Source organism: Coptis chinensis, chromosome 6 (assembly GCF_015680905.1).
Source record: "Coptis chinensis isolate HL-2020 chromosome 6, ASM1568090v1, whole genome shotgun sequence".
NCBI lineage: Eukaryota > Viridiplantae > Streptophyta > Magnoliopsida > Ranunculales > Ranunculaceae > Coptis > Coptis chinensis.
In genome coordinates, this window is record NC_141461.1 from 15,395,850 (window position 1) to 15,540,028 (window position 144,179).

The 144,179-nt window shown below is 38.5% G+C and overlaps 3 protein-coding genes, 3 long non-coding RNA genes and 1 pseudogene across 9 annotated transcripts in view; 6 read left to right on the forward strand and 1 right to left on the reverse strand.

Moving 5' to 3' along the window:
* Positions 1 to 4,037: 4,037 nt before the first annotated feature.
* LOC147491704 (uncharacterized) lies at positions 4,038 to 86,219 on the forward strand. Its single transcript, XR_015198196.1, has 2 exons — positions 4,038 to 4,348; positions 86,077 to 86,219. It is a non-coding gene; the product is annotated as an uncharacterized LOC147491704 (long non-coding RNA).
* LOC147491705 (uncharacterized) lies at positions 31,849 to 35,298 on the forward strand. 2 transcript variants are annotated; one of them, XR_015198195.1, is made up of 3 exons: positions 31,849 to 33,390; positions 34,755 to 34,790; positions 35,073 to 35,298. It is a non-coding gene; the product is annotated as an uncharacterized LOC147491705 (long non-coding RNA). The 2 variants fall into 2 exon arrangements; XR_015198194.1 differs by having other exon boundaries at positions 34,755 to 35,298.
* LOC147491706 (small nuclear ribonucleoprotein SmD3b-like) lies at positions 45,321 to 47,292 on the reverse strand. Its single transcript, XM_086568662.1, has 5 exons — positions 47,031 to 47,292; positions 46,125 to 46,177; positions 45,940 to 46,006; positions 45,797 to 45,853; positions 45,321 to 45,603 (listed from the first exon to the last, which is right to left on the reverse strand). The coding sequence occupies exons 1-5, from the start codon at positions 47,187 to 47,189 to the stop codon at positions 45,544 to 45,546; spliced, it is 396 nt and encodes a 131-aa protein (XP_086424788.1). The 5' UTR covers positions 47,190 to 47,292; the 3' UTR covers positions 45,321 to 45,543.
* Positions 71,350 to 73,333, forward strand: LOC147491707 (glycosyltransferase family 92 protein RCOM_0530710-like; annotated as a pseudogene). The gene has a single exon (XR_015199667.1). The product of XR_015199667.1 is annotated as a glycosyltransferase family 92 protein RCOM_0530710-like (transcript).
* Positions 76,990 to 79,594, forward strand: ATSLY1 (Sec1/munc18-like (SM) proteins superfamily). Its single transcript, XM_086565222.1, has 2 exons — positions 76,990 to 77,144; positions 77,223 to 79,594. The coding sequence occupies exons 1-2, from the start codon at positions 77,114 to 77,116 to the stop codon at positions 79,064 to 79,066; spliced, it is 1,875 nt and encodes a 624-aa protein (XP_086421348.1). The 5' UTR covers positions 76,990 to 77,113; the 3' UTR covers positions 79,067 to 79,594.
* A 10,726-nt stretch (positions 86,220 to 96,945) lies between the features above and the next one.
* On the forward strand, positions 96,946 to 103,354 carry LOC147491709 (uncharacterized). The gene is made up of 2 exons (XR_015199311.1): positions 96,946 to 97,049; positions 103,050 to 103,354. It is a non-coding gene; the product is annotated as an uncharacterized LOC147491709 (long non-coding RNA).
* A 36,871-nt stretch (positions 103,355 to 140,225) lies between these two features.
* The window catches only part of LOC147491710 (isocitrate dehydrogenase [NAD] regulatory subunit 1, mitochondrial), an 11,370-nt gene continuing 7,416 nt past the window's right edge, over positions 140,226 to 144,179 (forward strand). Inside the window, exon 1 of one of the 2 annotated variants that reach the window (XM_086565092.1) lies at positions 140,226 to 141,133. In XM_086565092.1, coding sequence (XP_086421218.1) covers positions 140,609 to 141,133 — 525 coding nt within the window. In that variant the 5' untranslated portion in view covers positions 140,226 to 140,608. The remainder of the gene's footprint in view (positions 141,134 to 144,179) is intronic. The other variant, XM_086565091.1, reaches the window with a different exon arrangement.

Genomic DNA, 144,179 nt, shown 5'->3' on the forward strand with positions numbered 1-144,179 from the left:
GCGCAGGTTTAAGTGGACATCCCTGTGAGTGAAATTCTGGCAGTGGAACTTCCTTACTGCCAGACGATTAATGCCCTTAAACACCAGCATACATATTTCTTTTGGAAACTTTTTCTAGACTGCTCATTAACATAGCGTGGCTCACAATGCAAATTCCTCTTAGATAACTTATATCGAATTGTTAGAACTAGGACCCCAGTCTGGCAATTCGCATTTTGTTATTTGTTATTACTTTAGGGTACCCATTACTTTATTCCATGTGTAGATCCTGCTCTATATATCAGGGATGACGAGTACATCTTGTCCGGAGATGGCAATGGGTTGGGTTTGGGATAAGATTTACATTTGCACCAAATATTGGATTGGGATGCCGGGTTGGCTTAATTCCTGCAAGTTTTGTCAAATGCATCCCAGTGCAGTCGTATTGTTATCGTTACCAGTCACAGGTCTTCACTCATTTGCAAAAACGTTGACATTTGAATCATTCAACTCTTCTTTGAATAATAGTTCGCTAATTTGTTCCAAGGTTTGAAGAAAACAAAAAAAAAACAAACAAGATAAACGCAACAAATTTTGTATTTTATTACTTCTGACTTTTGGAGCAATGCATTCTTTGGCATAAACCATCTCCAAATCTTCATCAGTCCTCCTGACTTCAATTTTTCTCTCAAAGTTCAAATACCCATTTCTTGAAATTGGAAGGCTGGTGGTACCTTTAAAGGGATCTCCAAATTGAATCTTTTAAGAAACAACACCAGCACTTCTCACTCTGCCTCACAGTGTCACCTCTATTCTTCGAGGAATAAGTCTAGTTTGTTGTGTTTTTATTTTGGAAGACGGATGGGAAAAGGGTATTGTAAAATGCAGAGAAAATTACCCGACTTGTTTTGCTATAGGGAAGGGCGATGGCAACGGCAATGTTTCCAACCCCAACATCCGTGATGATGTTTTGGTGGAGATACTCATCAAACTCCCCGCAAAATCTCTAGCACAGTTCAAATGTGTATGCAAGCGCTGGTGTTCCTTGATTCGAGATCCTACCTTTGTTTACTCCCATTTGACTATAACCACAGAAAAAGGTATGGGGATTATTCAGACCAGGGACTCTGAGGGATTTGGTTTTTATTCAATCGACCAATACGGCATAGCAAAAAAAGTACACCAAACAATTTTGTACCCTCGTGTACTTTCATGCAATGGTTTATTGTGCTTACAAGAAAGAACTTACTACTTTATAAGATTTCGTAACCCCGTCACTAAAGAAACGATAACCATACCAAGACCATTCAACTCACAGATGTCGGGGGGGGTGGTTTTGAGACGGCATTGGGGTTTGATACTTGTTTAAGGAAATATAAGGTGGTCTGCTTCAATCCTCATCATCCACAATCTAGTTCAGAAATCATGCTATCACTCTAGGGATCGGAAGCACTACGTGGAAAAAGATCAAATGTCCGATAGGATTTACAATTGATATCTTTCGAGAAGCCATATACGCTAATGGGAATTTGAATTGGTCATTTAGCGTTATAGATCATGTGAATGGATTAATTAGGCAGCCTTTGGTGATGGCATTAAACCTTGCCTCTGAAGAGTGTAGAATGATTACGGGTCCTGATGTAACTCTTACGCGTTACAGTTACTGGCTACGTGAGTTGGGAGGTTATTTAACTCTAGGGCATACACCATTGAACAAGAGGAATACAGTGACCATGTGGATGTTGAAGGATTATGACAAACAAGGGTGGGTCAAACAATGCACATTTCAAATACCATATGGACCCTGTTCCGGGTCTAGTGTTCTACCAATTCGAAACGATATAATGTTGTTCCAATCAAAGAAGTACCAGAGCCACTATGTATGCCACTATGATAAATGCCATAAGCTGTTCAAGGAGATCAAAGTTTACGGGCTACCACCACCAGTCACAGGCTTTGTTAACTTCCATGTTGAGAGTCTGGTCAGTTTTAAATATATGTGAAAGCTTTATGGAACAGTACAGTTGCTGATTTCCTGATTGAATTATCTTGTACTTAGTCTTTCGTATTTCAGCAAAACCCTGTACCTTTGGTACTTATAGTTGCATTTTAAGCTTCTATCTCCCTTGCTGTCTCCTTTTGTTACAGTTTTAGGTGTGAAACTTGTATTTTTTTTGTACTTGTATGTTAAAGTGAGCTTCCAGTGTCAATAGAAGTTTTAATTCCATATCTGTTATTGCTATATCAGCTAGAGTAAGGAGAACCATTGCATACATTGATTGTGGTTTTGAAGAAAAGAATATTGAACTCATTCCTTTTAATAGTTTGAATGGCCTATAATGTATTCAATTAATTCTTATGTTGCTTACTTCGTTTGCTATTACTGCCAAGCTGATTGAGTTCAAGTTATTTGATAATACTTTGATGTTTATAGACTGGCCTAGTTATGTGTTAGCTGTTACAATCTTAGATTCGTTTTCCCACTTCCACAGATCAAATTCCGAGTAGTACTAAGGAATTTACCACAAATGAAAAGTTCATCAAGGAAGGAAATGTTTGACTGAGAGTTGCCAAAACATTTCTGTGTGCGTTTGGCATTTTGGCTCTGTAGTGTGTCGATATCCTGATGTTCTTGTGGAGTATATCCATGTTATATTTTCGTGTTGCACATACATGCACATACTCCATATCGGATTCCAGACTTCCAGTAGTTGAGCCTCTTGGGTGCAGGGGCAAATTTAGATAGTTTTTAGTTTTTTACTACCCGAGTATTGATGTCACTACTGCTGCAAAAACTACTTGAATTTTCTGCTAAAAAATTTCTGCGGAGAATAATTTTATTAATCCGAGTGTGTTCCTAGTGTATCTTGCAATTGTTACTACTACTGGTTTGTAGAATGAAGTATGTCTTGTTATCTGTCTGAAATCTGAATAGCAGATTGTTCGACCAGTTTAGTGGCTTGGCGTCTGCCATTCTTTTCTTAATAGTCCCTAAAATTAACTTTCTTCTATGAACTATTTTTGCATGTTTCCAATGACATAATAAGGCCGTGGACTAGTTGTTTGTAACTTTGCAGCTTCTGAGCGAAATTCTGGTAGTGGAGCTTCCTGCCAGATGATTAAAGTACTTCTCACTCTCTGTCTCACCTCTATTCTTTTCACTTTTCCTTCACCCTTTGAGGATAAGTCTAGTTTGTTGAAATTTATCCAGGAAGAGCAATGGGAAAATGGTATAGCAAAATGCTGCAGAGAAATCTATCTTTGACTTGTTTTGGTACAGGGAAAGTCAACGACAGTGAAAAAGAAAGCAAACGCGAAGGTGGAGCAAATTTGGAACAATGCCAACATCCCTGATGATGTTTTGGTGGAGATACTTGGCAGACTTCCAGCAAAATCTCTAGCACGGATCAAGTGTGTATGCAAACACTGGTGGTCCTACATTTGTTTACTCCCATTTGGCTCTTAATAGGGAAAAGAGATATGGAGGTGATTATTCAGATTAGAGACTATGCATGAGAAGGGTCGTTTTTCGTTTTATAGGATCGACCAGTATGGCAGAGCAGAAAATTTACACTTAACAGCTTCGTTCCCACGTGTACTTTCATGCCACGGTTCGCTATGTTTCGCTGAAGGAGCTTCATACTCTATAAGTTTTTTAACCCTATCATTAAAGAAATAATTACCATACCTAGACCATTCAAGTCGAAGATGTGTGGGGCAAATTTTGAGACAGCATTGGGATTTGATACTTGTTCAAAAAGTACAAGGTGGTCTGCTTCAATCCACATCAATCACATTCTAATTCTAATTCAGAAGTCATGGTATACACTCTAGGGGCCAGAGTTAATTCGTGGAGATGTATCAAATGTCCGTCAGAATTTAGAATTTATTCCTTTCAAAGCGCCATATACGCTAATGGGACTTTTCATTGGCCATTTTACAGATCATGTGAATGGATTTACGCAGTCTATGATGACGACATTAAACCTTGCCGATGAAGAGTTTGGAGAGATTACAGGTCCTGATGTAAATGTATATCTTTTGCGTTGTAGTTACTGGCTTCGTGGAGTTGGGAGGTTACTTAACTCTAGGGCATACACCATTGAACGAGAGGAACACAGTGACTATGTGGGTGCTGAAGGATTATGAGAAACAAGTGTGGATCAAACTATGTACATTTCAACTATCACATGTACCATGTTCCGGGGATAGTTTTCTACCACTTCAGAACAATAAAATGTTGTTCCAATCAAAGGAGGACTAGTGCCACTATGATAATTGGAATCAACTGTTCAAGGAAATCAAAGTTTACGGGCTACCACGATCAGTCATAGGCTATATGTTGACTACCACGTTGAGAGCCTGGTCAGTTTTAAATATATGTGAAAAGCTTTATGATGATTGAATGAACTTGTATTGATTTTTTTCATGTAATTTTTGGTGTTTCTCTTTTGTGTGATCAAACAAATGAACTGATGCTATTATACTTGTGATCTTTTATCCCTTACAGGCGGCTATACTGCCTCTTTATATAGACTTGAATACAGAGTTACTATTTTATTTCCACTTTATGTTTTGACGAATTGGTAATTGACGACCCAGCAAAGGGATGCAAGAACATAATGTTTTTTGCATGCCTTGCACCATTCTTTCAGTCTTTGATTCAGCATTACTCCATCCTTCCTGGATGATCATTTGATTTCAAACAATAATCTGTTTACTGAAGGAGGGTTTGTAGAATCTCTTTTTAGCTCCCAGTTAGGATTCAGATTCAGCATGATTTTAGGAGTTGGCCACTAGTACATGATGTTCTTGGGTTGAAGCTTAATGTATGAATTTGAAAGGGGATAGGTGGGGCCTATGTCTTATGATGGATGGATACTTAGTTGCAAATGGTTTGTTAGAACTTCCAGAAGTTGTGGAGAATTGGAGGCAGGTACCAGATCGTAGAGAAGGATATCGAGGAGGTGTTCAAAGGACTGGTATTCAAGATGGGGCTGAGTTTGTTTGTAAGGATTTGATTGGAAATACAAATTTGATGAATGCAGCAAATTCACTGCCTGAAAAATTAAGAAACAGAAGTAGGTGATCCGTAAGCATACTAAGGTTGCTACTGAGATAAAGGTTCCTATGCCAAGGAGAAGAATATTATGTTGACGGAAGGAAGCATTGTTACAAATTGAAATCCGTAGTCCTTAGATATATATTATAGCTACTAGATTTTGGACCCGGCATAATGCCGATCTATTAATTATTTTGTGTCTTTGAAGGAACTTTACAAAATATATCACAAATTTTCGAATCGAATATATTTTTATTAAAAATAAATAGAAATATGTTAATGACCAGATTATGGTGCATAAGTACTTGGAAACTAAGGATCAAATTGAGATAGCCTATATTTATTTTGTGGTTTAGATATTAACTGTAATTTTTTCAAATAAATTATCTTAAACTCTATCTAGCTTGTATAATAGTTTTTCTTAGATTTATGGTGATTTAGCGGCACATTTTCATATAAGAATATATTTTTATTGAAAATAAACCAAATACGCTAATGAGCAAATAATTATAGTGTATAAGTATTTGAAAACTATGATCAAATTGAGATAGCCTCTTCACATTGTGTGGTTTAGAATATTAATCCAGGAAATTTTCAAATAAAAATTATTTTAAACTCGATATAGTTTTGTATAATAGTTTTATTAGATTTTACGGTGATTTTAACAAGAAATATTTATTCAAGATTTCAAAGTGCTTGCTAGACCTTTAACCAATCTCCCCGCTTTAAAGATGCTTTTGATTTCGGGCCACTTGCAAACAAGCCTTTGAGGTATTAAAACCGCATTAACTACCGCCTCCCATAATTCAACCACCGATTGGTCTAAACCTTTTGAATTAATGTGTGACACGGAATTTTAACTATGCTATTGAGCTGTACTAGGGCAACGCAGAAGATAAGCCGCCTTGTCATTTACTACGCGAAGTAAAACCCTTAATGAAGCTCAACGAAACTATACCACCAACCGAGAAAGAGTTTCGCCGGCTGTATATGCTAGGATAAGTTTCGGCCTTACCTAGCTGGTTCTCCAACTATCGGCTCAGATCGACTACGCGTGCACTTCGCTATCTATTAGCTAAAAAGATGCAAAACAAAGGTCGATCCGATGGATTCTCCTTTGCAAAGAGTTTACTCTAAATTAGAGATAAAAAGGTAGCTTTAAAATGTGGTTGCAGACCATTTATCAAGACTTGTAAGTGATGTTGGTAATCGATACCCCATCCTATCTGTGATTCCTTTCCGTGATGAACACTTGTACTCTATTTTTCGCCCCTCGTACGCAGACATAGTAAATTACTTAGTTACCGAGGAAGTTCCTTTATCTTGGTCTCGTGAATGACCGAAAAGTTTTTATCCATCGCGGAAATTCTATTTCGATGATCCTTACCTTCTTCAAGTATTGTTTCACTAACTAATCCACTGCAGATTCCCCGACCGGGAACACAACGACGGTTATCCTTCCCGCCATGAACAATCTTGTGGTGGTCATTTTAGTGGTAAGAAAACCGCGCCAAGGTTCTACAATGTGGTTTTATTGGCCAACACCTTAGAGATGCACATGAGCATTGCAAAGCATGCAATCGCTACAAGTTAGTATGACATTACTCAACGCAATATGATGCCCTTAAATCCCATTCTAATTGTGGAAATCTTTGATGTATGGGGCATCGACTTCATGGGTCCATTTCCAAATTCTCATGGCTTCCTATACATACTTGTAGAAGCTTGACTATGTGTCAAAATGGATCGAGGCATTGGCATGTCGCGGCTAACGCATCATAAAACGTAGTTTTGTTTGTAAAGAAAATATTTTCCTCGATTTGGTGTTCCAAAAGCTATAATTAGTGACGGGGAAAACATTTCTCGCAATAAAATTTTGAATCATTAGTAGAAGAAATATGGAGTCACGACAAAGTGGCAACTCCAGATCATCCTCAAACCGCTGGTCAAGTAGAAGTCTCTAATCGAGAAATAAAATCCATTTTGAAAAACTGGCTAATCCATCTAGGAAAGATCGGTTCTACGATTATCCCGATGCCTTGTGGGCATACAGTGCCTTTTAAGACACCCATGTGGATGTCTCCAGATCGCTTCGCTTTTGAAAACCTTGTCATCCGGCCGTTGAACTTGAGCACCGCGGCTCCTACGGGCCATCAAAAGCCTCAATTATAACACTAACGCTAAATGGGCTAAAAGAAAAAATTGCAGTTAAACGAGTTTTGAGGAAATTCGAGTGATGCCTATGATCTCTCAAATCCTATAAAGCCAACATGAAAAGAGTGCATGACAAGCACATATTGCTAAAAGAGTTCAAAATCGGGTCAAAAGTTTTGATGTACAACTCAAGATTACACATTTTTCCAGAAAATTAAAAACTCGATGGTCCGGTCCTTTCATCGTTTCTTCGGGCCACCCCTTATGGGCTATCTCTCGTGGAAAAACGTGAAATGATGGTAAATAATTCCAAGTAAATGGCCGCTTTAAACATTATCATGAGTTGCGCCTCCGTGATGTCAAGAGACTCTTTCAATGATCCAGCCCATACGCACTAATAGATTCACCGGTGTATTTCTTTCCATGTATTTAAACAAGGAAAAGTATGCCATTAGGGTAGCCGCCCCCTCTTCTATTTTCTTTTCTAAAATTCCCAGAGTGTGGTTGTTGCAAGCTACCGAACCTTAGTCCACAAAAACTCTAATTCTTAACCGAAAGTATAAATGTCTTCTCGATAATCGAGCAAACGCGGCCTCCGTGAAAACAACGGGTACCAAAAATTTCAACTCCTTCTTTTCTTCCCCTTTTCTATTTCTTCCTCGCTAACTCCAACTCATCATTTGGTCCAAATCTCACCCATCTCGAATTGGTAATGGTCGAGTACTTTTGCTCGAAAAGTTTAATTTGTTTTAAAAGGACGGGGTGGTGTATGAACTGGCCAAACTCCTTTTCTCGTCTGTGTCTTGATCTTTTATCCGAGATGAGCCGCAGATAAGGTATATTATTGTCCGACACCACCAACAGATAAACTTCGCCGCCGTCCCGCTGTTCTAAAGTGTGGGATTCGCCTCGGTGACCGACGTTAAAAGACTCACATTCGCCTCGAGGATCCGACGACGTTAAAAGACTCACATTCGCCTTGAGGATCCTCGACGTTAAAAGACTCATATTCGCCTTGAGGATCGGACGTTAAAAGACTCACTTTCGCCTCGGAGGATCCGACGCTAAAAGACTCAACATGTATATACACGCTTTTGTGTTATTAGCACCCAAAGATGGTGCCCAAAGAGAGTCGCGGATACGCACCATCGGATATTTCATAGTTCAGACGGGCAATGGATTCCCCGTGCCAACCCCATTCAGTTTTATGTGATCGCTTTCGGGCGGTTTGGAGGCTATACCATATGTACTCGCGGTAATATTATTATTAGACCATTGCACATGGTCAAGGATGGTACCGCCCTAAACCCCAGCCCCCAAAACATAAAGGATAAGCCACAAACCGGGCCGATTGGGTTCACCTGAGCCGACATGAAAGTTGCCCGAAGTTGTTCGCTTTGTGATGTGTTGTTTTATTTGGATTTCCTGTTGTTGACATCGCTCTTTCTCGACTTGTACATTTGTATATAAAGGATAAATAAATAAAACCAAAAATTTAAAAAAAAAAAAAAAAAAAAAAAAAAAAAAAAAGATTTTGAATGTGATTTTTCATATTCTAATGGATGGCATTTTTAATAATCGATCATTTCGATATCTCATCGGGTAAAATTCGAGTTGAAACTAATCGAATTTCCAAGTTTGAAGTTTCGAACATTTTCGACATAACAGAATTTCTGTAATTCATTTGTACTTGGGCCAAAATTTTGACCCGACCCAAAACCCACGATCCGGTATTAAAGCCCACGCCACGGGCACCCACGCTGCTCTCTATTTTCTTCTTCCACAAAACCGGATCTTGGTCCCCTAACATAAACCTCAAGGCTCCAATTCTCCACAAATCGAATCGACCACGACGCGGGTCAACCTCCACCAAACTCCACCCCCTTCCTCCAAAGAAAGACCTCCCCACCTCCTCTTACTATTTGCACTATCAAAATTCAATTTAAACCGGCTTATGGCAGCACTAAGACATAATTACACGAGAGAAATTTCAAAATCTATATAATTCCTGGATGTTTCACCCATTTTTGACGAGGAAATTGAAAGTAGAGTGGGAATATCTTTTGCATCGAATCCCAGCCTCAATATTCCAAAGATTTGGTGTTGAAATTTTATAACAATGGAGGTTTCCGGGTGACGAATTTTGATTACGGGCGGATGGATGGAACGTGAACTCACGCCCGAGTTGATTTCAATACCGCTACAGATACCGACATTAACTCGATAGCCCGACCTCGTTATTGTCGAGTATCCCACCACGAGGGATTTGATGTTTGACACGCTTCTCGAGGGGAGTACAACATCGCTCGAATCCGTGGTACCAAAGATTCGCCGACGTAACCAATTAGCCGGCCACCAATGGTTGGCGACAACGCCATCGAACTTCAAAGACGCCCGACGCGGAACAAGACTTTCTTGCACCGCCGTGGATCCTACAGAGAGGAAGCACACTTTTCAGATGGTCCATTTCCGGGCCATATTCTTACGACCGCCGCCAAACAGTCAGCTCCTTTCACAGATTTTGTTACTCCAATTTTATGCTTAATTTAGTGGTTCCAAATTTTACTACGCCTTTCATCAAAACAAGGGCTTTCGAGAATTTTGGAATTTTGAGACTTGTGTTTTGGACCATCGGGACCAAAGAGCTAGAGATGACATTGAGCATGATAACGCACTCCTCCTCCGCCTTCACCACCAGATCGCTTTTTTAACGAAGATACCATGCCTAATAAATACTCCTATGGATGCCCTCGAGGAACATGAATTCTAGTATGCGCAGGATGTTTCTTCGCCAGAAGAGATGATTACTTCCCGTAATGAATTCCAAAGAAGAAATGAGAAATCGCCAAGGCCAATTCCAGAGAATGATGATGGCTAATCGCCAGAAGAATTCCAAGATCGCTTGTTACAGCCTATAGGCTACATTCCCGCCCAAATAACTCAAACCCAAGTTCGTCGTGGGTCAAGACGAGAAACCTCGGTTCATCTTCTCGCTAACCCGAGGATTCCCAAGAGTTTTTTATTTTCTTTGGTTTTAAAAATGACTATGTCATTTATTTCCCTAATGCATCGTGATTTTTATTTTTAGTGCTAAATTATTATATATCGGTTGATTTCTCAAAATTTTGTATCTCCGCACGGTTTAAATGAGAAATTATTTATGTTACGCTTAATATAGTACTTTCAAAAATATGAGTTTGCTCCTTGATTCATTGGGCCTACTCTCACAAGCCCAACGGTCGAACCCAACGGATCGATCCAAACGGGTCACATGCCCAACGGTCGTAAAACCAAGTTATAAATACAACTCTCCTTTCCTCTTTCACTCATTCCCTTCTCTCAATCTTCACAACTTCTTCTTCACAAATTTTCAATTTCTTGACAATAATGAATAAACTAGAGCGATGGGAAAAGGAGCAACGCGAATGGGCTATCACATTAATTGTGATGACAAAGTGTTTATCATCATTCTCTTGTCACTCATGCATAAAACGATGCAGCATAACTAGATCTATGTAACCGTTTTTCTTTTTTTCGATTTTCATTTTGTATATTAGTATGGTGTGTTAAATAATTCTCACACATTTGTACGGGTTACGATTAAATGGAGAAGTTCAGATTAATTAGTTGTGTCTATTAGTTGTCTTTTTCGCTCTAATATATATATATATATATAATAATAAAAATAAAAAAATAAAAAAAAAAATAAAAATAAAAAAAAAAAAAAAAAATAAATATATATATATATATATATATATATATATATATATATATATATATATAATAATAATAATAAGTAAATAAATAAGCAAACCATAACAACGAAAGGCCATCCAAAAATTCAACAAAATCATTAATGGATACACATGGTGTTCAGAGAAAATCACGACGCTACAAGGTACACATAACACTTGTCACATATGCACCGGGATTATTCTATCCATATTCTATTACCGAAGTAATGATCATCATTTCTGAAATTACGTAAGTTTAACTACCCCCGTGAAACTTTCCTCCGTGATTTTCTAAACATTCAACCATCTCATTAATTGTATTTGGATATCCGACATGACAAAGACATGACAGGATCCCCTATGATGTCGTTTCATAATCACATGGGTCATTAAATACACTTGACTCCAGATTGGTATAGCCTCATATATTTCCTATAAATCTCTTCTTTTAAGCCATTCTTATTCATAAAATTTTCACTATCCTTCCTCTAAATGGCTCAACCAAGAAAAATAACGGCAGAGAAAGACTACCTAAAACTTTCAAGACGGCCGGTTTTCTCCTTATTTTTGACACTGAAATCATACGCCGAGGATGGATTTCTCTTCTATATCATTCAACAGCCTTTTATTCACGAGAATTGGTTTTGATGTTCTACCAATTTAGCTGCTATGAAGATGGAAAATTCTACTTCAATGCCTATGGACAACGATTGAATTGAATAAGGAAATGATCTCCCACATACTTCAAATTCCAATAAATACCCGTGAGTCCCTTTGTTCAAGAATCATCATTTGATTCCAAGAAAAACTTTACTACACGAGCTAATCAGATCTCATGGCACCTCGAAGATACACATCACATTGTTCTTCAACGCCTTTGAAACAGAATCAACGGTTGTGCTCCAATCGGGTTGGGACATAATGTGGTAGGTACATCACACCAAACAAGTCACAAAGCCTCAAATTCACCTACTTTGGATTTTGCAAACTCAAAAGAGATGATTTTTGTCTAATCCAACACCTCTCGAACGAATCACCAAGAAAACAAGAACGCCTCGCACCCCTACCCACTTTAGTAACGCAGATTATGATGCGTGGGGTTATCCAAAATTTCTCCAGACACCACTTCAAAAAGCATATATAAAGGTACTCCAAACGACTACTCCGTTGGTTTTGGACACTGATACTCGATAAATAAATGAGAGAACAACCCAAGCTCAAATCCCACCATTTATTTGATGAAAATGCCATGGTGAACATTATTAATCCCATGGAAGGCATTAAACTTCTTCATCGTGGTTTGAGGGAACTACACGCCGTCGTAATATCATCATCACAACTCTTCAGATTTCCAAGATCGTCAAGCAACTCATGATGTCAACAGAAGAGATCTTGGAAACTCATTCTCAATCCTTGCAAAATCACACGCCCTAATGGAAAATCAAACCAGCATCTCGCAACCAAGGGGACATTCAGATGCAATCGCTAACAAATAGAAGACCTAAAACAAACCGGGTGCAAAATATGCATCTCCTAGATCAATATCGAATCCATGATATTACTAAGTCAATAAGTATATAATCATATATGTTATTACGCTTTTTTCCGCATGCACTATGTATTTTATCTTATCCTTTTGTTTTATTTTGTATGAAATGCTTAGTAGGATTGTCATCATTTCCATTGTGACTAATATAATTTTAACATGTGCTATGTGAGGGTCTATTTTCTTACATACTCATTTTTCCATCCAGGTTGCCGCATCTAGTTTATTACTTCATCCACTATGGCATCTTCATCAAACACAAAGATCTTCATCATCCATGGTCCCTCCCAAAATCATTCCCGAAAGCAATCCTTTCAGCCTATGATGGATTCCAATGCCTATGGCCATCTTTCCATGATTACATCACAAACATTGGGTGGTCTTCCCTAATTCTTCAACCCGACCAAACTTATTCTCCTAGTTTGGCTGATACTTTTATGCTAATATGGATGACACACCAAAGATTCAACCATGCGATGGTTTCTACTTTTAGACGGATTCACAATCCGAAGTTGGTGACACACCTCATATCTTTTTCTCAACAACAACTTGCTCTAACTTTGACCTTCCATATCACTTAACCACCGCCGTGATCTTGGCAAGACATCTTTCATAATTTTACCGCTCCTTTCAAAGGGCAAGCTTTCGCGACTTTTATGGTGATGGTCTTGAGATCAAACGAGAAGGAGATGGCCATGTGCCATGGCTAAACATCACCATTCCATTAGCAAGCATGACCATGAACATGGGGACTGCCATGTTATTTGTACTTTTAAACATTATGGGAGATTGGCATTTTTCTACCGCCAATGAGGTCGCCATATTGTATTCGCTAAAGCTGCACTAGCTCGTGGTCATGCATTATTTAACATTTTAGGTCAGGTTGTTCTCCACCAAACGAGCTCGCAAGACTTTTCGTGATAAGTATATACTTTTACCAACCACCGCTCGATAATCATGAAGACACATTTCCCACAGTTTGCATTTACTTTTCATGATGGTCAAGGTGGATTCCATGTGCCCAAAGAAACGTAATCATTCGCCATTGAGGTTTCATTAATGGAAGGTCCCCCCCGACACCGAGGCATGTTCGATGTTACCCAAAGGATCTAAAAAGATGAAGACCAATTTGAGAGAATCCGGAGACAAAGAATGGGCAGAAATTTGGTGACTATTATCTATCAAGGCTGATGCTAAGGAAATGCATTTCCTTAAAGAGGACCTTGACCTTCACGCCCCGGCTGGATGGTAAACTGAGTTTGCCATTGTACATATATCTAGCTAAACCTTTTGTTTGGTGTGCTATTGTTTTTCACGTTTCATATATCGTGGTTTATTATATAAATGTGCTATGTTTAGTGTGCTATTGAACATTTTCTTGTTCTTTGAATAATATATATTATGATCTCCAACCTCTCGGTTCCAAAGAATCTAGCCCTAATTTTGCTCACGGCCTCTCGTGTACTTTTCTCTCTTTAATTATTGATCCTTCATTCGAGGACTAAACATCATTCTCGTTTGGGGGTGCTTTAAACCTATAGCAAGAATTAGGCATCTTGTAGCCTATATATAGTTTTTATTTTCATATTAATAATTGTACTTAGTGACAAAGTCTTGTTTTCTTTTCAATGATGAAAATTGTCTAGAAATCTCACATTAGTATCCGAATTAGGATTTGTTTTTAAGAAATTTTAGATAATACATGTGACGCAATAGTTTTATACATCTTTTCATGAATATTCATGTAAGCTCAGTATCATTGATTGTACATAACAAAGAAGTACACGAACTACGGTTAGTTACTTAAACTATAACCCCCGTGGAGAATCTAACCAAAAGCCTTGATATGAATGATTTGTGTGTGATGATTGAGGAGGAGTAGTTTTTCCGACAGAGGAAATTACGATCTACTTACTTGATCACCAACTACTAAAACCCTAAAGCAGAATTTAGGCCTTCTTTGGATCGACATAGCTAAAAATTCCTTTACCTGCTTATAAATATTACCGCTTAGTCACTCCAATGAACCTTTCATCAAACCTTTCACTTTCACCACAAAAATTCTTTACCCATCTATTAAACCAAATAAAAGAACCTAAAAAAGTGATGAGAAATGAGAAATAGGATGAAATGTGGAAAGAATAAAGAGAAAGACTTGTCCCAAATTTAAGTCAGCTTACTTGTTTCAAAAAGAGGAAAATAGAATCATGTTCTTAAGAAAAAAAAAAAAAAAAAAAAAAAAAAAAAAAATCCTTAGTATCTAGGAGGCTTAAGAACAAGGTTGGAAAAACTCAGTTAGAAGAAGGAAAGGAAAAAGGATTTCTAAGTATAAATATATGAAGACCCTATTCTCTCATACTCGTGAATTTTGATTATCCATTTCCATTTTCTTGTACACTATCACCTAAGCCCCACAATACCTAATAAAGACCTCTAGCCTCAATTAGGAGTAGGTTGGTGTGATAATAAGTAGTAGACGGATTGATCGACATCGCTCCTCCTCGATTGTCATTGAGATAAGGAAACGTGTGCCCACCGCATTAATCGGAGTTAACAAAACCCGAAAGTGGAAAAATTTTGAGTGAATATGTGTTTCAACACATACCCCGGAGAACCCATTTAGGTATGCTCTCCAAGGATTTTTAAACAACCCCGCTAGTATATTTCAATGAAAAGTTCACCGCATGAATAATCATATGTAGATGTTTTAATTATTGAATACATATTAACTTGAGTTTCAAAGAAATAAATCCTCGCTCCCCGCTAAGGAGATGTATGGATATCCGAGATTAATTTAGGAACTTTGTTTTTCGCCATCGAAGTCGTTATAGTATAAATAAAGTTTGTGAGTATCTTTTCTCGAAAACTCTCACGAGGTTATAACTCGGCCCACAGGGAATTCCTAGTGGTTTAAGGCCTTGTTGCATATGGTCAATGCAATCGCGACTCGCTAAACGAGAATTAGTTTAGACTACACATTTTGGCCACTTATCTATTTTAGTGTCTCTTCTTTGCTTCGAGGACAAGCAAAGTGCCTAAATTGTTTGGGGGTAGTGTGATAAGCACCCAAAAGTGTATTATGAAACCCCATTGAGACATATAAATTTGGTTCATTATGTGTTTAATAATCATGAAATAAATATGTTTTCCTACTTTGCGTATTTGCAAGAAACATGGAAATATTGGTTAAACCGAAATAAAGCACGAGGAACGGGTGATATATGAATTTTCTCAAATCCACAGAAGCATCATACTTCCAAAGCTCCTACCTCTCGAACCAGGACTCGAATGTTAACAAGAGAGCTGCTCACATAATCGTATACATTTAACTCTACGATAGGCGGAAGTTGTAAAACCGCCCAAAATACCGGATCACATCGAACCACATGGACTAATCTAGGGGCCACAAGATTGGATGAGTCATCAATCATGGAGCATGTCAAGACAAAGATAACAAATTATTGGTGCAAAGTTGACACCTTGCATGTAATAAATTAGATTAGGTGTTAATAGTGAGAAAAAGGCAAGGTGTCACTTTGTTTTAATGTGGTAGATAAAAATGAATCAATGTGGTTTGATAATTCACGTGGGAGGAAATGAGATTTCTCTCAAATGGAGAAGAAATTAGACAAAGGTGGGGGATACTCCATTTACTCCCTTGACTTATTTTCCTCACATGGCATTATTTTAGTTCCTTAGTGAAAATGAGAAGTAAGTTTTATTTTTAATTTTGCAAAAAGCTTGTAATAGTTTTAATGGAGGAACACTTGTTCTTCTAGTTCTTCTAGAAATATATAAGTGAGTTTGGTTGTGGAAGGATTTTAGGATCTCGATCTTTTTGAGTTTTTAGTAGTTCATAAGTCCTTGTCCCAAGGATCATGAGCTAACTTCCCTTTGGGGAGTTAATCCAACTCATGTGAGGGAAAAACATTGGTTGTGAGTTTGGTAGGTTTTAGGATAAACAACTAACACTACATCCTATCCCAAAATGATAGTTGGTGTAGTGTCTAGTTAGAAATCAAACAATGAGCTTAGAGATAAGTCATTGTTTGGTTTCACTTGCTAGCATGTATGAGCTCTTAAGTGAGCCATGCATGCTAGGGATCAATTATATTTTTCCGTTAGGGACTTGTCTATGAGTTTAGGAAGAATAAAACCTATTTCAAATCAACACTAATGGTAGCTCACATGAGGAGGATTAACTCTCCAACTTCTCTTCCAAATTTCTATTTTTAATATCAAGTACATGTTTTCAACTTAATGTTTTCTTAATGTTTAAGTAGGAATGATAAAAATCTAGCATTTATAATAGACCCTTACTCCTTAGTTCCCTTATTGTAACATCCAATTTGTAGTTGTTCTATACTTTAGGTAGTTCGAATCCTTATTCTAACTCTACTCAACGAAGATCGTGAGTAAGGAACCTTGATTTCTTTTGCTTCAATTTAGAGAGTTCTAAACTCTAAGTGGTCGTAAAAGCTAATATCAACAAATCAAGGTTTAGCTAGATATATGTACAATGGCAAACTCAAGTTTACCATCCAACAGATCGGGAGGTCCAAGGCCCTCTTTAAGGAAATGCATTTCCTTAGCATCGCGCCAATAGATAATAGTCCGCCAAATTTCTGCCCATTCTTTGTCTCCGGATTCTCTCAAATTGGTCTTCATCTTTTTCGTCCTTTGGGTAACATCAACATGCCTCGTATCGCGGGGACGCTTCCATTGACGTAAAACCTCAATGAGCTTAATGATTCTCGCTTTGTCGGGCACATGGAATCCACCTTGACCCGATACCATGAAAAGTAGCCGCAAACCGTGGGAAATGTGTCTTCATGATTCGCAAGCGGTGATCGGTAAAAGTATATACTTATCCTGAAAAGCGCGAGCTCGTTTCAGCCGAGACAACACAACCTAAAATGTTAAATAATGCATGACCTCGAAGCTAGTGTAATCAATACAACGCAACCTCATTGGCAAGAGAAAAAATGCCAATCTCCCATAATGTTTAGGAGTACAAATAACATGGCAGTCCCATGTTCATGGTCATGCTTGCTAATGGAATGGTGATGTTTCGCCATGGCACATGGCCATCTCCTTTCGTTTGATCTCAAGACCATCACTATAAGAGTCGCAAACGCTTGCCAACCGAAAGGAACGGTAAGAATTATGAAAGATGTAATCGCCAAGATGCAAGAGGTTCGTGATATGGGAGGTCCAAAGATGTAGAGCAAGTTGTTGTTGAAAAGATATGAGGTGTGTCATCAACTCGGATTGTGAATCGTCTAAGTAGAAACCATGCGATGGTTGAATGTTGGTGTGTCATCCATATTAGCATAAAAGTATGCAGCCAAACTAGGAGAATAAGTTTGGTCGGTTGAAGAATTAGGGAAGACCACCCAATGTTTGTGATGTAATCATGGAAAAGATGGCCATAGGCATTGGAATCCATCATAGACTCCAAAAGGATTGCTCGTGAATGAGTTTGGGAGGGACCATGGATGATGAAGATGTTGTGATTGATGAAGATGCCATAGTGGATGAAGTAATAAACTAGGTAACGCAACCGGATGGAAAAATGAGTATGTAAGAAAATAGACCTCCCCAGAAGCACATGTTAAAATTATATTAGTCACAATGGAAATGATGACAATCCTACTAAGCATTTCATACAAAATAAAACAAAAGGATAAGATAAAAATACATAATACGACGGAAAAAACGTAATAACATATATGATTATATACTTATTGACTTAGTAATATCATGGATTCTCGATATTGATCTAGGAGATGCATATTTTGCACCGCATTTTAGGTCTTCTATTTGTTGGCCGAAATGATCCGAATGTCCCCTGGTCGGCAGAGAGTACGATTTGATTTTCCATTAGAGCTGCGTGATTTTGCAAGGATTGAGAATGAGTTTCCAAGATCTCTTCCCCGCTCAACATCATGAGTTGCTTGACGATCTTGGAAATCCCAAGAGTTGTGATGATGATATTCTCGACGAGCGCAGTAGTTCCCTCAAACCCCCGATGAAGGAGTTTAATGCCTTCCATAGGATTAATAATATTCACCATGGCATTTTCATCAAATAAATGGTCAATTTGAGCTTGGGTTGTTCCGCTTCATTTATCGAGTATCGTGTCCAAAACCAACGGAGTAGTCCGTTTCGAGTACCTTTATATATGCTTTTGAAGTGGTGTCTCCGAGAAATTTTTGGATAACCCCAAACGATCATAATCTGGGCGTTACTAAAGTGGGTAGGGTGCAGACGTTCTTGTTTTCTTGGTGATTACGTTCCAAAGGTGTTGGATTAGACAAAAATCATCTCTTTGAGTTTGCAAAATCCAAAGTAGGTGAATTTGAGGCTTTGTGACTTCTGTTTGGTGTGATGTACCTACCACATTATGTCCCAACCAGTGGAGCACAACACGTTGATTCTGTTTCAAAGAGCGTTGAAGAACAATGTGATGTGTATCTTCGAGGTTGCCATGAGATACGGTCGCTCGTAGTAAAGTTTTTGCGGAATCAAATGATGATTCTTGAACAAGGGACTCCTGGGTATTTATTGGAATTTGAAGTATGTCGGAGATCATTTCCTTATTCAATTCCAATCGTTGTCCATAGGCATTGAAGTAGAATTTTCCATCTTCATAGCCGCTAAATTGGTAGAACATCAAAACCAATTCTCGTGAATAAAAAGCTGTTGAATGATATAGAAGAGGCGTCCATCCTCGACGTATGATTTCAGTGTCAAAATAAGGAGAAAACCGGCCGTCTTCGAAAGTTTTTAGGTAGTCTTTCTCTGCCGTTATTTTTCTTGGTTGAGCCATTTCTGAGGGAAGGATAGTGAAAATTTTATGAATAAGAATGGCTTAAAAAGAAGAGATTTATAGGAAATATATGAGGCTATACCAATCTGGAGTCCAAGTGTATTTAATGACCCATGTGATTATCCACAGTAAGTCTTTGTCATGTCAGATATCCAAATACAATTAATGAGATTGTTGAATGTTTAGAAAATACGGAGGAAAGTTTCACAGGGTAGTTAAACTTACACGTAATTTCAGAATTGATGATCATAACTCAGTAATAGAATATGGATAGAATAATCGAGCTGCATATGTGACAAGTGTTATGTGTACCTTTGTAGTATGCGTGGATTTTCTCCGAACACCATGTGTATCCATTAATGATTTTGTTGAATTTTTGGATGGCCTTTCTTTGTTATGGTTTGCTTATTTATTTATTTATTATTATTATATGTATATATATATTTTTTTTTTAATTATTTTTATTGTTTTATTTTTTATAATTTTATTTTTTATTTTATTTTTATATATATATATATATATATATATATATATATTTATTAGAGACTAAAAAGACAACTAATAGACACAACTAATTAATAATGAACTTCTCCATTTAATAACGTGAACCCGCATACAAATGTGTGAGAATTATTTAACACACCATACTAATATACAAAATGAAAATCAAAAAAAGAAAAACGGTTACATAGATCTAGTTATGCCGCGATCGCGTGTTATGCATGAGTGACAAGAGAATGATGATAAACACCGCCATCACAATTAATGTGATAGCCCATTCGCGTTGTTGCCCTTTTCCCATCGCTTCTAGTTTATTCATTATTGTCAAGAAATTGAAAATTTGTGAAGAAGAAGTTGTGAAGATTGAGAGAAGGGAATGAGTGAAAGAGGAAAGGAGAGTTGTATTTATAACTTGGTTTCTGACCGTTGGGCATGTGACCGTTTGGATCAAATCATTGGTTTCGACCGTTGGGCTTGTGAGAGTAGGCCCAATGAATCAAGGAGCAAACTCATATTTTGAAAGTACTATATTCGCATAACATAAATAATTTCTCATTTAAACCGTCTGGAGATACAAAATTATGAGAAATCAACCGATATATAATAATTTAGCACTAAAAAATAAAGATGCGATGCATTAGGGAAATAAATGACATAGTCATTTTTAAACCAAAGAAAATAAACAGCTACTGGGAATCCTCGGGTTAGCGTAAGATGAACCGGTTTTACGCCTCTCGCCACGACATTTAACTTCAGCCGAAGCCGATCGGGCAGAATGTGGCCTATAGATCAGAAGAACCGATCTTGAATTTGCCGATTAGCCATCATCATTCTCCGGAATTGGCCTTGGCGATTTCTCATTTCTTTGCCGGAATTCATTCCGAAGTAATCATCTCTTCCTCGGCGAAGAAACATCCGCGATACTAGAATTCATGTTCCTCAAGGCATCCATAGGAGTATTTATTCGGGTGCATGGTATCTTCGTTAAAAACAAATCTGGTGGTGAAGCGCGGAGGAGGAGGTACGCTATCATGCTCAATTTCATCTCTAGCTACCGGGTCCCAATGGTCCAAAACACAAGTCTCAAAAATTCCAAAATTCTCGAAAGCCCTTGTTTCAATGAAAGGCGAGTAGACGAACCCTAAATTAAGCATAAGCCGAAAGTAACAAGTACAAAGAAGAGGAGTCAATTCGCTTGACGCTGGGTCGAAGAATATGGCCCAGAAATGGACCATACGAAAAGTGTGCTTCCTCTCCCGTAGGATCCACAGCAGGTGCAAGAAAGTCTTGTTCACGCCGACGCCTTTGAAGTTCCAATGACGCCAGCGCCAACCATCGAGTGACGGCTAATTGGTTACGCCCCGAGCGAATGCTGGTACACGCAGTTCGAGCCGTTGTTGTACTCCCCTCGAAGTGGTCAAACATCAAATCCCTCGTGGTCGGATACTCGACAATAACAGGTCGGGCTATCCGAAAGTTAATCCAGTATCCGCAAGATTATTGAAATCAACTCCAGCCAAGTGAGTTCACGCTCCATCCCATCCGCCGTAATCCAAAATTCGCCACCCCGAAACCTCCATTGTTATAAAATTTCAACACCAAATCTTTGGAATATTGAGCTGGATTCGATGCAAAAGATATTCCCACTCTCTACTTTTCAATTTCCTCATCAAAAATGGGTGAAACATCCCGGAATTATATAGATTTTCAAATTTCTCTCGATAATTCGCCTTCGTGCTGCCATAGCGCGGTTTAAATTGAATTTTGATAGTGCAAATAGTAAGAGGAGGTGGAGGAGGTGCTGCTGGAGGAAGGGGGTGGAGTTTGGTGGAGGTTGACCCGCGTGCGCGGGTCGATTTCAGTGGTGGAGGGTCGCGCGCGCGGGGTTTATGTTGGGGGACCAAGATCCGGTTTTTGTGGAAGAAGAAAATAGAGGGGGGAACGCGTGGGTGCCCCGCGCGTGGGCTTTGTACCCGGATCGTGGGTTTTTGGGTCGGGTCAAAATTTTGGCCCAAGTACAAATGAATTACAGAAATTCCTGTTATGTCCCGAAATGTTCCGAAACTTCAAACTTGGAAATTCGATTCGTTTCAACTCCGAATTTTACCGATGAGATATCAAAATGATCAAGATTAAAATGCCATCCATTAGAATGAAAATGAAAATCACATTTTTTTTTTTTTTTAACAATCTTTGGTTTTATTTATTTATCCTTTATATACAAATGTACAAGTCGAGAAGAACGGTCAACAACACCGAAATCCAAATAAAACAACACATCACAAACAAATTTTAACTCAGTAACTTTCATGTCGGCCGGGTGAACCTAATCCACCCGTGACCGGGCTTATCCTTTATGTTTTGGGGCCTAGGGTTTTAGATCGGCACCATCCTGACCAATGTGCAATGGTCTAATAATAATATTACCCTTAGTACATATGGTATAGCCTCAAACCGCCAAACAAATCACATAGAAAACCGAATGGGGTTGGTCTCGGGGAATCCATTGCCCGCATTTAACTATGAAATATCCGATGGTGCATATCACGACTCTCTTTGGGCACCATGTCGGTGCTAATAACACAAAACGTGTATATACATGTTGAGTCTTTTTTAACGCCGATCCTCAAGACGAATGTGAGTCTTTTAACGCCGATCCTCAAGACTAATATGAGTCTTTAACGCCGATCCTCAAGACGAAAGTGAGTCTTTTAACGCCGATCCTCAAGAGGCGAATGTGAGTCTTTTAACGCCGATCCTCAAGACTTAATGTGAGTCTTTTAACGCCGATTCTCAAGATTTAATCCCAACCCGTGGGAGCAACGGACGACGACGAAGTTTATCCCGTTGAGCCGTGGTGTCGATAATAATATACCTTATACCGCTCATCTCGGATAAAAGATCAAGACCGACGTAAAGGAGTTTGACAGGTTCATACACCACCCCATCCTTTTTCGCCACGCCGAAAGCAAAAGTACTACGACCATTACCAATTCGAGATGGGTGAGATTTGGTCCAAATGATGAGTTGGAGTTCAGCGAGGAAGAGAATAGAAAAGGGAAGAGAAAGAAGGAGTTGAAATTTTGGTACCCATTGTTTTCCCCGAGGCACGTTTTTTTCGATTATCGTAAGACATTTATACTTTCCTCAATTAGAGTTTTTGTGGACTAAGGTTCCTGGCTTTGCAACCACACACTCTAGGGGATTTTAGAAAAGAAAATAGAAGAGGGCCCGCTTACCCTAATGGCATACTTTTCCTTGTTTAAATACATGGAAAGAAGTACACCAAATAATCTATTAGTCCCAGGTAGACCGGATCATTGAGAAGAGTCTCTTCGACATCCGGGAGAGCTTAACTCATGATAATGTTTAAGGCTGGCCATTTACTTTGAATTCGCTACCATCATTTACATTTTTCATGAGAGATAGCCCCATGTAGGGTGACAGCCAGAGAAAGCTGAAAGGACCGCACCATCGAAGTTTTAATTTTCCGGAAAAATGTGTAATCTTGAAGTTGTACATCAAAACTTTTGACCGATTTTGAACTCTTTTTTCAATAATATGTGCTTGTCATGCACTCTTTTCATGTTGGCTTTATAGGATTTCGAGAGATCATAGGCATCAATTCAATTTCCTCAAGCTCATTTAACCGCAATTTTCTCTTTCACCACCGCCACGTTAGTGTTATAATTGAGGCTTTTGATGGCCCATAGGCACGGTGCTCAAGTTCAACCGCAGATGACAAGGTTTTCCAAAAACGAGTAGGCGATACGGAGACATCCCTATAGGTGTCTTAAAAGTCGTCTCAGATGCCCACAAGGCATCGATAATCGTAGAGACCAGGATCTTTCCTAGATGGATTGACAGCTTTTTTCCAAAATGGATTTTATTTCTCGATTAGAGACTTCTACTTGACCACCGGTTTGAGGATGATAATGGAGTTGCCACTTTGTGTGACTCCATATTTCTTTACTAATGATTCAAAATTTTATTGCGAAATGTTTTCCCCCATCACTAATTATAGCTTTTGGAACACCAAATCGAGAGAAAATATTTTCTTTTACAAACAAAACTACCGTTTTATGATCGTTAGCACGACATGCCAATGCCTCAATCCATTTTGACACATAGTCAACTGCTACAAGTATGTATAGGAAGCCATGAGAATTTGGAAATGGACCCATGAAGTCTATGCCCCATACATCAAAGATTTCCACAATTAGAATGGGATTTAAGGGCATCATATTGCGTTGAGTAATGCGACCTAACTGCTGGCAACGATTGCATGATTTGCAATGCTCATGTGCATCTCTAAACAGTGTTGGCCAATAAAAACCACATTGTAGAACCTTGGCCGCAGTTTTCTTACCACTAAAATGACCACCACAAGATTGTTCATGGCAGAAGGATAACACATCGTTGTGTTCCCAGTCGGGAATGCAACGGCGGATTAGTTGGTTTGAACAATACTTGAAGAGGTAGGGATCATCCTAAATAGAATTTCACAAAGTTGGATAAAAACTTTTCCGGTCATTACGAGACCAAGATAAAGGAACTTCCTCGGTAACTAAGTAATTTACTATGTGCAGTACCAAGGGGACGAAAAATAGAGTACAAGTGTTCATCCGAAAGGAATCACGATAGGATCGGATCGCATCAACATCACTTACAAGTCTTGATAAATGGTCCAAAACCACATTTTCGCTTACCTTTTTATCTCTAATTTCGAGAGTAAACTCTTGCAAAAGGAGAATCCATCGGATCAACCTTTGTTTTGCATCTTTTTTTCGCTAATAGATAACGGCGCCGCATGGTCGTGTAGACAATAGTTGGAGAACCCACTAGGTAAGGACTAAACTTATCTAACGATATACAACGCGGCGAAACTCTTTCTCGGTGGTGGTATAGTTTCGTTGAGCTTCATTAAGGGTTTTACTCGCGATAGTAAATGACAACCGGCTTATCTTCTCGGGCGTTGTTCTAGTACAGCTCCAATAGCATAGTCGCCGTGTCACACATTAATTCAAAAGGTTTAGACCAATCGTGGTTGAATTATGGGAGCGTAGTTAATGCGGTTTTAATACCTCAAAGGCTTGTTTGCAACTGAAATTGAAATCAAAAGCGGCATCTTTAAGCAGGAGATTGGTTAAAGGTCTAGCAACCTTTGAGAAATCTTGAATAAATCTCCTATAGAAACCTGCGTGTCCTAAGAATGCGCGAATGTCTCGAACTGTTTTTGGTATAGGAAGTGAAGCAATTTTTTCTATCTTAGCTTTGTCGACTTCGATTCCGTCCTTTGAAACGATATGTCCTAAAACTATTCCTTTAGTAACCATGAAATGACATTTTTCCCAATTAAGAACAAGGTTTTTCTCTTCACAACGTGTAAATACTTTTTCAAGATTTGATAAACAGCTATCGAAAGAATCTCCATAAATTGAGAAGTCGTCCATGAATACCTCCATAAACCGTTCAACCATATCACTGAAAATATGAAGCATACAAATGTTGAAAGTACAGTGTGCATTGCAAAGGCGAAAGGCATTCGCCTATATGCAAATGTTCCAAATGGACAGTGAACGTTGTTTTTCTTGATCGCCAGGATCTATGACTATCTGAAAATAACCTCAATAACCATCAAGAAAAAAGTAATAGGCATGACCGGCTAAACGCTCGAGCATCCGATCGATGAATGGAAGTGGAAAGTGATCCTTACGAGTGACGGCATTAAGTTTTGCGATAGTCAATGCATATTCGCCATTTTATCGATACGAAAGCAGAAATGCATTCATCTTTATCATTTCGCATAACCGTAATGCCAGATTTCTTTGGAACTACGGTAATGTGACTCACCCAAACACTATCGAGATAGGGTAAATAATACCGTGATCTAGTAATTTTAACACTTCTTCTCGTACCACATCTTTCATGGTAGGGTTTAGGCGCGACGCTGTGGTTCACGCGACGTCTTAGCATTTTCTTCCGTGTATGCGATGGGTGCACACATTAGGTTCAATGCCTTTAATGTCATCGAGGGACCATCCAATAGCGTAACGATGTTGTTGAATGACATTAATTAAACGAGCTTCCCGATCGTCGATTAATTAATTGTGAAGAAATAATAACGGGTGACGCACCATCAAAGATCAAGTCAGACGATTTTAATTCGGCGAAGTGGTTTTAATGAGGGGGGTGGGCGGAGGGTATTAAAGATTCTTGAGGAAGGTCATCATCCATGTAGTATACAGAGGGATGATCATCCATGTTACTAGACATCACTGTTGTAGGGTCAATTAATGGTACTGACTCTAATAACTCATTTACTTCGTTTGTATAATCATCGTCCTCAAACTCAGAGTCACTAAAGGAAAGAAATTGGTACACTTCATCCTCAGGAAAAGAGTTTGAGAAATACTCTTGCGGAATGCTGTCAATCCTGTTGACTTCACCATCAATGTCAGGCTCTGGAATTTGTTTCATTAACTTGAACACATTCACCTCGACCGAAAGATTTCCGAAGGACATGGTCATGGAACCATCTCGACAGTTAATAAGAGCATTAGCAGTGGCAAGGAACGGACGTCCTAAGATGATAGGAATGGAATCACATGCAACCTCTGTATCCAAAATAACAAAGTCTACAGGATAGAAGAAATCTTGGACTTTTACAAGGACGTTTTCCACAATTCCTTTTGGATACTTTATGGAACGATCTGCTAACTGTAGAGTCATGGTGGTAGGTTTAAGTTCATGAAGACCTAGTTGTTTAAATAAATAATATGGAAGTAAGTTCACACTAGCTCCTAGGTCTAGTAGAGCAAAGAGTCGCGGTATTTGTCACCTAAGGTGCATGGAACCGTTGGTCTACCGTGGTCTTTGTATTTTACTATACCATTGTTCGGTAATGGAGGAAACTGCTCGCGAGGAGGAACGCTTTGTTGAGGAATATTAGTTCTTCTTTTTGTGGTGCACATATCTTTCAGAAATTTTGCATGTTTTGGTAATAATTTTAAGGCATCGAGAAAAGGTAAGTTTATTGTTAAATTTTGAAAAGTCTCTCGAATTTCAAACCAAAATTGTCATCGAGGTTTATTCTTTGCTAAAAGCGTCCGAAAACGGTGCCTTAGGTATGAATTTGGCAAAAGGGTCTACTTGCTTTGTTTCCTACATTCGAGGTGTTGACTTTGTCAGTATCGGGGAATCTTCCGTAGGTTCATTATTAGAATTAGATTCCTTTGAACCCTCTATTCTTTTGGTTGATTATCCGCATAATACGATCCGATTGTCGCAGCTTTTTCCAGATCGTAGAGTAGTGATTGCATGCACCTCACCTTGGTTGGTGGTGCTTGTACGAGGGCATTGGTCGAGTTCAAAGGTCGCGGTTTTGTGGTTTAGGGTTTGAACCGCCAGGCAGAAACACGCCTTTTTCGACTCTTTTTGCGCCAATTGTTGAAGTGATTGTTGGATAGACGTTAAAATTTGAGACCGTTGGTTCATGTAAGCCAGGAAAGTCTCATTTGTCCTATCCGTAATGGTTGGCGCAGTTAGGCAAATGTAGTAGTAGTTCGATTATTGCTTAGAAGTTGTTGATTATAGTTGGGATTTGGATTAGCCGAACAAGGTCGCGGTTGGTCCGATAATTAGCATTAGAATTATTTTGAAATTGACCTTGTTGGTATTGTTGATTATTTCCTTGGTGGTATGGAGTAAAATTATTGGTAGGTCGAAGGTTTGATTAGCTTAAAACCAGGAGGAGCCCCCATTTGTTGGTTATTTTGACGCCTTTAAATTTGGATGTTGTCTCCACGGTGCATTGGGAATGTTGAATGCACATGCCTCCTCCGCTTGTTGAGTAGGGAAGCATATAACAAGGGACAATATGCATCGGGATGATCGGGGACTAAGACAAAGGACACAAGGAGTGGTGTCAACGCTCATGACCGGGTTTTGGTAGTTGATCGTTTACTTGAACCGCAAGGGCATCTACTTTTTAGTTAGGGATTCTATCAAATTTTTATTTCGGGATCGGGTTTTACCTCAAAAATAGATGTGGCTTTTGTAACAAAGATCCTTTGATGATCTAGACGGCTCGGTGTTACCCCGTGTGTACCTTTTTAGCTTGTTTTTCAAGAAAAGTATAAGCTTCAAGAGCTCCTTTGTCCATGAAGCAACCTCCGCTCATTATATCAAGAGTTTCTTTTGATGATCAGATGGACCATTAAAGAATGAACGAACAAGGACAGCTTTTTCTAGTTGGTGGTGAGGACATTCTAACGTAAGATCAAGAAAACGACTCCATGCTTCCGTGAAAGGATTCATGAGGATTTTGACGGAAGAATTGAATTTTCTCAAGCATTTCGGTTGTTTTCTTCGAAAGTGTAAAACTGAAGCATGAAAGCTTGAACTAGTTTATTCCATGTGTCTATGGATTGTGATTGTTGTCCCGCTAGCCGATTGACGCTTTTTCCGCTTAAAGTGAATGGAAACAAATCGAAGCAAGAGTTGTTCCTTAGATCATTTGGATGATGAAATGTTGTTGCCACTTGTTTGAAGTCTACTTAAGATGATTGTAGGGTTTTTCGTGCTCCAAACCATGATATATTGGTAACAAACTGAAAACGTTTGGTGGGATAATTTAAAATCACCGACAATGTCCTCAAGTTTGATGCGGGAAGAAGGTCCTTCCCCGTAATGCAAAGATAGAAACCGGAGGGGCTTCTCTCGGTGGAGGATCGTCGGCCATAATAATGACGAGAAGGTGATGGCTTAATGAAGGATTGTGATGAAGGTAATTAGCGAAGGAGAACAATTTTTATGGGAGAACTTACGAATTGCTTATCGTATTTTTTCGACGATAGGTTTGTTCAATTTTTTAGTGGAACCGCATCTTAATCTCATGCAAGCATAAAATTAGATCTAACTTACGAAGGAATTATGAGGACTCGAATTTTATTATTATCTTAAGCATTAGGGTTGAACAACATATGCCTAAGCTGCCGCTAACGAGCGATTGAAGCTAGAATACGTGTGCATAAAACCAACAACCAGTCACAAGATAGATATGAGGGAGGATTTCCGCAAGCACGGTTCTAATTAAGTAACCTCAATCTTTCAAGTTTCCTAGACACCATTGGAATATGATTAAGATTTATGGAATTAAAATTTATGCAAAGGTGGTATTAAATTAATTTTTTTAATTTAATTTAATTTAATTTAATTTTTTTTTTTTTTTTTTTTTTTTAAGATTTATGCAAGGTTTAAAATACAAACATACAAATACGATCTACTCATACAATACTAGAAAAAAAAGAGCATGTGAAGGTACTCTACTCATAATGATAGCTATAATGAATAGGCAAGCTTGTGTCATCGATAAATATTTCCATAATCTGGGGCAAATATACATCAAGAATAATGATATGTACGCTAATTTGTAAATCGATATTACGTAAATGTATATCAATAGTAACAGGCGAATTTGAATCACTCATACGTATCTAAATACATTAGCATACGAATACAGTATACATACGCAGAATAGATGACAAAACTAAACATGCAAAGTATTATACCCAAACTAAAATACGACTCTTGTATTGCATAATAAATCGATTTCGACAATACTCATTGAGATTGCGAATGTCCTATAGAGAGCAGCTTTACCCCGTAGGGTTTAGAAACAACTTACCCAACTAAGATTTTAACCCTCGTTGGAATGTTCTCCTCTTTCTTGACAAAATCGACTTAATATACAATACCGTGTACGTATACGTAGAGAAATATCAAACATTTAACAAGCAACATTTATACGTAGAAAGACATATACCCATGCAATACAATACCATTAATATGTAAATATACATTCATATGCAATTCATGTCCGTGTAATCGTATATAAATATTCTGGGTATAACTAATTTGATTCATGCATAATTCGAGGCTAAAGCTTAAATAATGATCCATAAATAGTACCTAATACTATATACATGGCATACATGCAGAAAAACATAAAAAAAAATTTTACAATAATACTGAAAATTGGAACCTGTAGCTTCCCGCGTTTTCGCCAAAGATATGAAACAGACGTTTCGATTCGTCGACGCGATTAATCCCAAAGGATTATCGAATTTTTCCGGTACTGGACCAAATATTTAGGCCTGGAAAAGGATCAAAGTGGATCAGGAGATGCTGGTGGCTGAAAATGAGCAATAACAGAAGAAATTCACCCGGGGACGCGGGTCCCACTCGCGCACGCGACTCCACCCAGGCGCACGCGGGTCTTTTTTTTCAGAATGACGTCGAATTTTCACAGAAGTCTTATAATTTGCTGAAATGATGTTTCCCAGTCCTAACTTTTGGAACCTGGCAGTGGAACGAAATTTTTTTTGGATTACAGGTCAATCGCGAGGCAAAAATACGAAAAAAATGAAGAAAAACGTAATACGAGCTAGAAGGAAAGAAAGAAAGAGAATGGGGGTTCCCCCTTGATGCAACTTTCGCTTTGTAGTCCAAGTTCTATGGCTTTAGAACAGCAGCGGCGCCATTTGATATTAGCTTTTACGACCACTTAGAGTTTAGAACTCTCTAAATTGAAGCAAAAGAAATCAAGGTTCCTTACTCACGATCTTCGTTGAGTAGAGTTAGAATAAGGATTGAACTACCTAAAAAGTATAGAACAACTACAAATTGAATGTTACAATAAGGGAACTAAGGAGTAAGGGTCTATTATAAATGTTAGATTTTTATCATTCCTACTTAAACATTAAAAAAACATTAAGTTGAAAACATGCACTTGATACTAAAAATAGAAATTTGGAAGAGAAGTTGGAGAGTTAATCCTCCTCATGTGAGCTACCATTAGTGTTGATTTGAAATAGGTTTTATTCTTCCTAAACTCATAGACAAGTCCCTAACGGAAAAATATAATTGATCCCTAGCATGCATGGCTCACTTAAGAGCTCATACATGCTAGCAAGTGAAACCAAACAATGACTTATCTCTAAGCTCATTGTTTGATTTCTAACTAGACACTACACCAACTATCATTTTGGGATAGGATGTAGTGTTAGTTGTTTATCCTAAAAACCTACCAAACTCACAACCAATGTTTTTCCCTCACATGAGTTGGATTAACTCCCCAAAAGGGAAGTTAGCTCATGATCCTTGGGACAAGGACTTATGAACTACTTAAAACTCAAAAGAGAAAAAGAGAGAGAGAGAGAGAAAATCCACAACCAAACTCACTTATATATTTCTAGAAGAACTAGAAGAACAAGTGTTCCTCCATTAAAACTATTACAAGCTTTTTGCAAATAAAAATAAAACTTACTTCTCATTTTCACTAAGGAACTAAAATAATGCCATGTGAGGAAAATAAGTCAAGGGAGTAAATGGAGTATCCCCCACCTTTGTCTAATTTCTTCTCCATTTGAGAGAAATCTCATTTCCTCCCACGTGAATTATCAAACCACATTGATTCATTTTTATCTACCACATTAAAACAAAGTGACACCTTGCCTTTTTCTCACTATTAACACCTAATCTAATTTATTACATGCAAGGTGTCAACTTTGCACCAATAATTTGTTATCTTTGTCTTGACATGCTCCATGATTGATGACTCATCCAATCTTGTGGCCCCAAGATAGTGGGTCCATGTGCGATCCGATGGTGATCCGGTATTTTGGGCAGTTTTACAACTTCCCGCCTATGCGTAGAGTTCATCGCCCTGATTGTCTGAGCAGCTCTCTTGTCGCATTCGGAGTCCTGGTTCGAGAGGTAGGAGCTTTGGAAGTATGATGCTTCTACGTGGATTTGAGAAAATTCATATATACGCCGTTCCTCGTGCTTTATTTCAGGTTTAACCAATATTTCCATGTTTACTGCAAATACCTGCAAAAGTAGGAAAACATATTTATTTCATGATTATTAAACACATAATGAACCAAATTTATATGTCTCAATGGGGTTTCATAATACACTTTTGGGTGCTTATCACTTAGCATGTAAGAATTTATCGTATGATTATGAAAATAAAATGCTGGTTGTTTTAACGGTTAGTTTCTTATGAAATTTATAGTCGAAATTGTTCAACATGTTATAGTGTTGTTTTCCTAACGGAGTTTTCTATTTTAAGTAAGTATTGGCTAAAGAAGAAATTATTATTTTAAAATTTCATATTTGAGTAAATTGGAATTATCCAAGGAATAAAGAAACCCTTTTTATAAAGGTTGAATTTGACTTTTTTTTTATATTGTCCAAGTTATGTATATCGTTGGTGTGTGATCCAATATACATAACATCTCTCTGTATGCATCGTTGGAGTTGATCCAATGTGTACATGTACACCGTTGGAGTGTGATCCAGTGTGCATACCACACATCGTTGGTGTTTAATCCTATGTGATGGTAGAGAGCTAGTATGCATTGTTGGTGTGTGAACCAGTGTATACTTGCACATCGTTGGTGTGTGAGCCAATGTGTATGCATCACATTGTAGGTGTTTGATCCTATGTGATAGTGGACATAGTATAGGTCGTTGATGATATGAATCAGCCTATATAATGTAAAAGTTTTATTTTTTCGAACATGTGGTGTTTGTGAGACACTGAGAGAAATGTGGATATATTTGTAAACACTAAGATAATGATGAAACTTATGAGTTTTTTTTAAACGAATAGTTTTGACAAGGAAAATCGTTGAAAAGTAAATTATTATATGTATATTTATTGTTAAATGTCTTGGATTAGTTGGGAAATACTAAGAGTGGAACTAACTGCCTTGGTGTGAGAGGAACTACCTTGCCTTCTTAGTATGATTCAACTTGAAGAATATAAGTTTTGCTAAATTGAGAAATAATGAGTTTACTTAAGTGTTGGCAATTGAAGAAACTAATTACGTTTATTCTTTTGAGTTGTGTATGCTAGCGTATACACGTATTTCTTGGGTTCTATACGTATATAGACACACTTTCAAAGTATGTGATTTGCATATTAGTATGCCTATCTATATGATATTATATATGTGTATTCCTTTTAAGGTGTGTATACTTGCGTATACACGTATGTCTCATTTCTGATATTGGTTTACTATGATCATTGGGTGCAAGCTGTAAATGATGTGTTTAATTTAATCTCCCTGCTGACATGTTATATATTATTACTTAAAGTTTAGTTGTTGGGATATAATCTGTTAACTGTATACTCTATAAAGATTTATTGGTTGACGTACTGTTTCTTTGGTTAATCTACACTCTATCTTGAATCTCGGGACGAAATCCTTTTAAGGTGTGTATATTATAATACCCCGTGTTTTATTCTTTTATTTTTTTCCTAATAATAATAATAATGGATAATAGATAAAATAAAATAGGATAATTGTTAGTGGAAATAGGAGACGTGGGTTTATGGGATAAACATTCTTCCCTATTTCGGAGGTTTTTTTAAAAACAGAAAAGAAACAAAATAGGGTTGGTAAAAAACAGAGAGTTTTACAGAAAAGAGAGTTTCACAAAGAGGAAAGGGAGGAGAGAAGTTTTTCTGGAAATCTACGAATAGCTAGCTGACAGTCGGAGCTAATCACGGGTGAGTAGTTTAGTTTTCTCGTCTATATAGAGATAAAAAAATTAAGTTTTACTGTATTACAATGTTGCTGCTTATTTTTCTGTTTTTCCTCTCGTCTGTGATTATTCTACTTGTTATTGTTAAAACCGGTTTTATTTATTGGACTGCTGGAACAGTGAAAGAGTTAATGGCTGCGCAAGCTAAGCCCACAGGATAGAGAAATCGTCCTTAAAGGAGTTAAAAACCTGTATATTGTTTGAATGTTATTATGTGTATAATGTTGGTTTGGTTGTGTAATGGAGGTTGTCAGAGGGGCTGTTGAAGCTCCAGAGAAGCCATTAATGGCGTCGATCCCGATTTACACAGTATAAGGGAATGGAGATTGGTTGGTATAGGTATGTAGGGGTTTTCAAAAAGAATCAAACCGTTGGGTTCATAGTGGAGATAGATAGCCGGTGGTGGCTGCTGTAGTAGTGGATGCGCTGGTGAAGGGAGGAAGAAGAAGGGAAGATGAACAATGCGATTTTAGTTTTGGTTTGGGCTTGGGCCGAACTAAAAACGTGGGCTTGAATGTTTTAAATTTTGAAATTTCTATTTGGATTTTAGTTTTAGACTTTGGGCTTTAGACTTTGAGCTTTTGGGTTAGAAGAGTTTGGAACTGGTTGACTGATGTTGACTTGGCTAGTTGACTGCTGTTGACCTTTGGATGGTTGACTTTGACTTTGATCAGGGTTGATTTTGACCAGTTGACCCAATTTGACCTTTGACTTGACTAAGATTAGGTCTATTAGGATAGGTCTAGGGCTATTAGCATGTTTGTCTTTAGGCTAAGACTTTTCTATATATACGTGTGTACGTGTATTAACTACTATGTGATATTTCAGTATTTTATGATATGCAACGCTATGACACTTAGACATCAATCTAATTAATAACGCATAAACAATAATACGTGAAACAAATTACTCGTCCGTTCTTTGAAATAATATATGCAATAAAGTTCAATAATGCGCAAACAAATTTACTACACTTTTATAACTCTCCACGCCTCAAGTTTTGGAAATGAGTTTTATAACTGATGATGTCATATATTAGATGGACATTTATTGAATGTGCCATAAATGGCCCGTTAGTGTTATAATTGGGTATTCATTGACTGTGCCATGAATGACCCGGGTATTCATTGAATGTGTCATGAATGACTAGATTGTTTGGACTGTCCTAGAGAGGAACTAAGGTATTCGCCTTGCGGGTTAGTTGTATTAATTTGATTATGCGAGTGTGCTTGGGTTTACATTTGAATACCTATATGATATCTACATAGGTTATATAAAAGTTCTAACTTTCTTTTGCTGGAAGGTATGACTTAATAATATTTTGTGCAGGGACGCGGTCCTACCCTTATACAGCAGTGGATATCGGTAAGGTTTAATTTAGTTACTTAGTTATTAAAACAAGTTATGATAATGAGTTAATAGATTGGAAGTCTTGCTTGGGAAGAAACTATGCCGGTTGAAATGACAGAACTACCTGTCTTCCAAGCTGAAAATGATTAAGTTATGGGAAAATATAAAGTGATTGTTTGGATAATTAAAGTATGATAATGTTTATATGTGGTTAGTCTACTCATACCAGCAAATTTAATTTTACTGATCCATGTTTGCTTTGTTTTGGGCAATGTGGGTGTATTCTTGGGAACATAGGTGGAAGGCAGTGGAACCGCGGTGTTTGATTTGGATTTGTTTCTAGAGCAGTCCGAGAGTTTATTTTATTAGGTCTGATCTTTTGGAAGTATGTAATAACGTAGTTTCCTATTCATATGACATGAAAATACGATGTTGAAGACCTGTTATTCTTATAATGTTATATTGATGATTTTTGGACGAAAGATAATCTTTTAATAAAGTGATAGTTGAGAAATTTTGGAGATTTTTGTTGTTAAGTTGATTCTTTATGATGTGGGTTTTCGGTTTTGGTATGTGTTGCATCCACTCCGTCATAGCCTGGGTTTTTAGACAATTAAACATAGCGATGTTTAAAATATAAAATATTTATATTACAAATATTCACTTTGTAATTTTTTAGAAATTCGAGCTGTGACAAGGTCTTAAAGCCTTTCATGTACAATTTTTTGACAAATTAATAATAGGCTTACATTGAGTGTGGGTTTAAGCTGAATTGAACATTGTAGCAAAACTATTTACTATATTAATAACTAGGAGGATGTACTCAAAAAAGTCACAAGCAACTGATGCATGAACCGTGGAGCCAGGACTTCAGGAGCCATTGAAAAGGCAGTTTCATAGTTCGTGTCTAAGACCCAACCTTAGTTCCAGTTGAGACATGATTGTGTGGCTTCGTAGTTTTACATTTCAGTTGAGTTATGGTAATGTTATCATCGAACATTAACTCTGGGTTTAGTAAATGAGGCATTTTCACTAAACATATAGAGTTATAATCAGTATATAAAACATAGCCACTTGCTATATCAAAGATCCCAACTCTGGGTTTATTTACACATCTTTTCCCTTGCCCCAAGTACACTTTTCTTTGTTGAACAAGATGAAGAAGTGCATGTCAGACATTGTTTTCCCACTAGACATCATTGAAGATATACTCTCAAGACTCTCGGTCAGGTTTCTTTTAATATAGATTCTGTTTTCTAACTTTAACCCAACCCAACCCAACCCAACCCAATTAATTTTACCCCTTCTTTTATCTAGAGGTTTATTCTCCGAAGACCACACCACATTCAAATCAACTATGCTTGACTGTTATCTTTTGGTCAATACATGTAAAAGATTTCATTGCCGCTTTGCCTTTTTAATAGTTTTTCTTGCTTTCTCTCCCATAACTTTGGCCAATTAGTTTTATCTCCCCTCGGTTCTTTCATGAGAAATTTACTCCCAAGACTACAACACATCCAAGTCAACTGAGTTTGACCATGATATTTTTTGTCAGGACAAATGAAAAGACTTTAATGCCTTTTTCTAGGTATAATTACATAATTACCCTGTGAGTTTGGCAAAGACAAAATTCAAATTCAAATAATCTATGACACATGTCATGATATTGTGAACTCTATCCAACGGCTACCACATCCTTATCAAATGACATCCACACCCTTAACATTATCAAATTACACCACTACCATCACTGTAGCATTATCTTCTCCAAGCCATACACCACTACCACATAAGTCAACATTATCAAATTACACCACTACCATCACTGTAGCATTATCTTCTCCAAGCCATACACCACTACCACATAAAAAGACTTCATTGTCTTTTTACGGTTGGTTTTCTCCTAGTATACATATAGCTTTTAACAACCGTGAGGATAATTATGTAATTTCATAATGTTAAGGGTGTGGATATCATTTGATAAGGATTGGTGGTAGCCGTCGGATATAGTTCACAAGATCATGACATGTGTCCTAGATAATTTGAATTTGAATTTTGTCTTTGCCAAAGTAACAAAGTATTTATATAATTATACCTAGAAAAGGGCATTAGAGTTTTTTTATTTGTCTTGACCAAAAATATCACGGTCAAATTCAATTGACTTGGATGTGTTGTGGTATTGGTGGGTAAACCTCTAGATGAAAGAACTGGGGGGTAAAGCTAATTGGCCCAAATTATGGGGGGTAAACCTCTAGATAAAAGAATTGTGGGGGGGGGGGTAAAAGGGCAATGAAATCTTTTTACATGCATTGACCAAAAAGATAACAGTCAAGCATGGTTGACTTAGATATGGTGTGGTCTTGGGGGGGTAAACCTCTAGATGAATGAACTGGGGGGGGAGTGGTAAAGATAGAAAACTGTTTAAGATTTCAGTGTATCAAAATCTTGGCGTCTGTTACAAACTGACTCAAAGTTTGTAGAGGCGTACCTTAACGACTAAGAGAAAAATAAGAAGGGCCTCAAACTTATGGCGACTATTGATCAGATTTATTCATTAGACGGTAAAACATGTAACCATGGCGTGCTAGAGTGTTAGTCACCGTTTGTTGGACAGAATAAGTTTGTGAACATACCACTATTTGTTGGGGATTCTTGTAAGGACAAAATTTCAAAATAATAAATCCAAAACACCACTCTTATATCCAAAACACTCTCAAAGACAATAGTTGACTCTTGTCTGGAAAAGACAATAGTGTATGTACAAATGTTGGTGTATGCCACTTTAATAAGTGAACCAAAAGTGATATGCACCGACATTTGTGCATACTATTTTTTTTATGATGGCTGGGTATGCACTAGGGGTGGGAATTTGGCCCTAACAACCCTAACCTGTCCCTAAGCCCTATAAAACCCTCACAACTAAAGCCCTCACAGAATTTAGGGCAGGGCAAGGGCTAAGGTTCTAAAACATAGGCCCGACCCTAACCAAGCCCTAACTAAGTCCTAATCGGCCCTGTTTCACATTTTCACTATAAATACATATACTATAATTATCCAACTCTTTATTAAATATTTTCAATTAAAATAATATTGTCATTTGTAATTTATCACTTACACCCAAGGGTACTTTCAATAACTTGTCTTATATAATAAAAACTTGTCAACTTAGCAACCATGAAGAACAATGAGCACTAGCCTAATAAAAAATAAGACTTTATTCCTTTGATCATCAAGTCAAAGTCTAGAACTTATTATTCTCAATTTTTTTTTCCACTTACTTCTTATAAATTATATTTGTATTCACATCCAAGCCAAGTCTAGAACCAAAGGTTTCTTTTCCACACCATTAAAGCCGAAATCTGAGCGGACATTTGTAACATAGAAACCAAAAAACAACCTTTGTCAGAAAAATGGCATTTGTAATCTCAAACCTTTCTTCATCACTTGTTCAAAAGCCAATATTTTCATTTCCACATACAAAGCTTGAATCACTTTTAAATTAGAAGAAAGGTAATATTATATTTGTTTGAATCTATTATGGAAACAATTTATGATATTGGAAACGGTTTAACAACAACTTTCCGACCCTTAACCAAGGCTATTTTGTTTCTTTTTATATCTATTATTTCTTCCTTTAAAATGATAATATAATTATTTGTCTATGTATTTCAATATTAAATGTAATTTTAGTGAGGTTTGAATACAAGGAAGAACAAATTCGAACTCGATGTACTTGATTCATTAGATTGTGGATGCGCATTTTAAATTGTTGGACTTATCCAGGATTATTACTAGATTGGTGGGACTTTGAGTTTATAGATTATTGTATATTTTTGTAATATAAATGAGTTTTAAAACTGATGTAGTAAAAAGAAGAAAATATATAGGCCCGGCCCTAAAACCTTTAAAGAGGGCTTAGGGTAGGGTCAGGGATTGAGATTTAGACTTGTGACCCGGCCCGACCCGACCCTATATCGACTTTAGGGTCGGGCCAACCCAGTCTTAATATCTGAAGGGCTAGCCCGACCCGACCCATTGCCTACCCCTAGTATGCACTAGGGGTGTGCACGGGTCGGTTCGGGTCGATTTTAGGCCAAACCGACCATCGAACCGACATCTTCAGTTTGAACACAAGTACAACCGAAACCGAACCGACGTTAATCATCAACCGATCCGATCCGAACCGAAATATCGGGTCGATTTCGTCGATTTTGCCGGTTTTTTTAATTTCAAACCACAATATAAGGGAAAAAACGAAACAGATCCAAGTACCCAAACCATAAACGAATGAAAAGTGAAATGTTCATATATATTGAATTAAATCAAGTACAATATTTACACTAAATTTAAAAAAAAAACATAAACAATAAACATTTAAACCAAAAGAAAAACAAATTTTTTCATCTCAAATATGATATATGAAAGTAGATCTATGTAATTCTCATCATAGTTCGCCCTTAAATCTTCAAATCTTCAAACTTCAAATCTTCAAACGTAAATTTCTTCATTTTTTGTTTCTAACCATTCAAAACATAGAGATGTTATTGGGAAAGAGGAGGGAGTTGGAGTGGAGTGAGGAGAGGAGAAGTTGGTGATTTGCTGATGTTGAGAGAAGTGGGCGGCTTGGTGAGAGAGAGGAAGAAATAAAACTAGGGTAAAAGAGAATGAAACAAAATTAGGTTTATTTTTCTTTTATACTAGATCCAACGGCTCAAGATTACATTTCGCATCTAAGTGTTAAAAATACAAGCTTTTAATAAACCTAATTAAAATTTCGGTTCGGGTCAGTTATCTCGATTTTCAAGTGTGTTAAACCGAGGAGGTCCGATTCTGCACAAATAACCGATCGAAACCGCTCAAATCGGGTCGAGTCGGTCGGGTTAGTCGATTCTTTCGGTTTTTTGCACACTCCTAGTATGCATAGATGTCGGCATAGAAAGGTAAAATTGGAAAGAGCGAAAAAAAAAAAAAAGTCAAGTTTGTATTTATTAATAATTAAAACGTAAAATATGAGTTTTATAGTAGTGATAAGCCAAAAAATATCCTTATCAGTTTCAAAACTCTTATACTGCCATTAAAATTGGAAAGCGGGCTTTTAGCTTTATTTCTTGGTTTTTGTCGTGGACTAGAATGCGTAGGTGCATATGGAATCCTTCTACTAGTGAATACAAGATTTTACCAAATGCTCGTCCAGCCGCCAAAACTGTCAATAGAATAAAAACGGTTTTGGTTACAATGCAATTACTAAGGATTACCAGGTCGTACGTGTTGAGAGTGTTTACAACCAGTTTTTTTTTTTTTTTTTTTTTTTGTAAAATGCATTCTATTTATTCAATTACCTAAAGGTACGAAAAGTACAAGTAGCAGCCGAGTCATTTAACAAAGGACTATTTACAGAGTTAGGTGGACTATCACACCAAACAGAGGTAACACCCAATTGCATATGTGAAAGTGTATTGGGCAAGTTTTCTCGAGTAACCATGGGATTCGACCACCAAGTTTGATTTGATGCCTGATTAGATCCCAATTTTGCGAAAAAATCAGCCACACAATTTCCTTCCCGATATGTCCAGTAGAGTTTAGAAGTGGAATTTTCTGCAAGCAAGTCTTGTATATCCAAAACAATGGCTTTGATGTCCATAGAAATTTGTTGTGCTTCAGTCTTCACAAGATTGTAGATAACCTGAGAATCAGTTTCAAATTCAACATTGCCCAATTCCATCTGCTTAGCCAACTACAAACTAGTCCTCAATGCAAGAGCTTCAGCTCTTGAAGTAGAAGCTTGCCTGAGTGGAGTAGCAAAACCCATAACGAATTGCCCAAATACATCTCTAAAACACCTCCAGCACTGTGGGTCCTGGGTTTCAAGTGAAAAGCCATCAATGTTGAATTTAAAGTAATTAGGACTTGGTGATTTCCAACATATAGGAACGAAGATAAGCGTATTGGAGCCATCGATCTCAACTTCTTAGTAGTATACACTTCTAACAACTCGGTGAGTTAATCTATGAACCCAACGAATCAAGGCAAACCAGATTTTGTGGACTGTGGTATCTTTGAAATCTATATTTATTCCACTCTAACAATATAGTCCACATAGTAAGCGTAAAAAGTCTTTGAAGTAATTTATGTTCGCTTTACTATTGATAGTCAATAAGATATCTGTTAGCCGTAATCAAAGAGAGTCCTTCCTTGCGCCATTAATAGCTTCAGCAAAGTTAAGACCAAACCAAACAACTCTTGAAAAAGAACAATTATCAAATAGATGTACCTGAGATTCAGAAGCCTGTGCACATAAATAGCATGTTGGATCAACTATGAAAGATTTAGTTGCTAGGAAATCTGATGTAGGAATGACTCCATGTACGGGTTGCCATAAGAAGAATCTCATATTATAAGGCACTGGGAGAGACCAAATTTTCCTATATAAAGAGGCATGCAGATCTACTTCAGGTTGTAAATATTCCATTACTTTGGCATATGCACTTTTCACAGTGTAAATACCGTGTTTATTAGGCGCCCAAAATATAGAGTCTTCATGAGGATGGATACGGAGAGAAATAGATAATATTCTCTCAACATATATAGGTGGCCAATACATAGAAAGTAGATCAACATTCCGGCAAGAATCGGGTCGATAAAATCTGAAACCCTATCAAGGTGGCATCCTTCGGGTTATGGTGCGTAGAGGTAAAGTAAAAATGGAGTATCAGGAACCCATGAATTCAACCATGCTCTAACCGAAATCCCATTGCCAATGTTCCATCTCAACCCATAAGCTAGAAGATGCTTTAACTTGAAAGAGACTTCCACACCGTGAGATGCATTTTTGGGCATTTAGCTCTTAGAAATTTGGTAGAAGGAAAATGCTTGGCTTTCATAATGCGAAGCCCATAAAGAAGATGGTTGTAATAGTGACCAAACATGCTTACCCAATAAGGCCACATTCGAACTTCCAAATCTTTGGCCTAGTCCTACAGGCGAAAAAGGCTTGCAAACTAGATCCCAAAGCTTAAATAGTGCATCTTCCGTCGGTCATTGTCATGACCCCAAAGAAATTTCTTCTATACCTATCCAAAATCTCAATAACTTGAACAGGAAGTCTCACACAAGTCATTATATGAGTGGGTAAATCAGACAAAACAGAGTTTGTAAGACTTACTCTACCAACTTTTGATAACAAGGCTGATTTCCACCCGGCCAATCTGTTATGAAATCGTTGAAAAGGCGGAGAAAAAAATTCCAGAGATGCTCTTCCCAGAATTGATGGAACTCCTAAATAATTAGGAAATGTTGTAGTACACTTAGGGTGTGTTTGTTATGATGGAAACACTATGGAAAGGAAAGGAAAATAAGAGTGGTCCACCTTTTCCATAGTTTTTAAGGCGTTTGTTTACCCATGGAAAGGAAATGGGCTTTTTCATATGGAAACAAATGGAAAAGGTTTTGTGTATTTAGTTAACCCCTGAAAATTTTGTGGAAAGGAAAGGAAAGGAAATAGATAAATAGGAACTTACTACTAATACACTCCACTCAACAATACAATTATTCCTTTCCATAACTTTTGCAAACAAACATGATTATTCATTTTCCCAGTTTACCAAACACATACCATTTAAAATTATTTCCTTTCCATTCCATTCCATAGTGGACCACCCATTTTATTTCATTTCCTTTCCATGAGTTAAAATTTAACAAACACACCCTTAACCTTGTATGTGTCATGTAGAACAGAACTAAAACAGCTTGGCATACCCTTATTGTGAATTAGTTGAGACTTAGAGAGGTTAATCTGTTGACCAGAAGTAGTACAATATGACTGAAGAGCCTCTTTCAAAATAATGGCTTCATTAATATCAGCCTTGGCAAAAACCAATAAATCATCGGCATACATCAAATGAGATAGTGGATTACTCTGTTTTGACAATTTGAGCCCTCTGACCTGATTTGTGTCCAAGAGATCATGCAGCTTCAAAGATATAACTTCGGCACACAGAATAAATATATACGGTGACAAAGGGTCACCTTGCCTGATTCCGCAAGAGGATTTGATATAGCCTGATGGGGAGCCATTGACCATGACAGAAAAAGTAGGAGTAGAGATGCAAAACATAACTCTCTGCACCCACTGTTCATTAAAGCCAAATCTCATCAACGCCTCTTTGATAAAACACCATTCGATTCGATCATAAGCCTTTTGCATATCTAGCTTTAAAGCATATAAATTATGTTTTCTGTTTGTCTTGCTTCTGATATGGTGAAAAGCTTCATGAGCCAAAAGAACATTATCATGAATAAGTCGCCCAGGTAGGAAAGCACTTTGGTTAGGACTAATAAGAGAGGTTAGGAGAGGCCTCATCCTATTAACCATGATCTTGGATATAATCCTGTAGGTGACATTTGTGAGACTAATTGGCCGAAAATGTTCCGCCAAAGAAGGACGATTAATCTTTGGGATCAACACAATAAAAGTATGATTAAGCTCTAAAGTAAAAGTACCATGCTGGAAGAAATTTTTCACCATCGATCTTCAGCTATTCGGAAGTAACAATTTATACTCTTGGAGAAAGGATCAGTGGAGAAGGATTAAAAAAGCCAAATATCTAATTTGTCATGGACAGAAAGGAGTACTTGCTAATGGTTCACTTCATTGTTTAGGAAGTAATCGATGCTACACCATGAACGGGAATCATTCCTTTCGACATGGGAAAAGAAAGTTTCACAGAGGTGAAACAGATAGAGGATAGCGTAAACGGTCTAGTTCAGTTAAATGAGCTAACCTACAATTTTGACAACTACGTTGAAATATGGGTGATGAAGGAATATGGTGTGATGGGAAGGTACGTGACATGTACCCGTTGTGCGTTGTGCTTTGCAAATGACAATAAAGCATTTCGCGTCAAAGAGGTTCCAAGATGGGCACTAACAGAGTCTTGTTACTCTGCGTTGTTGACGGGAGCTTGAAGGGAAAATACACGCAAGGAAGAAAACTGTATATGCGCATCTTCTTCAAAGAAAACTGCTTCACTGCATTTATATTCTTATTAGTACTTACTCTGATCATGTATTCTCTCTAGCTTTTCTCCAAACTCTTGTTTAACTTGTTTGGTTAACGCCAAATGCCACTGGCATTCAGGAATTAACACAACTACAAGTACCTGTTCGGCTGTTCCCTATAAAGGGCGAATAAGATGATCCAGTCAGTCAGTTGAGTAGGAGGCTAGGAGCCTCGCAACATTCTTGTGATTAGAGCATTAGACAACAAATTATTAGCTTCACTAATTTCCATTCCAAAATGACCTCTGAATGCCCTTGTTGTTAAAGAACGGGTGTGCAAGGGCTTCTCGAATCTCAGTCCTACTTCCCGCCTTCTGGCTTTTGTCTGCACACCGCTAAAATTTTTGATGACAACAAATTAAAAGCTTCCCAATGCTGAATGCTAAACAAGCAATGTCCCTCAAACTTAGGCTTCTCTACCTCGTCTGTGATAACAGCATTCACTATACCTATGAAGAGGTCTGATCAAAATAGAGGACTACTTGCTCAAGGAAAGATCCCAACTCCTTTATTTAAACATCTTTTCCTCCAAATATAGTGCAATGTCCTATCTGAACGAGTACCAACTTAAGGTAATTGAAGAAGAACACAATGAAGAAGGGCAAGTCGGACAATAATGTTCTCCCGCCTGAAATCCATTGAAGATATACTCTCAAGACTGCCCAGTCAAGTCTCTTTTTCGATTCAGGTGTGTATCAAAATCTTGGCATGATTTACAAACCGGCCCCAAAGTTCATCGCGGCACACCTTAATCAATCAATGAAAAATAAGAAAGACCTCAAACTTATGGCCACTGTTAGTAAGATCTATTCACTAGACGGTAAAGCATATGACCATAGAGTTCTAAAGAAACGTCATCCTTTGACGGAATTCCAGGTCGTATGTGGTTCTTGTCATGGACTGCTATGCTTAGCCAGCTTATACGATTCGTATATGTGCATATGCTTATGGAATCCGTCTACTAGAAAATACAAGGATTTTACGAGATATGTATAATCGAAAAATATCAAATTATGAAAACATCCATGGGTACTTGTTAATGGTTCACTTCATTGGTTGGCAAGTATCAGTGGCACACCAGGAACAAAAATCATTGCTTTCAACATAGTGAGTGAAAGTTTTAACGAGGTGAGAAGATGGGCAGCTTTGCATCATCTACAATTATAGCAACTACGTGGAACTATGGGTTATGAAGAAATATGGCGTGACGGAATCATTGACCATGATAGTTAGCATCAATGAACATACCATGATAGTTAGCATCAATGAATATGTACTAATTCCGATTTTTTTCCAAATCAATTTTCAAGACATTATTCGGTTATGAGTATTCCTTCTTATTTTTCTTCAAATTCTCGTTTTAACTTCAAGAAAATGGATGTTATTCCCATTCCAACTGTCAGTTTCAACATATTGAATTTGTACTATACATATACATATATTGATATCGTTTGTGTTCCTACTGAGATGGTGTAAGCAACAGACGGATTTATCCAAAATTCAAAACTAAAGACTTGATTTAGAGAATGAAAAAAAACATAGATGGTCTTAAAATGCAGGTGGTTCTCAAATTACAAATCAGCTATCACAATAGAAACTAGTTACTTACACAAACTTGTTAACCAGGAAGATTCCTTAATGAAAAAGATTTTTTGTCCCCAGTATAGTAGAAAAGGACACCATAATACAAGGTGCAAAATTTCAGGACTGTTTATCTCCGTACCGGTGGTACACCTCTACCAGGGGGAGCCCCACGACCAGCAGCCTGCGCCTGCAAAAGGAAAAATAAAAACATAAATGTCTCTGAAGAAAAAATTATGTTTTCTTCAAGACTTTGAAAGAGAAATAAATTTGTTTTTCCACATCAGTTCCAAAGAGGGATTTCAGGCTCCCCATTTATAGTAAAACTGTAAATAAAAGTAACAGTTCAAATGGAGAGAAGAAATTTTAAAAAAAAAACATACTCTAGCCTTCATTGCCACAGCACGACCACGACCAACTCCAAGAGCTGAACCCTTACCCTAAAAGAGGCCAAGAAAAAGCAAAATAAATCACACCAGAACTTCAGTATTCAAAATTAAAAATGATGAACGCATGGCAAACTTACCTTGATTTTAGCATCCAGGCGTTTGAACATTGGAGCATGTTTGAGCATATCAGGAATGACCATGAACCTTATTTATCAATATTTCAATGGGATCAGTCAACTAACAATTGCCACAAATATATTAAATACACAACAAATTATAATAGCACATTGTAAATCCAAAACAGACAAGCTCATGTGTTTACCTAACTTTGCTTCCTCGGATGAAAACATGCTCAAGTTGTGTGGTCTTCCCATCCTTCATGTAAAAAAAACTTATGTCAATCAAAACAGCAATGCCAGATACTAATGAGTGAAGATAAGCTGCATTATTAAACCCATGAAACAACAATCATAGTATAAGGCGATTCAGTGATTTCTATTTGTGAAGTCTTTACTTTTTGTACCAATCCTATACAGTATGCTAATAGCAACAGATTAGAAATGAAAAAGAACCAAGTTACATTGACACAGATACGTGTGTCTGCGTCTGACACGGATACGAAGTGAACTATAAAAAATTGAGGTATTTGGTATATAGCACACAATGTGTCCGACAGACACGTGGATATGTATCCAACACGGATTAAATTTGAAATATGGCGAGTCCATGTAAAATAGAAAAAACAATTATATATGATAAACAATTCTTAATCTTTTCAGCAATTCCTAAATCTAGATTCATACAAATGTGAGGTTAAATGACAGGAAGAAGATCCACTGGTAATTTACAAGCTTAAGGCCTCTTTGTTAAACATGTACACATGAGACACTTTTGAAGCATGAAAACATGTCACATGCTCATCTGTACATGTGCAAAATTAGCATCAACTTAAAAAGCTGTTTCAAAATATAGGTAAGAAATAAAACGAGAAAAAGGGACAGGCAGAAGCAGTTTAAGTTTTTAAGGGAATGAATAATAATTTATTTTTTTCTTCTTCAAACTAGACTTTGAATGTTATCAACAATACAATTCAATCTAGCACAATCAACACTCCCTTCCCTCTTTCAAATTGGTTTCCTTCTATTATATATTTCCTTAAGTTTCCAAAACAGGCTATGGAAAAGAAAGTAAACTATCAAAAGAATTAAAGAGACGAGAAAATTAGTACCTTAGCAGTGAAAGTGATGTTTTCGAGCTGGCAATTCCAATTATCTTCGCATTCAATCATACTACCTCTATAAAGTTCACCACTTTTCAACTCAACAGTTACGATGTGTCCAGCTGCTTCGTGAAGTAACTTCACTGGTATTCCTAAGCTTCTACTCATTTTCACTACTGATCTCTTTTCTTGCAAACCCTAAAAACCTTTTCTTCTTCTCTCTCACTTTCGGCTTTTCTTAATATAAGAAGAAACTGGATCGGTTCAAGCCCACCCACATATGGGCTTTTGTTTTTACTTTACTCCAGTCCTCAAAATTCAGTCCAATGCTACTAGTGCACTTCCCAATTCCTATCTCTAAAACCATTGGACTCAACCATGAGTTTTGCTTATTTTAAGTTGTTATACAGCTAATCTTTAGCAGTATGACAGCAATTCAAAGTTCTTCATTTTTTATTTTATTTTTTTTTTTTGACAAAAGAATATATTTTTTTTTAATTTCCAAAATAAATAATACAAAGGATATGGAGGTCAAGCGCACAACAAATTGAGCTACAATGGATATAGATATATTCTAGATTCTATATTGATGCACACACGTTGTGCGTTTTGCTTAAAACTATAAGGATAATATCGTCAATCTCTACTAAAAAAAACAAGGGTAAAATTGTTAAAACAAAACCAAAAGATTTAGAGATACACAAAAAAAAAAATTATCACTGTTGCAGGACTGTAGATGAGGGTCACGGATTTTAAAATAGATGAGTCCGTCATATAAACTCCACCACATAAAGTAGATTTATAAAATGAATTCAGGGTTGATTTTTGGTGAAGATAGTTTTCTCATAATGGAGAATCTTTCTACAAAAAATCAACCCAAACAAAAATGTTTAACATTATCAAAAGTTGTTTTGATATTTGAAAAATCTAGACTGTTGGATAATTTTATAACATTATAAGCAAATTTTGATACGTCTAGACATTTTCAAATGTGCTGATTTTTTCTAAAGATAATCTATATTGTGGGGAGAACATCTCCACCAAAAATCAACTTCTAATTCATTGTTTTTCATGGTGGAGTTTTTTTGGAGTTCGTATAAGTGGAGCTCATATAACGGGCAGGTATATCCTTATATATATATTATAGCTATACCCTCTTGGCTCTATTTTTTTAGCCTTCACAGAGTCTCCAATATTTGCTAAACACATGGGCTAATTCCAAAAAAAATATGAGACTTTTAAAGATTAGATGCACATGCAAGCATTAAACTAATAAACTAATCTTAAAAATTAATTAATGGACAATCAGAATATTGATACAACTACATTAAACTAACACCAACAAATAATTGTCGGAAAATCGGAAACTGGGTGCAAATGCATTGAACTAACCCTCAGAGATTAAATTATCGGGAAATCGGAAACTGGATGCAACTGTATTGAACTAACCTAAAAAAATAACTAAATTGCAAAAAACAATATTTTCAACCAAAAACGATTTTTCTAAAATCCTTACGCCACAAAGAATAGTTTCCACACTAATCTCAGGTGAAGTTTAACATAACAGAGTTTCTTTCTAGAAAATGATAATGAAACTACGAAAGAACAAATGAAAAAATGAATTAAGTTGCTTGAACATTTACTTTATGCATTTGTTAACCACACATGTGACTGAGAAAAAAGAAAAAAATAAATAAATTAATCATAAAATAGGTAATAGTGTACACAAAAAACAAATAAAATTATATTGTATGCACTATATATATGGGCCTAACAAATAAAGTTGAATCAATTTGAAGTGTAAAATTTAGTCATAGTTAAGGATTTCAAAACCACACCACAATAATTCTGACATATTCTAATTAAATTTATGAATTTGATAATTTCCAATTTTAGCGGAATAACGAGATTCAGTTAAAATGGACATTGGCTTAAATAAATTATATAACTATTGATTTAGTTAAAATAGACGTTAGGCTTAAATAAATTATATACCAAACCAAACCAAAACAAATTACATATGGAAAATTAAATTATACAAAAAATAACATCACAAAATATATAATAGCAATTGGGAAAAAAAAACCAATAATAACAAATATTTTCAAATATATATAATACTGTATGAAACTAACGTCAAAGAACAATTAACGAAAAACAGAAAACTAGATACAAATGCATCGAACTAACCTCAAATAATATTTAACGAAAAATCGGAAATTGGATACACATGCAAGTATTAAACTAATCTTAAAAATTAATTAATGGACAATCAGAATATTGATACAACTGCATTAAACTAGTCTCAAAGAATAATTATGGGAAATCAAAACTTGAATGCAAATACATCAAACTAACACCAACAAATCATTGTCGAGAAATCGGAAACTGGATGCAAATGCATTGAACTAACCATCAGAGATTAAATTACTGGGAAATCAAAAACTGGATGCAACTGTATTGAACTAACCTAAAAAAAATAACTATAAATTGGAAACAGGATGCAAATGCGTGAAACTAATCTTTACAAATAATTAACGGGAAATCGGAAACTGGATGCAACTACACTGAACTAATTTCAAAAAATAAATTTGATGCAAATGCATTAAACTAACCTCAAGAAATAATTAACAGAAAATTGGAAATTGGATGCAAATTCATTGAACTAACCTCAAACAATAATTAACGGGAAATCAAAAACTAGATGCAAATACAACCTCATCGAATAATAATAAAGAAATCGAACCGGCGGATGCAAATATATTAAACTAATCTCAAAAAATGATTAACGGGAAATCGAAAACTGGATGCAAATACATTGAACTGAGCTCGAAGAATAATTAGCATGAAATTGGAAATTGGATGCAAATGCATTAAACTATAACAAATAATAATTAACAAGAAATCGGAAACGGGATGCAACATTGAACTAACCTCAAAAAATAAATAACAGAAAATCAGAAACTGGATGCAAATGCATTGAACTAACCTCAAAATATAGTTGTGTTATATGTTGTGGGAATGTCTCGATAAGTATAGTTTTGCATTTAAAACAGTGTTTATCTTATCTTTTTTCGTATAATTGGGAACACCTTGCTATTCAAGTAGCTTCAATATGAACTTCATCTTATTAGACAATTTTACAAAACTTCAATCAAACTTCAATTATTAAACAACAAATGAAGTTGAAGGGTTTTACTAATGGTGAGTTATTTTTTTTTTAATAAAGAGTATGTGAGGTTTTCATGTTATAAGAAATTTGGATGAGTGAGCAATATAATATATGTATATAATAGTTATGCATATATAGTTGCATATATTTTACAGAATAATTAATATGACAGGACTCGTTCGTAGATAATCTTTGAAGATCCCACATAGTGAGTCAGGTATATAATTTAAAGAATAATTAACGGAAAATCGGGAACTGGATAATCTTTGATGATCCAATATAGTAAATCAAACATAATTTATTTTTATGTCATGTTTGCAAGGACACTACAGATGGATAAGTAGAAAGTTGGTATTACACACCACATTGGATAATTAAAAGGAAATCGAAAACTGGATTCAAATACATTGAACTGAGCTCAAAGAGTAATTAACGGGAAATCGAAAACTTTATGCAAATGCAATAAACTAAACTCAAAAATTAATTAATTAGAAATCGGAAACTGGATGCAACTGTATTAAACTAACGTCAGAGAATAACTAATGGGAAATTAGAAATTGGATGCAAATCCTTGAAAAATATTTAATGGTAAATCGGAAACGGTATGCAAAAATGCATCAAACAAACCTCAAATAATAATTAACGATAAATCAGAAACTAGATGCAAATGCATTAAACTAACCTCAAAATATAATTAACAGAAAATCAAAAACCAAATGCAACTGCATTAAACTAACCTCATAGAATAATTGACGGGAAATCAGAAACTACATGCAAATGCATTAAAATAACCTCAAAGAATAGTTAATGGGAAATCAGAAACCGGATGAAATTGCATCGAACTAATTAAAACCTCAAAGCATAAATAATCATAAATCATAAATTAGATGCAGATGTATTGAACTAACCTCAAAGAGTTATTAATGAAAAAATCAAAACCGAATGCAAATGTAATGAACTAATCTAAAGACTAATTAACTAATATAGAAACATAAAAAAATGGATGCAAATGCATTGAACTAATGTCACACCCCGAATTTCAACAGAATTCGGAAAAACAATATTTGTTCCCAACTCTTCGATCTACGAGATGTGACGCACTCTCAACTCCCAAAAACCCATAAACAGTTTAAATATGCGGATAATTAAAAACCAATAAAAATTTTAACTTAAACAAAAGTCATCTTCATTACAAAAATTTACAAATAAGATTAGGTTACAAATCTCTTTTCAATAATTCTTTATTTAAATTTACAAATGAAAATACAAATAACCTTATCTCAACTGAAAATCTATATCACCTCAAGGGAAAACAAAACATATCCTGAAATGCAACGCTAATGCAAACCACAAGCAGCAACCAACCTTCTTCAACACTAAACATGTCAAGACTTATCAACTATGTTCATTTAATGAACACACCGATAAGCAAACATGCAACGGGTCAAGACATTATAAAAATTTGGTGTGAGTAAATTCTAAAATACAATATATACTTGTACATATATATACACAATCCATAAGGCATTTAGTTTTCTACCGAGGCTCTTTAACTTCCAACAACTAATACAACATGCTTAACTACAATAAGTAAGGCAGGTAGTTCCTCCACTGAGGCGCCTTAACTTCCCACTAACCACATAACAAATCATACGCATAATAAAAAGGTATTTAGTTCCTCCACGAGGCGCCTTAGGTTCTAACTAAACTAATAACCAGCCAAGCATATTCTATACTTACCGTATTTCATGCTCAATTACAGAGTGGGTTGTCTTTGCACAAGTAATTAGTTTGAACCACACTTCTGCAAAATCATATACAATCATCTATCTAAAGATACATCATTAACCAACACATTACCATAATTATATTAATTAAGGCTTTCTTTGCGTGTCCCTAAAATCACGTCGTATCTATGTCTTACCTAGTTTTCCTGGCTACCACAATCGCTTCCCTAATGCCGAACATGTACATCCACATGCCTCCCCTCACATAATGAACCACCAGACGTAACTATCCCGGGATGCCGCGACACCGTAACCCTTACACGAAAAGCCATTATGTGAGAATCGCCATTATACGGCATAAAATATCGCGTTCGGCCTCGCTCTAATTTTTAACGGAATAATCAAGCCACTATTCGGCTACGCCAGAAGGGACATTCAGCTTCATTGAAACGCCAGAAGGGCCAATCACATTACTTACGCTAGAAGGGCCATTCAGATTCACTGAAACGCCTGAAGGGCCAATCATATCACAAAGGCAAATCACATGAGTTATGGTAGCTAGGTTCTAGGATTTTCGTTACGTAATTTATTCCGGTGTCATACCTTTATATCTCAGAATAATTCTTATTCTATCCCATGCCAGTATACTTAATTGTACTGAAGCTCAACGTTTCTCATTATAATACAATCTACATTATCACTATATCACGTACATGTCAAATACATTATTGCACTAAGCCAAATATATGTAGAATTATTTCTGTAGTGGCATGATGCCGTCCTGGAATATCATAGGAATGGGCGGACTTAACATAACGCGCTAGGCGCACCGTGATCGTGATGACGAAGACGCGGGTCGTGTATCGAAACCCTACACATGGAGGGAGGGACCGCTGAGATGAGAGGGACAGTGGAGGGTTGAGATGAGAGAGGAGGGATATAAAAAGGGAAGAGAGGGGAGAAAGAGAAAGAGGGGAGGGCAAGGAAAGAAAAGTGAGAGAGTGGTGGCAACACGCCAAGAGAGAGAGAGCGGTGAACGTGCTTGTAATCGAAGATTTGAGTTACAATGACTTGTAATCGCGATTTGAGTTACAACACTTGTAATCGTATTTGAGTTATCGAGCTTGCCATTGGTATTTGTGTCATAACATTTGGCGCCGCCCGGGGACAAACAGGGTAGAAATGGCACCAAAGAAGGCGATTGGGTAGGCCCCGAAAGGCGAGAGTCCGAAACAAATGCCTAAGCGGCGGTGGAAGAAGGAGAGGGGCGAGGAGGAGGAAAGAAGAGCAGAGGAGGAAGCGGCTCATGCGAGAAGAAATTGGAGGGAGGAGAGAGGAAAATGAGGAGCCGAGGAGAGAAAAGAGATAAGGGAGGAAGAATCCGGGATGAGACAAGAGGAAGCGAGAGAGAAAAAGGGAGGAGGAGGAGCAAGGACCGACCTTGGTGGACAATCCGGTGACCGGGTTAACAATGGAGCAGGTCCAAAGAAATGATTAACAAATGGCTGCAGGCTTAATCTTCAACGCAAAGGCCCAAACGGCGCGGCCATCAAGTGGTGGCGGGTTGAATCGCGAACTCGGGCGGACGCGATATGGACGTCCGAGGTACCAAAACGCCAACCACCGAGATTCGAGGTATGGCGGCACGGGGACCCGGCGAGATCACATCCATCACTTCGGACGAAAGATGCCTCTCGGCAAGAAGGTATGATGATGGTCTACGGTGCATGATGTTCCCGGCTAGCCTTAAGGGTGGGGCTTTCGACCGGTACTATCGATTACCTCAAAAGAGCATAACGAATTTCCAAGAGCTAGACGGGCATTTGTTGACCATTTTATACATCAAGAGGAGGGTGGTAGACATCGCGCCTTATTCAATGTTAGACAAAGATCCGCTGAGTCCGCCGAAAGTATCCGTGCCGGTCAAGGAAAGGCCGAGACCTTAAAGGTGGAAAATCCGGACGAACGCGGTAATAATATTCGAAAAGTGGGTGCGACGGGGACGGGCGGTCCATCACCGTGGCTAAGAACGAGATTGCGACCTTTGCATGAATTATACCCGCTGGTAGAAAAGTACATCGATACGAAGATACCATGCGAAAGGAATCGAAGAGGGAGGCAAAGACAAGATCAATGCGATGGAGAAATAGAGGGAACGCTGCAAGACCGGGGAAATGACCGAGGCAAAAGAGATACCGGACAATCATCGAGGCCGGAAAGAGGGAGGGAAGTAGTTCAAGAGAGCGAGAGGAGAGGAAGCCATACCGCTAATTGAGACAAATCCCTGGTGAGACCATTGAGTGAGATATTGTCGTTGATAAAAAAATGTGCAAGGATATGAAGGGCCGCTTGAACCATTCCGCGGAAATGCCTAACAAGCCATACCGCGACTATCACGGTAACAATCACGAGACCAACGATTGTTATGCCTTAAAATGGTTAGTCCGAGATCGGTGGAAAGGGGATCCGAGGGAATTTGTGGGAGAACCTCCAAATAGGAGCGGTAGCGCAGGCGAGGCGAATATGGGAACTATAAATGTTATTTTCAACGGGAAGCACCGAGCCATAATGCCCACGGGACAAGGTCGGCGAGGCGGCGAGTATCCAGCAGGTCAATGAGTCACACCGAGGCGAGATACTGGGGAAGAGACAATGGAAGAGACAATTACATTCTCCAAGGCGGACACTCCGAAAGCCGTGGATACACCGCGATGAGGATCGTTGGTCATTACGAGAGCGATGGGTAATTATGTGGTCAAAAGGGTCTGGTAGATCTGTGGTAAGCGCCGTGGATTTCTTTGCTGTTCGAGGGCTCTAGAGGAGATGGGGATCAACCCGGGACAACTGAGACCTCCGCGGACAAGTTTGTACGGATTCAATGGGAGCTTCACTGAGCCTATGGGGGAACTCTTGCTACCAGTAACCGCGGGACCGGTGGCGGTGTTCTCAAGGTTTATGGTGGTCGATTCCGGCTCGATAACGCGATTCGGGGAGGAGATGGATACATGAGATGAGGGCGGTGCCCGTCGGCGTACTATCAAGTTATTCGATTCCACACCCCTAACGGAACATATGAGGTCCGCGGAGATCAGGTGGCATCCAAAAATAGTCACCAGAATACCATCAAAAGGATGTCCCGCGGACCAGAGGATATGCCGACGAGCTCCAGGAAGAGGTCCGCGTAGCAATTACAGTGCGGAGCCGCAGAAGGGGGGGAGCAAGTCGCGGTGATCCCAAAAACTTTGGATGAGATAGAGATGGTAAACCTGGGGCAGGGAGAGGAAGAGAAGTTCACGTCGATAGGGTCGAGTCTTGCAGTGGAATGGAGGGAGAAGCTGATACAATGCTTGGGGAGAAACAAAGACGCCTTTGCGTGGGGATAGAGGATATCACCGGTTTAGATCCGAATCGCGATGTCATCACCGCGATATGAGGGAGGACGAAGCGGTGGGAGACGAAGATGAGGGGTATGAGGCCCAAATACGCGGAAGGAACTGAAGAAGTGGCCGATTAAAGAATGCGGGAATTATAAGGGGCGTGGAATTCACGGACCGGTCATTCAACATAGTCAGCGTCCCGAAGAAGAATGGGAAGGTCGGGATGTGTGTTGACTTCACGGATGTAAATTTAGAGTGCCCGAAAAGACGGTTATCCAATGCCGCATGAGTTGACGAGTTGGTAGACCGGAGACGGCGGGGGTTCAAAGATGTTCTCATTTATGGACGATCGATGGGGTACAACCGGTGGCGATGTATGGTCCGGATCAGAGAAGACCTCCTTCAGAAGTGGAAGGAGGCACATACCGCTACACGAGAATGCCGTTTTGGGTTGAAAAATGCAGGGGCCACATTCCAATACCGAGAGAAGATGTTCGAGGGCAAAATTCGCAAAGGCATTGAGATATACATCGATGATATGGTGGAAAAGAGCATGTCGGAGCAGGAACATTTGGAGGGTTGGAGGAGACATTCCGGATAATCGCGACCCACAATTTGAAGCTCAACCCCGAAATGTACATTTGGGGTGACCACGGTGGAAATTTCTAGGGTATATTGTGACACAGCCGAGGGATAGAGGCAAACCCGAGAGCAGATTAGGTCATTGGTAGAGATGCCTCGCCCGCAGACGATAAAAGGAGGTGCAGCCGGTTGGTTTGGAAGGGTTGCGGCTCTCAATAGATTCATATCGGGTCGTCGACGAAAATGCAGTCACCGTAGATCGACGGGTTGAGGAACTCCGCGGATTTCGCGATGGGGCAGAGTGTGAACGAGGCATTCGGGGCTCAAAAGGTATTTGGGGAGATCCCCTTGTTGTCGCTGACCGGGAAGAGGAGAGAAATTGTATCCAGTATCTAGGGGTCACGATTACGAATCATTTCGGTCCTCGTTCGAGTAGTGGATAAGATAGAAAGACCGGTGTACTTTCAGAGCAAGACGATGTTGGATGCGGAAACCCGGTATAGTCGCGTGGAGAATACCGCGCCTTTGATATTTTCGGCCCCAAACTAAAGCCCTACTGGCACACTCGGTGATCGTGGTCGCGAACTTGCCCCTTAAGCAGGCTCTGAGGGCAGAGAAATCTGGGAGAATGTTGAAATGGGCCGTGATGCTGAGTGCATATGAGATCCAATATCAGGTTAGGACAGCGGAGAAGGCTCAGGCCCTGGCCGAGTTCTTGGCGGAGTTCCCCGCAGAGGACCCTACTTGGGGGGAGGAGATGGTTTTGGAAAATGAGGGAGAAAAACGGGGTGGTAGCGGATCCATGGGGCCGAAGGTAACGGTTGGAAGTTTGTTTCGACGGGTCACCCACCGGATCTTGGCAAATGAATCGGCGTAGTATTGGTCACGCCAGACAATAACAGGCTAGAGCTGACAATGAAATTAGGGTTCGCGGCATCCAATAACGAGGCCGAGTATGAGGCGGTAATCGCGGGCATGGGAATGGCAGAAGGCTTGGGGGTGAAGGAACTTACTGTGTACTCCGACTCCAATTTGGTGGTGTGCCAGGCGAATGGTGGGTTCGCGGCACGGTGTCCCAGGATGGCGAGATACTTGGGGGTCCTCCGGGGGCGGGCGTCGAAGTTCACGGCGATTCGGTTTATACATTTGAACCGTGGGGAGAACCGTCACACTGATGCCCTGGCATATGTGGCCGCAGCAATGCCGGGGTCTGAAGGAAGGACTATAGAGGTGAAAAGATCGACGGACCAAGCCGAGGAACCGGTGGGAATAATGAATACCGAGAGAGCGGCGAAGGATGGATGTTGCCCATCAAGCGTTTTTGTGAGGGGGAGAATATTGGTCCGGGGAGAGAGAAGGTTGGAGCGAACATTACCGGAGATACAATACATTAGTAGGGGAGAGTTATATCGGAGGAATTTCAAAGGGACCTTTGTTGAAATGCTTGGGGCGGGGATCGGCTCGAGAGGTGCTGATGAGCTACATGAAGGGGATGCGGGGAGCTACTTCGGCGGGGGACGACAAGATAACACCGATTGCTTCGACCACAGGGGTTACCGGCCTCACATGAAGAGAGCGGCGTGGAATTCTCAAAAATGTGAGAAGTGTCGAGATTTTTTCGGTTGATATATGGCCCCAGCCAGAGCTGCGAGTGTCTAGCCCATGGCCATTCGCGATGTGGGCCCTTGACATAGTGGGACCGCCTATGGCCCGCGGTAAGAGGAGGTTCTTATTGGTCGCGGCCGACTATTTTACAAAGTGGATTGAAGTCGCAGCGTTACTGGCAGTGAAAGAGGTGCATGTGATCAAGTTCTTGTGGGAAAATATCATTTGCCGTTTGGGTTGCCCTATGCTATAATCGCGGATAATGGAACCCACCACGGGTTCAAAGGTTAGGGTTTCTGCAAATGTATCACATCAAAGCAGGGATTCTCAGCCCCATACAACCCCGAGGGAAACGGGCGCGGAGTCCTCTAACAAAACCATACTGTTGGAGGAGGGGGGAGGGGTCTGGCCGTCAGCCGAACTAAGTCGGGTGCTTTGGGCCTATCGGACGACCAATTTAACATCCACCGATGAAACCCCTTTTGCATTGGCATATGGAGTAGAGGCCGTGATACCAACAGAGATGGTGGCGGCGACCACTAGGACCGCGGCTGTCGAGGATAAGTCAAACTGGGGCATTTTGGCCAGAGACATGAACCTAGCAGAGGAAAGGAGAGACACAGCGCGCATCAAATTGGAGGAATATCACCGCCGCCTGCAGAGGCAGTACGACAAAAAGCTGAGAGTGAGGAGATTTGCGGTGGGAGACAAGGTGCTTCGGAGAGTGACTCCCAGCACCAAAAAAGCTAGCGAGGGGAAGTTGGGCCCGACGTGGGAGGGGCCTTACGTGGTGGTCGAGGTAGGGGGAACCGGCACCTACAGGTTACAAACCTTGGAGGGAACAGCGGTGGATAAGCCGTGGAATGTAAGGTTGTTGAAAATATTTCACGAGTAAATGTAATGAAAGAGACTGAAAACTGCATGAGCTATTTGTACATATATAAAACCGTAACACTTTTGAGGTGGAATATTATTGTTTGAGTTTTCATTACCCCTCAGAGTGAAGGGAAGGGGATGAGCCCCCCAAGGACGAGAGGTCCAAACCTTAGGGGGCAAAAGGAGTTGCCACACTAAGGTGAGGTCTCTCAGGGCCGGGGTGAGAGGAGTCGCCCCGGACCCCTGGGAGATAGGGGCAACGGAAGCGAAGAGGCTTCCGCGTGCCGCGGGCAGAGTGCCTGCCGGAGGTAGAGAGAGTAGCGGAGCCCCAATCTGGACGTGGGGCAGGCAAATCAAACATCCCCAACCGACGGGGGGGAATGCGCTAACAGAGGCCAGTTCTTACTGGGTCAAATACACGAACAGGAGGGTTGACAGAAACAATCAGATAAAAGGGGGCAAAACATAATATGAACATCCCAACTGGTGGGAGTGAAAATACAGCAAAAAGTAGCATAAAGAGTATGACAACGTAGCATCAAGAGAAGCCTAGCCAGGGCATAAACAAGCTATTTTCAAGACACAGTACTTTCCAGGATCACCGAAGCGGCGGCTTCTTCTATAATTATGTCCGCAGCCATGCCTATAGCCTCGGCTACCAAATTTCGGACATCTCTCCGGCAGTAGAGTCCCTGTATTGGCAATAACGATCTCGATAAGCGAGCGGCGCGGGAGCTTCAGGAAGGAGGCGGCCTTCTTTGGTGAGCCGGTCAATCTCATCCTTAACCTTCTTGGCCACCCTCTTCTCGGCTTGGGCCCGGTAGATGTCCCGGAGCTCGTCCATGTCGACCTCATGCTGCGCATGGAGTGCTGCAAGGGCTTTTGGTGCTTATGAGAAAGGAGTCCGTGAGCGGCAAGCATGCTTCTTGAAGGGTCTCGCTACCGGAGGGCGTTTATATCGCCGGTGGGCGCCTCTGCGGTCCTGAGCTCGTCTTGGGCCCTGAGCTTGTCTAGGTCCGCGGCCGAGTTCTTCTCTTCTAGGTGGGCCACCTCCTTATCAAGTTCATCAATCCGCGCCCTGGCACCAAACAGGCCGCGGATCATGAAGGAGATATCCAAACTCATCTGAAGAAGGGAGCAAAAGTCAGAATACTTAAAGAGAGGGAAGGAAGATATCAAATGCAAAGAGAGGGGTACCTTCTCCCAGCCTGTGTAGAAGGAAGTCCGGTGGGACTCAAAGGAACCACCTTCGGCATATGCCATATCTTCGGGGAGGTGAGACCCATAGAACAGGGAAGAAGCCACTGCCGGGTTCTTCAAAGCAGAGTCCTTGATAGTCAGGGTGCGGTTCCGGAGCTTGAAGGAAGGGCAAAATGGAGGAATGGGTCGGTAGGTGGGGGCGCGGCCTTAGATGGGGGGCCTTCTCCAGGGACGGAGGGCCGTGGACGTTTGGAGGCTGGGGGAGGAGATGGAGGAACAGCGGTGGATTGGGGGGCAACGGCGACAACGCCCTCATCCGAAGTATATTATCGAAGAGTTCGCGTTTGTTAAGCGCTCATGCTTGAAGGGGAGAAGTGGTGGAAGAGGAATGAGATGGGGAGTATTGGTCTTCCCAAGTCTCCAGGGAGCGGTATGGAGTAGGGGCTGCGGAGCAATGAGTGGTATGACGAACAGGTTGGGGGCGGAGTGATGAGTTGGCGGCATGATAGTTTTTTTTGGGAGGGAAGTGACACGGGCTTTCTTTCTTTAGGGGAGGAGGACGAAAAAAAATGGGGCTTATATTTTCCTATGGATGCCAGCTCGGGATCGGATTAATAGGGGAGAAGCGGTGGCGTGGTCAATCCAAGTATCACGGATCGATCACGCACCCGGATCCGCGAATCCTCCGAAAGGTCGTGGAAAAGATGTTGTCGTAGGGTCGCGATCTCGAGTCGGGCCGCCAACCTGAAATAGATAAACGACAAGTTGGATTAGAAACCGAAAGACATACTTCCATGGGGGTAGATAAAGAGTGGGACTCACCACTGGGGAGGAAAGCCAGGTGATGGAGATTCAACTCAGGTGGAAGATCCGCGGAGAGGAAATTTTCGGAAATATAAAGAGGGTAGTGGTGCCACAATTTGTCGGAGGAAGTGATGCGAAGGATAAAGTGCGGTTTTCTAGGGCGGAGGCAAAATGAGTGATAGCCCACACTGACTTCCTTGGTGCTCTTCTTGAGGTAGAAGTGGGCGGCCATGTCGCGAACCGTTATCCCGGGGTACCGGCGGTTGTAGTGGTTCGCGGCATACATGACCCTCCAAGAAATTGCCAATACCTTGGCATGGGGGGATGTTGAAGTGATTGCACACCTCGACATCAAGACGGGTGAGAGGCAATCGAAGGCCGGCGACAATCTGTCCTACCGTGGCCACGAGACACCCTGGCTTGTGGGGGACCAAATGTGGGTAATAAGTTAAGTCAGGCACGTGCTCTAAGGTGACGTCAGCGGGTATCCCGTAAGCCGCTTTAACAGCCTCAAGATTAGGTCTACGGCTACGTGGTGGTGGCGGCGGAAGGGCAAAAGCTTGCCCGGAGGTAGAGGGGGCCTTGGCCCGGTCGGGGGCAAAGGCCGGCGGTGTAGGGAGGAGGAGGAGGAGGTGGCGGATCTAGAGGCGAACATCGGGGGCGGGGTGGAAGACGCACCCACCACAACAAGCGAGAGAAAAGGAAGTGGAGATGAACAGTTCCAAACACAAAGGAGAAATGCGACTATAGCAATTAAAAGGAAGCCGAGAGAAAAGGAGACCAACCCGAGAAAAGGGAGAGCAACGAGCAAGAATGTCACCTACGTAACCCGAAGAAAACGACCGAAAGGCCGGGCCTGGGAAAACGAAGAAAGGTGGAGGAGGAAGAGGGGGAGAGGAACCGAAAGGCGAAAAGAAAGGTCGAGTGAGAGAGAGAAAAGAAATCGGCGGGCTTTTTTATAAGAGGTGGGGGCAAAAGGGTAATTGCAGGGTGCTGAAATCGAGGGGACACCAAAAAAGAACCAGCCAAATGAAAAAGACACGTGGATGCACAAGAAACGAGGGGCGAAGGGGAAACCGCGATGAACACTCACGAACCCAACCGTGAGGGGAAGAGGGGAGACCACCGGCCGGAAGGAGGAAGGTGGCGAACTCCGACTCCCCGATCAAGATATCATCGCTGACTCGGTAGGGGGCATCCAGTGGCATGATGCCGCCCCGAATATCATAGGGAATTGGGCCGGACTTAACATAACACAAAGGCCGCTACCGCACCGCATCGTGATGACAAAGACGTGGTCGCGATACGGAAACCCTACACATGGGAGGGAGGGGACCGCGAGATAGAGGGACAGGTGGAGGGTTGAGATGAGAGAGGGAGGGGATATAAAAGGGAAGAGAGGGGAGAAAGAGAAAGAGGGGGAGGGCAAGGAAAGAAAACTGAGAGAGTGGTGTGGCAACACGGCCAAGAGAGAGAGCGGTGAACAGGCTTGTAATCAGTATTTGAGTTACAACAGCTTGTAATCAGTATTTGAGTTATCAGAGCTTGCCATTGGTATTTGTGTCATAACAATTTCAATACATCTCCTAACAGTTTTTATTCTTTCACGTGCCAATATATTATTGCACTAAGCCACAATCCCGTGGGAAATATCCACAAATACTCTACTACCTCCTAGTAGCATCTCACAGATAAAATAATGGAGTGTTTATACATTTATTTATCCAAAACTATTGTATTTAATATATATATATATATCCCAACATATTATATAATTTCACAATTGCTTCAAACGTATCGCATACATTTTTATAGCGTTTTAGGAATATTATATCTCCTAAAGTTTCTATCTCGTCACGTGTCAAAATATACATAATATCAACGTCAAATCTTTCTTAGATAATGAGAACCAAATTTATACAAGCTTCGACAATATTTTATTACTACATTTGTCCATATTCTTAAATATGGAAAAAAAACTGGAAAAAGTGAACATTCCTCAGTCAACGGTCATTGTCAAAGTCAAAGTGTCGTTTCCATGTTCAACATGTTCAGGGTCGTAGCCATGGTTCATGGCTAAGGTCAATGTGCATGGCTCATGGGCTCATGACTAAGGTAATAGTTCGGACCCAACTGGCCATGCCCAAACCTTAGAACCCGGCCCCAAAAGTCTAAATGTTGAAAGATCCATTTGGATCTCTATTTTAAGTCCTATGGACTGGCCCCAAACAATCAAGCTAAACTGGCCCAACAACTTAAAACACTACCGGGCCCAATCAAAACAAATAGAAAACTGGCCCAAAGCAACTATGTGGTCCGGCCCAACCAAAAATAGAAATTTCGGCCCAGCAACTAAACAAGCTTAGGCCCAAGCCTCAAGCCCAACCGGTCATCAGGTCTTCTTCCTCACCAGCTACCACCACCACCAGCCACCACCTGTTCAACCCACGTCCAGCCACCCCTAAACTCCAAACATAACCGAAAATGAAGAGGGTAAAAACCCTCACTACTTTAACAAACGCGAAGTCCTCCATTCTTGATTTCAACATCTTCAACCAAAACTAGATCTGAGACAAATTTCTGCCGCCATTAACGGCTTCTACAACCTCCGACAACCCCATCCGACCCAGCATTCAATCACCCATCACTACCCAACCTCAAACCAACCAATTAAACATCACTACAACAACCATAGTTCAAAATAAAAACGGACAGGCGACGCCATTGACGCACCTTCAGAGCTTGAACAGCTCCTCAACAACCGATTCTAAACCCACATCACCCACCAAAACAATCAACCTGATTTATGTCTGCACCCTTCCTCCAAATCGCGACCACCAATCCGAAACCAACCCACACACAACACAGTTGATAAGTGCTCAAAAAGTGCTATTTAACCCTCGATTATGCCTCTTGTTTAGCTATCTTAGTGGACTAATAGTGTTTATAAGTTGTGTTTTAAGATTCTACAGGTGAAAAAGAGAGTTTGTAGAATATTAGAGAAAATGGGGTAAAACGAAGCAATTCGGAGCATTAATGATCACATGGGAGGTCCGTGGACAATCATGGAGAAGGCCAAGGAATTGGAGCTATTAAATATGCGACTTGGACCTATTTTAAAGTCTATTTGGAAGCCCAAGGCCAAAGGATTCGTTGCTTGGACCAAAGCCCGCAAAGAGGATAGAAGGATAGAGCGTAAGAGAGAAAATCGGGCTTATCGTGCGGGGACGATGGATCGAAAGGCGACGCATTGATTGCGTGCCGGGACGATAGATCGAAATCGCCCGTGACGCATTGATTAAGTCCGGGACGATGGATAATGCGCCCGCACACATGAATCGACATCATTGTAGCCAATTCCTTCTCGGTTTTGAAGACAAAGTCGGACTCGAAAAGAAACCTATTTGTATTAGGAAACAAATGACGGTTTGGAATGCTTCTAGAACTCATTGTAACCCCTATAAATAGAGGACCTAAGTGCCTCATGTAATTTGCCAATTCACTTATATTATTGTCTTAACTTGAGGAGAGTCTTAATAAATTATTCTTTCTAGTCTTATGTTCTTCAACTCTTCTTCTTCCCCGTTCTTCCTTCTATATGGAAGGCTAATCTTCTCCTTCAAGGGAGGAGATGAAGCCGCTTAAGGTTTAATGATTCTTCCGGTTCATGGTGTTCTTCAATCGGGTTAGTTCTTTATGTTTGTAGTTATTAGTTCCATTGCCCACACCAGGGGATAGAAGTATAGAATAGGGTTTATGTTTTGCAATATTAATATCATGCTAGTGTTCTTTACTTTTCTTCTAGTAGTGTAATTCTTTAGAGTTAGGGAAGTATTCTTTGTGTTGCCTTAGAAAAAGGGTAGCTCGAGTGGTCGCTTTAGGGAAGTATTCTTTGTGTTTGCCTTAAGTGGTGATTCATTGAATGGCTGCCCTATTAGGAAGTACTCCTTGATGTTGCTCTTGGTAATACATTGAATGGCTGCCCGAAGCTTACATAAAAGGAAAGAAGATATTAATAGCATAAACATAGGAACAACCTTAAGTAGAAGTTAATTGTTAACGATGTTTCATCCAAAGGCATCGGCACTTTCATTTCGATTGCCTAATTGTAGTCTACTTGTAAGAACAACCATGAAGCGAAGGTCATAGATTAAAAGTATTGGTGGATTCTAATCTCTTGAATTCTCTCTCTTATAAATTCTCAATAGTTTAGTTAATTTAGCTTAGTTTAGCATTAGAATCTACAATCTCTACAATATTAGTTTTTAATCCCTCAAACCCCCTTTCCAGTCCTGTCCTTCACATAACATACACTTAAAAGTGGAACGATACCCTACTCATCCTTTACTTAGTGAGGGATAATTAGGTTTTGATACGCTTCTCTTTTGTTTAACGATCATCATCTATCTACATCATCCATACACCATCTAAACACACAAAAAGAGAGTGGTCAACAGTATAACATAATAATAAAGGTTCAAATAGAAATATTGGCGATTTCTTGCTGTTGGACTCGCGACGCCGCCATTGACGCTCTTTCGAGCTTCAACAGCCCAATAAGCCGCAACAATTCAATAATAACCCAAAACAATATACCGATATTTAACTAGTTTAATAATAACGAGACATGACGAAGAAGAATGAACAATAAAACTGTTTCTGTATACCGGTGAAGTAGAAAAACTAACTACTCACCTGTATTAAAACTCAACTCGACGAAACCCTCATCGTCCGAATCGTCGCGCTCCAACGTTCTAGCAATCCAGCTTCCATTTCTGCCTCCATTTTTATTTTATTTTATTCTCTAAAAACCCTATTCTCTAGAACAATGTGATTATATACTTGGGTTTGAAACCTAAGCCCAATACAGACTCAGGCCTAGAAATCAGGCCCACGTATCCCAAATCAAATCCAACCGATTTTTAAATAAATAATTTAATTAATAAATTAATAACTAAATACGTATTTTAAATACGGGCGTTACAACTAACCTCAATGAATAATTAACGGGAAATCATAAATTTGATGCAACTGCATTGAACAAACCTCAAAAAATAATTAACAATAAATCGAAAACTTGCTGCAAATGCATTAAACTAACCTAAAAAAATAATTAATAAATTGGATGCAACTGCATTAAACTAACCTCAAAGAATAATTAACGGAAAATCGAAAACTGGATGTAACTGCATTAAACTAAAATCATATATTAACTAATAGGCCAAGAAATCAGAAATTAGATGCAATATCCTTGATAAATATTTAACGGAAAATCAGAAACTAGATGCAAATGCATTGAAATAACCTTAAAGAATAGTTAACTAGAAATCAGAAACTGGATGTAACTACATCGAACTACCCTCAAAGCATAAATAATCGAAAATTGATTGGAAGCTAGATGCGAACTAACTTCGAAAAATAATTAACAGGAAATCAGAAACTGGATACAGATGTATTAAAATAACCTCAAAGAGTAATTAATGAAAAATTAGAACCTTGATGCAAATGCAATTAACTAATCTCAAAGAGTAATTAACGAAATATTGAAAACTAGATGGAACTACACTGAATTAACTTTAATGAATAACTAATGGGAAATCGTAAACTTGGTGCAACTGCACTAAACTAACCTCAAATAATAATTAACGGGAAATCAAAATTTTGATACAACTACATTGAATTAACCTCAAAGAATAATTAATGGAAAATCGGAAACTAGATCCAACTACATACATTGAACTAGCCTCAAAGAATAATTAACGTAAAATTAGAAACTTGATGTAAATGCATTGAACTAACCTTGAAACATAGTTGTATTATATATAGGGAGAACATAATATCTCGACAAGTATAGTTTTGCATTTTAAGTAGTGTTTATTATAATTACTTTATTATAATTAGGAATGTCTTGCTATTTAAGTAGCTTCAGTATCATCTTCGCCACATTGAGCATTCTCACAAAATTTCAATCAAACTTCTATTATTAAACATAACAACAAAAATAAATCGATGGGTTTTACCAAGATTTGGTGTTTTCTTTTGATAGATAGTGGTGCAAGAAATTTAAACAAGTGATTAATATAATTTCCATATCTCATAGTTATGAATAGTTGCTAATATTTTTTAAAATAATTTAATATAACGACACCCGTTCGTAGGACAAGTTCGAAAGCTAGTATATATATATATCGAGCAGGTTCTGTTTACCACATTTTTTATACCATAGTTTATATCATGCCCACAACTTTATGTACAACGTTAATTGTAACCTAATTTTTTGTGGATGTGTTCAATTAACCATGAAGATCATCTCTACAAAATTTCAACTAATTTGATATTGTTTAATTATGTCAAAAGATGATTGCAAAATCGTAAAATCTGAGCAGTTTAAAAAAATCAAATTTGAGAACGATTTTTAACTAGGTTAGAGATTTCTAAATGAGACAAATTTTTGTGGAGATATTATCAATGGTTAGTAGATCATATCTACAAATTAAATTATTAACACTTAACTCATCTTGTTTTTTTTTGGGGGGGGGGCGTTCGGTTACCATACTTTTTATACCGTAGTTTATACCATGCCCCCACAACTTTATTTACAACGTTAATTATAACCTAATTTTTTGTAGATGTATTCAACTAACCATGAAGATCATTTATACAAAATTTCAACTAATTTGATAATGTTTAACTATGTGAAAAGATGATTGCAAAATCGTAGGGGGGGGTATAAACTATGGTATAAAAAGTATACGAGCAGGTTCTGTTTACCATACTTTTTATACCGTAGTTTATACCATGCCCCACAACTTTATTTACAACGTTAATTGTAACCTAATTTTTTGTAGATGTATTCAATTAACCATGAAGATCATCTATACAAAATTTCAACTAATTTGATATGTTTAACTATGTGAAAAGATGATTGCAAAATCATAAAATCTGAGCCGTTTAAAAAAAATCAAATTTGAGAACGATTTTTAACTAGGTGATGAAGCTAGATTTTATAAGTTATCTCCTACGTGATAAAGCTAGATTTTATACTTAGCAGAATCATTATTCATTCGGAAATCATTTACGCTTTATGATTTAAGTATTAACTGAGTTGGATATGGCAGTAAAACAAAGCGATTGTATTAGAATAATCATAACACCAATTTGGAATATATTTTTCTAAGATCAATTGAAGACTTCATCAAATTTAGAAATTGGAAGTATATCTTGACATGGACTTAGATAATGCCTAATTGGAAGTATATCTTGACACGGACTTAGATAATGCCTAATTTTGAGAAGGTCTCACCCGCCCAAATCTTAATCAAACTTGAAAAATAACTCCAAAATACATTTGTATAAGGACTTTTTCCATATTTTTTTAATCATGTGTTACTAAATTCACAATAAAGAAATTACTCCAACCCAATCACAATTCACAATTCACAATCAAAGGCATGTCTTTCAATCACAATCTAATAAATGGTTGAGATCGCCATACCAAAATCGTGTTTTACAATAACCAAACTACCTAGAGCAACAAATTCTAATCTATTATCTATATACTAAAGAGAGACCTCTAAAAGAGATTTCTCTCTCTCCTAGGTGGCACTCTAATATGAGAGATAAACTTTTCTCTCTTCTGGGTGGCCTCTCTAATGTAGTTGTGGTGACGTATCTACTTGGCACTCTCTCATAAGAGTCCATCAATTGTGAATTGATTAAAACATTCTAATTCCTAATTTCTCAAAAATAGGAAAGAATTTCAAAAATAGGAATCCTCTTTCAATTTGGAATTTATATCAATTATTTCCTAAAAAATAGAAAACATAATCTTATAAAATTGTGAATTTCTTAAAACATTCCGATTTCTAATTCCTCAAAAATAGGAAAGAACTTCCAGAAATAAGAATCCTCTTTCAATTTGAAATTTTTATATAAATTTTTTTGTGACACTCTAATATGAGCGATAGACTTTTTTCTCTCCTAGGTGGCCTCTCCTGATAGAGTTGTGGTGACGTGGATATCTACTTGGCACTCTCTTATAAGAGTCCATCAATTGTGAATTACTTAAAGTATTCCAATTTCTAATTCCTCAAAAATATAGGATTTTTTTTCAAAAATAGGAATCCTCTTTCAATTTGGAATTTATATCAATTATTTTCTAATAAATAGAAAACATAATCTTATAAAATTGCGAATTTCTTAAAGCATTTCATTTCCTAATTCCTCAAAAATAGGAAAGAACTTCCAGAAATAGGAATCCTCTTTAAATTTGAAATTTATATAAATTATTTCCTTAAAAATAGGAAACATAATCTTATAATTAACACCCCCCCCCCCCCCTAAAGTTTTGTACACATAGATTTTCCTTTAATGTTGGAATTAAAGATCAACATAAGTATATACGTTTTTCATTAGCTGCAAGAAAATAAATATAAGGGTAAATTAAAGAATCTAAATTAGTTGCATTGAATCTAATTTGCGATCTTACTAATTGGTAATGTAATAACCATTACGCGATCAATTTACATTGTTTTGTCATAATACAAAGTATTGGGAAAACCCTATGCCACAAATAATGTGTAGTGATGATCTTTTTCTCTTCTCTTGGTTATATTGAAGGCATAGCATGGTATGGCATGACATGACCAACAGAACTATCTTAGTTGATCAAAGTATAAACAAATTATATTATTTCTTATGGCCTTTGTATACTCACTCCGCATGAAGGGACATAAGCTTAATTTACTTACACTATATTTTCATTTGATTTAACTACCTGTACCTGTTTATGGCAGATCATTTTATGTACATGTTTACATGATCGAACCCAAAAATTGCTGGACTCCTTCGTGCCACTTTGACCTTGATCGATTAGGAACTTTTGAGAATTCACAACATAATTTCTTTGATATTAGGAAATTATCTATAATTGTCTCAAGAGTGTACGTGGTATGGGACTATGGGCGGTATGCAACTCTTATTTTGAGACTTAATTGAAGATGGAAACATTATAGATGCGTCTATTTTGATAAGGTATTCACCAAAATATAGAAGATCTATATCTTTTCACGTCTAAATAATCCTTTCACATTCTCATTTATGATGACTTGAGTGGTGATCGACTTCATATCATTAAACTAAACCACATTGTCGTGGGATTTTCGTCCACTGTTGATTGATTATTTTTTTTGGCTGAGAATAATCAGACGATGCTAAGCTATAACAGTTGGATACCAAAGAACAAGAGTAATATGGTTGACTCTCCTAGAATTATTAACCTATTGAATGGTACTAATAAGCAAGCACCCGCCCTAGCTTGGTACTCTTTCAAACACCTTGGTACACTATGAGAAACTAGACGGAGACGTTTGGCAAGAGTTAAAAGCCCAGAAGCTGGACCATTTATGGAGCCATTTAAGGGAAGTGGAAGGTCGAGTCGATGATGCAAGCTGGCCGATCTTACACCCTTAACAATCATTATTGCACCATCAGCTAAGAATTATGGAGAAAACTACTAGAGTATAAGAATATCAATCGTACTACTCACTTTTGAGTTTCTTTGTCCCTATAAATATTGATAAGTTTTGAAACTGGGTTCATTCAGTTCACTCCCCTTTCTCCACTTCTTTTGCATATTTACAGCCCGCCAAGAGGTTTGCTCGTGTTTCATAGGCTATGAGAGTGTGGTGACTCAATGGGGTGTTAGTCGCCTTCTTGGCAAGACTCATAGGGATTTGTCAAGGTAGCTCAGATCGGTGCTTAGCATCCAGCTAGAGTTTCATTCTCTATAGCTAGGGTAGAGAAGAATGGGTATCACTATTATACGTAGATGAACAAAAAGATATACAAGCTTGGAAAGATTTATCATGGGTCACATGCATGCATATTGTTGATAATGAGTACGATAGGACTAAAAAGGACATTACTCCGATGGGAGGTTTAATTTTCCCCAAACTTACTAATAAAAGACTGTTGTGCGGGGCGAAGTGAACTTTTTTACTTTTTTTCGTCATTTCTGTAAGGATCAAATTTTTTTAGCACAATGTGACTTATGAGCAATGGTATCCATAATACCTAATATCGAAAAGTTATATGTTCTAACTCTAATTAAGGGATATATAAACCTCTTTGAATTGATTTTGCCTTTCTATATACAACAATTATAGAAATACTACTGTCAACTCTAGATTTCTACATATAGAACAATCATAATCATATCAAATGATCTAATAATGAGGATCCGTGCAGATATTGTTTTATATGTTGAGTAAGCACCGCACCATTAGTAAAGAGATTAAGTAGTTCTATCACAGTTACAATATAATGAAAAGTTTATAATGCATCCTCATCCTCTCTATAATCAAATTTTGAGGTTATATCATCATGTTTCTAATGATAGAGATATTGGACAACGGGAACTTGATTAGGTATGAGCACAAGGAGGCCAAGATTAAGAGAATTATGCAAAAGGTGCAATATAATCTTTTTTAGTATTGAGGCTTACATGAAGGATGAAGAAACGATAAAAGGGGAATGAAGCAAATGAAAATTAAAAATTGATTGTTAAACGATAGGTCGGGCAATAGTGCTGTACTTAGAGCTGCTCGATCAGAGGAGTTATTTTGCAATAGATGGCGAGTAATCAAAATTAAGTCTGCAATGTTCTCACATTTTATCATAATTGATTGGTTTAATATTTACCAATTGATTTCCAAAATAAAACATTGTGCACCAAAAAAGAAATTTTTTTACTTCAAGCAAAGTATCTTAAAGATCCCGGCCCGGGTCCAAAATCTAGTTCGAACTAAATTAGTAAGTAGTTTCCGACTAGGAAAAGACATGAACCCAAGTCAGTATAAAAGCGACCAAAGACTTCATAAGCACCTTAAAATAAAACTTTGATTATTTTTGCCAAAGACTTCACCAAAATCCGTGTTACCATCAACCGTATTTGACACACACACGCAACTTCAAAGACCAGCTTAAAAAAAACACTTCTACTCAAAACCTCATCTCTCTCTATTTTCTCAAACCAGCCACTATGCGCCAGAAAAACCATACACCTCTTATTTCCATATTCATCTCCTTCCTTCTTTTCACAACTTTATCTTTATACGTCGTTCGCAACTTCTTCTCTGGGCAAAAACTTCAACTTAGTCCATCCACCATAAAAAGTTTGCAGCACAATAACTTGATCAAAGAAGAAGTTGAAGAAGATTCTCACCGCCTAGTTCGTAACAACCCGCCTTTAGTAAAATATGTGCAACCTGAATCTGTCCTCTTACCTGACTGGGAAGTACTATTTGTCTCATCGCCTGATAGTATATTGTCCAAGGATAACGAGTATACATGTGTTTTCCAAAACAACGAGACTTCTCCAGGGGAGTATACCGGTTTTTTACAGTCTAGTAACCGGACGGTATTTAAGTGCGAGGTACCGGATAGTGTCCGTTGTATCAGGCCATTGCTTAAGCCTATTCTGACGAAATCGGATGAAAATATTACGTTCAGTAATGGGTCCAACGCGGTAGAGATGATTAGGTGGAGTTTTTAGCTTATGAGTCTTTGTCAACGGAGAACGACGTTATCTTGTTTGCTAAAGGAATAAATAACCGACAAGGAGTGAATAGATCACCAGAAGAGCTACTTTGTGTATTCGATAATGGCGTTGGTTATTCTGTTAAAACGAGCGTTGTCACTTCTGCCCAAGTTTTTTTAGGTGTAATCATCCTACTGAAACAGAATTAGGCAGTTTGTTTAAGGATGGAGATGAGAAAATCAAAATTTCGCTTGAGATAGTTGGGATAAGACCGGTTCGGGTTCCTTCAGTGGCCTATTATGTGCCTAAGAGTAGTATTGAAGACGGCGAGGGAAAGGCACAATTGTGTGCGTGTACAATGGTATATAATGTGGCCAAGTTCTTGAAAGAGTGGGTTATATATAATTCAAAACTTGGTGTTGAGAAGTTTATACTGTATGATAATGATAGTGATGATGATTTGCATAAGGTGGTTCAAGGACTAGTTGATGGTGAAGAGTATAATGTGAAGGTTTTCTTTTGGCCATGGCCTAAAGCACAAGAAGCAGGATTCTCACACAGTGCAATTTATGCTAAAGAATCATGTAAATGGATGATGTATATGGATGTTGATGAATTTGTTTTCGCTCACTCATGGCTTAATGAATCTGAACCATCTCAAGGTATGATACCATCATTCTTACCAACAACTCCTTTGTCGTCGTCCCCAGCGCCAGCGCCATCGCCTAATACTAATTTGTCAGATGAGAAGGCGAAATGGTTAGCGCAGCCAATTGGGCAAGTCTCAATTAAGTGTCTCGATTACGGCCCATCCAATCAACAATCACACCCTATTGCCGGAGTTACTCAAGGGTATACATGTCGAAGAAGGAATGAGCAACGACACAAATCAATTGTGTTACTAGACACTATCGATACATCTTTACAGAATGCAATCCACCATTTTCGATTAAAAGAAGGATGGCGAGGAAACACATTGAGTTTGCATAAAGGAGTTGTGCATCACTTCAAGTATCAAGCCTGGTCTGAATTTAAGGCTAAGTTTAGAAGAAGGGTATCAACTTATGTTGTGGATTGGACACAAGAGGCGAACCTCAAGTCTAAAGATAGAACGCCTGGTCTTGGATTAGAAGCAATTGAGCCAGAAGGGTGGGCTCAACAATTTTGTGAAGTGAATGATACTAGGCTAAAGAGGACTACTCAAAGATGGTTTAGTCAAGATTCGGCCATTGGCTCTAAATTGGTTTGGCAAGATTAGTGTGTGGCTAATGATTTGTGCTAACTTTTTGAAGGTCAGGTCATGTTGAACAGTTGAAGACATAAAAAAAACTTGTATATACAGAAAATGTAATAGGGAAACATGTTCATAAAATCTTTTGTTCTTTTATTTCTCAATATATATTTTTCACTCGTTGGGGTGTGTTCTCTTACTCTCATTTTAAACTCAAAATCAAGTGTGCATTAAATTTGAGTGCACCATTTAAGGATGCTCTAAAGAACACAAAATACACTGTTGAAGTTCAACGTCATCAAACCCGATTACTTAACATACAATCACCTACACCCAGACAATCATCCAACTCTCTTCACATCATAAACCTCTCTCTCTCTCTCAGCAATGACAATTAGTTTTTAGTCTTCAAAAATAAACAAATTAAGAAAAATTAAGAACGCGTATTAATCTTTCCATGCTTCTTCACAGGCCTAGAAGAAAGGCACTGAAGTGTATGAATCTCCAGAAGGAGGGCACTCCCCAACTGCTATAGTTGGCCTTCACTCCTTCAACTCCTTAACCCTCATCAAGCTTCTTCTGAAATCAGAAAGATAGAGAAAGATAGATAGCGCAATCAATTTGCCACAGGGAAGTACTTCCAAAAATCTCCATTTGCCAGGTCTATTTCAAATTCTATTCCAGTCAGTTGAAATAGAAGCCAAAATTAGATTATATTTCATAGAAAGATGTGAAGACGTATGGTTAATTAAGCTTTAACAATAATTCATTTTAGTTAAAGTTTATCATCATATTCTAAGTATTTGCTTATTGGAAAAAGTATCACAACAAATACTATGCCATTAAAACAAGTTGAATGAGAAACATTCAGATTTCAATTCAACTTTTAAACTCTCCCTAATATTTTTGGTATTTGTTATTAACATACCCATATTGCGTTGGGCAGACCCAAAAAAAAAACAATTATTACAAGTGTACTATTGGTTTCAAAAAGTCCAAAAAATAATAATTATTATAAGTGTGTTATTGGTTCCAAAAAATTGAATTCGAAAACCCCAAGTTTAAACGACCCGGTTAGGTCGTTCATTGTACAAACCCAACAATATGGCAATACCGTTTGGACTAAGTCTCCAACGATATGGCCACATCGTTTGGACTAAGTTCTAAACGACTTGGCCACACCGTTTGGGCCTTAGTCCAAACGATGTGCCCACACCGGTCAAGAGGCCAAGAAACAAAACTTTATATTTTTTCAAAGTTCAAATCCCAAACGGTGTGGCCATACCATTTGGACTAAGTCTCCAACGATATGACCATACCATTTGGACTAAGTCCCAAACGGTGTGGCCAAGTCATTTGGAACTTAGTCCAAACGATGTGCCCACACCGTTGGACTAAGTCCCCAACGATATGGCCACACCGTTTAGAATTTGAACTTTGAAAAAATATAAAGTTCTGTTTCTTGGCCTCTTAACCGGTGTGGGCACATCATTTGGACTAAGCCCCAAATGGTGTGGCCAAGTCGTTTGGGACTTAGTCCAAACGGTGTGGCCATATCGTTGGAGACTTAGTCCAAACGACTTGGCCCAAACGGTGTGGTCATATCGTTGGGTTTGCACAATGAACGACCTAGCCGGGTCGTTTAAGTTTGGAGTTTTCGAATTCAATTTTTTGGAACCAATGACACACTTGTAATAATTGTTTTTTTTTTTAACCAATAGCACACTTGTAATAATTTTTTTTTTTTTTGGGTCTGCCCAACATAATATGTGGTCTGTGAGTAATAGGACTCATATTTTTTTGTTAATTAAAGCTTATCATCATATCTTTTGCACATTCGAAAAGTATGGCAACAAATATTGATCAATAATATTATGCCACGTGGATAAGAGACGTGCATCCCTCAACAACCAGTTGCCAAGCCCAAAAAAAAAGTCTTGTTATTGACGGACCAATTTTGTGTTGGGCAGACCACATCACCAAAGCCCGCACAAAAATAAACAGGAAATAACCAGTTACAACCAGTTAATTTCATTTGGCAAATCAAAATTTTAAGTTACAACCAGTTAACTTCATTACGTTTAAACAAAGTAGAGTTTGTATTAAGAAAGGATGGTTTATTGAAATACTGTGATAAATTATGATTCTCCTCAAGGAAATCTTGAGATATTTTGTTTTTCATAAAGGATGGTTTACTTGAGCGATGAAGACGTCGCCGAGGAAGACCAAGGTAAACCTCTTATGTCATCCTCTGTTGGGGTTGCTAATTACAAGACAAGTTCTTAAACGTGATTTTAAAGAGATGTTACATTCCAGACCTATAAAAAAAAATATGTTATTGGTGTTGTATGTTCTTCTATTTAGAACTTTGTCGTCGAGAAACAACAAAATAATATCTATCCAGGGATCTATTCTTGGCTATTTTTTCCGATGGATGAAACTTCAAATGCCAAGTTCAACTCACTGAGTCTACAAGACTATGAAAATCATGTTCTGGAAGTGCCAAGGGCGCTATCCGGTGTATGTTCAGGATCTCCATTTGGGTGGTTGGTGATAGAATTTGCAGGGGGGGTTGGAGATGGTCAATCCATTCACCCAGGCTCGTTTTCCCCTTCCTTCTCTGAATACCCTTGAGGCTTACGATGTTGCTAATTTGTATGGATACCTACACATCAAGAAGTTTGTCTTGGTCCGCTTCTCTCCTAAGTCATCACCTCGTCATATGTAGTAGCATTTGCAATTATCGTTGAGAATGTTGGTTTTGCGAGACCAGGAGACCAAACATGGTCCAGTATAAATGTTGAGCTACTATATTTTGATGATATTACTTTATTCAAGGACGATTTGTATAGTGTTAATAATTTTGGCACAATTTTAAGTTTAGGACTTAGGGTATAGTTTAGGGATTAGGAATTAGGAATGTGGGAGAAAATAAGAGAAATGCTAAACAAGTTGCCAACATGTTACCTTGATGTAGTTTGGGGGAGGGGGTGTTCGCGCGCCCAAAAAAAAAAGGAAAAAGAAAGTGGACTAACCCTTTGAAGTTTAGATCGAATGACAACATCCACCATTTTCTCCGTGTTACGCCACCACTGCTGTGACCACTTGCACCACCGTCAAACTCTCTATATCTTCTCTCTCAATCTAACCAAGAATGCCTCAAAATCCATAAAATTGTGCCTAAAGTTAAAATTAGAACAATTTGTAAAGTTAAAATTAGAACAAGTTGCAAGTTGTTACACTAATATTGGAGTTGAAACTTATAAATTTAAATTTCCATCACCCATTAAATTTAAATGTATTAATTTTGAAACTCAAAATCACACCTTTAGTGTTAGATAACATTTTGTGTGTTTGGTAGTGGTGCGGTTTAGAGAGAAGGAGAAAAGGTAGAGAAAAAAAAAAAAATGAGAGAAATAGTAGAAAGAGACAAAAAGAGGATGATAGCTGTGGAAATTTGGTTGGCGCCGGCAGTGGTGGTGAAAAGGGAAGACTTCTTTTTTTAGTGGTTTATCACTTTTCCCAGTTGCACAAATTGTTTTCCACGTGGAGTATTATGATTAGTTTGTGTTACATTCAAAGGGCATCTCTAATGGGTTTGGGCAAATGTTTTAACCAACGTCTGAACAAAAAAAAATTTGGATGTCTCTAAAGTCATAATTTGTAATTTTTTAACTCGGACGTCCCATTTTAAATTAAAGAGAGACGTCACGTCCGATTTACATTTTTCCATTAGGGAGTACAGAGTGTAGATATTTATAGGCTACACAATAATATGCTATTAGAGTTGTTAATTTTACACCCCCCGTTCCAGCATCTCACCCTTAAATTTCCAATCAACATCCCACCCTTGATTCTGTACAACACACGATTATTTAACCTACAACCTACACCACACTATCACCCATAAAACATCTTCATCAGCTTCACATCTCTCTCTCACTCAGATCCAACCTCAATTCTCTAAAAAAAAAAAACCATGGCACTGAATCTCCGTCAAAAACAAACAAGTAAGTTTTCCCACCACCCCCTCTTTTAATTTCCTCATCCTTTTAAATTAACACATTTCATTTTATTTTATTTTGCAGGTTGTATAATTCGAATGTTGAATCTAAACCAACTTATAAACACACCCACCACAGGAACAACAACAACAACAAATTCATCATCAGAAGAAGTATACAAGGTACTAATATTTGACAAATATTGCCGTGACATATTATCACCAATAATACATATCAAAGATCTACGTAAACATGGTATAACACTTTACTTTTTAATAGACAAAGATCGTCAAATGATACCCGATGTGCCCGCGATATATTTCGTACAGCCCAATCACTTCAATATATCCAAAATTATTAATGATGCTAATAGGTCATTGTACCAGACATTTCACTTGAATTTTTCGTCCTCATTACCACGCCCGTTGTTGGAGAATTTGGCATCGGGTACGTTGGAAGGGAACGGTGTGGAGAGGATATCCAAGGTGTTTGATCAGTATTTGGAGTTTGTTACTTTGGAGGATAATATGTTTTCGCTTGCGCAAAATTTGTGTTATGTACAATTGAATGACCCTTCCGCTGGGGATAAGGAGATTGAGGAGATTATTGAGAGGGTTGTTAGTGGGTTGTTTTGTGTATTGGCTACGCTTGGTGTGGTTCCGATTATTAGGTGTCCACGTGGTGGGCCGGCGGAAATGGTGGCTGCGGCGTTGGATTTGAGGTTGAGGGATCATTTGATATCGAAGAATAACTTGTTTACTGAAGGTGGGAATTTCGGGAGTTCTTTTCAGAGGCCGGTTTTGTGTATTTTCGATAGGAATTTCGAGCTTTCGGTTGGGATACAGCATGATTTTAGGTACAGGCCACTTGTTCATGATGTGCTTGGGTTGAAGCTTAATGCGTTGACCGTGAAAGGGGAGAAAGGTGGGCCTAGGTCTTATGAGTTGGATGCTTCTGACCCATTTTGGGTTGCTAATGGTTCTTTGGAGTTTCCGGAAGTTGCAGTGGAGATTGAGACTCAGTTGACTAAGTATAAGAAGGATGTGGAGGAGGTGAATGAGAGGGCTGGTGGGAAAGATGGGGCTGAGTTTGATGGTACGGATTTGATTGGGAATACGAGACATTTGATGAATGCAGTGAACTCACTGCCTGAACTTACAGAAAGGAAACAGGTGATCGATAAGCATACCAACATTGCTACCTGCGTTGTTGGGGAGATCAAGGAGAGGTCGTTGGATTCCTATGCTAAGAAGGAGAACGAGATGTTGACGAGAGGAAACTTTGACAGAAATGAGCTCTTTAGTGTTCTGAGAGGCAAAGGCACAAAGGCTGATAAGCTACGGTTTGCAATAATATACCTTCTCTCCACAGAAACCACACCCCAGTCAGAACTGGAAGCAGTGGAGGCCGCACTGAGAGAGTCTGAGGTAGACACTTGTGCATTTCAATATGTAAAGAAGATAAAATCTCTTAATATCTCACTGGCTTCAGCTAATTCTGCGAGCAAAAGTAATATTGTTGATTGGGCTGAGAAGCTGTATGGGCAGTCGATCAATGCCGTAACAGCCCTCTTGTCGGGTGGTAGGCAGCTTGCTCTGACAAGGACGGTAGAAGCACTTATAGAGGGGAGACCAAACCCTGAAATTGAATCCTACCTCATGTTTGATCCACGTGCTCCAAGGTCAAGTTCAGGAACTGGAGGGAGTCATTTGAAAGGACCATTTAAGGAGGCAATCGTGTTTATGATTGGTGGTGGGAATTATGTTGAGTATGAAGGCTTGCAGGAGTTGGCACATCGCCAGCAGCCTGTTAAGCACATTGTATATGGTACCACTGAGGTTCTCACTGGGGCGCATTTTGTGGAGCAGCTTACACTGTTGGGGCAGAAGATGGGACTAGGCAGTAGCAGTGTTCCTTCGTCTCATTAAGGTGGATAGGCCATGTTTCCTTATATCAGGCTGTCGGATAGTGCATGTGCAGGAGCAGCTGTGTTACAGGATTTTAAATTAGTGATCTCATCCATACATGTGGCAGTTGTGTATAACAAGCTGGTAACAAGAGGACATTGATCGTCGCTGATCCAAAACATTAAACAAGGACATATGGGGAGATGGAGAAAGGGTGGTTATGTGGTTGCCTCATTTTTTTGAGATTCAATAGATACATTTCAACCAGTATCATCATATATCAGCGAATCCGTGCATGTTTGGTAGTTTAATTACATCATATATTTTCTGTCTCCCTGTCTGTCTTCTTCTTTACAGCTTTATGTGTGGAACATGTATTTCTCTAGAGATTAATGTGAGTTTCCATTGACGCTTGAATTTTTCTAGATCCGTCTCTGTTTTTGTAGCTCAGCTAGAGTAAGGGGCAACCACTCCCAATATTGATTGTAGTTTTGAAGATTATGAAACATTTCTTTTTTATAGCTTAAATGATTTATATTTCCCCTTTTAGCTTTATTTGGTTTGCTGTTTGATAAGAAAACGTGTACTGCCAACCTGAGTGAGTTATGTTACTAGGAAATACTTTTATGTCTGTATGTTTGCCTTGTTATGTGTTGTTTCATCGATGAATACTTCGCTTCAAGATTTGACCACCTTTAATTTAGTTATTTGATGGATAATTCATACTCTTACAATTGTTTTTTCCCAGTTCCACCGACTGAATATTCAAAAACTTCGAAGAAATTTACCAAAAAATAGTAGTTCATCAAGTAAGTACGCATTTGAGAAGTATGTTGTATTCTATTGAGAGTTGCCAGAATTCTTTTGGGCGTGTTGTGACTGTGTGGTGTGTCGAGCTCCCCATGTTTCTGTGGAATGTGGCCATCTGCTCATGTTCTATTTACTAGTTGCTTATAGCATTCCAGTTTTAAGCATCTTGGTTCCAGGGGCCAAGTTTAGGTAGTTTTTACTACCTAGCTTGGGTTCTGCAGATATTATCTATGTAAAGATATTTTATTTATAAAAGGAAGTGCTTGAGAAATTGAGCCTCTTTGGTGTATTATATGGCCGATAAAATCAAGTTCTGCAAAAACTGCTTTAAATTTTACCCAAAAATTTCTTTGTAGAGAATTATGAGCGTATTTGATAAGAGTCAGCAGTGTGTTTCTGTGTATGTTGTAGACTTGTAGTTATAATGTTATTTACATGTACAATAGAATGAAGCATATCTTGGTAATTTTTGTGAAAAAGTATTGTTTGATCAATTTAGTGGTGTCTAGCCATCTACCACTAAAATATTAAGTTTTCTTCTCTTAAAGTTCTCTAAAATATTAACTTTCGTTCTTCTGACAACTGTTTTTATTTCTAAGGTCATAAGAGTACTGTGGAGTCGTGGACTAATTGTTTGCAACTTTGCATCATAAAAACATGTGAACTTTGCATCTTTATGTTAGTTCATAGCACATAATCTGAATGAAATTACTTCATGTAGCACAAATTGCATGTATGAAGTTGTGCACTTGCATGTTGGGTTTGCAAATATGTGAGTATACAAATAAATGAGTAGAAGTAGTTTATAAGAGATTGGTTTACCATCTCTAAGTACTTGGCCTTCCGTTATCATTCTGTGTGTATGTTTTTATTGGACAATGGAGTCTCGCTACCTTGTAGAAATAACTATTTCTCACTGAGTTGATATTTGCTTCAGATTGAGACCCCTGTATAAAGTAGGACTTCATAAATGCATCTTATGGTTTTGTCTGAAAAGTGGGAACATTGATCCACTCCCATGTATTATGATGTTGTCGCCTACTGCTGACACTGCCGATCTGCATCATATTTATACCTATGTTAGTTGATAAATTTCAACATGATAACAATTTCTCACCGCGATGATATTTGCTTCAGATTGAGACTGAAAACTCCTGTATAAAGTAGGACTTCATAAATGCATCTTATGGTTTTGTCTGAAAAATGGGAACATTGATCCAGGCTTCCAGGTATTATGCTGTTGTCGTTTATTTCTGACATTGGCGAACTGCATCATATTTATAACTATGTTAGTTGATACATTTCAGCATGATATGTATACCTATGTTAAGATGCATTTATCAGTGAAAAGTGTCATATATTGTCCTCAGTGCATGCATTAGAAACCGGAGCTCTCACTGTTCTCAATTGACTACTATTTGAGTTCATCTATTAGCTGCTCTGATTGGCTGTTGACGAGATGTGTTATATTGTTTTTTTTAATACTCATACTTGGTATTAACTATGCTAGAATGCTGTCCCAAATCTGGTAGCAGGCCTTACCAGGTTGTATAACTTTGCTGCGCCTTGTCTTGAATATGAACTTTGATTATATTTTCTTTTTGATAAGCATGAATGTTCAGTTGAGAATGATGTAGAGTTTGGGATATTGAGGTAAGTCTTATTTAGTGGCGGGTATTGAAACAAAATTGTAGATTTGATAGGATCATTTTTTAGTTTGATTATGTTGATAGCATATTGGAGTGCTGGCCCTTACTGAGTAGGGAAAAATCGTAAGACAAAAAAATGACCAGATTGTAAAATCAGGGAGCGTAGGTTTTGTTTGACAGAAGCAAAAGGTCCAAATCCAATCCAAGATGCGCAGGTTTAAGTGGACATCCCTGTGAGTGAAATTCTGGCAGTGGAACTTCCTTACTGCCAGACGATTAATGCCCTTAAACACCAGCATATTTCTTTTGGAAACTTTTTCTAGACTGCTCATTAACATAGCATGGCTCACAATGCAAATTCCTCTTAGATAACTTATATCGAATTGTTAGAACTAGGACCCCAGTCTGGCAATTCGCATTTTGTTATTTGTTATTACTTTAGGGTACCCATTACTTTATTCCATGTGTAGATCCTGCTCTATATATCAGGGATGACGAGTACATCTTGTCCGGAGATGGCAATGGGTTGGGTTTGGGATAAGATTTACATTTGCACCAAATATTGGATTGGGATGCCGGGTTGGCTTAATTCCTGCAAGTTTTGTCAAATGCATCCCAGTGCAGTCGTATTGTTATCGTTACCAGTCACAGGTCTTCACTCATTTGCAAAAACGTTGACATTTGAATCATTCAACTCTTCTTTGAATAATAGTTCGCTTATTTGTTCCAAGGTTTGAAGAAAACAAAAAAAAAACAAACAAGATAAACGCAACAAATTTTGTATTTTATTACTTCTGACTTTTGGAGCAATGCATTCTTTGGCATAAACCATCTCCAAATCTTCATCAGTCCTCCTGACTTCAATTTTTCTCTCAAAGCTCAAATACCCATTTCTTGAAATTGGAAGGCTGGTGGTACCTTTAAAGGGACCTCCAAATTGAATCTTTTAAGAAACAACACCAGCACTTCTCACTCTGCCTCACAGTGTCACCTCTATTCTTTGAGGAATAAGTCTAGTTTGTTGTGTTTTTATTTTGGAAGACGGATGGGAAAAGGGTATTGTAAAATGCAGAGAAAATTACCCGACTTGTTTTGCTATAGGGAAGGGCGATGGCAACGGCAATGTTTCCAACCCCAACATCCGTGATGATGTTTTGGTGGAGATACTCATCAAACTCCCCGCAAAATCTCTAGCACAGTTCAAATGTGTATGCAAGCGCTGGTGTTCCTTGATTCGAGATCCTACCTTTGTTTACTCCCATTTGACTATAACCACAGAAAAAGGTATGGGGATTATTCAGACCAGGGACTCTGAGGGATTTGGTTTTTATTCAATCGACCAATACGGCATAGCAAAAAAAGTACACCAAACAATTTTGTACCCTCGTGTACTTTCATGCAATGGTTTATTGTGCTTACAAGAAAGAACTTACTACTTTATAAGATTTCGTAACCCCGTCACTAAAGAAACGATAACCATACCAAGACCATTCAACTCACAGATGTCGGGGGGTGGTTTTGAGACGGCATTGGGGTTTGATACTTGGTTTAAGGAAATATAAGGTGGTCTGCTTCAATCCTCATCATCCACAATCTAGTTCAGAAATCATGCTATACACTCTAGGGATCGGAAGCACTACGTGGAAAAAGATCAAATGTCCGATAGGATTTACAATTGATATCTTTCGAGAAGCCATATACGCTAATGGGACTTTGAATTGGTCATTTAGCGTTATAGATCATGTGAATGGATTAATTAGGCAGCCTTTGGTGATGGCATTAAACCTTGCCTCTGAAGAGTGTAGAATGATTACGGGTCCTGATGTAACTCTTACGCGTTACAGTTACTGGCTACGTGAGTTGGGAGGTTATTTAACTCTAGGGCATACACCATTGAACAAGAGGAATACAGTGACCATGTGGATGTTGAAGGATTATGACAAACAAGGGTGGGTCAAACAATGCACATTTCAAATACCATATGGACCCTGTTCCGGGTCTAGTGTTCTACCAATTCGAAACGATATAATGTTGTTCCAATCAAAGGAGTACCAGAGCCACTATGTATGCCACTATGATAAATGCCATAAGCTGTTCAAGGAGATCAAAGTTTACGGGCTACCACCACCAGTCACAGGCTTTGTTAACTTCCATGTTGAGAGTCTGGTCAGTTTTAAATATATGTGAAAGCTTTATGGAACAGTACAGTTGCTGATTTCCTGATTGAATTATCTTGTACTTAGTCTTTCGTATATCAGCAAAACCCTGTACCTTTGGTACTTATAGTTGCATTTTAAGCTTCTATCTCCCTTGCTGTCTCCTTTGTTACAGTTTTAGGTGTGAAACTTGTATTTTTGTACTTGTATGTTAAAGTGAGCTTCCAGTGTCACGTAGAAGTTTTTAATTCCATATCTGTTATTGCTATATCAGCTAGAGTAAGGAGAACCATTGCATACATTGATTGTGGTTTCGAAGAAAAGAATATTGAACTCATTCCTTTTTAATAGTTTGAATGGCCTATAATGTATTCAATTAATTCTTATGTTGCTTACTTCGTTTGCTATTACTGCCAAGCTGATTGAGTTCAAGTTATTTGATAATACTTTGATGTTTATAGACTGGCCTAGTTATGTGTTAGCTGTTACAATCTTAGATTCGTTTTCCCACTTCCACAGATCAAATTCCGAGTAGTACTAAGGAATTTACCACAAATGAAAAGTTCATCAAGGAAGGAAATGTTTGACTGAGAGTTGCCAAAACATTTCTGTGTGCGTTTGGCATTTTGGCTCTGTAGTGTGTCGATATCCTGATGTTCTTGTGGAGTATATCCATGTTATATTTTCGTGTTGCACATACATGCACATACTCCATATCGGATTCCAGACTTCCAGTAGTTGAGCCTCTTGGGTGCAGGGGCAAATTTAGATAGTTTTTAGTTTTTTACTACCCGAGTATTGATGTCACTACTGCTGCAAAAACTACTTGAATTTTCTGCTAAAAAATTTCTGCGGAGAATAATTTTATTAATCCGAGTGTGTTCCTAGTGTATCTTGCAATTGTTACTACTACTGGTTTGTAGAATGAAGTATGTCTTGTTATCTGTCTGAAATCTGAATAGCAGATTGTTCGACCAGTTTAGTGGCTTGGCGTCTGCCATTCTTTTCTTAATAGTCCCTAAAATTAACTTTCTTCTATGAACTATTTTTGCATGTTTCCAATGACATAATAAGGCCGTGGACTAGTTGTTTGTAACTTTGCAGCTTCTGAGCGAAATTCTGGTAGTGGAGCTTCCTGCCAGATGATTAAAGTACTTCTCACTCTCTGTCTCACCTCTATTCTTTTCACTTTTTCCTTCACCCTTTTGAGGATAAGTCTAGTTTGTTGAAATTTATCCAGGAAGAGCAATGGGAAAATGGTATAGCAAAATGCTGCAGAGAAATCTATCTTTGACTTGTTTTGGTACAGGGAAAGTCAACGACAGTGAAAAGAAAGCAAACGCGAAGGTGGAGCAAATTTGGAACAATGCCAACATCCCTGATGATGTTTTGGTGGAGATACTTGGCAGACTTCCAGCAAAATCTCTAGCACGGATCAAGTGTGTATGCAAACACTGGTGGTCCTACATTTGTTTACTCCCATTTGGCTCTTAATAGGGAAAGAGATATGGAGGTGATTATTCAGATTAGAGACTATGCATGAGAAGGGTCGTTTTCGTTTTTATAGGATCGACCAGTATGGCAGAGCAGAAAATTTACACTTAACAGCTTCGTTCCCACGTGTACTTTCATGCCACGGTTCGCTATGTTTCGCTGAAGGAGCTTCATACTCTATAAGTTTTTTTAACCCTATCATTAAAGAAATAATTACCATACCTAGACCATTCAAGTCGAAGATGTGTGGGGCAAATTTTGAGACAGCATTGGGGTTTGATACTTGTTCAAAAAAGTACAAGGTGGTCTGCTTCAATCCACATCAATCACATTCTAATTCTAATTCAGAAGTCATGGTATACACTCTAGGGGCCAGAGTTAATTCGTGGAGATGTATCAAATGTCCGTCAGAATTTAGAATTTATTCCTTTCAAAGCGCCATATACGCTAATGGGACTTTTCATTGGCCATTTACAGATCATGTGAATGGATTTACGCAGTCTATGATGACGACATTAAACCTTGCCGATGAAGAGTTTGGAGAGATTACAGGTCCTGATGTAAATGTATATCTTTTGCGTTGTAGTTACTGGCTTCGTGAGTTGGGAGGTTACTTAACTCTAGGGCATACACCATTGAACGAGAGGAACACAGTGACTATGTGGGTGCTGAAGGATTATGAGAAACAAGTGTGGATCAAACTATGTACATTTCAACTATCACATGTACCATATTCCGGGGATAGTTTTCTACCACTTCAGAACAATAAAATGTTGTTCCAATCAAAGGAGGACTAGTGCCACTATGATAATTGGAATCAACTGTTCAAGGAAATCAAAGTTTACGGGCTACCACGATCAGTCATAGGCTATATGTTGACTACCACGTTGAGAGCCTGGTCAGTTCTAAATATATGTGAAAGCTTTATGATGATTGAATGAACTTGTATTGATTTTTTCATGTAATTTTTGGTGTTTCTCTTTGTGTGATCAAACAAATGAACTGATGCTATTATACTTGTGATCTTTTTATCCCTTACAGGCGGCTATACTGCCTCTTTATATAGACTTGAATACAGAGTTACTATTTTATTTCCACTTTATGTTTTGACGAATTGGTAATTGACGACCCAGCAAGGGATGCAAGAACATAATGTTTTTGCATGCCTTGCACCATTCTTTCGGTCTTTGATTGAGCATTACTCCATCCTTCCTGGATGATCATTTGATTTCAAACAATAATCTGTTTACTGAAGGAGGGTTTGTAGAATCTCTTTTTAAGCTCCCGGTTAGGATTCAGATTCAGCATGATTTTAGGAGTTGGCCACTAGTACATGATGTTCTTGGGTTGAAGCTTAATGTATGAATTTGAAAGGGGAATAGGTGGGGCCTATGTCTTATGATGGATGGATACTTAGTTGCAAATGGTTTGTTAGAACTTCCAGAAGTTGTGGAGAATTGGAGGCAGGTACCAGATCGTAGAGAAGGATATCGAGGAGGTGTTCAAAGGACTGGTATTCAAGATGGGGCTGAGTTTGTTTGTAAGGATTTGATTGGAAATACAAATTTGATGAATGCAGCAAATTCACTGCCTGAACTTAAGAAACAGAAGTAGGTGATCCGTAAGCATACTAAGGTTGCTACTGAGATAAAGGTTCCTATGCCAAGGAGAAGAATATTATGTTGACGGAAGGAAGCATTGTTACAACTGAAATCCGTAGTCCTTAGATATATATTATAGCTACTAGATTTTGGACCCGGGCATACGCTGGTGATCTATTAATTATTTTGTGTGCTGAAAAGGCTTTACAAAATATATCACACAAATTTTCGAATCAGAATATATTTTTATTAAAAATAAATAGAAATATGTTAATGACCAGCGATTATAGTGCATAAGTACTTGGAAACTAAGGGATCAAATTGAGATAGCCTATTTATTTTGTGGTTTAGGATATTAATCCGTAATTTTCAAATAGAATTATCTTAAACTCTATCTAGCTTGTATAATAGTTTTCTTAGATTTATGGTGATTTAGCGGCACATTTTCATATAAGAATATATTTTTATTGAAAATAAACCGAAATACGTTAATGAGCAACAATTATAGTGCATAAGTACTTGAAAACTAAGGGATCAAATTGAGATAGCCTCTTCACATTGTGGTTTAGAATATTAATCCGTAATTTTCAAATAAAATTATTTTAAACTCGATATAGTTTGTATAATAGTTTTATTAGATTTATGGTGATTTAACAGTAAATTATCACCATTCGGCTTACGTAATGTGTACAAATCACTAAAACAGATTGATTGTTTCCATATCCTCAAAGAATACACTACTCCCACTTGAAAAGATTTTTCACATAAATGTGTCATACGAACGGGTGTCATTATATTAAATTATTCTAAAAAATATTAGCAACTATGCATAGCTATGAGATATGAAAATTATACTAATTACTCATTTAAATTTCTTGACCACTCTCTATAAAAAGAAAGCACCAAGCCTTGATAAAACTCATCGACTTTTTTTTTATTGTTAGGTTTAATAATAGAAGTTTGATTGAAGCTTTGTGAGAATGCCCAATATGACGAAGATAATATTGAAGCTACTTGAATAGCAAGACATTCCCAATTACAATAAAAGAATTATAATAAACACTATTTAAAATGCAAAACTATATTTGTTGAGACATTTATTCCCCATACATATAATACAAATATGATTTAGGATTATTAGTTCAATGCATTTGCATCAAGTTTTTTTATTTTCCATTAATTATTCTTTGAGGTTAGTTTAATGTAGTACGTTGCATCCAGTTTCCAATTTCTCATTAATTATTCTTTGAGGTTAGTTCAATGCAATTGCATCAAGTTTCCAATTTCCCATTAATTATTATTTGAGGTTAATTTAGTGCAATTGCATCTACTTATTTATGATTTCCCGTTAGTTATCCATTAAGGTTAATTCAGTACAGTTGCATCAAGTTTTCGATGTTTCATTAATTAGTCTTTGAGATTAGTTCATTGCATTTGCATCCAGGTTCTAATCTCCCGTTAATTACTCTTTAAGGTTAGTTCAATACATCTGCATCCAGCTTCTGATTTCCCGTTAATTGCTTTTCTAAATTAGTTCGATAGTTTATAATTTATTTGCATACATGTAAGAGTCTGTTTTTATAAACTCACTTTCGTTTTGGGTTCCTAATTACTCGTAATTGCTAATGTGAGAAGGCTAAAAAAGTGGACAACTTCCGATTTCTAGTTAACTATTTTTTTAGATTATTTCAATGCATTTGCATCAAATTTCTGATTTCCCGTTAGTTAATTTCTGATTTTAGTTTAATGCAGTTGCATCCAGTTTTTGGTTTTCCGTTAATTATTTTTTGAGGTTAGTTCAATGCAGTTGCATCCAATTTCCGATTTTATGTTAATTGTTCTTTGAGGTTAGTTCAATGCATTTGTATCAAGTTTTTGATTTCTCGTTAATTATTTTTGAGGTTAGTTCAATACAGTTACATCAAATTTATAATTTACCGTTAATTATTCATTTAGGTTAGTTCAGTGCAGTTTCATCTATTTTTCAATGTTTCATTAATTAGTCTTTGAGATTAGTTCATTGCATTTAGATCTAATTTCCGATTTCTTGTTAATAACTCTTTAAGGTTAGTCCAATACATCTGCATCTAGTTTCTAATTATTTATGCTTTGAGGTTAGTTCGATACAATTATATTCGGTTTCTGATTTCCCGCTAACTATTCTTTAAAGTTATTTCAATGCATTTGCATTTAGTTTCCGATTTCCCACCAATTATTCTATGAGGTTAGTTCAATGCAGTTGCATTCGGTTTTTGATTTTATGTTAATTATTTTTTGAGTTAAGTTCAATACATTTGCATCTAGTTTTCGGTTTCTCATTAATTATTATTTGAGGTTTGTTTGATGTATTTGCATACCGTTTCCGATTTTCCGTTAAATATTTTTCAAAGATTTGCATCCAATTTATAATTTCCCATTAGTTATTCTCTGTCATTAGTTTAATGCAATTTGCATAAAGTTTCCGATTTCGCATTAATTACTCATTGAGCTCAGTTATGTATTTGAATCCAGTTTTCGATTTTCTTATAATTATCCAATGTGGTGTGTAATACAAACTTCTACTGATCCATCTGTAGTGTTCTTGCAAACATGACATAAAAAATAAATTATGCTTAATTTACTATGTGGGATCATCGAAGATTATCCAGTTCCCGATTTTCCGTTAATTATTCTTTAAATTATGCATGACTCATTATGTAAAATCTTCAAATATTATCTACGAACGGGTGCTGTTATATTAGTTATTCTGAAAAATATTTGCAAATATGTAAAACTATTATATATTGATATTATATTGATCACTCAACCAAATTTTTTATAACGTGAAAATCTTACTCTCCATTAAAAAAACATAACTCGCCTTTGATAAAATCCTTCAACTTCATTTTGTTGTTTGATAATAAAAGTTTGATTGAAGTTTTATGAGATTGCCTAATAAGAAGAAGTTCATATATATTGAAGCTACTCGAATAGCAAGGAGTTCTCAATCATACGGAAATACATAATATAAACATCATTTTAAATGCAAAACTATACTTATCGAGACATTCCCATAACATATAGCCCAACTATATTTTGAGGTTAGTTCAATGCATTTGCATACAGTTTCTGATTTCCCGTTATTTATATTTTGATGTTAGTTCAATGCAGTTACATCCAATTTTCTATTCCCGTTATTTATTTTTTGAGATCAGTTCAATGCAGTTGCATCCAGTTTCTGATTTCTCGTTAATTATTCTTTTCGGTTAGTTCAATACATTTGCATCCAATTTTCTGTTAATTGTTCTTTGAGGTCAGTTCAATGCATTTGCATCTAGTTTCTGATTTTTCGTTAATTATTCTGTGAGATTAGTTTAATGCATTTGCATCCAGTTTCCAATTTTTCGTTTATTATTTGATAAAGTTGCATTTGCATATAGTTTCTGATTTCATGTTAATTATTGTTTGAGGTTAGTTCAATGAATTTGCAACCAGTTTCCGATTTCCCGTTAATTATTTTTGAGGTTTTGCATCCAGTGTATTTTTTGAGATTAGTTCAATGCAATTGCATCCGGTTTCCGATTTCTTGTTAATTATTTTTTAAGATTAGTTTCACGCATTTACATTATGTTTCCAATTTATAATTAATTTTTCTTTGAGGTTAGTTTAATGCAGTTGCATCTAGTTTCCGATTTCTCATTAATTTAATCTTTGAGGGTTAGCTCAATGCATTTGCATCCTGTTTCCGATTTTCCGACAATTATTTTTTGACGTTAGTTTGATGTATTTGCATCCAAGTTTTGATTTTCCATTAATTATTATTTGAGGTTAGTTTAATGCAGTTGTATCCATATTTCGATTTTCTATTAATTACTTTTTAAGATTTGTTTAATGATTGCATTTGCATTATATTCAGTTTCCGATTTTTCGTTAAATATTATTTGAGGTTAGTTCGATACATTTGCATCCAGTTTTCGGTTCTCCATTAATTGTTTTTTGACGTTAGTTTTATTCAGTATTATACATATTTTAAAATATTTGTCATTATTATTTTGCCGTTATTATTATTATTATTTTTTTTCATTTTTATTATATATTTTGTGATGTTATTTTTTGTATAATTGTTTTTAACTATGTTTTGATGCTGTGTTAATGATATATTTGAAATAAGTAAGTGCTTTATCATAGACAGTACTAAAATTGTATGATTTGTAATAAGGAATTAGTTTTTACAAATCACCTATTTTTTAGCAATTTTGTTTATTTGATCAAATATATAAGAATTGGAACACTAAAAGTGTTTGATTCGTAATAGGAAATTATTTTCTACAAATCATTTATTTTTTAGCAATTTTTTTTATTTGATCAAATATATAAGAATTGGAAATACATTCAAACTCTCAAAATATAAGAATTATAAATACACTCAAACTCCCCAAAGAGGTTCCATGTACGTGGAATTGTAGGTTATTAGAAGATACTATCTTTCATATTGCCACATAGGATAGAGAAAAGGCTAACTCTCATATTAGAGTGCCACATATTTTTCGTTAAATATTATTTGAGGTTAGTTTGATACATTTGCATCCAGTTTTCGGTTCCCCATTAATTGTTTTTTGACGTTAGTTTTATTCAGTATTATACATATTTTAAAATATTTGTCATTATTGTTTTTCCGTTATTATTATTATTATTTTCATTTTCTATTATATATTTTGTGATGTTATTTTTTGTATAACTGTTTTTAACTATGTTTTGATGCTGTGTTAAAGATATATTTGAAATAAGTCAGTGCTTTATCATAGACACTAAAATTGTATGATTTGTAATAGGGAATTAGTTTTTACAAATCATCTATTTTTTAGTAATTTTGTTTATTTGATTAAATATATAAGAATTGGAACACTAAAAGTGTTTGATTTGTAATAGGAAATTATTTTCTACAAATCATTTATTTTTTAGCAATTTTTTTTTATTTGATCAAATATATAAGAATTGGAAATACATTTTTTTTTTTTTTTTTTTGCTAAGTTAAGAATTCTATTAAAGGAAAGTATTATACAAGTACATTAACAGGACATCACTCCCCCTAATCTACTTGGTTCAAGCAAATCGCGTAAAGGTTTGGTAAGGCACCTCTCATTTATGAATCCATGGGGGTTTCTCATTACAAACAATTAACTGATCTTTCTCTAGGTTTGAGGCTTTTTTGGCTATGGCATCCGCCACGGTATTCCCTTCCCTCCATATGTGAGAGAGGTAAAAGAAATGTAGTCTCTTCATGCAATTCGCCATCTCAGTACTTCATCCTTCAAACATTGAATTGGAAGTGTAAGCGAAAAACGCTGACCACACCACACATTCCACGCCATCCATCCTTGCTCAATAGCGATTTCCACACTTTCCAAGATGCCCATGCTCTGCGCCTAATAACTTGTAGAAGCCAGCCCTTTTCCACGAATTAGCGTAAAATTCCCATCATGATCCCTAAAGGATGACCCATACCCCACCGACTGGATTACCTTTAGCGGCACCATCGGTATTAATTTTGACTTGACTTGAGGCGGCGGCAGCCAAATGCCCTCTTGAACCCTCTGGGGGCTCTTTGTGGGTCTCATGCTCAATCCCCAAATTCGAAAGTAATCTCCGGTTCTTGTAAAGAGTTATGGGTGTGAGAGTCGAGAGTAGCCGCATTATGAATCTCTTTTCGAATCAGATTGAAACAATCTTGAAGTGTGGGAGTTCTTCCTTCAAAATGTGCCCCTGTTTTCGACTTTCCAAATAGCAACCATGCCACCACTAACCGCCACCGGCCCACAACTGTTTTGAAGGGACTCACTTTTTCGTGACCGACTCATTGCATCTCTGCTTTGTTTCTAAAGCATGCTCTGAATTTGAACTTTCCCGCCACCAATTCCAAGTCTTATCGGCAAAATCACATTGCCACAAGAGATGGTTCAGTCCTCTTCTTGCAAATCCACATAGCTTACATTTTGACGCTTTTGGATGCCCTTTTTCTTAGTCGCTAAATCTGTCAACGCTCTTCCACTATAAAGTTTCCAAGCGTTAGCCGCTAGCTTGGGATGAGTAAAGCGATTCCAAACAGCTCCATGACAATGCACCCTTACTCCTTTATTTCTAATAGCTTCAAAAGCCGAGGCTGTAGAGAAATCACCCTTTAACTCAGGTAGCCATATTAGTGTATCCTCCTCAGCCCTCTACATGTCGTTAATGCTTAGACCAGCTTTTTGGATCAGCTCCAGGATAGCAGGTGGGCAATATATGCGACCGTTGCCAATGATAGAGCTTACTCTAGAGGAGCAGCCTCTGAGTTCCCTGTCGGTAAGATGGAGTGCTTCTGGATCGGCGTGTGCCTGCCCCATCCGTCCTCCAAAAATCAATCCTATTGCGACCCCACTATCCATTGGCTTCTTGAATCGATATCATTCAAGGCTCTCCTGATACCAGGCCATATAGAAGAGTACTTGTGGTAACCAATTTGGGCTCCATCCGTCGTTAGGTACTTGAGTCGCATAAACTTTGCAAAATCATCCGAACCACATTTAAAGTTCCAGGCAAGTTTCATCAACATGGCAAGGTGTAAGCACAAAAATGTGTACCTAAGTCTATGCAATTGATTTTAGAGTCGCCACTAACTTTATTAAGGAAAAGTTGAGTAAAACCTATGTGAAGGACTAGCCCTCAAACTAGATGATTATTGGGTTCGAGGAGTCAAGGGTACGATGTGGGAAGGTGTTAGGCACCCACAATCGCTCGCTGGTAAAACCGCCTTACTTCTATTGAGGTGTAACGTGTTAAGATAGGCAAGCGAAGAAAGCTTGAAAAATTAATCTACCAAGTTGGATGATCTTCACTAAATTATTAAAAAACTAATAACTATATGCTATAAAAACTAAAAAAAATATAACCTAATATGCAATGCTAAAGGAAATAAAAAAGAAAAGAAAGATGTCACTGGTTTGGAATGTTGCCTCATACTTGATTGTAGATTGATTGATTGATTGATGATAAACTTGATCTTGAATTGACAATTGTGATTTTTGGATTGAAACAGGTGATTTGAGGAAAAAAAACAACTTTTGGTGAAAAGAAGTTTCTACTCAAGATCGACAAGAAGAAAAGAAGGATAAAATGAAGAACTAGAAAGAAAAAATGAAGAACAAAAAGAAGAAGAAGGCTATTAGCTCTGAATAACTAGGTCCAGATTATTAACTCCTCAATTCTAGCTCTAGCTTGCTCTAGATTATTTTTTTATGGGTGAATGAGACCCATATTTATAGCTTTTGGGATGGATTTCAATATGGTAATGAGTTTGATCCAATGGTCGAGTGTTGATGAAGAAAAATCCAATGGCTTGATCTCTTTCTCTCGGTTGCACCTCCTAAATCGGCCCTTGATTCAAGAGGTGGGATAAGGGTGCGATCTTGGCCCTTGGTTTTGGATATTTCAGATGGATTAGGGCAAAAAATCAAGCCCTACACGTCCTTAATGAGCCCATAATCCAGGGTTTCCAAACTTGGCTCCAAAATGGCATATTTTCTAGAATATTCTTGATTTTAGGGATCAAATCAAATCAAACAATTAAGGAAGGTTCTCTAGGTTTTTGGAGGCTTGAAAATGGGCTAGAAACCCTAATAAAAAGATCCAACTCGAGCTGGATCCACAGTCCATGAGCACGGGTCCAAAATCCACAAAAAGGCCCACTTTGACCATATTTTCAAATACTGCAAATTCCCTTTGACTGGGTCAAAATTAGGCAAACTCTTCTTCACAAAAATTGTTAACTAATCCATTAGGAAGGTCCATGAACTCTTAAAAATACCCTTGGGTCGAAATCTTACTCCAAAAAAAACGTTGCACTCAACAGTGCGAACAACGGGCTGAAACGGGATATGGCAAGATTAGGGTTTCCAAAATCCAAAAGGAACCTAGGCAAGCTTGTACTCATTTCGAAGGATTTTTCAAGGGGAATTCAAATATGAAATAATCTCATCCAAAGAAAGAGTGGAAAAAACGAGATTTGGGCTCCAAAGGGTTATAGGGGCATTTTGGTCATTTTCACTCAAAACTTCAGAAAGCAACAAAACTTCAGCCATAGCTAGAACATGATGAGGAGAGTCTAAAGACGCTAAAAGAAGATGAAAAGAAAGAAGTTTGATGTAGAAATGAAGACTCTAGAAAGCAAATCACCTTATATGATCAAATTTAATTCAAGGCAAAATCGTGAATGAATTATGCAGGGTGCAAAAAAATGGGGTGTCTCTGAGTTGCCCCTCTTTGTGCGGAGGTTGCTTTGCAACTGAAGCGGCAAAGCCATGGAGACAAACCATTTTTGCCAAGCTCCGACCTAAAAGATCTCATGCAATTTTTGAAAATTCATTTGAAAAATATTTTTGAAATAGGGCTTTTCCCTAGATATTTGAAATCCTTGATTTTTTTCAAGTTGTTTGTGAAAACACAGTTGAAAATGGTTGTCACTCAAGAGAGGATGGTATCGTACTTTACAAATGCGTGTTTTACGTCTTACAATTTTTCAGTACTCAACCAAAGTATCACACCTTCTAACGCGTGTATTTTACGCCTTACATTACATCGGTGTACTAGGACAATGGCTAATTTCAGGCATGATACTTAGGCCAAAAATGGTGATGGATAAGGATGAACAACTTTTTGAAATCAAGGGACAAAATTTTTTTGAAATCGATATTTTTCAAATTCATTTTGGAAAAGCTGGTGAAATCAAATGGATAGATCAATTCATTCATGATTTTGACTTAGATTAAAGATTCTCATATAATGGTGATAACCAAACACTGACGAAAGAAACAACTCACCGGGGAGAGCAAGAAGATCCACTGGGGATAGGAGATTCTAAAGATGATGGAAAGAAGACATGAAGATCACTTCTGGGGGGGAAGATAAGAGATGTGCTGGAGATGAAAGATGGATGCTGGGGATGATGATATTCAAGTTCAATCAATCAATCAATCAATTACGTTCAAGTATACTTGGGTTGGAAAAGACTGTCACTATGAGTTCAGCCGATCCATCCCGAAGGAAAGGTCGATAAAAACTGACATTGTTCTCGCGAACAATTTTAATGTTGCACAAATGGAATTACCGAAATGATATTAATGATCAAGTGGTTACCAATAGTGCGGTGGTGAAAACAAAACTTGATGAATATTTTCTCATACTGGAGGGTAAGAACCCCATGGTACTAATATTCATCATTTTTTTATTTTATGAAAAGTTTTTTTTTTATTTTTTATTTTATTTTTTTTTTTGATTTTTTTCAAACTTGGTCAACTGTCAAAACTGGTCAAAACCGGGTCAACTGGTGAGAACCGGGTCAAACAGTTCAAACCCGGGTCAGTCTAGACCAATCGGGTCAACCTGGGCCAACCAGATCAAACGGGTCCAAAATTGGTTGAACAGGACCGAACCTTATGCCAAAAATGGGCAAGGGGTACCCGACCCTCCTTATCTGGTGCTTGCACCGAATAATTTAAAATAGAAATTTTTTTTCAAAAAGGACCGAATTTGATGACAAAATTGGTAAGGTGTACCTAACCTTCTTTTTTTGGGTGCTTGCACCGAATAACTTTACACGAAAAAAAGTTTTGTTTGAAAAGGAAACTGAATCTTTGAAAAAGTCAAATAACCGAACAAACAAACCTTTATTCCTTTTTTTAAAACGTCTCATTCCAGTTTTGTCATCATGTGAATATAATGCAAATCCAAGCACTGAGTACTTACCAATAATATATCCGAACCGACTCAAGCTCTATATAAAACAGACGAAGGAGAAAGTGAGAAACCATACCTTTGCGTCCAGCAAGCCGAAGCTCGAGGAGCCAACTGCCGCCCCATGCATGGTAAGCCAATCTTTTACCCTTTTAAATTTTGTCTTTTCCTAGATTAATTAAACTTGCAATCACATGCAACTGCCCTTTACATAAATCAAGCTCATGCCCGCAGCCATTATAAATAAGGTTAGAAAAGGAGAACTCATACCTTGCAAACGTCCAATAGAAAAAGTGATGGTGCCGAAGCAACAAAGCCATACAGTCCGGATCATGCCGTGTTACGGTAATGCATTTTTTTTCTGTTCTTTTCGAACAAACAGTGATTTAATTCCCTGCAAGCATATAATGGAATCTCAACTTACCTTCCCCATACTTGGCAGTTTTAACCTCAATCTCGCATCTTAGAATTTTTTGGAAACAGTTGAGACTAGAAAAACAATTTCTTGGCAAATAATAGGCACGGGCATTATTTCTCTCCATGAGAGGTTAGTATAATATACATGATATATATACATAAAACTATAATGCAACTATGTTATTAGAATATGCATGAGTGTCAGATTATGATGGATGTATAGACCAAATTATTTGAATGCTATGTTAGTACAAAAAGTGCATGGTTCAGTTAGGATATATTGGCTTCAGAATTTTCTACGTGCTTGAAATCCTAGATTTTTCATCATAAGCCATCCAAAGCAAACCAAGTTTTTGAAAACAAATCATTTTTTTTTTTTTTTTTGAAATTCATTTTGAAAACAATTTTGAAAACCAATGGAAAACAAAACAAATTTTTTTTCACAGAATAAGAAATACCACAAATGATTAAATAACAAGTGAAGGTGGGGAAATGAATTACCGACAAGAAGATGAGCATGAAGACGACCATAGGATAGAAGTACGATCAAACTTGGCACCTATGAAGTAAATGATATTCTTGTCCCTTTGATTGCTTGACCTTCACAACGTACTGAACGACACCCAAAAATTTTCTTCCAAAACAGATAGAGCATAAAGCATAGGACCAATCTTCTGGAGACGACTTCCTCATACATCGCAATCACTAGTAGTGAATCCTCCAATGCCTTCCATTTTCATTTTTTTTTTTTGTTTTTTTTTTTTTTTTTTTTTTTTTTTTTTTTTTTTTTTTTTTTTTTTTGAGTACTTCTCAACTAGGAGATATAGTGGACTTAGAGATCAAGAGTGGACTTTCATAGGACTATAATGTAGGCTTAGGTGATGGGCTCAGAAAGAAGGGATAGGATCAAAAAATTATTTTTGGAGTAGAACTTGTCATATAAAGGGAGGAGTAATTGGAATGATAGTAGTGAGATGATGATACGGATCCCAAATCTCAAATGAAGCTGCCCCTTGTTTAGGTTTTCCATTTTGGACCGGTGTTGATTATTTTGTGCAACTCTAAGCATTTTGAGTTCTAACGGTTTTTTTTTTTTTTTTTTTTTTTTTTTGCACTAGGAGTTTTTTCTTCTTCTTCTTTTTTCTGACACCTTCTTGGGATAAATAACATGGGGATAATTGTTTCGTGATCAAAGATGGATGGAATGATGCCCCTGGAATATGACAAGTTCTATAAAAATAGGTATGGGTAATCTATGGGTAGGCTAAAGATTTATTAGGCTTCCTAAAGGATATGGGCTTGTATTGTGGGAAATAAAAGAATAGGCTAAGGCTCAAATGGGCTTCTAGCTAATGGTAGCATATGACATTAGGTGGGCTTATGAGGCTAAAAACAAAACGATCAAATATGGCCTGTTCCATCGTCTCTCTAAGATTTCCACTATACTCTTCGTCTTAAAATAACCAAAGTTGGGTAAAAAAGTAGTACCTCTTTAATGGTCGGCATTGGTAGGATTTTCCATGTAGAATCTTCATAGTGAATGGACATTCATTGTTAGGTTCGAACTTTCGGTTCATTGATTCCACTCTAGTGCGGATTTGCTTGCTTTCGGCTTTTACTTGCAACAATGTCTCCATTGGTATCTAAGTCCAAGTAGAACATCAATGCTCTCCTTCATATATCTCGGCTCTCAAAAATGTTGATTGTAGATGAACTCCTCTTAGCATTTAAATTTCGTTGATGTAGTCAGATTCGAGTCAGCTGACTTCTTTGATAGATAGCTCTCATGTCTTCGATGGATGCAAATGGATGCTAATGATGCAATATGGAGTTTACCCTCTCCACGGTAAGGTAACCGATTGGATGATTGGCTAAGTAGCCGTTGATTGATGGAATGAGAATATTTCCCTTTTTGATGGGATAGTTGATCAAATGATGTTGTGGAGCTTTGTCCTCTCCACAAGGGTAAATGCATAATCTTTGAATGCTGATGTTGATGTTGGTGATCTTAGACATTTGAAAAATCTTCTCAAACATAATCAATTTGAACTTTCTTCCTCCTCAATTTCTTCTTCTCGGTGAGTGATTCTCTCATCTTCGAACAATGAAAATCATGCACCACCCTAAGATAATAGATTGTCATAGGTATGATCAACACTTCTATAGATTCCTTCAGTAATTTGATCAGGCTTCAACGCTCAGAGGGGATCAAGGTTATACCAATCTGCACATAATGTGGTTCATCTGTGGTGCCAAGGTTGATGGTCTTTGTCTCCACAATGACTAGTGTCTGTCATCAATCCTCGATCGCTCATGAGAAAGAATGGACTCAGCAGCTTCATTGTCCATTCCTTCTTCATCATCGGGGGGAGGGGATCATAATAATCTGCACAAGTCATTCAATCATCTTGCACTAAGGCAAGTGGGTAAATTATATTCTGTGGGATTTTGAAAACTTTTTTTGATTTTTTTGTATTTTTGAAAATTTTTAATTTTTTTTGTTTTTTGAAATATCTGATTTTTTTTATTTTTTGATATATCTGATTTTTTTTTTTTTTTTTTTTTTTTTTTTTTTTCATAAAAGAATAAAACAAACTAATTGAGAGTAGAAAACTTATCTGTGCTAAGCAGCGGACCGGGATCAAATATAGGAGAGAAATTGATTCGGAACCCATCAACCAATGTTGTAGCTCCATGCATGAGTGATGAATTTTCTGAATGATGTGATTTCTCCATGAGCAACATATCAAACTTCGTGACGTTATGTGATTTGTACGCCACACCCCCTGAGAAGTCAAGTTTCCATCCTGGGTCTAGTGCATGAATGTCATCAAAAAACACATGAGTGCCTAGACGCGTGCCCTAGCTTGAAAGTGATTGTGGTGGTTGAATGGCCATTTCATATGATCATGGTTGGTGGTGTTTCCCAACCTCTCCATTGTCAACTTACTTTGGGTTTGATGGCAGCTAGATCTTGAAGAGACAAACATAGAGTAGTCCCATTCACCAAATACCAATAAGGTCATTAGAAGAATAATAACCCGCGAGAATGTTGCAATGGCAAATGACTTCGATTTTCTTGAGCTCGGCATCTGATCTTCCAAGTGTGAGGAAGATGTAAAGTCTTTGAGACTAGTAGTAAGACGCCCAAAATGCCTATCATCGGAATCCGACTTAGCCATTATAAACTGGTCTTCAGAGAAAAGTATTGCAAAAGCATCATTATAGTCCTCTTCCTTGCATTCTAGTGAAGTGATCTTGATAGCAGAAATGGAATCTTTTTCTTCATAAAAAATAGGACAAAACATGTCAAAGAGCTCGATACCATAATCTTCTGAATCATCTATCGGGGATATGTTTTGAGAATCTTGGTCAACCGGTTCGAACATAGACTTGGTAGACTTCTCAAGTACCACTTCTTGGACCTCTTGGTCTTCTAACAAACTTGGCTCACAAACCTTCAACTGTCGTAAAGAAGATGGTGAAGCATATACCTTATCTTTGGGCTTATCAAACTCCTTATCTAGAACATGCAACAAAGGTGGAGCCGATAATGGTGTCTTCTTAGTTGGTGATTCAAAGAAGCAGGGGTGCCACTTTTTTCATCCAACGATATAGCCTTGGCCTTGGGCCTTGCTTGTTTTGTGCCTTGTAATCTTTAATTGCATCTTGAAAATTGAGCGGCTTGAAGAGCGACATGGCATTAACCTTGGATGCTTGCTCGAGTGGGGTAATGAATGAGGCGGACTTTTCTTGACAGAGGCTCTAATGTGTGAACTTCTCCATTATAGTACGGTAATGGATTTGTCACAACATTTGGAGCACCGAGATGTGATACATCAATTCTCCCGATTCGATCAAATCTTGTATCGCATGCTTAAGAGCTCCACACTTTTTCTGTAGGATGTCCAATAGATCGATGGAAATCACAATGTTTAGAAGCATCATACCAATATGGTGGTGGATTCGAGGAGGCCTAGGCTGCAATGGTGTAACTAGGCCTTCTTTGGATCAAAGCCTTGAGAATGACCGACAATGGGTGCGGTAGCTCGTGAACTGCCCTCGTGGCTTAGGGAACCCTCTATTTTGGTATCCTTGTTGTCTTGGAAGATATGCAATCTGATTGGAAGAAGGATGAGCTGTCACCTCTTCTTGGATCTGTGCGTGTGGTTGAGACTGTACTTGTGTGGCAACAGCGTTGGCTTCTTTGTTGTTCACCGTTACAGTGGGAGGTTTCTTCTTCTGCGGGTTAGATCCTATAGACATTGAGCTGATGGGAGAAATATTGCCAGATGATAACCCATCTTCTATTTGTGATCCAGCGGCAACTAAGGCTTGATATGTCGGATGATAACTAGCACTTAGCCTGGTTGCATACTCTTGGTTCAAACTCTTCATAACCATCCTAATTTGCTCCTGTTCCGTGGGCCTATCAATGATTTGGGCCGCTTTTGTCCTCCATCTTGTAATGTACTCTGTAAAACTTTCATTCGGACCTTGCTTCAAAGCTTCAAGTTGCCTTCGGCCCATTTGGATGTCAGTGTTGTAAGAGAAGTGAGCTACGAAAGCATTTACCAGTTCAGGCCAAGTCTTGATTTTTTGCGTTTCAGTATTCATCCACCAAGTAAGGGCTGCACCCTTAAGACTCCTCTGGAATAGTTGAACCATTAGTTCTGGCCCGATTCCCATCGGTTGTAGATAACTTGCATACATACGAATGTGAGCCTTTGAATGACCCGGTTCCCTCATATCGCTCCATCTTTGGAAATTCGAATCCATGTGGTACTCTGATCTGTGGATATGGACACAGATTATCAAGGTCCAGGTCTTCACCCTTCATCTTGGTCATTGCTTCTTTCAATTTCTTAATCTCCTCCATTACAGGGTCAACCGGTGGTTGGATTGGGTTTTGCACTTGGTATTGGGGGTTCGTGTAGAACAGTGGTTGTGGAGTTTGTGGAAAATAGGTTGGGGTTGGTAACATAAATGGGTTGGACATCATGGTTGTAGTTGGAATTTGGTTTGGGCTTTGAAAAGTTTGATGAGTGGATGGTTGAGGCATGTAGGTTGTGTTATCCTGAGGAAAAAATTGGGACGGAGTATGGGTTGACATAGGAACATGTAATTGGGTTGATCTATGTGTCGCATACGGAGTGGGTAATGAGGTTGGTAGAATGGTAGGGTTAGGACTAACCATGGGAGGTAGTGTGATACCTGGTTGTTGTGGTTGACCCAGACTTGGAGTTATTGCAAACTTTGACATCATCTTGAGAAACATCTTTTCCATCGCCTTCTCCATCAATTCCTCTTGACTGGTAGGGATTGACGATTCACCAGAATTACTTGTATGTGGACCTCGAATGTTCGCTGATAAAATTTGTCCCTCAGATGGAGGTGCTGGTGGAGAACTCTTTTTGTGGCACATACATGTGATGAAGATAGAGGTGGCAGCGATAACTCTTGAGAAGAACCGCCGGTTGATTCTCCATTTGAATCAGTGAGTTAATGGTTGCACGAGATAACCTTAACCCTGGTCTTCTATTCCAACTAGCTTCTGGATAAGCCTTCTTCTTTCCTATCTTAACTGAAACACCTCAAAGAAAATGTAAGTCTGACTCTCTAGGGATGTCCCCAGCAGAGTCGCCAAAAAACTGTAAGCACAAAAATGTGTACCTAAGTCTATGCAATTGATTTTAGAGTCGCCACTAACTTTATTAAGGAAAAGTTGAGTAAAACCTATGTGAAGGACTAGCCCTCGAAACTAGATGATTATTGGGTTCGGGAGTCAAGGTACGATGTGGGAAGGTGTTAGGCACCCACAATCGCCTGGTAAAAACCGGCCTTACTTCTATTGAGGTGTAACGTGTTAAGATAGGCAAACGAAGAAAGCTTGAAAAATTAATCTACCAAGTTGGATGATCTTCACTAAATTATTAAAAAAAAGCTAATAACTATATGCTATAATAAAACTAAAAAATATAACCTAATATGCAATGCTAAAGAAATAAAAAGAGAAAAGAAAGATGTCACCTGGTTTGGAATGTTGCCTCATACTTGATTGTAGATTGATTGATTGATTGATGATAAACTTGATCTTGAATTGACAATTGTGATTTTTGGATTGAAACAGGTGATTTGAGGAAAAAAACAACTTTTGGTGAAAAGAAGTTTCTACTCAAGATCGACAAGAAGAAAAGAAGGATAAAATGAAGAACTAGAAGAAAAAATGAAGAACACTAAAGAGAAGAAGGCTATTAGCTCTGAATAACTAGGTCCAGATTATTAACTCCGAATTCCTAGCTCTAGCTTGCTCTAGATTATTTTTTATGGGTGAATGAGACCCATATTTATAGCTTTTTGGGATGGATTTCAATATGGTAATGAGTTTGATCCAATGGCTGAGTGTTGATGAAGAAAAATCCAATGGCTTGATCTTTTTCTGGTTGCACCTCCTAAATCTGGCCCTTGATTCAAGAGGTGGGATAAGGGGTGCGATCTTGGCCCTTGGTTTTTGGATATTTCAGATGGATTAGGGCAAAAAATCAAGCCCTACACGTCCTTAATGAGCCCATAATCCAGGGTTTCCAAACTTGGCTCCAAAATGGCATATTTTCTAGAATATTCTTGATTTTAGGGATCAAATCAAATCAAACAATTAAGGAAGGTTCTCTAGGTTTTTGGAGGCTTGAAAATGGGCTAGAAACCCTAATAAAAAGATCCAACTCGAGCTGGATCCACAGTCCATGAGCACGGGTCCAAAATCCACAAAAAGGCCCACTTTGACCATATTTTCAAATACTGCAAATTCCCTTTGACTGGGTCAAAATTAGGCAAACTCTTCTTCACAAAAATTGTTAACTAATCCATTAGGAAGGTCCATGAACTCTTAAAAATACCCTTGGGTCGAAATCTTACTCCAAAAAAAACGTTGCACTCAACAGTGCGCATAACGGGCTGAAACGGGATAGGGCAAGATTAGGGTTTCCGAAATCCAAAAGGAACCTAGGCAAGCTTGTACTCATTTCGAAGGATTTTTCAAGGGGAATTCAAATATGAAATAATCTCATCCAAAGAAAGAGTGGAAAAAACGAGATTTGGGCTCCAAAGGGTTACAGGGGCATTTTGGTCATCTTCAACTCAAAACTCAGAAAGCAACGAAACTTCAGCCATAGCTAGAACATGATGAGGAGAGTCTAAAGACGCTAAAAGAAGATGAAAAGAAAGAAGTTTGATGTAGAAATGAAGACTCTAGAAAGCAAATCACCTTATATGATCAAATTTAATTCAAGGCAAAATCGTGAATGAATTATGCCTGGGGTGCAAAAATGGGGTGTCTACACAAGGTTAATTTCTTTAAGCTTTTTTATCCCCAAGCCTCCTTCCTCAACTGGTTTACAGACCTGTTCCCATTTCACTGTGATTGCCATCTTTTTACTCGACTCCCCTGACCACAAGAAGTTTCTCATGGCCCGCTCCGCTTCTTTAATGATACTCGCTGGCCATTTGTACAGAGCCATGTTATGTATAGGTATACTGGAAAGCACTGCCTTGATCATGATGCTTCTCCCTTGAAAGGACAGTAACCTTCCCCTCCAATTGGCCATTTTCGATCTGATTTTATCAAGCAGTATGTGAACCCCTGCTCTAGTAACTCTTCCTTTCAACAACGGTACGCCCAAATATTTCTCTGGAAGAGCCCCTTCTGCTATACCAAACTCCTCAGCTATGGCCCTTCTCCGCGCAAGTGTGATGCCACCCAAGATGAGCTTGCATTTAGCCTTGTTAAGAAACTGCCCCGCTGCTTGTTGGTATCTAAAAAGAAAATCTAAAATATGTCACCGGCCCCGGATCTTACCATTCGCAAAGATGATTATGTCGTCCGCCAAAGAGTAGGTGTGAAGGACCCATCGCCCCTGTTAATCACCATCGATCCTACCAATCTCTTGTTTCTCAATTCTAGGATATTTCTACTCAGTACCTCTTCAGCTAATGCAAAGAGGAGAGGTGATAAAGGGGTCTCCCCGCCTTAGACCCTTTCCACCTGAAAAGAAGCATAAAGGCCCACCATTGATAAGGACCGACATTTTCGGCTGACTTTAGAATACAATGAATCCAGTTGATGAATCTAATTGGGAAACCAAATCGGGCGAGAACTTGAGATAAGAATTCCCAACTTAAAGTATCAAAGGCTTGAGAAATATCAATCTTCATCACCACATTCCCTCCAAATCTTTTTATATCCAGCTCATTCACCATTTCTGATGCAAGCCCTATATTGGAGTGCACACTTCTCCTGGAATAAAACCGCTTTTGTGGAGATATGATCCTCCCAATGAACTTATTTAGTCTAACTTGGAGGATCTTAGAAATAATCTTCATGTTGAAGTTACTCAAACATATTGGCCTGAATTGGATCAGTTTGACCGCGTTTCTCTCCTTCGGGATGAGTGACAAGAAATTAGAGTTGAAACCTTGTGGAATTCTTGGATCAACAAAAAAGGACTGTATAGCAAAACACACATCAATCCTAATAATAGACCAACAAGCATGGTAGAAGCAACCTGAGAATCCATCTCGCCTTGGAGAGCTGTCCGGGTTCATCATAAACACCACTTGTTGAATTTCTTCGTAATTGGGGGTTTGGGACAAGAACATTGCATCCATAGCCGTAAGAGAAGGCTGGATGGATTCCAGAGAGCATCATCTGGATCACCGGATTTTTCAAGAATTTTTATGTGATAATCGATTTCACCAAGATATTCTTGAATTTGAGTTTGTGTAGACATTAGCACACCCTCTTCTTCATTTTGCAGCTCGTGAATCATAGCTTTACTCTGTCTAGTTTTATACAGAGCGTGAAAGTAGGCCTAATTTCTTTCACCTTCTCCAACCCATTTGTCTTTGCTTTTAGCTCTCCACAAGTCTTTGGTGGTCGGCCATAGCTTGACAAAGTTGGGCTTCTTTAAGCATAACTTGGTTCATTTGCTTGACTATCCTCCAAGTTCATGTCCACTTCTTGTTGAGCGACTCATTTCCTCCCGGGCTTTGAGAGATTTATTTCAACATTCGAACACTTCAAGGTTCCAAATTTTAAGATCTTTTTGAGTCTTTGAAGCTTTTTTTCATGAGCACTACCATCGGGTTCCATCGGGACTGATTCGGATGGTGAAGGCGATCTGCAGGAAGGTTGGGTGAGTAATCCAAAATTTATTGAATCTAAAAGGAGCGTTACCTGGTTTGGGAATCTGTACAAAATCACCGCAAAGGGGGGAGTGATCAGACGCCACTCTGCTGAGCACTTTGTACCTCCAGCCCGTGAACTTACAGTTCCAAGCATTATTAACCAAAATCCGGTCAAGCATAGACACTATTCTGCCAGCTCCAGCTTGATTATTACACCAAGTGAAAGTTTGGCCCTGGGAATTAGCTTGCATAAGGCAACAATCGTTGATCATATTGTGGAATTCTTCCATTGCCGGTCTCATCATCGGAGGTCTCCCCCCTTTTCTCTCGAGTAGCTCGGGACCACGGTTGAAGTCGCTGCAACCAACCATGGCAAATCCGTCTTCATAGCCACCAATTCAGCCCAGAGTTGTCTTCTGTGGAGCATTAGGCTGTGGGCATGAACAAAAGACATGACAACTCCTTCTACCTCAATTGTTATTTGCTACCTTGAGGCATGTACAAGGTTTATTTGCAATCCTCTCTTATACAATATCCAAAGGTTGCCTGTTCTATCTACTTCATCATTGTGGAAAAAGCACTCATCATAGTCCGGCAACCCCATTTTCAAAACTGAATCTGTCTTCGGCTTTACCAAAGGTTCTACTAGACAAATAACATCAAACTGAAATTTCTTCACCATGCTACGGATCCTCTCCATGGCTTGACCCTTTATAGCTCCCCTAATGTTCCAATAGAGTGGCGTCATTAATGGGCTGGTTTAGGTTTTTGCACCTGTACTTTCGGTAAAGATCGAGCTTGTGAACTCGTACCTTCCCCTTTTTTTGGTCTTCCCCTACCTCTTTTCGGTAACCGGATCGGGTCGGGTTTCAACTTGATCACTCCACCTCCCTGACACGAGGCCAGCTTCTCTCACCAACTCATCCTGCATCTTGGGGACGTTGTCATTAGTATCAAGAGTACTGAAGTTGTTACTAATGTTCACTTCACACCTTAGCGGTACCTCTGAGACAAAAGGTACAATGGCGGTTACTAACTTTTCGTTAACTCTCGATTCACGGTGATCTAGATCCTCCGAAGCTTCCCGTCGGACCGATGTTGTGGCTCGGGCCGTGCATCTTCAAAGTGTTCTGTAGAATCATCATCGTGTTCCAGAGTCGTCTCTTGTTGTTCGTTATCCCTCTCGAGTCGCACCTGATAAACTTCTTGTACCTCCTCATGCTCTCCTGACGTCTCACCATGTTCCTTTGTTCCTTGTTGCCTCTGTTTCCTTTAGTTTTTTTCTTCGGCTTTTGAGAGATCTTTGGGTAAACTCAGCCCCCTCACCCCGAGTTGACGCCTCCTTAGCTGATTTTCCTTTGTTGGGAACCTGAGCTTGGACTGGTGGATTGGTGTTGTTGGTTTTCTCTTTACCCAGTGCAACTTTAAGATGTCTGCACTCCGAGACAAGATGCCCAATACCCTTACAATGTGAACAAAATTTGGGCATGTTTTTTACTTCCACTTTTTGCCAGAACTGGATGTTCGAGTCCTCTACTTCCACCCAGATTCTCTCAGGTACCGGCTTCGATAGATACACTCAAACTCTCCAAATATAAGAATTAGAAATACACTCAAACTCTCCAAAGAGGTTCCATGTACGTGGAATTGTAGGTTATTAGAAGATACTATCTTTCATATTGCCACATAGGATAGAGAAAAGGCTAACTCTCATATTAGAGTGCCACATATTTTTCGTTAAATATTATTTGAGGTTAGTTCGATACATTTGCATCCAGTTTTCGGTTCCCTATTAATTGTTTTTTTACGTTAGTTTTATTCAGTATTATACATATTTTAAAATATTTGTCATTATTGTTTTGCCGTTATTATTATTATTATTTTCATTTTCTGTTATATATTTTGTGATGTTATTTTTTGTATAACTGTTTTTAACTATGTTTTGATGCTGTGTTAAAGATATATTTGAAATAAGTCAGTGCTTTATCATAGACACTAAAATTGTATGATTTGTAATAGGGAATTAGTTTTTACAAATCACCTATTTTTTAGCAATTTTGTTTATTTGATCAAATATATAAGAATTGGAACACTAAAAGTGTTTGATTCGTAATAGGAAATTATTTTCTACAAATCATTTATTTTTTAGCAATTTTTTTTTATTTGATCAAATATATAAGAATTGGAAATACACTCAAACTCTCCAAATATAAGAATTAGAAATACACTCAAACTCTCCAAAGAGGTTCCATGTACGTGGAATTGTAGGTTATTAGAAGATACTATCTTTCATATTGCCACATAGGATAGAGAAAAGGCTAACTCTCATATTAGAGTGCCACATATTTTTCGTTAAATATTATTTGAGGTTAGTTCGATACATTTGCATCCAGTTTTCGATTCCCCATTAATTGTTTTTTGACGTTAGTTTTATTCAGTATTATACATATTTTAAAATATTTGTCATTATTGTTTTGCCGTTATTATTATTATTATTTTCATTTTCTATTATATATTTTGTGATGTTATTTTTTGTATGATTGTTTTTAACTATGTTTTGATGCTGTGTTAAAGATATATTTGAAATAAGTCAGTGCTTTATCATAGACACTAAAATTGTATGATTTGTAATAGGGAATTAGTTTTTACAAATCACCTATTTTTTAGCAATTTTGTTTATTTGATCAAATATATAAGAATTGGAACACTAAAAGTGTTTGATTCGTAATAGGAAATTATTTTCTACAAATCATTTATTTTTTAGCAATTTTTTTTTATATGATCAAATATATAAGAATTGGAAATACACTCAAACTCTCTAAATATAAGAATTAGAAATACACTCAAACTCTCCAAAGAGGTTCCATGTACGTGGAATTGTAGGTTATTAGAAGATACTATCTTTCAAATTGCCACATAGGATAGAGAAAATGCTAACTCTCATATTAGAGTGCCACATAGGAGAGAGAAAATCCTCTTTTAAAGGTCTCTGCTTTAGTATATAGATAGTAGATACCCTCTTGGCTCTATTTTTCAAGGCTTTAAATAGTCTCTAATTTTTTGTAAACTCTATAATTATGGAAAAAAAAAAGGAATTCCAAATTTTTAGATATCCTTAGATATATATTATAGGTGTACCCTCTTGGCTCTATTTTTTGAGCGTTCACAAAGTCTCCAATATTTGTAAAACTCTTTGGCTAATTACGAAAAAAATTGGAGACAAATAAAATAAAATCAAACAAATAAGGAATTTCCAACTTTGGGCTCGACGTTTATACTCTTTTTATTTCCTTGATTTTCAAGATGGTTAAGTTGTCAAAATTAAGAGCGTATCTCCTTTTTTTTTTTTTTTTTACTAAGGCAAGCAGCAAAATACTTGTCAAGACCAAAAGAGATATGTTCTAAGCTAGGGTATCCTATGTTTAAGCCCTTCTATGCTAGAGAATATGATTTGAATGAACTCATATAACTATATAATCTTCATCAATAGATTTAAGAGAAGGCATGTCCCACAACAAAAGTAGTAAGTAAGAATTTTTATGCATGCCCTTATGCTAAAAAGACCCTTAGTCCCGTGAAATAGACTATACATTTACATGAATTAATATTAGAGATTTAGCAAAATAATAATAATAATAATAATAATACTGGAGGAGAAAAAAAAAATCTTCTACTGACAGTTTGATTACCAAGATATTAAATCACGACAACAATAAACGTTCTGCAGTAGTACTCTTATGGAAAACATGTTGAACTGTACATTTGCCTACATGGGATGATGAAAAGCCCTATTTGATATACAAAATACAAACTGTGGTTCAAGAGGCCGGTGACGATTCATCGTCTGCATTTTCAATCTCTGTGGTTTCTACACTCTTCTCTTCCACAATAAATCCATCCTTGAACCTATCGTAGTTTGTTTGCTCATCTGACTTCCAAGGACGTTCCCCCAGTACTCTAATCATGTCCTCTTGATGTAAAACCTCCTTCTCCAACAACAGCTTAGCAATCTGAACCATATGCTCTTTATGCTCGCTCCTTTATTAGTCTACATCAATAAGAAACCACTGAAACAGAAAATTTCACCGAAGAACTCTTATGAAGTTTTCAATCCTCTTTAGTTTTCTTTAAAGGGAGATGGTTGATTTGGTTGATTACTTCTACACGACCATTGACTTTTCCAGATTTCACATTGGCTGATTGCTTTTATGAAATAATGTTTATCACAGAGATAGGATTTGGTTGAATTTCATGAGTAATCACCTCCCTAAATGTTCCATGTGCTTATTAAAAATAGCCATTCTGAACGTATCCTACAACCATTGAGCTCCAAGAAATCACATCTCGGTACGTAGTATCTTCGAAGACAGAAGCAACATATTGAATTGAATAACATTTTGTGTAAACAGATAGAAGAGCATTTCTAATCCTTCTTTCAGGATCCAATCTGTTCCTATAGGAGTAGCCATGGATTTTTGTATCATTTCTTTACAATTATCAAGCTACACTAAAGATATTGATGGCAGGGAGGACACTTACTAAGGTTACGACATTCGGCTTCAAGCCCAGATCCAACATGTCAATGAAAATGCTCACGACATCACTAGACATAGTATATTGAGCAAGAGAAGAAACAACCCCACTATATGTAACTACATCTGCGTATATTGTATATTGTATGCTATCCTAAAAAAAACCGTTTTGAGCATAGCTATAAATTAGAGCATTCCACGCCTTATTTTCTCTTCGGGCTTGAGATATTTAGCACTAGATGTTGGTATTCTCCTCTTATAGAATTGAAGGCATCACAAGTACACATAATTTGGTTATAAACTTCAGTTAATAGTGAAAATGATTCATGTTTGTCGTCTTTACCGCTGGCCATGCATGACTTTATATTTGATGGGATTTGCTTGCTATGGTTTGAATAGATTTAATGATAGTTTTGTATATCTAAATAGGGCTAACAATATATTGTCAAAGTTAGAATCAGAACCCGCCCTTGACTTGCTTCAGCATGAGCTAGCAGCTTAAACGAATACCACAACTTCAATTATTGCAAGTAGCGAGCTTAGTGTGCATGATAGGAAATTAGCCGACGCTATTGAATAATAAAAACACACGTTTATGTTGCATTGTTGATTAATAAAGAGGTTTTGCCACATTGTTTGTAGGCATTGGAAATATATAAAGCTCAATAAGGAGATGATGATTCAGTTGAGGTTGTCCATTTAGGCGTCTTTTTAAAGTTGTATATAAGAATTGAGGAAACGAGAAAGCTTTGGAGCAGAATCAACTGTCTCAGAAGGTATTTAAGAATTGGGGACTAAGTGCTAATGTGTAGAAGTTGACATTGTTAAGTTGAGGAGGTTTTATGACGCAATTTGTATAATTCTTATTAGCAAAACACATGAGAAGAGTATGGCTAGAGTCTAGAGCTATGACACTTATTGCTATTTTAGAGTCCCTCTATAACCACAAAAAGTTTCGAGCTTCTAAGAAGTGTCTTACAAAGGGGTTTGATTTATTTTGAGTGTTTACTTACAAGGTTTTAATCATACTAAGATTTGTGCCGCGAGACATTAAACTAACCTAAAAAAATAATTAAGTTAAAATTAAAAAATGGGTAACTAATATCAAAGAATAATTAACTGAAAATCGGAAACTGGATGCAACTATACTGAAATAACCTCAAAAAAAAAAATTAATGGAAAATTGGAAATTGGATGCAAATGCATTGAACTATGTAACCTCAAAGAATAATTGACATAAAATCATAAACTGGATGGAATTGCAGTGAACCTTAAAAAATAATTAATGAGAAATTGGAAATTGTATGTAAATGCATTGAACTAACCTAAACTAACTTCAAATAATAATTAATGGGAAATCGAAAACTGGATGCAAATGCATTGAACTAACCTAATTAACGAGAAATCGGAAACTGAATGCAAATGCAACAAACTAACCTCAAAAAACAATTAACGGGAAATTAGAAACTGGATGCAATTGCATTGAACTAACCTAATTAATGAAAATTTTGAAACTGGATGCAAACACAACAAACTAACCTCAGAGAACAATTAACGGGAAATCGAAAATTGTAAGCAAACTCATTGAACTAACGTCAAAGAATAATTAACAAAAAATTGAAAACTTGAAGCAACTACATTTAACTAATCTCAAAAAATAATTAACGGGAATTCAAAATTTATAAGCAAATGCATTGAATTAACCTCAAAAAATAATTAAAGGGAAATCGGAAACTGGATGCCATTGTATTAAACTAACCTCAAAATATTACTCACAGGAAATCAGAAATTGGATGCAACTGCATTGAACTAACTTCAAATAATATTTATCGAGCAATCCAAAACTTGATGCAAATGCATTTAACTAACCTCAAAAAATAATTAACGTGAAATCGGAAACTGGATGCAAATGCATTGAACTAATATCTAAAAATAATTAATTGGAAATTGGGTTCAATCTGGTCGCAAATGTATTGAACTAACCTCAAAGAATAATTAAAGGGAATCAGTAATTGGATGAAACTAACATTTTTTTTTTGCATGGAACTAACCTCGAATAATAATTAACGAGAAATCGAAAACTAGATACAAATGCATTGAACCAACCACAAGGAATATAGAACGGGATATTCAAAACTGAATGTAACTGCATTGAACCAACCTCAAATAATAAATAATGGAAAATCTAAAACTAGACGCAACTGCACTGAACTAAGCTCAAAAAATAATTAACAAAAAATTGGTTTGGATGTAAATGCATTGAACTAACCTCAAAGAATAATCAATGGAAAATCGAAAACTGGATGCAAGTGCATCAAACTAACCTCAAAGAAAGTTAAAAATTGGATGCAAATCCATTGAACTAAACTCGAATAATAATTTACAAGAAAACGAAAACTGGATGCAAATGCATTCAATTAACCTCAAAAAATAATTAACGGGAAATCAAAAATTGGATGAAATTGCATGGAACTAACCTTTTTTTTTTCTTTGCATAGAACTAACCCCAAAGAATAATTAACGTGAAATCAGAAACTGGATACAAATGCATCGAACTAATCACAAATAGCAATTAACGAGAAATCGGAAACTTGATGCAAATGCATTGACCTAATCTCAAATAATAATTAATAGGACATCAGAAACTGAATGCAAGTGTATTGAACTAACCTTAGATAATAATAATTAACCTATAAATCATGACTGTATGCAAATGCATTAAACTAACCTTAAAATGAGAAATCGGATACTGGATGCAAACACAACGAACTAACCTAAAAGAATAATTAACAGGAAATCAGAAACCTGATATAAATGGAACGAACAAACCTCAAAAAATAATTAATGAGAAATCAAAAAACGGAATACTAATGCGTTAAACTAACCACAAAGAATAATTAATTAATGGGAAATTGAAAACTGGATACAAATACATTGAACTAACCTCAAATAATAGTTAACGGGAAATCAAAAACTGGGTGCAAATTCTTTGAATTAACCCGAAAGAATAATTAAAGGAAATCCGGAAACTCGATGCAACTGCACTAAACTAACATAAAAAACAATTAACAGAAAATCGAAAACCGGATGCAAGTATGCAACTGCATTGAACTAATCTCAAAAAATAATCAATGGGAAATCTGAAACTAGATGCAATTGTGTTTAGCTAAACTCACCAGGACCAGAGAATAAATGGAATAGTGTGCAAATTTATTTCACTATTTTCATTGGTAAAAAGGTAAAGGCATTTTCTAACACTAAATTTAAATATTGTTAATAAACAAATAAAGAAAGAAAGTAGGTCGAGACAACCTACATACAACAGGGGAAAAGAATCACTGAAACAATCCACTAGAGAAGGAGACAATGGACCTCATTCCCAGTAAATAATAAAATAAACTCCCACCAAAACACCGACCATCAAGCAATGACCACATCTTTGACTGAAAGAAAAAAGACCTTTGATCAAGATAAACCAGCAAGTCAAAATTGCATCACAATACAAGAAAAAAATTCTAAAAACAATATTGATGTTGAATGTATCACGATGAGGTATGAAGAACCTCAATCATTATCTTATTTCACAATGCCATGGATGAGATGTGTAGTCAAAAACCCATGAAGGATATAAATGAGGAGTTGGTTGTATTGCTCTTAATTATGTTGAAGGTCCAAAGAGCCTCATGATCTTTCAATTTAAGGTGCGATGAGTTGACGCATATAAAGTTAAATTTTATTATATATAGCTAATCAAGAAGAAAGGTGATAGAGAAAAGATGACGGCTTAGTTTGATTTCAGCCTTTCCTCACAGTTAGCTCTGTGTCCCTTCTGTCACGGCTTACAAGAACTCTAACATAATGTTTATTCTACAATCATCTACAAGATTTTTATTCTTATTTTTCTTAACCTAAAAGTTTGGCGTTATTCAGCAAGCAAAATACACAAATCTAGTGGACGAGATGCTCATTCACAACTGAAAATCATTCCTCATCTTTCGATGGTAGAAAGATCCCAATGATTTTAAATTTCTAATGAAGAAAAAAGTACGCTCAAGCTTTGGTATTCCAAGTAGCAAGTATGTCATGTTCTTGAATTGCTACCATGTTAAACCATGTGCATGAAGATAAATTGATAATAGCTTTTGGCACTATAGAAAGCATATACATGCCATGGTAGTGGTAGTGCATGTCTTAGATTCTTAGTGAGGTGGTTTAGAGGTGTATACGTTTCATGCAATAATCGCAAAAAGCAGTATTCAAGGGTTTGATTGGACGAAGCAAAAATAAATAAGGCATGCTTTGAATTCTACGTTTTATAATTACAGAGTAACAAGAACTAAAATAGGCCTTTGGTGTTCTATGTAGTTGGATTGCATTCTAAAGTAAGTTATTTATGTTGATTGATTTTGTTAAATCTATATATATTATCGTAGAATATGGTGTAATATTTTCTTTTTTATTTTCCATCTTTAGTGTTGTGATTAAATCAAATTGACTCATTTAAATTCGAGTTTATATGGCAACTTATTGACTGCCTTGAAGATGCACTGGAGATGGCAGTGTATTGTAGTTCTTTACGAAAATAGATAGGGCCAAACCAATAACTGCATTTGGTGTGATTGTCACTCTATGGTACACATGAACATATTCATTTCCTATGAAGACGTGGATCACTCAAGCCTATTTGGTTTTAAAATGGTCTACAAAAACAACAATTTTGAAGAGGACGTTCTTGCACCTATTGGGAGTACCTAGCAAATATATATATATATATATATATATATATATATATATATATATATATATATATATATATATATATATATATATATAAACTGCACCTACTACCTACAAATAAGATGGTCATCATAGGTCAAGATCAAAACTAATGGAGCTTCTAAGGGCAACCTAGAACTTGCAGTATTTGGAGCATTTTGTAGAGACAATTAAGGCAATTTTATGATCGAGAAACTTGCAGTATCAACACTAACTATTGGGCTGAATATTATGTCATCCTAGATGGGGATGATTGAAATTGTATGTGTGGATGCTAATGTAGTAGCATCAATAACAACCTTTAGCAGCCACTCTATTGCTTTGCAACTTAAAAGGAAGATGGAGTGGTTGTTTGACTATTAAAACTAAAGGAAGTCATAATGTATTGTACAAATATAAATGTCTAAACGTTACAACATGTCAAAATCACAAGGGTGAAGTGGTATGTGAAAATGGCTTCAAGGTGCAGTGCATGTGGGAAACAAGAAGAAGATTTGAATCACCTGTTATAAGGAGCTTCTCATTTCCAAACAACTTCTGGAATTGGCTAATAGGTATAGTAAGTTCAAATTTAAATGCAACTTTGACAACCACCTTGAAGATGCACTGGAGATTGATAGCAACGGATTATAGTATCTAAATAAACTACACCAGGTGGGATGATCACTCTGTGGGAACATGAATTGCTTTTTTTTTTTTGGTGAAGATACGAAGAGCTCTAGCTTACTTTGTTTTAGAAATAGATCTCGGATTTAACTCTCAATCCCAGCTTAAATTTTTAGTGACCGACTTAATATCATGACAATTTGGTAGTTCGTGCTAAAAAAATTAGTAGTAACTCATGATAGGTTTGCTAAAGGTGTGTCTCTATGTCTAGGTGAGTGAGAACTATACATCATATTTTCAAGTTCTTATGTACCTTTTGAATTTTAGTTGAAAAGGGAACTTCATTTCTGTATTGGAACTTGCATCACTATCTTTTTAAGCACATAAAGTTGTCACTCCAGTCAATAGTGAAAATGTGTTGTGCTTTATATATAGGTTGAATGCTACACTGCATAAGACAATATGTTGGCACTAGCATTTGTTGATGATCTGAGAGAGTGGGCATCTGAACGAAATTTCCTCTGGCTAAAATAGAATCCAATAGAAATGGTTGAACCTCTACTCTAACTCCTTGGCACAATGGAAAATTCTAAAAAGATCCCAGCCATATGGCCGGGTCAAAAACCTTGTCTATATACTAAAGCAGAGACCTATAATAGAGGATTTTCTCTATCCTATGTGGCACTCTAATATGAGAGTTAGTTTTTTTTTCTCTCCTATGTGGCACTCTAATATGAAAGATAGTCTTTTTTAATAGCCTACAATCTCAGGTACATGGAATCTCTTTGAAGAGTTTGAGTGTATTTCTAATTATTATATTTGGAGTGTTTGAGTGTATTTCCAATTTTTATATATTTGATCAAATAAAAAAAATTGCTTAAAAATAGGTGATTTGTAAAAGGTAATTTCCTATTATGAATCAAACACTTTTAGTGTTCCAATTCTTATATATTTTATCAAATAAAAAAAAATGCTAAAAAATAGGTGATTTGTAGAAACTAATTCTCTATTACGAATCATATAATTTTAGTGTCTATGATAAAGCACCAACTTATTTCAAAGATATCCTTAACACGGCCTCAAAACATAGTTAAAAACAATTATACAAAAAATAACATTACAAAATATATAATAGAAAATGAAAAAAAAAAATAACGGCAAAGTAATAATGACAAATATTTAAAAATATATTGTAGTGGCATGGTACCGTCCTGGAATATCATAGGGAGTGGGGCCGGACGTAACATAACCCAAGAGGCCGCTACTGCACCGAGCTGATACCAAAGACGTGGTGTGCACGGAAACCCTACACATGGATGGGAGTGGACCATGAGATAAAGGGACAGGTGGAGGGTTGAGATGAGAGAGGGGGGGATATAAAAGTGAAGAGAGGGGAGAAAGAGAAGGGGGGAAAAAGAAAAGAGAAGAGAGGGGGCTGGATCACAGCCAAGAGAGAAAGAAGAATAGGATTGTAACTAGTGTTCGAGTTGTAACACCAGGAAATCTACATTTGTGTTATAAGAGTTTACCATTGATCTTCGTGTTATAACATTTGGCGCCGTCTGTGGGGAGCAACAGGGTAGAAATGGCATCAAAGAAGGCAGCGGGTAGGCCCCGAAAGAAGAGAGTCCCGGAACAAATGCCGGAAGCGGCGGTGGAAGAAGGAGAGGGACGAGAGGAGGGAAGAGCAGAGGAGGAAGCGCGGCTCATGCGAGAAGAAATTGGGAGATTGAGAGAGGAAAATGAGGAGCTGAGGAGAGAAAAAGAGAGAAGGGAGGAAGAATCCGGGGATGAGACAGAAGAGGAAGCGGAGAGAGAAAAGACGGAGGATGAGGAGCAAGGACCGACCTTGGTGGACAATCCGGTGACCGGGTTAACAATGGAGCAGGTCCAGCAAATGATTAACAGCGACAGAGAGGCGAATCTTCAACAAACAAGAGCTCAAACGGGCGCGGCCAGCCAAGTGGTGGCGGGGTTGAATTGCAATCCCCTGGCGGACGCGATATGGACGTCCGAGGTACCAAAACGCTTCAACCAGCCGAGGTTCGAGAGGTATGACGGCACGGGGGACCCGGCAGATCACATCCATCATTTCAGATAAGCCAGATGCCTCTCGGCAAGAGGCGCAGGTATGATGGTTCGCGGTGCATGATGTTCCCCGGCTAGCCTTAAGGGTGGGGCTTCCGACTGGTACTATCGATTACCCTCAAAGAGCATAACGAATTTCCAAGAGCTAGAACAGGCATTTGTCGACCATTTCATACATCAGAAAAGGAGGGTGGTAGACATCGCGGCCTTATTCAATGTTAGACAAAGATCCGCGGAGTCTGTCAGAGAGTATCTGTGTCGCTTCAAGGCCGAGACCTTAAAGGTGGAAAATCTGGACGAGAGAACGGCGGTAATAGCGTTCGAAAGGGGGCTGCGACCCGGGACGGCGGTCCATCAGTCCGTGGCTAAAACGAGATTGCGACTTTGCACGAATTATACCCGCGGGTAGAGAAGTACATCAGGTACGAAGATACCATGCAGAAGGAATCGAAGAGGGGGGGCAAGACAGTATCAGCAGTGGAGAAAGAGAGGGAACGCGGTAAGACCGGGGGAAATGACCGAGGCAAAGAGAGATACCGCGGACAATCATCGAGGCCGGAAAGAGGGAGGGAAGTAGTTCGGAGAGAGCAGAGGGAGAGGAAGCCATACCGCGAATTGGAGACCGTCCCGCTGATAAGACCGTTGAGTGAGATATTACCATTGATAAAAAATGTGCAAGGATACGAAGGTCCGCGAACCATTCCGGCGGAAATGCCTAACAAGCCATACTGCGACTATCACCAGGTGCACAATCACGAGACCAACGATTGTTATGCCTTAAAATGGTTAGTCCAGAGATTGGTAGAGAAGGGGATGCTGAGGGAATTTGTGGGGGAACCACCGAATAGGGAGCAGGGTGCCGCTGCCGGTCGAATACTGGGAACTATAAATGTTATTTTCAGCGGGGAAGCACTGAGCCATAATGCCCACCGGGACAAGGTCGGGACGGACAAATGAAAGTATCCAAAGAAGTCAATGAGTCGCCCCGAGGACAGAGATACAGAGAAGAGACAATGGAAGAGGCAATTACATTCTCCAAGGCAGACCTCCGAGCCGTAGATACACCGCATGAGGATGCGTTGGTTATTACAGTAGCGATGGGTAATTATGTGGTCAAAAGGGTCCCGATAGATCGCGGTAGCCGTGGATTTGCCGCCTCGGAGGGCTATAGAGGAGATGGGGATCGACCCGGGCAACCGGAGACCTCCGCGGACAAGTTTATACGGATTCAATGGGGCGTCCGCGAGCCTATGGGGAGCTCTTGCTACCAAGAATCGCGGGGCGGTGGCGTTGTTCTCAAGGTTTATGGTGGTCGATTCCAGCTCCCAGTACAACGCGATCCTGGGGAGGAGATGGATACATGAGATGAGGGCGGTGCCGTCGACGTACTATCAAGTTATTCGATTCCCTACCCCAACGGGAACATATGAGGTCCGCGGAGATCAGGTGGCATCTAAAAATAGTCACCAGAATACAATCAAGAGGATGTCCCGCGGACCAGAGGAGAAGCCGACGAGCTCCAGGAAGAGGTCCGCGTAGCAATTACAGTGTGGGGCCGCGGAAGGGGGTGAGCAAGTCGCGGTGATCCCAAAAACTTTGGATGAGATAGAGATGGTAAACCTGGGGCAGGGAGAGGAAGAGAGGTTCACGTCGATAGGGTCGAGTCTTGCAGTGGAATGGAGGGAGAAACTGATACAATGCTTGGTGAGAAACAAAGACGTCTTTGCGTGGGAAATAGAGGATATCACTGGTTTAGATCCGGAATTCGCATGTCATCGCCTGCATATGAGGGAGGACGCGAAGCCAGTGAGACAGAAGATGAGGGGCATGAGGTCCAAATACGCTGAAGGAATCGGAGAAGAAGTTGCCAGATTAAAGAATGCGGGGAATTATAGGGACGGAATTCACGGACTGGTTGTCCAACATAGTCGCGGTCCCGAAGAAGAATGGGAAGGTCAGGATGTGTGTTGACTTCACAGATGTAAATTTAGAGTGCCCGAAAGACGGTTATCCAATGCCGCTGAGTTGACGAAGTTGGTAGTAGACGAGGACGGCGGGTTCAAGATGTTCTCATTTATGGACGATCGATGGGGTACAACCAGGTGGCGATGTATGGTCCGGATCAGGAGAAGACCTCCTTCGTAGTGGAAGGAGGCACATACTGTTACACGAGAATGCCGTTTGGGTTGAAAAATGCAGGGGCAACATTCCAGCGCCTGGCGGAGAAGATGTTCGAGGGCAAAATTCGCAAGGGCATTGAGATATACATCGATGATATGGTGGAAAAGAGCATGTCGGAGCAGGAACATTTGGAGGGGTTGGAGGAGACATTCCGGATACTGCGGACCCACAATTTGAAGCTCAATCCCGAGAAATGTACATTTGGGGTGACCACAGGGAAATTTCTAGGGTATATTGTGACACAGCGAGGGATAGAAGCAAACCCAGAGCAGATTAGGTCATTGATAGAGATGCCCTCGCCGCAGACAGTAAAGGAGGTGCGCGGTTCATCGGAAAGCTCTCAATAGATTCATATCGAAGTCGTCGACAAATGCGATTGCCAGACGACCGGTTGAGGAACCGCCGGATTTTCATGGACGGCGAGTGTGTGAAAGCGTTCAGGGGCTCAAAAGGTATCCGGGGAGATCCCCTTGTTGTCGCGACGGAAGAGGGAGAGAAATTGTATCCAGATCTAGAGGGTCACGGATTACTTAATAATTTCGATCCTCGTTCGAAAGTAGTGGATAAGATTGAAAGACCAGTGTACTTTCGAGCAAAGACAATGTTGGATGCAGTAAAACCAGAATACGGTCGCGTGGAGAAGCATACCGCCTTGATATTTTCGCCCCCGAAACTAAAGCCCTACTCGGCACACTCGATGATCGTGGTCACGAACGCCCTTAAGCAGCTCGAGGGCGAGAAATCGGGGAGAATGTTGAAATGGGCCGTGATGCTGAGTGCATATGAGATCCAATATCAGGTTAGGACAGCGGAGAAGGCTCAGGCCTTGGCTGAGTTCTTGGCGGAGTTCCCCGCAGAGGACCCTAGCTACTTGGGGGGAGGAGATGGTTTTGGAAAATGAGGGAGAAAAAGAACAGGGAAGCGCGGATCCGTGGGACGAAGGTAACGGTTGGAGAGTGTTTGCCGACGGGTCAGCCGCGGATGCCGGCAGCGGAATCGGCGTAGTATTGGTCACGCCAGACAATAATAGGCTAGAGCTGACGATGAAGTTAGGGTTCACGGCATCTAATAACGAGGCAGAGTATGAGGCGGTGATTGCGGGCATGAGAATGGCGTAAGCTTGGGGTGAAGGAACTTCATCGCGGTACTCGACTCAATTTGGTGGTATGCCAGCGAATGGTGGATTCGCGGCTCCGGTGTCCCAGGATGGCGAGATACTTTGGGGTCCTCCCTCCGGGCGCCGGTTCCGCGGGCGATTCGGTTTGTACATTTGAACCGTGGGGAGAACCGTCATACCGATGCCTCGGCCTATGTGGGCTTGAGCCATGTCGGGTCCTGAAGGAAGGACTATAGAAGTAAGAAGACCGACAGACCGAAAGCACGAGGAGCCAATTTGGAATAATGAATACCCAGAGAGCGGCGGCGAAGGATGGATGTCGCCCATCAAGCGGTTTTGACAGAGGAGAGAATATTGGTCCCGAGAGAGACGAAGGTTGGAAAACGCATTTCGGAGATACACATTAGTAGGGGGAAGTTATATCGGAGGAATTTCAAAGGACCTTTGTTGAAATGCTTGGGGCGGGATCGGCTTTCGAGAGGTGCTCGATGAGCTACATGGAGGGATTGCGGGGAGCCACTCGGGCGGGCGGAGACGGACCGACACCGTTCTCGACTTAGGGTTACTTTTGGCCTCACATGAAGAGAGAGACGGAATTCTCTAAAAATGCGCGAAGTGTCGAGATTTTCTCGGTTGATATGGGCCCCGGCCGAGCCACGACAAGCAGGTGTGTCTAGCCCATGGCCATTCGCGATGTGGGCCCTTGACATAGTGGGACCGACTGCCCATGGCCCGCGGTAAGAGGAGGTTCTTATTGGTCATGGCCCGACTATTTTACAAAGTGGATTGAAGCCGCTATATACGGCAGGAAGGAGGTGCATGTGATCAAGTTCTTGTGGGAAAATATCATTTGTCGCTTCGGTTGCCCTATGCTATAATTGCGGATAATGGAACCCGGTTCACGGGTTCAAAGGTTGGGGGTTTTCTACAAACGATCACATCAAGCAGGGATTCTCAGCCCCATACAACCCCGGCTGAAATGGGCAGGGGAATCCTCTAACAAAACCATACTCAAGAACCTCAAGAGGAAACCGGAGGCGTGAAGGGATCCCGGGCCGACGAAGCTAAGTCGGGTGCTTTGGGCCTATCGGACGACCCCGAACATCCACCGCTGAAACCCTTTTGCATTGGCATATGGGTAGAAGCCGGATACCAACAGAGATGGTGGCGGCGACCACTCAGGACCGCTGTACTGTCGAGGATAAGTCAAACTGGGGCATTTTGGCCAGGGACATGAACCTAGCAGAGGAAAGGAGAGACACAGCGCGCATCAGATTGGAGGACTATCACCGCCGCCTGCAGAGGCAGTACGACAAAAAGCTGAGAGTGAGGAGATTTGCGGTGGGAGACAAGGTGCTTCGGAGAGTGACTCCCAGCACCAAAAAAGCTAGTGAGGGGAAGTTGGGCCCGACGTGGGAGGGGCCTTACGTGGTGGTCGAGGTAGGGGGAACCGGCACCCTGAGTTACTTAACCTGGAGGGAACAGCGGTGGACAATGTGGAATGTAAGGTTGTTGAAAATATTTCATGAGTGAATGTAATGAGAGAGACCGAAAAAACCGCTGATGAGCTATTTGTACATATATAAAACCATAGCACTTTTGAGGTGGAATATTATTGTTTGAGTTTTCATTACCCCTCAGAGTGAAGGGAAGGGGGGGGATGAGCCCCCCGAGGACGAGAGGTCCAAACCTTAGAGGGGCAAAAGGAGTTGCCCCACTAAGGTGAGGTCTCTCAGGGCCGGGGTGAGAGGAGTCGCCGGACCGGGAGATAGGGCAACGGAGGCGAGGAGGCTTCAGCGTGCATGAACACGGTCTGCCGGAGGAAGAGAGAGTAGCGGAGCCCCAATCTGGACATGGGGCAGGCAAGTCAAACATCCCCAACCGACGGGGGGGAGGGTGCTCACAGAGGCCAGTTAGTACTGAGTCAAACATACAAACAGGAGGGTTGACAGAAACAATCAGATAAAAAGGAGAAAAAAAAGGGGCAGAGCATAATGTAAACATCCTAACCGGGGAGTGAGAATACAAACAAAAAGTAGCTAAAAGAGTATTACAACATAGCATCAAGGGAAGCCTCCAGCCAGGCACAAACAAAGCTATTTTCAAGACATATCACTTTCTAGGATCACCGGCCGGCTTCTTCTATAACTATGTCCGCAGCCACGCCTAAAGCCTCGCCTACGGTGATCGGCAGATCTCCCTGCGAAGCAGAGTCCCTGTGATGGGCAAAGGCGACCTCGGATGGCGAACAGCAGCGGAGGAGCTTCGGAAGGAGGCGGCCTTCTTTAGCGAGCGGTTCATCTCCTCCTTAACCTTCTTGGCCACCCTTCTTCGGCTTTGGGCCCGTAAAAATGCCCCTGAGCTCATCCATGTCGGGCCTCATGTCGCTGCGATGGAGTAATCGCAAGAGCTTTTGGTGCTTTGAGAAAGGGAGTCCAGAGCGGCAAAGATGTTTCTCTTTGAAGAGTCTCGCTACTGGAGGGTGGCCGCGTTCATATACGCCAGTGGCGGCCCTCGGGTCCCCGGAGCTCGTCTTGGGCCCTTAGTTTTGTCTAGGTCCGCTGGCAGAAGTTCTTCTCTTCTAGATGGGCCACCTCCTTATCAAAGTTCATCAATCCGCACTACGGCACCAAACAGCCGCAGATCATAAAGGAGATATCCAAACTCATCCGGAGAAGCGGAGCAAAAGTCAATACTTAAAGAGAGGGAAAAAAGATATTGAATGCAAAGAGAGGAGTACCTTCTCCCAAAATTGTAGAAGGAAGTCCGGTGGGACTCAAAGGAGCCACCTTCGGGCGATGCCATATCTGCGGGGAGGTGAGACCCATAAGGGGGAAGAAGCCACCGCGGGTTCTTGAGAGCAGAGTCCTTTACCGGTCGAGTCCGATTCGAGCTTGAAGGAGGGGCAAAATGGAGGAATGGGTTCGTCGGCCTCCTTTTCAGTTTGGGACGCCACCTCCTTCCCGGGGCGCTGTTCCACTTGAGAGGGCGCGGTAGGTGGAGGCGCGGCCTTAGATGGGGGGCCTTCTCCCGGGACGGAAGGCAGCGGACGTTTGGAGGCTGGGGGAGGAGATGGAGGAACAACGGTGGATTGGGGGGCAGCGGCGACCACGTCTTCATCCGAGTCACTATCAAAGAGTTTGCGTTTGTTAGCACCCATGCTTGAAGGGGGAGAAGTGGTGGAAGAGGAATGAGAGGGGGAGTATTGGTCTTCCCAAGTCTCCAGGGAGCGGTAGGGAGTAGGGCCGCGGGCGATGAGTGGTATGACTAACAGGTGTCAGCGGAGACGGGCGGGCGCGGCGTTTTCTGGGAGGGAAGTGACACGGGGCTTTCTTTCTTTAGGGGGAGGAGGACGGAAAATGGGGCGTCAGATTTTCCTATGGATGCTAACTTCGGGATCGAACAATAAGGGAGTAGCGGTGGCGTGGTCGATCCTAAAGTAGCGGATCGAAGCCGCGACCCCAGTCACTTAATCCTCCGGAAGGTCGTGGAAAAGATGTTGTCGACGGTCATGATCTCGAAGCCGGACCGCCAACCCGGAAATAGATAAACGACAAGTTGGATTAGTGAACAAAAGACATACTCCCATAAGGGTAGATAAAGAGCAGACTCACCACGGGGAGGAAGGCGGTGACGGAGATTCAACTCGGTGGAAGGTCCGCTGGAGAGGAAATTCCGGAGATATAAAAGAGGTAGTGATGCCACAATTTGTCGGAGGAAGTGATGCGAAAAAGGATAAAGTGCTTTTTTCTAGTATGAGGCAAAACGAAAGTGATAGCCCACACTGACTTCCTTGGTACTCCTTTTGAGGTAGAAGTGGGCGGTCATGTCGCGAACCGTTATTCGGGTATTTCGAAGCGGTCAGAAGTGGTTCGCGCATACATGACCCTCCGAAATTGCCAATACCTTGGCACGGGGATGTTGAAGTGATTACACACCTCGACATCAAGACGGGTGAGGGCAATCGGAAGGCGGCGACGATCTGTCCTACCGCGGGCCACGGTGACACCCGGCTTGTGGGGGACCAAATGGGGTAATAAGTTAAGTCGCACGTGTTCTAAGGTGATGTCGCTGGTATCCCGTGACGCTTTAACAGCCTCAAGATTTGGTCACGACTTCACGTGGTGGTGACGGCGGAAGGGCAAAAGCTTGCCCGGAGGTAGAGGGGGCCTCGGTCTGGTCAGGGGCAAGGCTGCGGTGTAGGGAGGAGGAGGAGGTGGCGGATCTAGAGACAGACATCGGGGACAGGGTGGAAGACGTACGGCCACCCCAAGGCAGGAAAGGAAGTGGAGATGAACAGTTCCAAACACAAAGGAGCAAGAAGCACTATAGCAATTAAAGGAAGCCAGAGAGAAAAGGAGACCAACCTGAGGAGAAGGGAGAGCAACCGGAGCAAGAATGTCAGCCACAAACCCGAAGAAAACGACCGAGCGAGCAACCGGAACTGGAAAAATATAAGAAAGATGGAGGAAGAGGGGAAGAGGAACCGAAAGAAGAAAGATAGGCTGAGTGAGAGAGAGAAAAGAAATCGAGCGGGCTTTTTATAAGAGGTGGGGGCAGAAGGGTAATTGCAGGGGTGCTGAAATCGAGGGGACACCGAAAGGAGCCAGCCAGCGAAAGACACGTGGAGGCACAAGAAACGAGGGGGCAGAAGGGGAAACCGCACGCACACGAACCCAGAAGTGAGGGGAGAGGGAAGACCACGGTCGGAAGGAGGAAGGTGACGAACTCTCGACTCCCCGATCGAGATACCATTGCGGACTCGAGAGGGGGCATCTGTAGTGGCATGGTACCGTCCTGGAATATCATAGGGAGTGGGGCCGGACGTAACATAACCCAAGAGGCCGCGCTGCACCAGAGCGTGATACTAGCACGTGGTCGCGGTACGGAAACCCTACACATGGATGGGAGTGGACCGCGAGATAAAGGGACAGGTGGAGGGTTGAGATGAGAGAGGGGGGGATATAAAAGTGAAGAGAGGGGAGAAAGAGAAGGGGGGAAAAAGAAAAGAGAAGAGAGGGGGCTGGATCACAGCCAAGAGAGAAAGAAGAATAGGATTGTAACTAGTGTTCGAGTTGTAACACCAGGAAATCTACATTTGTGTTATAAGAGTTTACCATTGATCTTCGTGTTATAACATATATATAATACTAAATGAAACTAACGGCAAAAAACAATTAATGGGGAACCGAAAACTGGATGTAAATGCATCAAACTAACCTCAAATAATATTTAATGAGAAATCGAAAACTTGATGCAAATGCAAGTATTAAACTAATCTTAAAAAGTAATTAATAGAAAATTAGAATATGGATACAACTGCATTAAACTAACCTCAAAGAATAATTAACAGAAAATCAAAACTTAGATGCAAATATATTAAACTAACATAAAAAAAAAATTGTCATAAAATTGGAAACTAGATGCAAATGCATTGAGCTAACCCTCAAAAATTAAATTAACGGGAAATCGAAAACTAGATGCAACTGCATTGATCTAACCTCAAAGAAAAATTAATTATAAATTGGAAACAAGATGCAAATGCGTGGAACTAATCTTAAAAAATAATTAACGGGAAATCAGAAACCAGATGCAATTGCACTGAACAAATCTCAAAAAATAAACTGGATGCAAATGCATTGAACTAATCTCAAGAATAATTAATAGGAAATCAGAAACTGGATGCAAATTCATTGAACTAACCTCAAACAATAATTAACGGAAAATCGGAAACTAGATGCAAATGCAACTTTATCAAATAATAAACGAGAAATCGGAAACTGGATGCAAATGCATTAAACTAATCTCATAGAATAATTAACGGGAAATCAGAAACTGGATGCAAATGTATTGAACTGACCTCAAAGAACAATTAATTGAAAATTAAAAATGGATGCAAATGTATTGAACTACCCGAAAAGAATAATTAACGAGATAGAAATCATAAACTGGATGCAACTGCATTGAATTGATTTCAAAAAATAAGTAACGGGAATTGGAAATTGGATACAATTGCATTGAACTAACCTCAAAATATAAATAACAGAAAGTCAGAAACTAGATGCAAATGCATTAAGCTAACCTTAAAATATAGTTGGGTTATATGTTGTGGGAATGTCTCGATAAGTATAATTTTGCATTTAAAATGGTGTTTATTTTATCTCTTTCCGTATGATTGGGAACTCATTGCTTATTCAAGTAGCTTCAATATATATTAACTTCACCTTATTAGGCAATCTCATAAAACTTCAATCAAACTTCTTTTATTAAACAACAAAATGAAGTTGAAAGGTTTTATTAAAGGTGAGTTATTTTTTTTAATGGAGAGTGGGGTTTTCACGTTATAAGAAATTTGGTTAAGTGATCAATATAATATTAATATATAATAGTTCTGCATATTTGTAAATATTTTTTAGAATAATTAATATAACAATACCCATTCAGTAGATAATCTTTGAAGATTTCACATAATGAGTCATGCATAATTTAAAGAATAATTAATGGGAAATGGGGAACTGGATAATCTTCGATGATCCCACATAGTAAATCAAGCATAATTTAATTTTTATGTCATGTTTGCAATGACACTACAGATGGATCAGTAGAAGTTGGTATTACACACCACATTGGATAATTAAAAGAAAATCGGAAACTAGATTCAAATACATAACTGAGCTTAAAGAGTAATTAACGGGAAATTGGAAACTTTATGCAAATGCAATAAACTAAACTCAAAAATTAATTAACTAGAAATCGAAAACTGGATGCAATTGCATTAAACTAACGTCAGATAATAACTAACGAGAAATTAGAAATTGGATGCAAATCCTTGAAAAATATTTAACGGGAAATCGGAAACGGTATACAAATACATCAAACAAATAATTAACAGAAAATCAAAAACCGAATGCAACTGCATTGAACTAACCTCATAGAATAATTGGTAGGAAATCGGAAACTAAATACAAATACATTGAAATAATCTCAAAGAATAATTAACGGAAAATCAAAACTGAATATAATTGCATCGAACTAACCTCAAAGCATAAATAATCAGAAACTAGATATAGATGTATTGAACTATCCTTAAAGAGTTATTAATGGGAAATCGAAAACTAGATCCAAATGCAATGAATTAATCTCAAAGACTAATTTATGAAACATTGAAAAATGGATGAAACTGCACTGAACTAACCTAAATGAATAATTAATGGGAAATTATAAATTTGATGTAACTGCATTGAACTAACTCAAAAAATAATTAACGGAAAATCGGAAACTTGATGCAAATGCATTGAACTAACCTCAAAGAACAATTAACATAAAATCAGAAATTGGATGAAACTGCATTGAACTAACCACAAAGAATAATTAACGGAAAACCAAAAACTGAATGCAACTGCATTAAACTAAAATCAGAGATTAACTAACGGGAAATCAAAAATTGGACGCAAATGCATTGAAATAACCTCAAAAAATAGTTAACTAGAAATCGAAAGTCGGATGTAATCAAGATCGTGACCGACCTCAAAGCATAAATGTCCGCTTTTTTAGCCTTCTCACATGAGTAATTACGAGTAATTAGGAACCCAAAACGAAAGTGAGTTTGTAAAAACAGACTCTTAGATATATGCAAACTGTATAGAAATTGTAAACTATTGAACTAGCTTAGAAAAACAATTAACGGGAAATCAAAAACTGGATGCAGATATATTGAACTAACCTCAAAGAGTAATTAATAGGAGATTGGAACCTGGATGCAAATGCAATGAACTAATCTCAAATACTAATTAACGAAACATCAAAAACTAGATGCAACTGTATTGAATTAACTTTAATAAATAACTAACGGAAAATCATAAAGTGGATGCAATTGTTATGAACTAACCTCAAATAATAATTAACGAGAAATCGAAAACTTGATGCAATTGCATTGAACTAACCTAAAAGAATAATTAATGAGAAATTGAAAACTAGATGCAACGTACTACAATAAACTAACCTCAAAGAATAAAAAATGGAAAATCATAAACTTTATGTAAATGCATTGAACTAATAACCCTAAAACATATTTGTATTATATGTAGGGAGAATAAATGTCTCGACAAATATAGTTTTGTATTTTAAGTAGTATTAGTTTATCATAATTCTTTTATTGTGATTGGGAATGTCTTACTATTCAAGTAACTTCAATATTATCTTTGCCACATTGGGCATTCTCATAAAACTTCAATCAAACTTCTATTGTTAAACCTAACAATAAAAAGAAGTCGATGAGTTTTATCAAGGTTTGATGCTTCCTTTTTATAGAGAGTGGTGCAAGAAATTTAAATGGGTAATTAATATAATTTTCATATCTCATAGTTATGCATAGTTGCTAATATTTTTTAGAATAATTTAATATAACGGTACCCATTCGTAGGACACGTTCATGTGATAAATCTTTTCAAGTGAGAGTAGTGTATTCTTTGAGGATATGGAAACAATCAATATGTTTTAGTGATTTGTACACATTAGTACGTAAGCCGAGCGGTGATGATTTATCGCTAAATCACCATAAATATAATAAAACTATTATACAAGCTAGATCGAGTTTAAGATAATTCTATTTAAAAATTACGGATTAATATCATAAACCACAAAGTGAAGAGCCTATCTCAATTTGATCCTTTAGTTTCCAAGTACTTACGCACCATAATCGCTGCTTATTAACGTATTTTGGATTATTTGCAATATAAATATATTTTGATTTGAAAATTTGTCGCTTAATCACCATAAATCTAAAAAAACTATTATATAATCTAGATCGAGTTTAAGATAATTATATTTGAAAATTATGAATTAATATCCAAAACCACAAAGTGAAGAGGCTATCTCAATTTGATCCCTTAGTTCCAAGTACTTATGCACCATAATCGATGCTCATTAACGTATTTCGGTTTATTTTTAATAAAAATATATTCTGATTCGAAATTTTGTGTGAGACATTTTGTAAAGCCTTTTTCAGCACACAAAATATTTAATAGATCCCGGGCATATGTCCGGATCCAAAATCTAGTTTCAACCACAGCATAATCCCTGTTTCTGGAATAGATTCTAAATAATTTCAAACAATATAATATCCATTACAATCAAATAATGTGGACCAGTGCCACTTGGTCTGCGTCTATGATAAAGTTGGCCAGCTAGCTGCTCAAGGTAGTCGAAGTTATCGGGCAACCAGGATCGCTTATGTACTACCACGTTGACAGCCTGGCCAGTCTTAAATATATCTGAAAACTTTATGAAACAATACTACTAAGGCATAGTAGGGGGCGTGCGCCCCTATACTTCTACGTAGTCAGTACCTGTTTTTCAACACCTCTGCATAAGAGACTGCTTCATATACATGTATGATTCTTGACTCTTTTAGGAAACTTGATTGCAAAGTTATTTTCTTAGTTTGACTACACATTGAGGAATTGGTAATCGACCACCAGCAAGGGAAGGGAGAGCCTAATGTTGTTCATGCCTTGAACCAGTTTTCCGGTCTTTGATTGATGGTCATGATTTGACTGGAGCAACAACAACTTGATTATTGTTGACTTGCTGTGATGAACTCTTACTGCGTGAACTTATAAAAGAATGATATGCAAGCATACCAACGGTGCTACTGCATTGTTTGGGCAGCTAGAGATAAATTCCTATGCGAAGGAGAATGATATGCTGAGAAAAGGACGCATAGAGACATATACACTCCATATGTTCTCACCAGAGGTAAAGCACACTAAATTATTGATTGATAAGCGACAATTGCAATAATTAATATATTTCTAAAGGAATTAGCCCAGTCAGAATTGGAAGCAGTGGAGGTGGATAGAATCTGAGGTGGGCAATTTCGCTCTGGCAGGCACCACGAACCTCACTTTTTCAATTTGACTATTTTACTTCATCAAATGGCCGTACTAAGCTGTTGTATAGTATTTTACTTTCCACCTTGTACTTCGGGTGACAGAGGAGGGCGTTAGCAGTTTATTCATGAATTATAGCTTTTATTCATTTATCTTCTTCTTCTTCTTTTTTCTTTCATTTAAAAAAGAGAGGTAAAAGTTTATTTTCAGTTTGGTCAGCAACCACTTATCCTCTATATCCACCGACCACCACTTCGAGAGCCTGGAAAGCAAGCCCTGGGTGATTATTTCCTTGCTCACTTGACGGTTCGAACTCCAGAATAAAATTTTGTTCATTTAAATGACAATCTGCAGTTTCATTTACCTGAATAAAGGAGCTAAACTCCCCCAGATACAAATGAAAAGATAGTGTGTCAAGGTTCCAAATTAAACTTCCAGGTCTATTTAGATAGTCCCAAGTGCTTTTCTGTTGCATAACTTTGTTATATTTTGGCAAATAACTGAAGCAAACATGGTGATCAAATGCTCAAGATGTTTTAAACCTCTACCAAACGGTCTGGACTCTGAATGACCACACAGAATTCTTCAGTTATTTGCGTGCTGCCCTGATGTACCTTCGAAAATCATGTGTAGCAGCTTCAGATTTTAACGTGTGGAAATGCATACTATTCAGTATATCATCACATGTTATCATCAGGGTCGGTGAATGCTATAACCGCCCATTCGGTTTCCAATTCTAAATTTAAATAGGGAGTGACTCTACAGATAGGGGAAAAGGTAACTCTAGGGGAAGACACTTTTTTTTTTTTGAAAAGTAAGGTGGGGTTAAGGTATACCCCACATGATATTATTGCAAAAGGTTAAACCTTACAAGCCTCCCTAAGAGTTAGATCATTGAAAAGATGAGCACAAAGACACTATATCGAGAGGCTTCAAACCTACATACATAAGATAACATACTAGTCATCCTACAATCGAACCTAAGAAAGTAGAGATAATGGTCCTACTTTTTAGTCATGATTCTTTAACAATCTTAGGATGATCCTTTCTAAGATGAGTTTGTGCTTTCTCATAGTTGCAGAAGAAACCTTCGCAAGCACAACACACATAAGTAAGTCCCAAAATATCATCCCAAAACTCTTTGGTGTAGTCTTCAAGATTTCTCATCTTCTTGTTTTTCGTTAGCGACTTTACCTTCTTCATCATTGCAAGCGTAGGCTCTATTTCTCCTGAAGAAAACTCTTGGATTCTTTTGCTTCTTTTTGGCTTCACAGTAGTTCATTGATTTTGATCTTTAGAAGGCGTTACATACCTTGATGAGCTCTTATGCAAGCCAATTGTTGGGGGCTACTGTAGCAGCATCCGTAAAAAACTCAGTCTCATTCTCTGAGAGATCATCATCTTCATCATCATATCCAACAACTAACCCTTCATACATGTTTCGTTCTCTACTACTTGGCAGTTGGTTAATCGGAATAATTCTAGGCTGATGACTTTGTGTTGGTGTAACCGTATTACTCTTAGAGTATCCATAGTTTCACCAATCCTTTTTTTTTAATCACTCACCGGGTAGAGAAAAGGTAAAGTATACCCTTTACGCGAAATTAAAAACACAACTTGGGTAGATGAAAGGTCAAGTATACCCCTAATACGATATAATAAATGGCCCAGCCCATCCAAAACGACCCGGTATATATAGTATGAAAAACCATTATTCATACCTTAACATAAGCTATGAACACTCACTGTTCGTATGAACAATCATATTTGGAGTATAAACAATTATTGTTCATACCTCAACATAATGTATGATTAGTAAAACATTTATTAGAGTATGAACAATCACTGTTTATACCCCAACATAAGCTATGAACAATAATTGTTCATACCTATTTATTTGGGGTATGAATAATCAATGTTCATACCTTAATTAACATAAGTGTAGAGAAAAATAAGTTTTTTTGTTTTTGGTGTGAAGGGCGCGACCCGCGCTCCCTTTATGCCTGGACAAGGCGCGACTTGCCCTCATGCCTTTGGCGACTTATAGGCTCTTCAGTGCGACCCGCTCTCCACTTTGCCTGGTTGAGGGCGCGAACCGCATTCCACCGTATTTCAGCACGAATTTTGATTTTTTCAGAAGTTTTCTGAAATAGTATAAATATAGGTTTTTTCTGTAGAAACTTAACCTAACCAAAAAGAAAGAAAGAGAGAAATTCTTAGTGAGTTGAGTGTTCATTATTTGTGAGTGAATTGAGAGCTCTTGTAATATGTTACTTCGAACATCTAGTAAAGTTTGGATCTCGCCAGTGTGGACGTAGGCAAATTGCCGAACCACGATATATCCTTGTCTTGTGGTTTGTTCTCTTTTGCACTATTATCTTTACTGTATATGTTTGTTTGTTTGACATTGAGAAGTGTTGGGATTACTTTGGAGGGTGTTGAAGTCTTGTATAGTGTGTAAGATCGATTCTTGTGTAGAATTGATCTATTTGCTGTGGGTAACGTTGTTTCCACATTATCTTATTCACAACAATTGGTATCAGAGCGAGGTATACGACCTAAGATTTTGAGTTTTGGTAAAGAACCATAGTGTTCGAAATTTGTATAGACAAGGTGTTCGATAAAATTCCTGAGTGAGATATTTTTTGGGTTATTGTGTGTGACTTGAAAAAAAATCTCCCAAGATGGCAAATGCTAGATTTAAAGTAGAGAAATTTGATAAATAAGTAAAAGAAAAGATGGCGAGGGTGATGTCGAATGAGATGACTTCCACAAGCAAGTGGAAGGATAGTTCGAAGAAGCCTTTAAAACATGTACGGTGCTATAATTGCAAGGAAAAGGGGCATTATCTATGTGATTGCCCTAGCCATAAAAAGAGTAACAAGATGAGTGGTAAGTTTGAGAATGAGGATGTTAGTGAAGCAAGTCTTGCTTCCGGCTTTGATAGGGATGACGTAAGTCTTTCGGTGTCTACACAAGACGACCACATGACCGATACGTGGATTCTTGATTCTGGGTGTTCCTACCACATGTGTCTAAATAGGAAGTGGTTTGCTACCTATGAGAACTTGAGTGGAGGTTCCGTTTTGATGGGTAATGATGTTGCTTGTAAGACGGTAGGAATTGAAACTATACGGGTCAAAATGCATGATGGTGTAGTGAGGACTTTAACCGATATGAGGCATATTCTTGAGCTAAAGAATAACCTTATTTCTCTTGGTACCTTGGATTCCAAAGTCCACAATTTTCTGGGAAATGATGGAGTCCTAAAGATCCTTAGTGGCTCTTTAGTCATTATGAAGGGTGGCATATGCCCCTGTACAGTGATAGGTGATGTAGCAGTGGGTACATGTAGTGATGATTCTGAGTGCACAAAATTGTGGCATATGCGCCTTGGGCATATGAGCCAAAAGGGATTGTCTGAGTTGTGCAAGCGAGGGCTACTGAAAGACTTGGAGAAACCAAGTATGGAATTTTGCGAGCATTGTGTCTATGGCAAGCAGTGCAGAGTTAAGTTCAGTACAAGCAAGCACAAGACGAGAGGCATCCTGGATTATGTGCATACGGATGTTTGGGGACCTTCTAGAGTGGCTTCTAAGGGAAGTAACCGGTATTATGTCTCTTTCATCGATGATTATACACGCTATGTGTGGGTATATATTTTGAAGTCCAAGGATAAAGTTTTTGAGACATTTAAGAAGTGGAAGGCAAGGGTTGAGAATCGCACAGATAGGAAGGTGAAGACTCTATGGCCTGACAATGGTACTGAGTATACCTATAGGCCTTTCCAAGAGTTTTGTGCGCAACAAGGAATTGTCAGGCACTGGACAGTGAGAGGCACACTGCAGCAGAATGGGTTAGCAGAGAGAATGAATCGCACGTTGCTTGAGAAAGCTAGGTGTTTTTGCTTTCCAATGCTAATCTTGGCAAAGAGTTATAAGCAGATGCAGTGGCCATGGCGTGCTACTTGTATAATAGATCACCAGTTCCGGCGATAGACTGCAAGACACCTTATAAGGTGTGGATAGGGAAACCAGCTGATTATGGTCCTTTGCGCGTGTTTGGATCTAGTGCTTACTACCACATGAAGGATAGTAAGCTTGATTCTAAAGCTAAGAAAGCAATATTCTTAAGCTATGCAAAGGGAGGAAAGGGATACAGATTGTGGTGTCTAGAGAACCACAAGTTCCTTGTCAGCAGTGAGGTTACCTTTGATGAGACTTTGGTGCTACATTTTAGCAGGCCGGAGAAGGCTGGAAATAATGGTGATTCTATAGAATCTAAAGTGATTGAGATAGAAGCGTCTGAGGATGCTAAAGAGAGTGAGGTTCTTAGTGAAAGAACTATTCAACAAGAAGTAGAGTTACAACAACCTAAGCAGCAAGCTTTGGCTAGATCAAAGCCAAAGAGAAATGTGAAACAAGTTATAAAGTATGGGCATGATAAGCTAGTGAAACATTATGGTCAACCGGACTCGATTGCCTATGCACTGAATATTGAAGATAATGAGCCAGATAACTTCAAGGAAGCTGTTAAAGATGCTCATTACCGAGATTGGTCGGTAGAAAATGGTGGAAGCTCGTGACAAGTTTTGTACTTGGGAATTTGTTTCATTGCCTAAGGGCAAAAGGGCTTTGGGTTGTAGAAAGTTCTCTATGGAGTTGAGTTCCAACATTGGTTGGAGGTACTCCACAAATGGTGGAGGCTCATGCATTGTTGATTGATGCCTTTCGTAGGCATGGCCCTTTGTGGGCGTGATTGCTCTTTGTGAGCATGACTCTCTGTGAAGATAGCCCTTATGTGGGCATAACTCTTTGTGGGTGGCTCTTCGTGAGCAAGACACTCTTTGTGAGCATGACACTCTTTGTGGGTGGCTCTTTGTGAGCAAGACACTCTTTGTGGGTGGCCCTTCGGGGCAGTTGACTGCGAGTTATGGATGGATGTGTTCTTGCTAGATGTGTTCGGCTCGGTTTTATGTGTTAAAACCTCACTGAAGTGGAGAATTGTAGAGAAAAAGACGTTTTTTTTCTTTTTGGTGTGAAGGCGCGACCCGCGCTCCCTTTATAGCTGGATAAGACGCGACCCGCCATGCCTTTGGCGACTTACAGGCTCTTCAGCGCGACCTGCACTCCACTTTGTTCGGTCGAGGGCGACCGACCAGCTTCACCGTGATTTCAAAGACGCAATTTTGACTTTTTCGGAAGTTTTCTGAAATAGTATAAATATAGGTTTTTTCGGTAGAAACTTAACCTAACCAAAAAGAAAGAAAGAGAGAGATTGTAAGAGAGAAATTCTTAGTGAGTTGAGTGTTCATTCTTTGTGAGTGAATTGAGAGCTCTTGTAATCTGTTATTCTGGACATCTAGTAAAGCTTGGATCTCGCCAGTGTGGGCGTAAGCAAATTGCCGAACCACGATATATCCTTGTCTTGTGGTTGGTTCTCTTTTGCATTATTATCTTTACTGTATATGCTTGTTTGTTTGACATTGAGAAGTGTTGGGATTACTTTGGATGGTGTTGAAGTCTTGTCTAGTGTGTAGGATCGATTCTTGTGTAGGATTGATCTATTTGTTGTGGGTAACATTGTTTCCGCATTGTCCTATTCATAACAATAAGGCATGTTACAATTTTTTGTATATAATGTAATATTTGTAATTAGAGATGATATTTGTGTGATGAATGTGATTTTAAGATACATTTCATCTTTATTTGATGATAAATGACTAGGAAAATGGTATTATATTGGGATGATATTGGTAATTTTGTTTTTTTATTATTATATTTTATTATTATTTTGATAAATGGGACATCACTTTTAAAGTGATTTATAGGGTTATTTTACATCACTTTACAAATAATTTGGAATCTTAATGAAACGTCAATTCCTAAGTAATGTTAATTAGTCTTATTGATTTCACTTAAAAAATAATGTTAAACGTTATAACATCATTTGTGGACATCGATTAAAAAGTGATGCAAAGTTATAACATCACTTGTGGACATCAATTAAAAAGTGATGTGAAGTAACATCACTTGTGGACATCGTTTAAAAAGTGATGTGGAAAACCCTGACTTTTCACGTCGCCACCATTCACATCACTCTCAAAAGTGATGTCTTATACTTTTGACATCACTTTTTAAGTGATGGGAAATGTCATTTATGTTGTAGTGTACTTACACCCATCTAAACACTACTCACCCCCTTCCTCGTTTTCTGATACCAAACCCATTAAAGCAATGGTTGAAGGAAATCCTCTACCTCAAGAGTTGCAATTGCTCAAGGAGGAGTTGAAAGGAATTCACAAAGGGAAAGTTGATGGTTGTGAAGAAGACACAATATCAAGGATCCAAGAACTTTTGATTGTGCACGGTGACTCTGGTGTAGCAAGATGTCTTATTCTATTAACAAAATCCAACTTACATACCCTACAAGCCACCAATGCAAAATACCTTAAAGATCAAAACCGCTTCCAACTAATGGCAATAGATTATTCAAGAATCACAATGCCAGCTGATACCAACTCAATAGATGTTGTGCTAACATTTAATTTGTCAGTGTGGTTTATAGGTATTCAAACAGCGTGGAGTTGTTAATTGAATCTTTTCAAGATTGTGGGAGAGGAATTAGTGAAGCTCATGCAACCAACCCAAGTGGTGATAGTCATTTGACAGACCCCCAAAGAGTGCATAAAGTAAAATCTGTTGAGCTCCGGCCTTAAGAGGTTGCAAAAAGTTCTGGACAATAACGTAATGAGAGCTGGTTCTAACGAGTTTGTATTTAAGAGGATAAGATTTGTCATTCATAAAGGACTTGCGGCACAACTTCTTGCACGTTTGTCTTAATCCTTTGTAAAATTCATTATCATTAAAAAAAAACAACCAACTCCACCTACATTTTGGTTTTCCTATTTTACCCCTACTAATATTTACAAATTACATATCCCAAAACACAATTTTGAAGTAAATTTAAATCAAAAGAATGGTACACATGGTATATCTCATCACATAACTCATCTAAATAACTAATTAGTCATCTCATAACTCATCCAAACGATTTAGGCGATATCGATGTTAATAATTAATAATGACTTGGGATATGAAGAAAGAGTTATAATTGTATGTGACAATGTTTTTATGACTCGGCGCGCAGGGTAACATTTTTGGTGAGTTGGACAAACGTATTCAACGCCAAATCTTGAAGAAAAAAAATTATCACAAATTGTTTGGATTCTACCAAGGTGATGACTCTTACTCACATCAAGATTTTACTCATATCAATATTTTTTCAGTAAAAATCGAAATTTGGGAAGAAAGCATAGGTTTGATTTTTGCAAATAATTTGATTTTAAATTTTGGAAACATGAAGGAAGAGAGAAATTTGTTGACGTTTATTTTTTCTTCATTTTTTGAAAACTTTCATATATATATATATATATATATATATATATATATATATATATATATATTTCAAGAATTAAAATAATAGGGGAAATCAACTTCCTCCCAGTAAAGAATGGAGATGATTTTGCTGTATTCAATTAATGTGTGAGACATAAAACTTCAACTAGAAAATAGACCCGTACATACACACGGACTCTTTTAAAAACTTGCTCAACAATCATATCTATACATATAGAAATTTTCTAACAAATTGCAATTCATGTTTTCGTTGCTAACCCGTTTTAATTTCCTAACAAATTGTTTTAATCAAGTAAAAAAACCCCGTTTTAATTTTTCAAAAATTATTTTAATTAAGTTTTAAAAACATGTTTTTTAATTGGAGGAGGGATCCCTTTTTAATTTAGAAGTGTGATTCTCGTTTTTAATTTGAAGTGTTAGAATCTCTCTTTTCAATAGGAGAGGAATTCCCGTTGTAATTAGAGTTGATGTCGTGAAATTTTTAGAAAGATAGAAAAATACCCATTGTGGGACCTTTAATATTAATATATTGATATATTGATTGATATATATATTTATAAACGTATTACAATTTACAAGTACAATAAGGAAAACTTTCTCTTCGAGTGAAGAGATTTTCTCACCAAAAATTTACATATAGAAGGAAATTTAACTATACTTTTTTTTATAGTGAATACCCGTCAACACGGGCATCAAATCATATCATTAAATTCAGAAAAATAAAGTCATTACATATCTCTTCTACAGAGTCCACTCCTCTTTTCCATGCCCATTCAGCTATCTTGTGGGCAATCTCATTGCATGTTCTAGGAGTATATCTAAAATCTACATAATCAAAATAACCTAGACTGGTGAAAACATTACAAAAGATGGCTCTCCATTTCCAGCTTACATTTGCAGTAGTCCTGTCTTTACAGCGAGCAATCAACTCCTTAATATCACCCTCCACAATCACTGCTTTCCAAGCTTTCTATTTTGCAAATTGGATAGTCATTACTAGTGCCAGAATTTCAGCTTCCTCAACTGATGTAGCTTGTACCTTCTTCACACAACCACCAGTTGGCATACCATTTGAATCCCTACCAATAACAGCAATATGAGCACAAGAATTACATTTCTTAAAAAAAAAACTGCATCAAAGTTTAGTTTCATCCACCCAGGAGGAGGTGGCAACCAAACTAAGTCCTTCTCTGTACCATTCTGCATCTTTTCATTTTCCTCCACCTGTGACTCAGTGTGTTCAAAAGCTGAAAACCAATTTCTATGTATTGTATAGGCATGTTGCAGTACTGCCTCTCTGGTAGGTGTGATTTTGTTAAACAGCAAATTGTTTCTAACTTGCCAGATGGCATCCAGAATAAAGTCACATAAGAAGGTCCTTCTGAGGTATCCATCTGTTTGAGCTTGAAACAATTCTCAAGCCAATCTCCGGGATCAAAGTCATTAGCATCTACTTTAAGATTCAGCTGAGATGAAAACCATATACCTCTAGTCCATTCACATAGGAAGAAAATATGGTTAGAGTCCAGTAAAGTGTTACCACAAAGGCAGCACATGGGTTCTCTAGGAAGGAGAATACATACAAAAGATATACACCAAATATAAGAGTTTAGAGAATATACAGCAAAGTTACCAAAAAAAAAGAGAATATACAGCAACAATATGGTTACGGAGATTATCAAAATTGCTGGTCAAGTAGTCAACAATTATAGTCACTGCCAACAATTATTGATCAAGTCAACTCTTCAAAGCTGTTCTCATTCTTCAAACCAAAACACCTTCTCATTTTCTGCTGTCTGCAAAAAAAAAAAAAATCTACTTTCCAATAATGGATTCTTTCCATCCATTAAATTAAACCAAAACCAAACAAACCCCAATCAAAACCCTTAAAAAAAACCATGGCAAGAAGAACACTACCAATTCTCAAACAACTCCTCAATTCCACAAAAACCCATACACCAATTTCACATATCCTCGCAACCCGATCCGTTACATACATGCCCCGACCCGGTGACGGAACACCAAGAGCAGTAACATTAATACCCGGTGATGGAATAGGCCCATTAGTAACAGGAGCAGTAGAACAAGTAATGGAAGCAATGCATGCACCAGTATATTTCGAAAGATATGAAGTGCATGGTGATATGGTTAAAGTACCACAAGAAGTTCTAGACTCAATTATGAAAAACAAAGTTTGTTTAAAAGGTGGTTTAGCTACACCTGTGGGTGGTGGTGTCAGTTCTTTAAATGTACAATTGAGGAAAGAGTTGGATCTTTATGCTTCTCTTGTTAATTGTTTTAATTTACCTGGTTTGAATACTAGGCATGAGGGTGTTGATATTGTTGTTGTAAGGGAAAATACTGAAGGGGAATATGCTGGTTTGGAACATGAAGTTGTTCCTGGTGTCGTCGAGAGTCTTAAGGTATATTTATGTATTGTTGTTGTTATTTTATTGCATTTGTTGTTATTATTGCGCAACTAACTCATGTGAAAATTGTTAAGTAGGCATTAACATGTGAATATGAGATGATAGAAAACAACGGGTTTATTTGTGGTTGTAAATGTATCCTTGATTGAATTTTTATTGCAATTGCCTATTCGGCATACAGTTTGTGTGGCTAGGAACCAAGTGTAATTTAGGTTTCAAACATATCGTTCAATAAATGTTGTACAAAAACTTTGGGAAAAATATGGTTACTTCATCATATCATGAGGAAGTTCACGAGTGTTGTGGAGGAAGGTGTAGGGATTAGATTTGTTATGAAAGGGCTCGTATGAGTGAGTGTTTGCACGCAGACCTCCCTATGGGTGTAAAATCTGGATGACATACATAAGGATTAGATTAAACGATATTCTGTCAAGTATTGGCGAGGGTATAAAATTAGAACTTGGGTGATTAGTGGGTGAGGATATATGTGCATATAAAGTTTATCTTTGTAATTTTGTATGGTATGCTGTGTGAAAAGGCCAGTTTTTGACTGAAATTGCATGGTGAATGAAGTGTTAGTGCTATGTGTTTGAACTAGGAATGATTTTCCAGTATCCTCAGTTGTTTGGTGCTAATAGCAGCACCAAACAGGGGAGTAGAAAGGATTTAGGATTTGTAAAGATTGTATTTTCGGCTATGTTGTCGGGAGTGGGGTGAGGCCGTGAGGAGTGTTAGATTTCTCAACTAACACCTTTGTAATGGCTTTGGTGTTGGCCGCCTTTGACGACATTCATTTTTGGTGAATTTTCATTCTATTTTGTCTCGTCTAATCTGGACTGTCATGCTTCTGTGCAGAGTCGTCTTCAGTTTGAAGTCGGGATTGTTCATGCCTTTTTCATTGATAGTTAGAATTTTGAAGGAAATATGTGCAATAATTGTTAATAGTTGTTCCCTCGCTCGTTTGAACCTCGCCGTTAACTTTAAGGCTATGCCATCCTAAGGTGCTGCTAAATGGAAGGTCTTATCAACGTCCATGAATGATAAATCATAGATCGAACTGCCGAATCGGAAAAATTGGGTACTATCATATACCTTTGTATTGGTTAAGTTCACGATTTGGAGATAAAGCGGACTCGAAACCGACATCCGCCAGGGGTGGTAAAACCATCGCCTCTCGAGGGCCTCCCCGACCGATTCTACCATAGAGGCCAACGATAGACAATAACTCCTCCCAGAACACGAACTTACAACTTTCATCAGATCAGGTTCTCCAAAGAGCAACTCTTCTCAAAATCTCAAAGGGTGCCGAGTTGGAATCCCATTCTAAGGATTCTTGCGGTTTAGGAGAATCCAAAGAACGGAGAACCAGAACGGAGAGCTTTACCCTTTTTTTCCGCCCGACTCTTTGGTCTTAAGAATGCCGGTTTTAAGAATGAGTGATTGCCCCTTCTCCAACCCTTACGCCCCAACCTAAGAGCGGATGACTAATGCGTTCCACTTATTGAACGAGGGTTCTATGGTCGGTCCGTGACTCGGATGCCGGCGCGTCCTTGGGGGTGATCTCGTAGTTCCTACGGGGTGGGAGACGATGGGGTCGGCCCATGGATTCTCCTTCCTTTGCCGCATTTCGCTCAAAGGGTTGAAGGGAGATAGTGCATCAAGTCGCTTCGCAAGGGCCAACTTGATCCTCTTCCCCGTGGATCCCGGATGAGGGGAACCCTAGGAGAGCCGCGACTCTCAACTACCATCCATGTAACGATCCATACTAGATCCGATTAACCGCCCATCCTACCTCCTCTACGTTCTTGATGACCCATCTTTGTCTCAAGAGAGTCTTTCGATTGGCATGTTTCGGGTCCTCTTTCCCATTACTTGGAAAAAGTGAGCCACCGGTTCAGTATTAAGATACTATCATTACTGGACAATTAGACATCCAACCCGTAATCGCGGCTAATCCAATTGCAAAGAGCGGAGCTCTACCAACTAAGCTATCCCCCCGAGCCAAGTGGAGCATGCATGAAGGAGTCGATGCTTCTTCTATTCCCGGCGAACCGAGCCATCCCGGACTTGAACCGGAGACCTCGCGTGAAGTAAATCATCGCACCTACGATCCAACCAATTGGGAGAGAATCAATAGATTCTTTTGGGGAGCTGTTCATCCTTCCCTAACGCAAAGATACAACTCTCCGTTATGCTGCGCTCTCCAAGTGTGCTAGTTCCCCTTCTTTCTTGCCATGGCAAGTCTTTGTGAAATAACCCCGATGAGAAGAAAAAAGAGTTAAGAGGCCTTCCCCGCCCAACCCTAGACACTCTAGGATCCTTTTTCAAAACCCGCTCACATTTCGAGTCAAGAGATAGATAAATAGACACATCCCATTGCAGACCGGACGGGCGTTCATAGTGATCGAGGGGTCGAAGACCAAGAAGCGAAGTTATTTATACCAAGCATTCTTCTTATGGCTAGATCCAATCTCCGTTCCCGCGGAAAGGAAAAAGAATTTCACGTTCTTCCTTTCGGAAGGGAGGATTAGGGAAATCCTATTGATTGCGGCTTTCTCCGGACCTCCGGGAAAAGCATGAAAAAAGGTTCGAATGGTACGATCCTCCGCCACCCCTTTCATTCAGGGTGATCTCGTAGTTCTTGGTCCGTGAAGATCGTTGTTAGGTGCTCCATTTGATTTTCCCATTGAGGCCGAACCTAAACTTGTGCTCGAGAGATAGCCGTACATACACCGATAAGGGTGTATGGATTCTCGAGAAAGAGGAGCCTTGGTAGTCCCCCGGACCGCCCGGATCCCACGAGTGAATAGAAAGTTGGATCTACATTGGATCTCACCGAATCGCCCCATCTATCCTCCCCGAGGAGAAGTTTGGTGTCAAACTCCGGTTCGAACAGAGAGTACGCCATGCTAATGTGCCTTGGATGATCCACATCTACGGGTTAGGCGCCGATGAGCACATTGAACTATCCATGTGGGTGAGAGCCCCTCACAGCCCGTGCACAATGACGCGAATTATCGGGCGCTCTACCACCGAGCTA

Coding starts and splice junctions, on each gene's coding strand:
- LOC147491706 (XM_086568662.1), bottom strand. CDS start 47,189: ATGAGTAGAAGCTTAGGAATACCAGTGAAGTTACTTCACGAAGCAGCT. Junction 46,178..47,030: donor ACATCACTTTCACTGCTAAG/GTACTAATTTTC, acceptor TTTTACATGAAG/GATGGGAAGACCACACAACT. Junction 45,604..45,796: donor CTGTGGCAATGAAGGCTAGA/GTATGTTTTTTT, acceptor TTCCTTTTGCAG/GCGCAGGCTGCTGGTCGTGG.
- ATSLY1 (XM_086565222.1), top strand. CDS start 77,114: ATGGCACTGAATCTCCGTCAAAAACAAACAA. Junction 77,145..77,222: donor TCTCCGTCAAAAACAAACAA/GTAAGTTTTCCC, acceptor TTTATTTTGCAG/GTTGTATAATTCGAATGTTG.